Source organism: Dasypus novemcinctus, chromosome 25 (genome assembly GCF_030445035.2).
Source record: "Dasypus novemcinctus isolate mDasNov1 chromosome 25, mDasNov1.1.hap2, whole genome shotgun sequence".
Classification (NCBI taxonomy): domain Eukaryota; kingdom Metazoa; phylum Chordata; class Mammalia; order Cingulata; family Dasypodidae; genus Dasypus; species Dasypus novemcinctus.
The window spans coordinates 58885664-59029842 of NC_080697.1; the positions used below are offsets into that span (position 1 = coordinate 58885664).

At 40.7% G+C, this 144179-nt stretch overlaps 1 non-coding gene and 1 pseudogene across 1 annotated transcript; both read right to left on the bottom strand.

The window, feature by feature from the left end:
• Positions 1-14576: 14576 nt before the first annotated feature.
• LOC101420254 (thiamine pyrophosphokinase 1 pseudogene) lies at positions 14577-118739 on the bottom strand (annotated as a pseudogene).
• Positions 118740-124186: 5447 nt separating this feature from the next.
• On the bottom strand, positions 124187-124259 carry TRNAG-CCC (transfer RNA glycine (anticodon CCC)). The gene has a single exon. It is a non-coding gene; the product is annotated as a tRNA-Gly (tRNA).
• Positions 124260-144179: the final 19920 nt, after the last annotated feature.

Genomic DNA, 144179 nt, shown 5'->3' on the forward strand with positions numbered 1-144179 from the left:
AATATATATATATATGACCTAAAATTTCCTCTTTTAACCACATTTTAATATATAATTGAGTGCTGTTAATTACATGAGGTCCCATTTATTTATTTTTCTTTTGTTGCTCATGTTTTGGTGTAAAGGATAGGAACTCGTTACCTAGCACAAGATCCTGAAGATGCTTCCCTCCATTTTCTTCAATAAGTTTTATAATTCTGGCTTTTATATTTAAGTCTATGAGCCATTTTGAGGTGATTTTTGTTGATGATGTGAGGTAGGACACCACTTTCATTCTTCTGCAAATACTGCTCCAGTTTTCCAAGCACAGTTTGTTGAAGAGACTACTATTTCACAATTGAGTGGTCCTTGCATCCTTGCTAAAATTCAGTTAGCTATAAATGTGAGAGTTGATTTCTGAAATCTCAATTCAATTCCATTGGTCTATATGTCTTTCTTTATGCCAGTATCATGCTATTTTGATTACTGTTGTTTTCTAAAAAGTTTTAAGGTTAGGAAGTGTGAGTCTTCAAACTTCATTCTTTTTTCAAGAAGTCTTTGACCATTCAGGTACCTTACCTTCCCATATAAATTCGATGATTGGTCTTTCCATTTCTGCAAGGAAGGTTATTATTACCAGAGAAGAAATAAAAAAAAGGAAGCGTTCCTCTGAGGTTAAAAAAGTGCACAGAGCAATCTTTAAAAGTCTACCATATAACTAGGGTAAGAATCAGATGAAGAAGAGCTGAATAAATCTGATCAGTTAAACATGAGCAATCCTAAGGGTCTAGAATAAGTTGAACCAGGTGCCACAGTAAAGCCTTAACACAAGACCAATCAACAATAATACCCTAGGCAAGAGAGAGAGACTGATCATCACAGTAAACTAATCAAGATATTCAGTGCCTAGATCAGCACAAAATTACAAGCCATATTAAGAAACAGGAAGATAGGGCCCAATCAAAGGAACAAATTAAAAATTCAGAGGAGATACAAAATTTGGAACATTTAGCTAAAGATATTCAAACAAAAGTTCTAAATCAATTCAAGGAGATGAAGGAAAATATGACTAAAAAGATAAAGGATATTAAGAAGACACTCTGTGAACATAAAGAATCTGAAAGTATGAAAGAAAGAAAACAGAATTTATGGGTAAGTAAGGCGCAATAGAAGAGATTAAAAATACACTAGAGGGGAAGCAGATGTGGCTCAAGTGATATGGCTTCTGCCTACCATATGGGAGGACCTGGGTTTGATCACTGGGGCCTCCTGGTGAAAAAGAAGAAGAGAAAATGTGCCCGTGTGGTGAACCAGTGCCTGCGTGGTGAGCTGAGTGCCCACGTGGTGAGCCAGTGCCTGTGCAAGTGAGTCGTGCATCAAGTCATGCATCAAGGGGAGAGTCAAGGTAAAACACAACAGTAACCAGGACTGTGGTGGTGCAGCTGACAGGGAACCTCTCTCCACATCAGAGATCCCCAGGATTGAATCCCAGTGAATCCTAGAGGAGAAAAAATAAGAAGAGAAGAAAATAAGAGAAATAGATACAGATCACACAGCAAATGGACACAGACAGAAAAAACAGCAGAGTGGGGGAAGGGGGAGGGAGTAGATAAATAAATAAATAAATATTTTAAAAAATATACTAGAGGCATAGAGCATCATATTTGAATAGGCTGAAGAAGGAATCAGCAAACTAGAAGATAGGACACTCAATATTTTATAGACAGATTAAATAAAGGAAAATTTTGAGGTCTCAGGGAATTGAATGACAGCACAAAGCAAACAAACATACATGTAATGAGTGTCCCAGAAGGAGAGAAGGAAAAGAGGACAGAAAGAACACATGAAGAAATAATGGCCAAAAATCTCCAACTCTTTTGAAAGACATAAATATTCATGTACAAGAAGTATAAAATACTCCAAAAAGAATACATCCTAATAGAACAACTCCAAGATGCATACTAATTAGAATGTCAAATGTCAGCTATATAGAGAGAATACTGAAAGCAGCAAGAGAAAAGCAATTCATTACATACAAGATATCAGCATTTCTCATCAGAAACCATGGAAGTGAACAGGCCATGGCATGATATATTTAAGGTACTAAAAGATAAAAATTTATGTGGCAAAACTGATCTTCAAAAATTAGGGAAAGTTTAAAATAGTCACAAAGCTACTAGTGCCTATAAATAAGTTCAGCAAAGTGGCAGGATACAAGACCAGGATGCAATAATCATCAGTGTTTCCATACACTAGTAATGAGCAATATGAGGAAGATATCAAGAAAAAGAAACCCATGCACAATAGCAACTAAAAGAATCAAATATCTAGGAAAAAATTTAACCAAGGATGTAAAGGACTTGAACAAGGAAAACTACAAAACATTGCTAAAAGAAAACAAAGAAGACCTAAATAAATGGAAAGACTTTGCATGATCATAGATTGGAAAATTAATCATTAAGATATCAATACTACCCAAAATGATTTTCAGAATCAATGCAATCCCAATCAAAACTACAATAGCCTACTTCAAAGAAATGGAAGAAATGGAAAAGCCAAGTATCAAATTTATTTGGAAGGATAAGTGGCCCTGAATAGCCAAAAACATCACGTAAAAGAAGAATGAAGTTAGAGGACTCACACTTCCTGCCTTTAAAGCAGACCACAGGGAAGCAGACTTGGCCCAATGGACAGGACGTCCGTCTACCACATGGGACATCCACGGTTCAAACCCTGGACCTCCTTGACCTGTGTGGAGCTGGCCCATGTGCAGTGCTGATGTGCGCAAGGAGTGCTGGGTGGTGCAGGGGTGTCCCCTGTGTAGGGGAGCCCCACACGCAAGAAGTGCACCCCATAAGGAGAGCCAACCAGCGTGAAAGAAAGTGCAGCCTGCCCAAGAATGGCGCCGCACACACGGAGAGCTGACACAACAAGATGGTGCAACAAAAAGAAACACAGTTTCCCATGCTGCTAACAACAACAGAAGCGGACAAAGAAGAACACGCAACAAATAGACACAGAGGGAAGACAACTGGGGGAGACAAAATAAATAAAAATAAAATAAAAAAAGAATAGAATTTAAAAAAACAAAAACAAAACAAAAGCAGATCACAAACCTAAGAGCAAAAAAATAAATAAATGGGACCTCTGCAAAATTAAAAACTTTGTGCATGCAAGGACTTTGTCAAGAAAGTTAAAAAGCAACCTACTCAATGAGAGAAAATATCCAATAAGGGTTTAATCCAGAATATAAACCCTACAACTCAACAATAAAAAGACAAAGAATACAATTTTTAAATGGGCATTTTTCCAAAAAGGAAAGACAAATGACTCAAAAGTGTATGAAACAATGCTCAACATCACTAGCTATTAAGGAAAGCAAGTCAAAACCAGAAGAAGATATCATTTCACACCTGCTGGAATGGCCACTGCCTTAGTTTTCTAAAAGCTGCCAATGCAATATACCAAAAATGGGGTGACTTTTACAATGGGAATTTTTCAGGTTAAAAGCTTATTGTTCTGAAACTGTGAAAATGTTCAAATCAAAGCATCTTAGACAGGCTATCTCACCAAAGGTCAGCTGCTGGCAGTCTTGGGCTCCTGCTGGTAGCCAGTGCCTGCCTCCTCCTCCAGGCTGATTTCCTCTCCAAGCTCAACTGTGGGCAGTCAGGCACGTGGCTTGTCAATCCCCTGTCCTCTGAATCTTGTCTCTTTCAGCTTCCAGCTTCCAGTCAAAGTGACTTCCTCTCAGCTTCTGTGTTCCGCTGATTCCAGTTTCTGGAGTCTTCTCTGTCTCTGCTACTTCTTTCCATGTGTCTCTGCTTTTAGTCCTCCATTCATAAAGGACTCCAGCAGAAAGATTCAGACCCACCCTGGGTCCCGCAATCTAATCCAGGGTTCTTAACCAGGGGTCCATGAGCTTAAATTGAAATTCAAAAAAAAACATTTTTCTTGTGGGGACCTGTTGGTGTGGGTGTGATCTATTAGGTTAGTCTAAAAAGAATTGAGGGTTTCAGACCATGAATTTTAAATCATTATAACTAGCCTCAAACACATCTTTATTAATCAAAATAGGAACTATTACAATCAACACACTTTTGTCAATGAGAACTAAGTTTGTTTATTCCTATAGCATAAAACTCCTTGCTTCAGGATTCGACAAACTCTTGGAAAGCATTTTCTGCATCCTGCTGGTAGTGGAAGTGTTTCCTCTGCAAATTGTCAAGATGCTTGAAGAAGTGGTGGTCAGCTGGTGAGAGGTCAGGTGAATATAGAGAATGAGGCAAAATTTCGTAGCCCAATTCGTTCAACTTCTGAAGCATTGGTTGTGTGAGGTGTGGTGAGGTGTTGTCATGGAGAAGAATTGGGCCCTTTCTGCTGACCAATGCCGGCTGCAGGCGTTGCAGTTTTTGATGCATCTCATCAATTTGCTGAGGGTACTTCTAGATGTAATGGTTTCACCGGGATTCAGAAAGCTGTACTGAATCAGACCTGCGGCAGGCCACCTAACAGTGACCATGATCTTTTTTTGGTGCAAGTTTGGCTTTGGAAGTGCCTTGGAACTTCTTCTTGGTCCAGTCACTGAGCTGGTCATCACAGGTTGTTGTATAAAATCCACTTTTCATCATACATCATAATCCAACCGAGAAATGGTTCATTGTTGTTGCATAGAATAAGAGAAGATGACACTTCAAAATGACAATTTTTTTATTTTCATTCAGCTCATGAAGCCCCCACTTATCAAGCTTTTTCACCTTTCCAATTTGCTTCAAATGCCAAACGACCATAGAATGGTTGACATTGAGTTCCTCGGCAACTTCACCTGTAGTTTTAAAGGATCAGCTTCCATGACTGCTCTCAATTGGTCATTGTCAACTTCCAATGGCCGGCCACTGCACCTCATCTTCAAGGCTCTCGTCTCTTCTGCAAAACTTCTTGAACCACCACTGCACTGTATGTTCGTTAGCAGTTTCCTGGGCCAAATGCGTTGTTGATGTTACAAGTTGTTTCCATTGCTTTGCCACCCATTTTGAACTCAAATAAGAAAATCGCTCAAATTTGCTTTTTACCTAACATCATTTGCATAGTCTAAAATAAATATAAAATAGGCAGCAAGTAATAAGTCATTAGCAAAAAGAAACAAAGTCTAAAATGTACATTAAAATGATGTACAGCATAACCACATTTATTTAAAAATGTATGCCAATACCAAACAGCAAATTTCAACAATGTAAAAACTGCAATTACTTTTGCACCAATCTAATATTTATTAAATAATACACAGTATAGTGTGGACTTAGTAAGGGGTCCGTGGAACAAAAAAGGTTAAGAACCCCTGCTCTAGTGCATGGGGTTGCAAGTTTAGTGATACTATTTCACAAAGATGCTATGTCGTAACCATAGATTAAAGATTTAGTTTCACTCTCTCCTCTTCTGTGATGCCTTCCTGGGCTGCAACAGTCCATCTCCCTTCTTTGCCTCTGACCGTCCTTGTCATCTGTTTTCATGGACGCCCTCACCAGTTCTGAACTCACGCTATCTGCCTTGTTCACAAGCTCTGCATTACACGTTTTCCAGGTGATACATTTACTCAATGGTTTTACCTAATGTCAGATTAGGTCTCATCAGTGCAGACTCACCCTGTAGGTGCAGATGCCTGCAGCAGGACAAGTAACAAAAACACTTCTGGAGGCGGAGCTTACCATGTATTGCCTTGCAGTAGTTCTTGAATTACCTTATAGATTTCTTGCATTGTTTACCTATTCAAATAATATATTAAAAAACATCTCCTGTATTTGTACATATCCACAGAGGTTCAATTCTTTTATTTCTTTATTTCAAAATAATATTGGGTTTTTCTTCTAGAGCTGTTTGCTTAATGGGAAAAAGACACTAACTGGAAGAAACCTTGCAATACAGAGCCACACGTGTTTGCTTCCTGACATTTACGGTCCCTGGGCAGACTGAAGTGGGAAGCGGTCGCTGCCAGCCTAGGTCTTCCTTCCGGGTGGAGGCTGGAGGCAGGCCTGGCGTGGCGGCGCCCCCGGCCTGCTGCCGAGCCTGAATTAGACGCCCCTCCCCGGCAGCCCCCGCAGAGCAGAGCGCGGGCAGGCTCCCCGAGCCCCGAGCAGGGCCCACAGCTGCGGGGACGACGGAGGCCAGGAGTGGCACCCAGGACGGTGGGCAGTCAGGAGGGCGCCCAGAGTCACGGTCTGAGACGCCGGGACAGGCGCTGCTGCTCTGGGTGGAGCAGGTGCTAACCTGCCCTTGTTCGGCCCTTCCAGCTTCTCAAAGCCTCCTCCACATTCACTTCTCATTCCCTTTTTGGGTAGTTCTACTCTTAATTCAGCAGAGGGGTGAAATGGCCGGGCCAGGGTCACACGACAAGTTGGAGGTGGGTGATCGATAGGGGACCCCCAGTTCCATGCAGGGCTCTGTGCACCCCACTGGGCCCTTCCTGCGGCTCCCACGAAGGTCAGTGAGGAGCAGATCCCTCATCTGTGGGCGCACAGTGACTGCTCAGAACACTGAGCTCTCGCCGGGAGAGGGTTTCTACGTATTTCCCAGCAGTGCTCTGGCCTAATTTGTTGGAAAACAGGAAATCTAAACCTAAAGATTTCTGTCTATACCAATTCATCTCAAAAAATTTCTAAAACTTTTTATTATTACAAATCAAACTATTCTCTAACATCTACTATTAGAAATTTACTTTATTAATCACTTAATAGGAAATAGAACATAAAAAATAAAACAACAGAACTTTTCATCCTTATTGATCTCAAATACAATTCCCTTGACTAGTGGTTCCTTTTGAAATAGTAATTAAATTGAGCAAAATTATTGTTATACTTTGGTTTTCCTCCTTTTGTACATAGGTAATTACATAAATGCATATATATGTATAGGAAAGAATTCCCATTTGCTTTATTTAATCTTGATGGATGTTATTTTTTTTAATGTGCACAATCTCTAATTGCATCTCTCTATAATTTCCTACCCTACCAGACTGGTACTACTTTCAAAAAAAAAAAGAAGATAAAAAGCAAACCAAGGGGGAAAGTTTTAGGAGACTATTTCCAACAACAGATGACTCAACTAGCACCTGAGAATTTGTTGTACTTGTGTGTACTAAGGTTTTGAACTTCCTGTTTCAATAAAATACCAAACAAGTTGTGTTTCCTTTACAAATAAGCTATTACATCAAGCCCTGTTCCAATAATTTCAGGTTTTTATCTCCATTCCAACATTTTCTTTGGCAAATGTAGAAACATTCTAATTACAGTGGAGAGAAAAACAAGCATCATCCATCACGATAAGAGTAATGCACGAAAGAACATCCTCATTTTTTCATTCTTTTGCAAAATTCTGCTCTACTTCAAGCAGTCTGGGGACTGGCGTCATGCAGTCCTTGATAAATGCCTAGGTAATGACTTAAAAAAAAGCTTGAGTCACTTGAAAAAAGATTCTAAAGGTATCAATAATTTCTGTCACAAGTTTAACATTCTCTTAAAAATATCCTTCCAGTCCTAAAAGGAAGAGATTACTTTCAGGTAACCATGTAATGGCATCCAGTTTTCTTTTTTAAGATATTAAGATTAGGAAAAGGGCTTCCTATTTACAACCACATAAACCTAAGTTGAAAGGATCTAATCAAAGGCCCTTAACTGAAGTGATCTGACCAAAGATGATCTCATCAACAGGTCCCTTAACTTAATCTAATCAAAAGGTCCCCCATACAAAGGTTTACATGCACAGGGGTGGGTTAGCTTAGGAACATCATCTTTGGGGGTCTACAGAAGATTCAAACCAGCACAGCCACTTTTTAAAAGCAGAAGACTACAGATGTTGGAGACACTGTAGAAATACAGGAACATTCATTCCCTGCAGATCAGAATGTAAAATGGTGCAGCTGCTATGGAAAATAGTTTGCCAGTTCCTCAGAAAACTAAATGTAGAATGGCCACATGATCCAGCAACCCCGCTACTGGGTATACGCCCAGGAGAAATGAAAACGAGATGAACAGACATTTGCACACCAGTGTTCATAGCGGCGTCATTCACAATCGCCAAAAGATATAGTGGCAACCCAAGTGTCCATGAACCCCAATGAATGGATAAACAAAATGTAGATAGGATGGAATGTTTTTCAGAGGTAAGAAATTATGAAATCCTAATGTATGCAACAACATGGATAAACCTAAAATCTTTAGCTTCAGTGAATAAGCCAGAAACAAAAAGGACAAATATTGTATTCTGTCACTAATATGAACTAATTATCATCTGCAAACTCATAGAGTTTGAATCTAGAATATAGATTACCAATTTGCTCCATGTACACAGGCTTCCTTCTCTTCTTCAAACAAGCTACGCCCGGCCCTTGCTCCTGCTCTTTGCTAGATCTACAGCACTCTCACCTGGGTATTTGAATGATGATTCTCATCATTCAGTTCAAATGCTATATCCTCATAAAGTCTTTCTCTTTCCCACTTATGAACTCCCTCCTTCATACCAAATCTAACCCATTATTGTATTATCTTGTTCTAAGTGTTACCATCAGGACAGCTATTTCCAATAGACAGGACTGCCTGAAGCTGCACTACGAAGGACAAACAGATCTTCTAGTGAGAAGGAGGTTTAGTGTGAGGGCACAAGCAAGGAACTGTGGGAATCTTCCCACCACTAGTTCAAAGTGAAAATGGGAGCTAGGGTTTTTACAGGGGAAAGGAAAAAAAAAAAAAAAGAAATGGAGTAGTTGAGAAGAAAAAAAAGTTAAAAAAAAAAAAAAGCAGACAAGTGATGTGAGGAGGGTACTTGCAGTTTCTCATCCTGTGTTGTCTCCGGCACACTCAACTCCTCCTTGGTTTCAACAGCTGATAAACCACAGTTCAGAAGTAGCTGTGCTTTTTGTCTCTGGGAAAAGTTAAGATTTACACCATTCTGTCTAGTTTTGCTTCAAGACTTTATCGTATTCCTGTAAGTAAGGCTGAGAAGGTCAGTTAATATCCTTCAGGGAACTAAGTGCAAAGAGTAAACGTCTAAAATTAGACTAATAGAAAACTAGCTCAATTAGTTTTAGAATTTTCAAAGCATATTAAGTAAAGAAATTTCAGTAAGCACACTTTCCAACTATCGTAAGCACTTACCTCTGTATATGAAACTATCTTATCAATTTATTTTTCTGTGGATTTTCTTCACTTTAATCTTTATTGAAGATATTTATATAGGGGTAAAGTAATGAAGAAATCAATATATTTAGGACCTATGTTTTGTCCATTCCCTTGTTGTTTCTCTATGAAGTTTATTATTTTTTTGAAGTCTTAATGACAGCGCAAAGAATTTACAGGAAAGCGTTTGTTAACTCTTAAGCTGCGCGGTAAAGAGGAAGGGGCGTGAGCCTGAGGATCAGGCTCCGGATGCCGTGGGCCCCGGCCCTTGTCTCCCTTCTTCCCAGCCCCGACATGCTCATAGGAGAACCCCTGGGTGCCCACACTTGAGAGCGCCTGTGGCTTTGCACCCACTCATGGACCCTCTCTTTCCGCAGTGAGAAGCGGGATGGCCGCCGCTGAAGGCCACTGTCTGAATATCTCCGGCACTTGCAGAAGAGACCTCTGCAGAACCGTAGAAGAAGAGATCGGAGCCTGCCGAAGGAGGTGGAAATGCTGTCGGACGTGGTGGATTCTCATACCAATCCCAACCCCAGTGGTGAATTCAGATTATCAAGACCCCATCAAGCCCAGGTTGAAATGAAACAAGGAGAAACTTCACAAGGAAAGTTCTTTGCAACTACAAACTCTGGAATATGTGAGCAGAACACTGCCGGCTTTATAACCAACTTCTATTTTCCCTTGTCAATAAAACAATAAATATTGCTTTCAAATCGACCCAAATGCTATTTCTTTATGACCAATGTATAGACACCTTTAGAAGCGAGAAAGCCCATTTTTTTAAAATAATTTTTATTGTCACAGAAAGACTGAAAGATCAACAGAGTTTGCAAAGATAAATATATAATTATACAACATGTTATTAAATAGACAGGCAGAAAAGGACAGTGAAGTGGAAAGGCATAATGTAGAGCAAATCCAGAAAATATTGGGGGAGGGTTGTAGAAGGAGAAAACAGGGAAAATTGGAATAAGGGCAAGAGTAAATAATTTGGGACAATACGTAAAGATTATAACTGAATGGTAGATCATTGGAAAGAGATGAAAATAAGAAAAGGAAGAGAGGTTGAAGATAAAAGTAGCCTCTCTATTCAAGAAAAATTTAACTTAAGTGTTTTAAAAGTAAAATGTCAACTGAAGAGGAGATTTTTGATGTTTTATTCCTGTGAACAAAGCTTGTGATCCTTTAGAGTTCCTCAGTATTTGACTCCCTGTGGCAGTTTGAGATTATTTTATGAATCCCAAAAAGAGAATGATTATGTTTGTAAACTAATCTATTCTTCTGGGTATGACACCCTTTTGATGATATTGGGTTCAATTGAGGGGCCCTTGATTAAATTACCTGTTAAGATTAGGGCTTTGAGTCAACCACATCAGCAAGGTGATTCGGGTTGAGTCCCCGTCCCCTTGGTGGGCCATAGAAAAGGACCCTCACTAAAGTAGACACACAGGAAGAGAGAGAGCTCTGTCATATTGGATCCTGGGCCCCCAGGGAAAAAATGGCCATTTGCCTGGTAGCTCACAGCTGACCTTGGAAAGGCAATGGAGACTGATACAGGAAGCCCTGGGAGACAAGCCCCAGCCAAGAGAGAGAGAGGACTGGAAACCGGAGGGAAAGAGAGGCCAGGCAGAGAGCAGAGCCATCTCACTTCATCACAGGGCAACCAAATTTAGTGAGAGAACACCCTTGAGTTGGACTTTTTACAGCCTTGTAACTGTGAGCTTTTACCCCAAATAAATACCCTTTATAAAAGCCAACAGATTTCTGGTACTTTGCATCAGCACCCCTTTGGGTGACTAATGCACTCCCCTAGATAAATAATTCTCCTTCTTAGAACCTAAAGGCCTTACTATAAAACAATTCTGACCTCTTTCAAATACATGCCATCAACACCCCTTTTCAAGCAGGCTTTTGAATCATTTGATAACTTCTAAATGAGAAGATACCTTCTCCCTTGAGCGGAAAAAGACTTCTGCTCTGCTGCAGACCTCCAAATAGTTCTGAAAAGGAGTCTTACTTTTCATTCATGTATGAAGTAAAGCCTCTAATTTTGATGATTAAGGAAATGTGGTTTGGTGGTGAGAATGCCCTTTCCTCCTAAATTGAGATGTTTATGAATGCCTTATTTTTTAATTATCAGAGTACGGACATTTTCCACAACAATTTTGTATAACATTGACTACACAAGGACAAATTTGACCTGAAAATAGTGGAGTATACTACAGGTCAAGGACTAAGTATATAAATGGTGAGAGCTCTTGATGGCTTACTTTCATTTCTTCATCTTTACCTCTTCTCCACTTCCTGTGGTTAACATGGATAAACACCACACCAGACCTGCTATCAGTTTAGAATGACTATGACTTTTTAGGTACAGATAGATGATAAACTGAGCTCTCTACCTTTCTATCACTGTAGCCCAAACTTGCTCATCCATACCTGGATCCCACAAAAAATTGGGTATATAATGTTTACTCCTTGGCTAGATTAACTTCTTATGAGTGCTCCTGAGTCTAAGGGTTTAAAAGAAAGCCTCAATCTTGCTTAAGTCATTTAAAAGAGTATGGCTCCCATTATACATAATTTGAAATTGGCATGCCAGAGATGACCCAAAACCTGATGATGATGTTTAATATAACTAAGGGGAAAAAGGGAAAACTGCTATCCTGATTAAATGGAATCATGATGTTTGTAAGAAAAGGAAAATTAAAAGAGGACAAAATTCTTGCCAACTCACAAAAAGGTTTCCAAAATTTAATTGAGATGATCAAAGAAAAACATGTAAGAACAATTCTCATGTATTTGTAAAAATCCCACCAAAGACCAAGCCATTTAGAATGCTTACATTACCCAACACTCCTTGGAAAGTGTTAGAGAACCATAATGACTACACAAATTCTGGCCCTGGAAAAACAGGTGCCTGAAGAAGCTGAAGCAACTCCCATATATTTCTCAGAAATCAAAGGCCACTAAAGCAATCCTTTGGCTGGTCACCAAATTTCCCTTCTATGGAGACTACAGGAATTCTATTAGTCTGCCTCAACAAAGGTTAAGTTGTTGGGGCATTCTCACCTAAATTATTGGGACAAAAGAGAGAACAGGAAATCATGAATTTAGAATTCCAAGAGTTCTTACTGTGTGATCAAATGCCAATTTACTTTACTCTTTGCCTTACCACAAAGAAAATCTTCTTCAAGGAGAAATTCCACTTAACTGAAACTCAAAGTTCTCATTTTACTGAACGTATTTTATAACCCAAATATAAAACCTTAAACCCCACATTTCAATGACATACTCTGTACCATCCCCAAATTTTCTGACAATATGGGATACAAAACTATGTTGTTTTACATGATTAAGTAAACATTGCAACCAAACATTCCTTAAGTAGCTTAAAGTTTTCCCAATTATCTTGATGAAAGTGTGAGCTGCAATTTAAAGAACTCTGGAACTCAGCTCAAGTGAAATATTTCCCAGTTATTATTGTAGCATTTCCCTCTACCATTGAAGAACACGTTGCCCTCTTATGACCAGGGACTCATTTCTATATTAAGTCCATTTTCAGCATAAGTGTAGCACTGGCAGGTCAACAGTGGACTCCACACCAAAACCTCTGTCTCAGCTAAAGGTCTGGATACATGCTTTGAGAAAATCTAGAAAAAGAATTTCCTAACACTTAGATGAGCCAGACCCTATGAGGTTATGTTGTTGTTGTTTTTAATATTTATTTTATTTATTTATCTACTCCCTCGCATTGTTTGTGCTCACTGTCTGTTCTCGGTGTCTGTTCATCTTCTTTTTTAGGAGGCACAAGGAACCAAACCTGGGACCTCCCATGTGGAAGGGAGGCACCCAATCACTTGAGCCACCTCTCTTCCCTGCTTGTTGTGTCACTCATTGTGTTTCCTTATTGTGTCTCTTCATTGCATCATCTCATTGCATCATCATACCACCCCAGTCCATCGTGTCAGCTTGCTGTCTTGCTTGCCTTCTTTAGGAGGCACTAGGAACCAAACCCAGTACAGCCCATGTGGTAGGCAGGGACCCAGCTGCTTGAGCCACATCTGCTTCCTCCTATGGAGTTTTTTTAAGCACACCCCTGGGTTTAGAGCACACTATAATGCCCTTGTGGCAAGTCCTTTTTTATTGTATATGTGTGTGTGTGCTTTTTAAAAATATGTCCCATACTGTGAATCAGGGATGGAAGAATAACAAGCTTTGGACACATTATGCCTGCATCAAAACAAGGTGAACAGAATCCTTGGAAACAGGGAAAATTCCCTAGTATGTTTCCAGAAACTGCTGCCCACACTGTTACATTAACTGTATGTGTTTCATAGTGCCATAGTGTATGTGTTTCATAACCTCCTTACTTAAGTCTCTCTTCCTACAAATACTTTTTTTCATAACTAAAATACTTTCATTTAACATCCAGATTCAATCTCACATGTATTTGCCAAAAAAAAAAAAAAATTTTTTTTTCTATTGAGAAACTATTGAAAATTGCATGCTAGTCCTCCTGAGCCCCTTTTCATTTTCTATTTATAATCTAAGCCAGACACTTTCCCTTCATAAACCAAGTTGTCAGCACCAAGAAAAAAACCAGCTGCTGGTCCCTTTCCTTACAGCAGCATAAGGACTGTGTGTACATAAAACGCATTGGGCAGGTCCGTATTTAAACCATTGTTTGTATGGCAACATTTGGTTTAGTGAATATATAGTAATGGGTAGGGTCTAATGAAGAGGGCCTTATTATAAAAGAAACTCAAATATATCAATGGAGAAGATTGTTTAACCTGGCTATGTTGGCAATCATGTGCATTACCCACCTTACAACGGCAAAGTGCCAGTATTTACTGTTTGAGTGTGGTTAAGAGCCAGATACCCCTTCCATTTTACAGATGAGGAAAGGGGTGCAAGGAACCCCATCTAGTTTTAATGCCCCAAACTAGAAGGACTTTTTTTTTCAGTAAAATGTGATATAAGTTATATAGAGAAATACAATATTAAAAGACATTCAGAAGTAGCCGTTGTTGTTAAAGCATGGATAGGCAGCAGGGGTGAGTGATGAGCTAGACTCCAAAAGTATTCTAGAATATCCTAGAAATACAGTTTTCTAGAATAAAAGAAATGATTCACAGCCCAAGAATAATCAGTCTGAATTTTAAAGGAATGATTCATATTAGTTTCCAACTAAAAGCAACAGAATTTTTTTTACTTTCCTAACAAATAATGATTTTTGCCTCTCACTGTAAAATTCAGATCTGTCATTTATAATGTCACCTGGATTACCTAAACATTCACATCTTTAAAATGAGTGAGCTTTCCGGGCAAGTATAGATTCCGGTAAACCCAGGTAAACTGTTCTTATTGATTAATAAATCATTGGTGTTGAGTAAGGTAGAGGCACACCCGTGGATGCCAGCTGAAAGGTTAGTTTTTGATGGCCATCCTCCAGAGGAGCAGCTGATCAGTCTCCCCAGATCCATCATGGGTATTAGAAGTACTGACCAGTGTTCCAAAACCAAGAGTGTAATTTGTGAGGGTTCGTTTTAGGCCTGTTGTGCTGACACAACAGGATAAGTCCACACCATTCACCTTCCACCCCGGTGTCGACCTGCAGTTCGTGCTTTCCTGGTTGGAGCAGGTAGGTGAGAGCTTCCTCTTGAATTATTATAATTGGTAAAGGAGTGCTATCAGATGCATGAAACAGGGTGCTCACAGATGCCATCAACCAGTCAAAATGTTCACCAAGTCCTCCAGGAGTCACCAGGTCTTTTTCTCCTGTCTTGTGGAGCACTTGAAGGCACTTGGTAAAGCCAGTGTGGTCTTCCTCAGGAGTTGAAATCGGCTCACATCCCTTACTAGTGCCATACTCTCTCGACTTCAGGCCTAACGGAATCAAAATCGCCATTGATGAGTTCGGGTATAAAGTGTTCCCGCTCTCCTTTGGTGACATCATATAAGTGGCTGGCACCTCATCAACGCAGGCTTTTCAAATAGCTTTGCTCCACAAATGACGAAAACACTCGCCCAAAGGCTGATTCCGACTCTAAAGGCAGTACTTCAAAGTCCCACTGGGAAGCAGGGGTTCCAAAGACGTAAGCACGTGCTCCCAATGGACTATTGGTCTACCAGTGAGAGGAGCACGAGCTGCAAGAGCAAGGCGACCGACGACTCGGCGCTCGGCTGAGGAGACTCGGGACTACAAATATCTTTTAATTAGTCATATACGGTAACAAAGTTTTTGCCTTTTGATGTTTTTTTATACCTTTTAAATAAAAATGTCCACATGATATTTGATATACACCAGGCCTTAACATCCTCTCTAAATCTCTTTGATTGCTGGACATGCCCCTATTGGCCTAATAATTCAACATGTTGGCTAATTTCTATGAAAGACTGTGTGTGCATATGTGGGTGTGTTTTTCCAACTCTTTCGTTCAGACCCAAATTGCTAGAATAGAATTATCTAGAGAAGGAGCTTTATAAGTATCCCGAGGGTATGAGAACAGTGCCCTTACGCAATACATGATACCACCAGGGACCTACAGATTGAGGTGTGATCTCTTCTCTTTGCAGTACCACCCAAGCGAGAGGCTCATGAGCTCCCTACTCTGGAACAAAGTGGCTTTTTTTATGCCATTATTACTGAAACCAGTTATGTCAATCTGATGCTGACATAAAAGCATATACACAAAATTAAAAGCACTAGGTTCTCTCCTCCTAGTGACAGCTGGTTTGATGGGTGTCAAGCTTTGGGATTAGGGTAAAGGTTTTTATTAAGTATGGATTAGTAATCCTGGAAGGAATATAGATACCAAATTTTTAATATGTGAATAAGTTACTCAACTTTTGAGAACCCAATAAATGGCATATTGAAGGGTAGAGACAGAATATCAAAACTAAGGGAAGTTGATGTGGTACAGTGGTTGAGTGCTGGCTTCTAACCTACAAGGTACCAGGCTCAATCCCAGGGCCTGGTACCTCAAAAAAAAAAACAAAAAACCTAGATGTAACTATTTTTAACTCTATTGAAAGAGCATATTTTTTTAATTGATTTTATAAAAATATTACATTAAAAAATATATATATGAGGACCCCTTCAACTCCACCACCCCCACCCCACCACTCCCCCCCCCCCAGCAACACTCATTCCCATCATCATGACACATCCATTGCATTTGGTAAGTACGTCTCTGGGCACCTCTGCACCTCATGGTCAATGGTCCACATCATGGCCCATACTCTCCCCCATTCCATCCAGTGGGCCCTGTGAGGATTTACAATGTCCGGTGATTGCCCCTGAAGCACCATCCAGGGCAGCTCCAAGTCCCAAAGATGCCTCCACATCTCGTCTCTTCCTGCCATTCCCCATACCCATTAGCCACCATGTCCACTTTTCCCATTCCAATGCCACCTTTTCTCTGTGGACATTGGATTGGTTGTGTCCATTGCACCTCTATGTCAAGAGGAGGCTCAGATTCCACCTGGATGCTGGATGCAATCCTCCCATTTTCAGTTGTAATCACTCTAGGCTCCATGGTGTGGTGGTTGTCCTTCTTCAACTCCATCTTAGCTGAGTGTGGTAAGTCCAATAAATCAGAGTGTAGGTGCTGGAGTCTGTTGAGGCTCAGGGCCTGGCTATCACATTGTCAGTCCAGAGATTCAGATCCCCTAAATATATCTTAAACCCCAACACCAACTACAACTCCAGCACAGTAGCATGAAAGTCTTATGAAGAGAGATCCCATCTGAGTCCAGATTCATCACGCATAAACACCAGCTCCAAAGAAGGGCCATCTGACATGGCAGTTAACCCCATCTGCCATGACCACAGAACCCGTGGGCCTCTTTAGCCCTCAAAGGAACCAATACCTGGGGGTTGTATCTACTTTATCTGTCTCTTAGACTCTGCTCAGTTGTGCACAAGGGCAATCCTTCTGACAGCCTCCAGACTCTGAAAGAGCATATTTATAGCTTAATAAATATACTAAGGAGATTCACTTACAGAAGAAATTCACTAAATAAATTTATGAAAGATTAATTTCAGACTGTAGCAGTTTGATAGTATTGATGAACTCCAGAAAGAAATATTGGATTCTGTTTGTAAACTGATCTTTTCTTCCAGGCATATTAGATTATATTGAATTCATAGGTTTATTTTATTAAGTAATTATGTAAACCTCTTGTGCCAGTATGGCATTGAGTCCCCACCCTTTGGTGGGTTGAGGACTCAGATAAAAGGCATGGCAAAGGACAGAGTTGAGGGTTCTTAATGTTGGAGTTTTGATGGTAGAGTTTGATGCTAAAGCTGGAGCTCTGGGAAAACAGGAATCCTAAACCCAGAGAGAAGAACACCTGGAAGAGAGGAACCCAGGAAGCCTGAACCCTCGCAGATGTCGGCAACCATCTTGCTCCAAATAGACTTTGGTGAGGGAAGTAACTTATGCTTTATGGCCTGGTATCTGTAAGCGCCTACCCCAAATAAATACCCTTTATAAAAACCAACCAATTACTGGTATTTTGCATCAGCATGCTTTTGACTGACTAATACACAGACATAGAAAGATGCCCAAAGATATCTTTTCAGTTTTTAAAAATGCAACATAAACAAAAACCAAAACAGCAATAACATTAGGATAGAATGTAAAGGTCATAAAATTGTTTAAGGATCAGTCAACTATGCAGGAAAAGAGTAAAGTTATACATTAACTTTGGACTTTCACTATGTGATTGGACAGAATATAATATCTATGGTAAATACTTAAATAAAAAAGATAAAAATTCAAAACTAATTAATAAAGAGAAATGAAATGATTAAATATAATCAAACCAAAATAAGGCAAGGAGAAATGATAAATGAAAAAATGATTAGAGTGAAAATTAATTATATGAGTAAGTACATCAAATGTAAATGAATAAAACCTTTCATTTAAACACTAAAGATGTTCAGACTAGATATAAAAGAATAAAGCAAAACAAAAATCAGCTCTATATTATTTTAAAGATGCTAAGATAGAGATGAGGATACATGAAACTTGAAATAAGAAGCTTGGAGGAAATTATATTAAGCACATGTTAACTAAAAAAAAGAAGATTACAATAAAATTAAATCTTTGTTGGTGTACAGTTTAACAAATTGACAAATGCATATGAATGTGTAGACAACAAAGTCTTTCCAAAACTTTACTTTGTTCCACTTCTACTCAGTTCCTCCCCTGCCTCCATCAAGTGCTAGCAAACACTGACCTGATTTCTTTCCCCATGTTTCTGCCTTTTCCTGAAAGTCACAAAATTGGAATCCTGCATTATATAACACTTTGTGTCTTATCAATTAACTTAGGATAATGCTCGATAGGTTTACCCATGTTGACTTTTAAATTAGTAGTTCATTTCATTTATGGGTGATTAATATTGCATTCTATGTATCTACCACAATGTATTCATCAATTCACCAGTTGATGAATTAGGTTTGTTTAGGGGCTATTATGAACCCACCCATTATAAGCCTATATATGCAGTCCTTTGTGATGATATATATTTCATTTCTTTTGGATAAATACCTGAGAGTAGGATTCCTGAGTCACATGGTAGATGCATATTTAACTTCGTTTTCAAAGTATCTGTGTTATTTTGGATTCTCAAAAGCAATGTATGAGAGTTTCAGTTGCCCTACTATCTCACTAAAACTTGGGACTTTTAAATTTTTGCCATTCTAGCATACATGCATTTTATCTCATTGTGATATTGATTGCATTTAACTATTTATTTTGAACATATTTATATACTTCTCACTCATCTTTATTTTTGGTAAATCATTTTGTTCAAATACTTTTATGTGAACCATTTGCCAATTTTTAAAATATTTATAGCAGGTTTTTTTTTTTTTAGTTTGCTAAAAGCTGCTGGGAGCAATATACCAGAAATGTGTCAGCTTTTATAATGGAGATTTATCAGGTTTAAAGATTACAGTTCTGGGAGCAGATGTAGCTCAAGTGGTTGAGTGCCTGCTTCCCATGTATGAGGTCTGGGGTTTGATCCCTGGTACCTCCTAAAAATGAATGAACAAATGAAAAAACCAACTCTCATTGGGGAGCAGATGGAGCTCAGTGGTTGTACATCTGTTTCCCCTGTTTGAGGTCCTAGGTTCAATTCCAGTACCTCCTTAAAAAAAAATTCCAGCTTGGAGGTTATGAAAATGTCCAAATCAAAGCATTATCAGAGATGCTTTCTCACTGAGGGCTGCTGCTGGCAATCCTGGACTTCTGCTACATGGCAAAGCACAGCAGTGGCTATGGCAGTCTCTGCTTTCTCCAGGCTCACCTTCTTCTGTGGGCAATCAGGTATATTGCTCATCTCTTTCCTCTGTTTCAGACCTCATCTCTTTCAGTCTCTTGGGGGCCTCTTCCATGCCTCTGTGCTCTGCTGACTCCAGCCTCCAATCTCTGGGGCCTTCTCTCAGCCTCTCAGGGGTTTCTCTGTCTCTGCAGGTTTTCTGTGTCTGTTTATAAAGGACTGCAGTAAAAGGATTAAGACCCACCCTGAGTCATGCCCTACTGAAGTGATGTTACAAAAGGAAAGTCCCTTAACTGAATCAACCAAAAGATCCTGTCAACAATAGGTTTATATGCACAGGAATGGATTAGCCCTAAGAACATGATCTTCTGGGGTCCACCCAGCTTCAAACTGTCACACAGGAATCATAAAATCCGGACACCCAAATGTCTTTCCATTGGTGAATACACAATAAGTGGTATATCTGTTAAACAGCAGCACAAAGAATCCTGCACAACAATAAAAAGGAACAAACTATTGATATACTCATGAACATCAAAGAATCTCAAATACATTATGCTAAGTGAAAGGAGTAAGAATAAAAATCTACATACATATTCAGAAGTACTAAAAGCAGGGATGTGAACAGACTTTGCACACCAATGTTCATAGTGGCATTATTCAAAATTACCAAAGGATGGAAACAATGCAAATGTCCATCAACTAATGAATGGATAAACAAAATGTGGTATATACATTGGATGGAATACTACGTGTTGTAAGAAGAAATGAAATTGGGACACATATGACAACACAGATTAGCCTTGAGGACATTATGTTGAGTGAAGGAAGTCAGATACAAAAGAACAAACATTATAAGTTCTCACTAATAGGAACTAAATACAAAGAATAAACACACGGTGTTAAAACCTAAAGTATAGGTTACTAAGACATAGGATGAGTGCTGAGAAGGGGTACTGGTTGTTAATGTATGTAGAATTCTTAATTAGCTTGATTTTTAAAATGTGGAGATAGAGTTGATGATAACCAGTGAACCTAGAGGTGGATGAGGATTGTGGTTAACAGTAAAAATACAAGAATGTTCTTCTATGACCAAAAACAAATGTACCACACTATTACAAGATGGTAAGAATATAATGTTGCATGGGAAAAATACAATTAATATACCTGATGGACTAAAGTTAACAGAAATATTGTAATATTCTTACATCAATGTAAAAGAAGGTTTGATATCAATGCTAAGGGTCAAAAATAGGGGGTATGGGATTTTTTTATTGAACAAAGGAAAACATTCAAAAATTTATTGAGGCAATGACTGCAAATCTCTGTGATGAAACTGAGAGCCACTTAGTGTATACTTTGGATGGATTTCGCAAAGCATGGGACTGTATAACACACTGAACCCTATGGTGGGTTATTGGCTGTGGTTAAAAGTACAAATATGAGCGCATTCTCTCATGAACTATAACAAATGTACAATACTAATACATGATCTTTGTAGGTGGGTGTATGGAAAAAGCACACAAAATGTCAGCTATGGACCATAGTTAGTAGTAGTATTTTGAAGATGTTCTTTAATAATCTTTAACAAATATCACTCAATAATGCAAGGTGCTAGTATGGGATTTCTGCACATTATGAATGATTTTTTGAAAGCTCACAACTTTCACAACTTCTCTTCTAAACAGATATATATTAAAAATCTACATACTGCATGATATGACATTCTGGAAAAGTCAAAATTATAGAGACACTTGGCAGGAATTTGTGGTAAGAAGGTTTGACTAAAAAGGGCCATCACTAAGGAAGATTTTGGAAGGAAAGAGAAAACTGCTGTATACTTTCATTGTGAATTTCAAAAATGAAATTTTTTTTGTGTTTAATAAATAAAATTTTTAAATTGTATAAGAAACAAACAATGACTGTAGAAAAACTGCAAATTACAGAGAAGCAAAACAAGAAAAGAAACCACTCAATCTCAACTTTAGGGAGAACCTCTGTTAATGTCCTGGGATGGGTCATCTCTACAGACTAGTTTATCCACATTTATAAAAAGGAGGAAAAGCTGGGTGTGAGATTCATTGGGTACAAGGACTTTTAAAATCTTCCAAGTATACCAGGAAAGGCCACAAACATGCCCATAGGAGGACGCATGCTGCAAAGATGATAAGCTTACACTGTTGTCTAACCTTTAAGCTCAGTGAAACCAAAAAGTGAAGACTAAAGCAGAGTCGTAGTCAGGCTATGTGCTGAAGGAGTGCTCCCAACATTGAGGTAATGTTCAATTCCAGAAAAAGGGTTTGCAGTTAAGGAAATCCCTATCAAACCATGAGCTAACCACTAAGCTAAGCTAAAGGAATAGCAACCTCAGAGACCATATACCACCAAAAAATAGTCTTTAAAAAAAAGTTTAGAAAAGCCACTAAACAAACAAATACAACCCACAACAACAAAAACCAAGCCAGAATCTGATTTTCAGAGTTAACACATCATAATACTCAAAATGTCCAAATTCCAACAAGAAATTATGAGGCATGAAAAGAACATAAAATTATATCCAATTCAAAGGAAAAAAATAGAATAGATTTTAAAAGCCTGTTTCTTAGGTAGCACTGACATTGGACTTCAACAGACTTTAAGTCACCTCTCTTTTTTTTTTTTTTTTTTAAGATTTATTTTTATTTATTTAATTCCCCTCCCCTCCCCCGGTTGTCTGTTTTCTGTGTCTTTTTGCTGCGTCTTGTTTCTTTGTCCGCTTCTGTTGTCGTCAGCGGCACGGGAAGTGTGGGCGGCACCATTCCTCGGCAGGCTGCTCCCTCCTTCGCGCTGGGCGGCAATCCTTAAGGGTGCACTCCTTGCGTGTGGGGCTCCCCTACGCGGGGGACACTCCTGTGTGGCACGGCACTCCTTGCGCGCATCAGCACTGCGCATGGGCCAGCTCCACACGGGTCAAGGAGGCCCGGGGCTTGAACCGGGGACCTCCCATGTGGTAGACGGACGCCCTAACCACTGGGCCAAAGTCCGTTTCCCAGTCACCTCTCTTAAATATGCTCAAGTAGCTAAAGGAAACCATGAACCAAAGAACTAAAGAATACCAGGAGAAAAGTGTCTTACCAAATACAAAATATCAATAAAGAGATAAAAATTATTAAAAGGACCTAAATAGAAATTTTGGACTTTCAAAGTACAATTACTGAAATTAAAAATTCACTAGAAGATTTCAACAGCAGATTTTTGCAGGCAAATGAAAGAATAAGGAAACTTGAAGATCAGTGAATTGAAATTATTCAGTCTGAGGACCAGCAAAAAAGAATTAAGGAAGATTGAGCATAGTCTAAGAGAAGTGTAGTGTACCAACAAGCATACCAACATACAAATAGTGAAAGTCCCAGAAGAAGAGGAAAGAAAGGGGCAAGAATAATATTTGAAGAAATATTGGTCAAAAACATAACAAATTTGATGAAAAATATGAGTCAGCATATCTAAGAAGCTCAACAAACACCAACTAGTATAAACTCAAAGAGACTCATGACCAAACACATTGTAATCAAACTGTCAAAGGCAGATAGAATCCTGAAAGAAGCAAGTGAGAAGCAACTCATCACACACAAGAGGTTGTCAAATAGATTAACAATTCATTTGTTAGCAGAAACCATGAAGTCCAGAAGATGTCTGGATAACATATTTAAAGTGACACAAGAATCTGATATCCAACAAAGCTATCCTTCAAGAGTGACAGAAAATTAAGATATATCCAGATAAACAAAGCTGAGGGAGTTCATTGCTACTAGACCTGCCTTAAAGAAATGCTAACAGAGGTCTTTCAGGATGAAATTAGAAGATATGAGGCAGTCACTCAAAGTCATACAATGAAATAAAGGACACCAATAAAAATAACCAAAGTAAACACAAAGATAAATGTAAAAGTCAAAATTTATTTTGATTTGTAACCACTTCTTCTTTCTACATTAATTTAAAAACATAGGCATAAAACAATAATTATATATCTGTATTAATGGGCACGAAATACATGAAGATGGAAGTTTTAACAATAACAACATAAGGGGGATGTGCCTGTATAGGAACAGAGTTTTGTATGCTATTGAAACTAAATTAGTATCAAATCAAAATAGATATTTATAAATTTAGGATGTTAAGTGTAATCAACAACACAACCACTGACAATGCAAGTGGACACAGAAGAACACACAGTGAATGAACACAGAGAGCAGACAACAGGGTGGAAGGGGAGAGAAATAAATAAAATAAATCTTTAAAAATATATAGAGAAAAAAAATAGGAGTCAATAAAAATGGTACACTAGAAAAAATTCAATTAAACACAAAAGAAAGCAATAATGAAGAAGTTAGGAGCAAAAAAACATTTAAGATATAGAAACCGATAACAAAGTGGCAAAAGTAAAACCTTCCTTACTGTTAGTCATTTGAAATGTAAATTAATTAAATTCTCCAATCAAATAGCAGAGGTTGGCAGAAAAGATTTTTAAAAGCATGATCCATTTATATGGCATCCACAAGAGCTTACTTTAGATTCGAGGGCACAAAAATGGAAAAAGATATGCCATGAAAACAGTAACTAAAAGAAAGCTGCAGTGGCTGTACAAATATCAAAGTAAACTTAAGACTAAAATTACTGAAAGAGACAAAGAAGTTCATTTTATCGTAATAAAATGTCATCACTCAAACCATCAAGAATACATAACAATTGTAAATATAAATGCCCCTAGTAGAGTCCCCAAAATACATGAAGTAAAAACTGACCAACAAAACTGAAGGGACAAATAGCTCAGCAGTATTACCTGGAGATTCAACACTAATGGTTAGAAAAATTAGATAAAAGATAAAAAATGAAATAGAAGACTTGAACAATACTATAAACTAAACCTAACAATTATAAAACATTCCACTGAACAACAATAGAATACACAATTCTTCTGAAGTACACATGCAACATCTTCCAGGAAAACCACATGCTGTGACACAAAGAAATTCTCAGTAAATGTTAAAAGATTGAAATAAGGCAAAGTATCCTCTATAACCATGATGGAATTAATGTAGAAATCATTGACAAAGAAAATCTGGAAAATTCACAAATATGTGGAAATTAAACAACATATTCTTAACCGATGAATCAAAGAAGAAATCACAATGGAAAATAGAAAATATTTTGTGCTTAGTTAAAACAAAAATACAATGTATTAACTCTTAAGGGATGCAATTAAAGCACTGCTGAGAGTGAAATTTAGTGCTATAAATACTTTCATTAGAAAAAAAAAAGGATGATCTTAAATCAATAACATATCTTAAGAAATTAGAAAAAGCAGAGCAACCAAGCCCAAAGTTAACAGAAGAAAAAAAATAACAAAGATAAGAGTGGAAATAAATGAAAGAGAATATAGGAAAACAATAGAGAAAATCAACTTAAACTGAAAGTTGGTTCTTGGAAAAGTTTAACAAAATTGACAAGGATTATGTAGAGTAAGCAAGAAAAGAGAGAAGACTCAAATTACTAAAATTCGAAATGAAAGCAAGAACATTACTACCAAATATACAGTATAAAAGGGTTATAAGACAGTACTATGGAGAAATGTATGCCAACAAATTATCACAGCCTAGATGAATTGGATAAATTCCTAGTAACACACAAACTACTAAAACTAACACAAGAAGAATTTTTGTTTTAAATCTGAATAGACATATAACAAAGAAATTGAGTCCATAAATTTAAAAAGTACAAAATACTTCCAAAAAAGAAAAGGTCAGAAACAATTGCTTTCAATGGTCAATTCTACCAAAATGTTGTTTTGTTTTTTGTTTTGTTTTGTTTTTTGAGAAAGTAGTAAGAATTTTTATTGTCAAGACAAGTAAAAGAAACAAGCATAACAGAAGATACAAATAAATTAATTGTTCTGGTCATCCTAGACTTCAGGATCCCCCTATGGAAAGGTCAGTGCTCCTTATGTAGACAATATAATATCCAAAACATAAAACAACAGATATTTGAGACAGGGCTCAAGACAATGACTGAACATGCAACAGTGAGAAGAAATAAAAAGGCAGCTCCCTCTTTCCTTTCTTCAGTAAGGTATATATGTGTATAAAGGTAACATCTGGGAAACGGACTTTGGCCCAGTGGTTAGGGCGTCCGTCTACCACATGAGAGGTCCGCGGTTCAAACCATGGGCCTCCTTGACCCGTGTGGAGCTGGCCCATGCGCAGTGCTGATGCACGCAAGGAGTGCCATGCCACCCAGGGGTGTCCCCCGCGTAGGGGAGCCCCACACGCAAGGAGTGCACTCCGTAAGGAGAGCCGCCCAGCGCGAAAGAAAATGCAGCCTACCGAGGAATGGCGCCGCCCACACTTCCCCTGCCGCTGACGACAACAGAAGCGGACAAAGAAACAAGACGCAGCAAAAAGACACAGAAAAACAGACAACCGGGGGAGGGGAGGGGAATTAAATAAATAAAAATAAATCTTTAAAAAAAAAAGGTAACATCTACCAAATGTTTGACGAATCAGCACCAATCCTTCTCAAATATTTCCAAAAATAGAAAAGGAAGGGACATTTTCTAACTCATTCTATGAGGCCAGGATTAACTTGATTCAAAAGCCAAAGCCGTTATAAAAAAGACTACAAACCAATATTCCTTATGAATATAGATACAAAAATCCTCAATAAATTCTATGAAACTGAATCCAACCTCAAGTTGAAAGGATTATATACCATGACTGTAGCTGTTTGACATTGTTTATGAATTCCAAAAAAAATAGTTATTGGATTTGTTTGTAAACTGGTCTGTCAGAGGTATCACTTGATTGATTAAATTATGATTAGGACTTTCATTGGGCCACATCAGTAGAGTGTTGAGTCCTTGCCCGTTGGTAGGCAGGGACTCACAGAAAAAAGATATGACAAAGGACAAGTTGGGAGTCTTGAGCTGAAGCTCAGAAAGTAAGCACAGGAGAAGAACACAGAGGAATAGAGGTGGCCCCTTAGATATGGCAGAAGCCCCAGGGAGAGAGACAGAATCATTTGCCTGATAGTCTACAGGTGACCTTGTGGAGAGAGCACAGCAGCTGACCCAGGAGAGAAATGGAGCCCTGGGAAGAGAGGAACCCAAGAAGCCTGAACTCTTGGCAGACGTCAGCAGCCATCTTTCTCCAACACATGGCAATAGACCTTGGTGAGGGAAGTAACTTATGCTTTATAGCCTGGTAACTGTAAGCTTCTACCCCAAATAAATACCCTTTATAAAAGCCAACAGAATTTTGGTATTTTGCATCAGCTGACTAACACAATGACCAAGTGGAATTTAACACAGTAATGCAAGGTTGGTTCAATATAGAAAAATCAATCAATATAATACACCTTATTAGTAGAATAAAGGATAAAATATGAACATATCATAATAATCATAGCTTATTATTGAGGAAATTGTGGTCTCTTCACTCTGTCCTGGATTTTTTAACCCTTCTGATCTCACAACTTTGTTATGTGGGACAGTTATGCAGAGGTTCAATAACAAAAGATAAAATATTAGTTTGCGGGAAAAGGACTTGGCCCAGTGGTTAGGGCATCCGTCTACCACATGGGAGGTTCGCAGTTCAAACCCCGGGCCTCCTTGACCCGTGTGGAGTTGGCCCATGCACAGTGCTGATGCGCGCAAGGAGTGCCACGCCACGCAGGGGTGTCCCCCGCATAGGGGAGCCCAACGTGCAAGGAGTGCACCTGTAAGGACCCAGCGCGAAAGAAAGTGCAGCCTGCCCAGGAATGGTGCCGCCCACACTTCCCATGCCACTGACGACAACAAAAGCGGACAAAGAAACAAGACGCAGCAAATAGACACAGAGAACAGACAACCGGGGGAGGGGGGGGGAATTAAATAAATAAATAAATCTTTAAAAAAATATATATTAGTTTGCTATTTGAACTAGTGTATCAAACTATCAGATGCTATTAAGAACATTGCACATATGTGACACTGGTCTCTATTTTAAGAAATGGCAATAAAAACATAGCTTTTTGAAAAATTGGCTTTGGGCAGTTCTCCTATTTCTGTTGTGGAAAAGAGTGAATTGTGGAAGAGATTGCTTATGTCAAATGACCTCTGAAAAATGATCTTACTTCTTGGCTCCCTCAAAAAAGAGATTAGCTAAAAGTACTTATCTGTGGGGAATTGAGAACCCACAGAAAAAGAAAAGAATTGACCATCTGGTTTCCTATAATTTAGTTAATTTGTTACAAATTTAGAGACTCTAGGGTTTGGAAATATTCCAACGGAAGCTGTTTTATTTTATTTGTTAAGCTTCACTGACCAAGAGGAACCTCAAGCCCCTAGAAGTACATAAAAGGCTCTGTGTTCCACTATCTCTGATCATTCACCTCTCCACCAGGCACTCAACCATGAGACTCCATTCCCTACTTTCTATTCTCCTCCTCTTTGCAACTTTAATGCCAAAAGGTAAGATGGTGAATGGTTTTAGAAGCAAGTTTCTTAGGAGACCTAATAGGCTGACCAATTATATAGTGACCATGTCAATTTAGACTCCAATGCACAGCCTTGGCAATTTGGAAGTCCAACATAATCATCTCCCTTGGAATTGAGGAGGCCAGATTGAGAAGCAGGTCAAGGAGCTACTTGAGGCCAGAAAATGGGACCCAAAAAAAATCATGATTAAAAAACGGAACCCATTGGCAAGATATAGGTGGAGAAAATTTGACATATGACATAAGGCTTAGTATATAAAGCAAATTGCTAACATCAGAGACCTCACTCTCCAAAAAGAGTGAAGATGAAAACCATTAGATCAGAAAGAGAGTGAAAGGAGCTGACTTAGTCTATTGGTGCGGGATATCTGTGAAGTATAGATGATAGGCAACAAAAACAGAACTCAACAAAAAAGGATTGCATCAAGTTACAAAAGACCAATATAAATTTGGGAGCAGGAGAATTCAGGAAAGTATAAACGATGAAATGAAACTTCAAATGCAAAATTTTAAGAAAAAGAAGATAAGAGGTGAAGCATTTTATGAAGCTGAGTTACTTAGATTCAGAGTTTGAATACTAAAAAATGTAGAAGTAAGAAAAAGTGAACTGTAGTTATCTTCAGGCTATTTCATCCAGATCCTGGTAATTACTGGTAAACTGGTTTTCTCCACTGTTAAAGGAAGTATGTTCATCCCCCTCAAAATAATGTCTATGTTCATTGTACATAAATTAAGTTGAATAATCAACTCTCTTCCTTGGCTTATCTCAGATTCTACAATCAAAGCTACTTGCCTGTTTAATATTTGCCTATTCCATTGCTCTCTTGGAATCTACCTGATATGTACTATAATTTCCTCTTCCCGAAGGAATTTATGTAAATCTCCTTTGGTTTTGAACTTATTTCAGAAGAGGATCCAGCTGTGGTGAGACACACTTTAGTGAGTCCTGAAACAAAATTAAATAATTGTGATGACTTAAAATTTGAAAGGACTTTAATGTTCAAGACTTTCATTTTATGTATAATTTTTTTAAAATTTTTTTTATTATTTTTTTTATTGACTTTGTAATAATATTACATTAAAAATATATATGTGAGGTCCCATTCAGCCCCATGCTCACATAAAGAATATGATTTTACCAAGATAATGCAGATAGTGGCAACACTGGACCTAGAATCACATGTCTTTACAGCTGGGTCAATGTTCTTTCCATCAATCCACTGGTGTAGATATGAACATAAAAAAGGTAACCTTGATTCATGCCAGAATTTTTGCTGCAAAGTTTCTGAAACAGACATTGAAGAAACTAAGGGGATTTTCAAATTTCCTTTTTGGGGGAGGTACAATGTCTTTGGGCATGGTACTATTTCACTTACCTCCAAACTTTTCCTCTTCATCATTTGAGGGAAGGATGTTAAATCAGATTAATATTTTGTCATCATTTGTTGACTTATGCAAATATTTAGATCTGCATTCCTTACAATGAGATAAATGGATATGAATTCTCAGATAGCTGAAAGTACTTGACCCAAGAATTTTAGGTCTGCATTGTTGAGGTATGAATACTGACTTTGTTCTTGTTTGCCCTCCACCATTTAGGCTAACTTGAGTTCAAAATATATGTTTGTGCCTTTCAATGCCATAGCCCATCTTATAAGTCTAGTCTTGAAAAAGGGGTCAAAGAGGGCTGGACCTCCTGGAAGTGAAGGTCTGGTCAAAACCCACTGTAAGAGCGGGAAAAGAGGGCATGGCAATGCTTCAGTCCTAGTGTGGGATGGTAACTGAGAAAAGGGAAGACCTGTAGAAAATACCAGAAAAAACTTAAGGGACTACAGAAGCATAGGATATCTAGGCCTAAGGTTTAGAAAAGCTAATATAGTAATGACAAGACAACAACTACAGCTACAATAGTTCATCAAAGAATAGGTACCAGATAGTCAAATATAGGCTGAAATCACGAGATGTCTAGAAGGACTAAGAGAAACTAAGTGTACGATGGATAAGAAATATGTTAGAAGGAACTGGTTCCAGTTCGTTTTTATTCCCGGCCACTTCTTATATTGATTTTTTTTTAATGTCTATGACCAGGGAATGAACCTGGGACGTCATATGTGTGAAGCCATTGCTCACCACTGAGCCACATCAGCTCCCCTAAGTTGGTTTTTTTCATTTGTTTGCTTGTTGTGTGTGTTTTTCATTGCTGTTTTTCAGGAGGCACCAGGAACCCAACCCAAGACCTCCCATGTGGGAAGTAGGTGCTCAACCGCTTGAGCCACATCTGCTCCCTTATATTGGTTTTTATCCCACAACATTAAAGACCTCAAGAATACCTTCTGATAATTTCTCTAACATGCATACAACCATCCCCATATTCACACACATGTACCCACAGTCATCCCTACTTAAAGTTTCACAAAAGGAAGAGCTACGAGACTGAGAGTGGCCCCCTAAAGAAAAGTAGCATCCTATCCCATTTCTCTTAATAGTGTATTTCTTTCTATTTCCATGAAATCTTTACCAATGTACCTGAGAGGACGCTAAAATAATTTATTTCCATTAAAAATAAAAGCCCAAATTTCCAAAAAATCTAATGATAAAATATACCTGACCCATTAGCATCCTTAAGCTTTTTGCTCATTTTACTGTGTCCACACAATCTTACTAGTTGGACCACATAATTTTGGACCATCTGTTACCAATCTGTCCACCTTGTTTAGACTTACTGAAGCTCCAGGACACCACTGGCATTCCACCGCATATATGGCGCTCACTCTCCTACCTGCACTGGACTCTTCCTCTCCTGGTTTTTCCATCCATACTCCTCATACATCAGCAGAGATCTGCTGTCTTCCTTACAATCGACTATTTATGCCAAGACTCTGAGGTGGTGAATATCACAAGTTAATTTTTACTGCAAACTTCTGTTACCACCAGTCTATGCCTCTTTTATCTACATTACCTTTTTAGAGCCTATGAGCTACAAGATTTGGATCTTGGACTTTTCTGACACTGGAAAGCATGGACGGCCATAGAGAATTGGTGTGAGATGTAGAGAGAGGATAAATGAGTAGACTGAGCCCTTCTGGAAAAATACTGATAATAGTTATATAGAGAAGTGCACAGGGAGATTAGGAAGGTGCTCCTAAGGGATGCCATGTTTCACCTTTAAGGAAGAATGCCTTGTGTATGTGTGTGTGAAAGAGAGAGACAGAGACAGAGAGAGAAGAAGGGAGAGGAAAAATGTGTGTAAAGGCAAGGAATACTTAACAGTATTCAATAGTAACAAATATTATTGAGTGCCTGTAATTTCACAGAGCCTGTGCTCAATATTCAGCGCACAATGGGAAATAAAGGAATGAGCATATTCCCACAATTCAGAAGATAGACTTTAGTCAAATGATTGCACACATTAATAGATGATGATAAATTTAAACAAGTACAATGAAGAAGAGAAACAGAGTGTGGGTACTATAATATCGAGTCATGTTCTACTTGCAATGTCAGAGAAGACTTCCTTGAGGCATAACTTTTGATTCGAAAACTGAAAGATAACTAATAGTTAATGAATTCCTTGCAAGGAGCCTTCAACGCTCCTTACAAAGTCAGTTCAGTGGGTTCAAGGAACTGGAAGATGGCTACAATGTAAGTGTACAAGTTTATACTAGACACCATGCCAAGTTTTCTCATGGAATCATGCCGAAGTAAAAATTATATAATATCAATTCTAAGTCTATAGAGAAGACCACTTTAAAAGCGAGGAGACCAAAAATCAGAATTTTCTGTATATCATGGGAAACAGAAATACTAGTATATAGATTACCCAGAGATTTTCAGTGTAACTACACAAAGTAGGGTTATTTATGGATTCTAGGAAGCCTGCAAGCCCCTACAGGTTTCCTTGGCATATCTTCTCTCTTTGTCTTGCTACAGCCACTATTCTTTCTTGAGTTTCCTGCTCTCTGGTTCCACCATGGAAAGAGTTCAGGTTTACTGCAGCTTCCTCCTTCTCTGTCCCTCATATAATCATTTCCTTTTTTTTTTTAAGACTTATTTATTTTATTTATTTCTCTCCCCTTCTTCCCCTCCTCCCACCCCAGTTGTCTCTTCTCTGTGTTCATTTGCTGCATGTTCTTTTGACACTTCTGTTGTTGTCAGCAGCATGGGAATCTGTGTCTCTTTTGTTGCGTCATCTTGCTGTGTCAGCTCTCCGTGTGTGTGGCGCCATTCCTGGGCAGGCTGCACTTTATTTCACGCTGGGTGGCTCTAGTTACAAGGCCCACTCCTTGCGCGTGGGGTTCCCCTACACGGGGGACACCTCTGCGTGGCAGGGCACTCCTTGCATCCATCAGCACTGCGCGTGCACCAGCTCCGCACGGGTCAAGGAGGCCCGGGGCTTGAACCGCGGACCTCCCATGTGGTAGACGGATGCCCTAACCACTGGGCCAAGTCCACTTCCCAGTCATTTCTTGATTTAAACACATTCATTTAAGCCTGAGAGACCACCAACAATTACACGAAAATAGAAAAGAGGTATAATTAACAAATGTGGAGAATTAAGAAATTAAAAGGTAATAACTGTTCACTCTGTTAATTATTGTGGTCTAAATATAACTAAATTTAATCTAGCTCTTTGAGAATTCTCTAAATCATAATCTTGTTTTGACTTAAGAATGTGTACTGACCAAAATCTCTCTGTGCCCCCATCTGTAATTGGGCTCAGGCCTCTTCCTACTAAGCTCCTACTCTAGACACCAAAATCCCAAGTCTGTTAAGGCAGGATCCTGAAGTACGAGGCAAAAACCAACAAATGCAGTGAAGAAAGTATGTCATCAAGGCATGAAGAACTTAGAAGTCTCTGGCAGAAACCTTCAGAACCAGAGTTCTTGATATAAATAGATGTGGGTCTGGTAGACTAGCTGGACATGAAATTCTCCTACAGTAACCTCAATATGAAGGTCTAAGTTTTCAATGGTTATTGTTGGAGTACCCTTATTATTATCCTGAGTATGTAAGTAGGTTCTTGATAAAAAATAAAAAATTGGCATCAAGCAGTGAAATGAGAGAAGAATGTCCATTGTTTGCAAGGTTATCATTCTTATGGTACAGATTACATGAGCTTCTGATTTCATTGATTGAAGCTTATCTGCTCCCCCAGTCTAAGGATTCTTTGCGATGCCATTGTACCTTCTGCTTCTGAACCAAATTCCATCTGTTTCTGTCTCAGAATTTCAACATTAACAATCTCAACTTAAGGTGTTTCATAATTGATGTGGGATGCTAGGTCCAAATCCTAACTCTACATTTTACTAACTCTGTGCAAGCTGAATAATCTCCATATGCCTCAGTTATTTTTCTGTATAGTAAGCATAATAATAGGACTGACCTTGTAGTATCCACATGAAGATTCAAGGAGCTGGTCAACTTAAGCTCTTAAAAGAGTTTCTGGCAAAAAAAAAAAAAAAAAAAAGTGAAATAAGTGATTGCCTCTATCAATCTTAGTTCCCCAGGTAACCAAATATTTTGTCAAGCTAATTTTGTCAACATCAGTAATCCAGAGAGAAGGGATGACCTGAAACCATCACCATAAAGGTCAATTCATTTTGTAACTCAAGCATGGCAGGTGGTTGGAAGAGAATTAAAAGCAGTGAAGGAACAATGAATAATAGCCAAGAGCTGAAAAAGATACTGAGCAATTGTCAGCTTGTTCTATACTAAATAAGGCAAATAGGAAGATGAGGAAAGAAAACTCAAAATTACAAAACAACTGTCAGGAGATAGCCAGGCTCTTATGAGGAACGTCAACAGAGAAGCAAGGTTAAGAAGTGAGAACAAACAGAAAACAACAACAAAAAGAAAGTATGAAGAACAAGAGGTTATTTGGAGTTGGAAGCAGTGTTAGTCTCCCCACAGATATGACAAGAATCTTCTCAAGATCCATCTTTCAAGTACACATCTCTTTCCTCCAGCTGAGGTGAGATCACTTCATGCTTATTCCTCTCAAGCAGTTACGTCATGAAGATGGATTACACAAAGGTCCTGGACTTTGGACAGGAGGAAATCCCTTTCACACGATGAGATCACTTGTGAACAGAAGATACAGAAGCCAGATAAAAAGGTCGAATGCTTTACTTTCTCATGTTGAGATGTTCTTGGACACATTATTAAACGAGGCCCAGAACATTCTTTGGGTCAAAGAAAAGCAATTACTTTGTGAGTCAACAAAGTAGTACCTCTTAGTACTAGATGGTTATTTGCTGAGCTGTCTGTGCAATATAATAATAGCATATTTCTCAAAATTTTACTGTATCCTACTGTGTGGCCATTGAGGTCTGGAAGGTATGAACTCTCTGGCATCAATCATAGAAACTTTGTGAATACTAAGTGACTTTTACTTCACAAAGTTTCTTTTGAGGAGAATTGAGTTGGAAGGATCTTGTAGCACTTTGTTAAAGACTTCTTTAAAAAAAAACATCAGATGTGAAAAAAAAAAAATGCTGTTTTCATGAAGAGAATTTCTCCAAGGAAGTAACTTAATCCAAATAAGAAAATATTAGTTTATCAGCCTACAACTAATGATATGTGTCTACATATATCCTTGTATGTTTCCAAAAATAACCCATGGTATCCTAGAAAAGATTGGAAAACTCCATTGATACACAGATATATAGATGCAAATGAAGTGTAATCTACATCAATGTGCTGAGTATAAAGAGGTTAAAATGTATAACTCTTCAACTGATTCATTAGTTCCCCTTAAACTAAAAAAAAAGAAAGTAGCAATCTTCTCATACTGACTGTGATGGTTAAGTTCATGGGTCAGTGTGGCCAGTTTATGGTTCTAGATGCATTGCCATACAAGCACTGCCTGGATTGTTAATGTGAGGGACATCTCATGGATTTAAATCATCAGTAAGTTGATTGCATCTATGGCTGATGCTGATGACATCTACAGTCAACTGAGGAGATGGTCTTCAACAATGGGAGAAGTCTTATCCAATCCGTTGAAGGCTTGATAAGGAGAAGTGATGATTTCAGCATTCAGGAGGGAGAATTTCCATCTCTATTTCAGCCAACCAGATAGTCTTGGGGAATTCATCAAAAACCTTCATTAGAGTTCCCAGTTTGCAGAGTTTAGACTTGCCTACCTCCACAGTCATGGGAGACAATTCTTATTAAAATATTGTAAAATGGACAGATATCTCCGTTGACTCGGTTTCCCTAGAGAACCCTGACCAACACACTAATGTTGGGTATTTAAATGGACCTCATGTTATATACCATTGGATGGGAACAAGGAGAGCTTGAACTCTGTACTGCCTAGAGTAGAGAGGGCTGCCATTCTTTCTTGGTTTGATCAAGTTCCAGGAGGAACCTGTCTTTATCCATCCCTAATCCACCCTCAGCACATCAAGAAATAGAAAAGCTAATAATTTAATGAGTCCTAATGCTGAGAAAAGTCATATCATTTTAGAGGTCAAATGAGTGGCTTTTATTTTAGTGTGTTTCTAAAGTTTCCTCATTTCATCAAAATAAATTTATGCTGTGATACAAAATGAAGTGATCATCTAAATTGTTTATTTCTCTAATAACGATTATTAAATATGTATCCCTTCTCTCACTACCATGTGATATAACCACTGTAACATATTAATATCACATAAATTAAGAAGTCTATTAGGCAGGCATTCTGTTCCATTCCTCTGTCTATTCTTATGCCAATAAGTCTGATAATAATGTTACTATCTTGGAGGAAAGACCCTTCCTCGTGAAACAGGTAATTTACTATCAGCTGCTAGACTTGAACTAGTGGCCTAGGCATGAGGAAATGCCTCAGTCATTGTTGAAAGAGGGATTATAACTCTGGCTTCCTGTTAAAAGAACACATTAAGCGCCTCATGCTTTCCCAGAGCCCAGCACTGGCAGGAAGGATTGTTCTGCTTTCTTCTATCCAATTTCAGGAGGCATCTCCTGAGTAAAGTGAATGGAACCATCAGAGTCCAGGTACTGCAATGGGACGTGCAGCTCTGCATCACAGAGGGGCTGCTGGGGCTCGCCCCTTTCACTGCAGTCACGTGTTCCACCCGGGCCTGCATGGGGTGCCTCATAAGTGCATCCCTCCCAGAGACCTCTCTGACCACTGGTTCTGCCTCTCACTGTGTCTTGTCCAGTACTAAAACTCTTGATTTTAGCTTCATTGGAAAACCTGAGAATCTCACCAGAGGTTGCCCAAATGCAGCTCTCAGTGGAGAGGCAAAAGGTGGGCAAGGGGACTGCCACCCTGCTGGGCGCCAGGCGGGCGCTCTGTGCATACAAGGCCGCTGGGCAGGGGCCTTTCACACCGCCCTGAGAAGACCACCTTCTCTTCCAGAATGTGGGAGGTAGAACTGCAGGGTCTCACCCACCTCCCCGCTGTGCCGTCCTCCGTTGTGCCCCGAGGCCCTGAGTTGGTGAACCGAATCCTGATGCCAGACCCTGCCACCGGGGGCCGGTCAGCGGGCGCTTCTCCCCAGGGGAGCAGGCAGTCTGACCCTGAGACCCCAGCCCCAGGGGGCCGCACTGGCTTCCCTGGCTGTGGATACTCTTCTGCAGACCCGAGAAGCAATGAAAGATCCTGGTTTAAATACAAAAAGTAAAAGTAGAGATTCAGGTGCACAAAAGGGGTTCGTCCAACTGAAGGAGTAGCATTAGCCAGTCAGGGCCTGCGTGTTACGGTAAAGACAGTCAGGCGGGCAAATGGGGCCGTTCAGGACCTGACTGCTGTGAATGGGTATAAGCCGAAGGGTCTTGTTTATGTGACCGTCCACTGGGACCACACAAAGGTGGGAATGACACCTGGTTGCGCGAGAAGAGCTGGAGGAAAAAGGTCAGACTAATGAAGCTGCAGCACCTAGGCAGTTCTTAGCAGCCAAACAAATTAATAAAGGACATGGATACATTAATGAAAAAATACCAGTATCGTACCTTTCACCTCTGAGGGGAATTTTCTGCACCCATCCACATAGAAGGGGCACTGAACAATATAGAAAAGGGTTTTCTTTCATAGTCCTAATGCGGGGAAATTGGGTAAGGTGGCATCTAAAGGGCGGATAGGCTTTCTGAGACAAAACAGCAGTGAGAACCTGTGCCATAGGATAAGAAGGAGGTAGGGAGGTGGAAGGGTAGATCCTTTCTTTGAAACCATGTTCTCTCAGGGAAGGCAATTTTGGCATTTGTGGCAGGACAACTCATTAAGTGGGACTGTTTCATGGATGGCAGGAAATTTAGCGGCCCTGTGCTTTGCCCTATAAATACCCAGAACATCGTCCCAGTCGTGGTACCAGCAAACAGTCCCCGCCTCCCCACTGTCCCAGGGGAGCACCGTCTCTCAGTCAGCTTGCCCCCTCCATCATGGGTGTGGTCCCACGTCTTAGCAAAAAAAGCAAACAAGGCATGGCTTTGACCTAAGCCTCTGGTATTTTCACTTACCTCTCATCTCTTCTACCTAAAGTTATCCTTTTGAGGGTTTATTTAGGCATATTTCCAGGAATTTACTAGTGGATTAACGGTTTGTCAACTCTCTCCCGGTGCAGCAAGGACTGGCGTTATCCCTGGAAGAAGACAATGTGTTCTCTTGAAAGGGGTGTGCAAGGACGTATCATGCACTTCCACAGATGATACGATTGGTGTGTGTAATGAAGAAAAAAAATGCTGCAGGAAATGGTGGATCTTCACTCCTTACCCAACACCCATTCCCAAAGGAAAATCTCCCTAGATGGGAGCCAATTGTAAGCCTTCAAATTCCGGAAACTTGGATGAATTTTATGGACTACTGATAACCCAGCTATTTGTCCCCCTTGGCAGAAAATCAATGTCCTGATTGTGCATGTCCTGATCCCTCAGGCATTTCTCCTTGATTCACATGCAAGTATCTCAAGAACTATAAAACTAAATTGAATAACATTCAATTGAATAATGGAATGAACAGTATGCCCTAAGTGTTTTGTACAAAATTCGATTTTCCAAGAAAAAAATAAAATTGTTATATATGCAAAATAATAAGGTACAAAATATTAGTGGGCAGTGTTTGATTATCTTTTTTTCTTCTCTCCCCTTCCCCCCCACCCCGGCTGTCTGTTCTCCGTGTCTATTTGCTGCGTGTTCTTCTTTGTCCGCTTCTGTTGTTGTCAGCGGCACGGGAATCCATGTGTCTTTTTGTTGCATCATCTCGCTGTGTCAGCTCTCCATGTGGGCGGCGCCATTCCTGGGCAGGCTGCACTTTCTTTCGCGCTGGGCGACTCTCCTTACGGGGCACACTCCTTGTGCGTGGGGCTCCCCTAGGCGGGGGACACCCCTGCGTGGCACGGCACTCCTTGTGCGCATCAGCCAGCTCCACATGGGTCAAGGAAGCCGGGGGTTTGAACCACAGACCTCCCATGTGGTAGGCGACTTGGCCAGTGTGTGATTATCTGAAGTAGAATAGCAGGCTTCCTCCTCATCTGGTTCTGAAAAAAAATGAGAAAATAAAAAATGACAGTTGGACACAAAATACTCCTTTGATTACTCCAAGAGACACTGCTGAAGGATGTAGATTAAGGCCTGCGTGCTGAGTGGATTTGCTAAGACTGCACCTGAGCATTGGACACGTACCCCCAGCCACACAAACACTGGCCTGAGACCGGCGTCCCTTCCTGAGCCCTGCCCCTGGGGGCTGAATTGAACGCCTGCTCTCTCCAAGCAGGCTCACTCCCAGGAGGAAGGCCAGGGGAGCAACCGGAACCTGCCCCAATTCCTCATAAGATAATTCCACTTTCTGGAGCCATGAAAATTAAAGGGGCAGAGAAAGACCAGCAGTGTTGGGACGGAAAGAGCCCAGAAAGATGGAAAGAATTTTCTAAGGACACGGTGCCTCACCAACAAAGTTCACAAGCTCTTGTTTCTCTAAACCCTGAAAGAGATGGTCCATCAAAAGGGAGGGTGTGCTGGCACCCAAGCAAACAGAAGGCTTTGGTCTGTCTTAAGACTAGTAAACAAGGACTAGGTGCACTCAAAACATGCTGTAGGGTGTTCACCAGCCACAGACTAAAAGGGGCCAGATTTACCTTCCTAGATGACACAACGAAAACAGTGCCAAAATATTTGTTCCTTAGGCAGCAAATAGGAATTCTTGAGAAATAATGAACAAGTTGAGTCCTTTGATTACCCAAACTTACTGCCTGCAGAGAGGGCAAGCCAAGAAATAAATAGAAAAGATTAAAATAATTAAAATAAGAAGGGAAAGTGGTGCTCTGACTACTGACCTTGCAGAAATATATAGGATTATAAGAGAATATTATGAGCAATTGTATGCCAACAAACTAGATATTCTAAAAGAAGTGGGAAAAACAAATAAAATAATGAAAAATTCATAGAAATACATCAGTTATCCCCAAATGACTCAAGAAGAAATAGAAAACATCAACAAATCTATAATAAGTACAGAGATTGATTCGATAACCAAAAAAACCTTCCACCAAAGAAAAATCCAGTACCAGCTGGCTTCACGGTGAATTCTACCAAACATTTAAAGAAGAATGAATACCCAATCGTTCTCAAACCCTTTCAAAAAATTCAAGAGGCAGAAACACTTGCTAATTCATTCTATGAGGCTAGCACTACCCTGATACCAATGCCTGATAAAGACGAGAAACTAAAATTACAGATGAATTTCCTTATAAATATAGATACAAAAATTCTTAACATATGAGGACACATGACATGCTTGGCTCAGCACCCTTCTTCCCCAAAAAAGTCATTTCCCATACTCCTACAATTACCAAGTCACTGAGCCAGAAACAGACTACAAAAATGAGTAAAAAATAAAATATTCCCAACATGAGGGACACTTAGACAAATGAAATAGATTTACAAGTAAACAGTTTATCACTAAAGCTGTATAAGTTACAAGATATCTTAAAGGAAGGAACAATTTTTGCTGTTTTGGGGGGGCTGGTTAGAGAAGGGAGGAAATACTGGGGAATTGTTGCTCTGGAGATAACAAAACCCCAGGCCCCTCCTGGTGGGAACCTCAGCTTTCTTCCTGGTGGCTCAGCTGGCCTCAGGGCCACAGGAGAGTGCAGGAGAGAGCCAGGGTCCTCGTGGCTGTGGGCCACCTGGCCGTCAGCATCCTGGATGGGGAGCAGGAGCTGAGCAGATACCAGCTCTGCCTTTATACAGGTCAGAGCAGAGCAGGATCAGAGAGGAATAAACTCCTGAGAGGGGTCTGCCCTCAGGATGTTTGATGTGCACGTTGCTGAGCTAAGGAGGCAGTCGTAGGTTGCCAGAGGGCTGCCAATGCAAAGTACCAGAAATTTGTTGGCTTTTATGAAGGGGACTTGGGGTAAAAGCTTACAGTTCCGAGGTCAGAAATGTCCAAATCAAGAGACATTTTCTCACCAAAGTCAGCCATATAAAGCCTGGGGTCCTTCCACGTGGCGATCGGGCATACAGCTCGTCTCCTCAGCCTCGAGCTACCCCAGGGGCCCAGCCTTGTTCTGAGCCCTGTGTGGTGCTGGGCTCCGGTACCTCTCTCAGCTTCTTGGGCCTTCTCTGTGTCCTGTGGTCCTCACTCCCACGTGGCAGGGTCAATGTGGCAGCTTCCTTTCTGTGTCTTTTTATACAAGGCCCAGCAGGAGGGCGGAAACCCAACCTGTGTCAGTGCTTCCTGACAGAGTCCAACCTAAAGCAATCTAATCAAGTGATCTAAACTGAATCTAATGCAATCAAAGGGTCTCACGCCCACAGGAATGGATTGGCTCAAAAACAGAATCCTTTTCTTTTGGGGATTCATAAAAGAATTTCAAGCTGTCACAGAGGCCTGTGGGGTTGGATGGCTCAAACCTCCAGTGCTCCTCTGGTCTAGGAATAGCAGCTCCATGTACACACCTGCCGTTCATGTTTGCCAAAGGCCCATAAACTCTCCTTCCCCAGGAGCTTGACCATTAGCATCTCAAGGGGCACAGCTGAGCATCTTGTTTCCTGGACTGGCCTGGAATACAAACTTCTTCAAAGCACCACCTGTAGCTGTCTAATCTCTCCTTTCACACCATGTCCCTTTCTCCATCTCAGCGCCGCTACATTCATTTTCTTCCTGAATTCCTAAGTCAAAGGTCATGAGAATTCATGCCCTCTGTAAGTAGGTTTTCAGACTGGGGTGGCTGTGCTGCTACTGTCCTGGCCCTGGATTAGGAGAGGCAAGAGCAGGTCCAAGTGGAGGAGGAGAAGCGTGAGTCCTCTTCTTTTAAATGACCGTAGGCTTGACGTCGAGGACAGTAGGCCATGGAGGCCCTGCTGCAAAAAGAAAGGTATTTTATTCTTAATTCTTACTCATAAGAACATTAAAACACTTAACACTTTTCCAAAATGTCACTAGAGAGCCCTAGAAATACTTCTCCCAGGAAGAAGCCGAGGAAAGGGAGGTTCCAAGGCAGGGCTGTGTTTAAGGCTGAAAGGTGAGCTGAGAGCGACCTGATCCCAAACACACGGGTTCACAGGCACCTTCTGGTTTGTGGGGAATGCTAGATTCTACCTGTTAAAACTGGGCTTAGAAGTTAATTTTTAAGTCATCCATTTTTCTTTCCAGATTTTGTACTCACCCAGTAATTTGGTAACCAGGGAAATATAAAGAGAAGATGAGATAAAATTGCACCTATATGGTGCTGCAGGGACAGTTACCGGACATTGTATGTCCTCCCATGGCCCACTGGGTGGACTGTGGGAGAGTGTGGGCTATGGTGTGGACCACTGACCATGAGGTGCAGCGGTGCTCAGAGATGTATTCACCAAATGCAATGAATGTCTCATGATGATGGAGGAGGTTGTTGTTGTGGGGGAAGGAGTGGGGTGACAGGGGTGAAGGGTATATTAAAAAAAATAAAGAAAAAAAAGAAGAAAGAAAAAAAATTACACCTATGAGTGAAGACTCTGTCACATGGCAAGGCACATGCCAGTGTCCACTGGTCTCTTCTTTCTCTTCTGGGTTTCGTTGCTTTCAGGTTCTTTGATCCTGTGGCTTTTTTCCTCTTTGTCTGAATTTCATTCTCTTATAAAGGACTCCAATAAGAGGATTAAGACCAACACTGAATGAGGCAGGTCACTTCTTTTTTTTTTTTTAAGGATATCATTCATACACAAACATATATAAACAATAAGTATATAGTAAAAGTTGTGAACTTACAAAATAAACATGCATAAAGTTATACAGGGGACTTAAGATCTTACTCCCCAAAAGAGCCTACTTACAATGGGTCCCCTTCCATATGAATGTATTACCTTTAAGAACATACTTTCTGGGGTACATAGAGCTTCAAACCACCACAAAGATCAACATGCAAAAACCAGTGGTATTTCTATATACTAGGAATAAACCATCTGAAAATAAAATCAAGAAAATAATTGCATTTACAATAGGGCCTATATTAGTCTGCCAAAGGAGTGCCAATGCAAAGTACCAGAAATCCATTGACTTTTATAAAGGATATTTATTTGGGATAAAAGTATACAGTTTCCAGGCCTAAAGAGTCAAACTCAGGGTTGCTTTCTCACTAACATCAGCTGCCACATGTTGAAGCAAGATGGTGGCTGATCTCTGCAGGGTTCAGCCTCCCCCCACCCCGCCCCCTGGGCTTCCTCTCAGCTGCAGGCTGGCACTGAGCTTGTCTCTCCTGGCATGGGGCTCATTTCTTTCCAGGCCTTCTCTATGAGTCTTGGCTTTCTTCCCAAGGTCAGCTGCAAACTATCAAGCAAATGGGTCATCTCTCCTGGGGCTTTAGCTGCTGAGCCTTCTCCTTTCTGTCACACGGCAAGGTCAAAATGACAAAGTGCTCTCCTCTTCCTGTGTCTTCTTGAGTGAGCGTCCATTGATATCGGCTCCACCAAGGGAGCAGGACTCAATCTGAGTTACATCTTACTTATGCAGCCCAATCGGAAGCCCTAAACTGATTATGTCAAATAAACTTAATAGAGGCCCCTTGCTGAATTTCATACAATCAAAGGGCATCACTCCCAGAGGAACAGATTAGTTTACACACATGATCTTTCTCTTTTTGGATTCACAGAAATAATCTCAAGTGGTCACCATGCCTAAAAGAATACTAGATCAAGGAATAAATTTAACCAAGGCTGTAATGAACTCTTACATGGAAAACTACAAAACATTTCTGAAAGAAATGAAAGACCTAAGTAAGTGGACGAGCATTCCATATTCCTAGATTGGAATGCTGGTTTAGTTTCCTAGGCTGCTCAAAGCAAATACCATGAAATGGTTCTGCTTAAACAATGGGAACTTATTCATTTACAGTTCTGAGGCTGGGAAAATGCTCTCTTCCCAAAAAACCAGCTGCTAGGAATCCTTGGCTCCTCTGACACATGGCAAGGCACAGGACAGTGTCTGTGCCATTTCAGGTTTCATTGATTTCAGCTTCTTGCTTCTGTGGCTTTCTCTCCGTTCTTCCTTTTCCCTTCCCCTTCTCCTTTCTCCCTTCTCTCTCTCTCTCCATACCCCCCTTCTATTCATTCCATTTATAAAAGACTCCAGTAGTAGGATTAAGTCCCATCCTGAATGAGGTGGGGCACACCTGGACTGAAGTAGCCTCATCAAAAGGTCCTACTTATAATGGCTTCACACCCCCAGGAATGGATTGGATTTGAGAACATGTTTTTCTGGGGTGCGTGCAGTGTCAAACAACTAAAATGATTTACAGATTCAACTATAATACCGATTAAGGCTCCAACAGCCTTCTCTGCAGAAATGGAAAAGAAAAACCATTAAATCCGTGTGGAAAGTTAAGGAGCCCTTAGTAGTCAAAACCATCTTGAAAAAGAACAAAGTTGGATGACCCACATGCACTGATTTTAAAACTTACTGCAAAGCTACAGTAATCAAAAAAGTGAAGCACTAGCATAAGGACAGTGGAATACAATTCAGGCCTCAGAAATAAACCCTCACATCTATGCCTGGTTGATGTTGACAAGGCTGCCAGTTCTGCTCAATGGGGAAAGAACAGTCTATGGAGGAGATATCATGAGAAAATTGGATACCCTTATGCAAAAGAGTGAAGGTGGATCCCTATCTCACACTACAAACAAAAAATAAAACAGATTTTTTTAAAAACTAAATATAAGAATCAAAACTATAAAACTTCTAGGGGAGCATCTTTAAGAACTTTATTAGGCAATGGATTCTTAGGCTTTCCAACAAAAGCACAAACAACAAAAGAAAAAAAGATAAATGAAAGTCCTAGCCAGAATTATTAGCCAAGAAAAAGAAATAAAAAGCACCCAAACTGGAAAGGAAGAAGTAATATTTTGACTATTTGCAGATGACATGATCCTATACATATAAAGTCCTGAAAAATCTACAACAAAGCTATTAGAACTCATAAGCACACTCAGCAAGGTTGTAGGGTACAAGATCAACACGCAAAAATCGGTAGTGTTTCTATACACTAGCAATGAAAAAGCTGAGGAGGAAATAAAGAAAAAAAAAATCTATTTACAAGAGCAATTAAAAGAATCAAATATCTAGGAACAAATTTAACCAAGGAAGTAAAGGGCTTGTACATAGAGAACTGCAAAACATTGCTAAAAGAAATCAAAGAAGACCTTAAAAATAGGATATTCTGTGTTCATGAATTGGAAGACTAAATATCATTAAGGTGCCAATTCTACTCAAAATGATTTACACATTCAATGCAATTCCAATCAAAATTACAACAGCCTTCTTTTCAGGAATGGAAAAGCCAATTCTCAAATTTATTTGGAAGAGTAACGGGCCCCAAATAGCCAAAAACATCTTGTAAAAGAAGAACAAAGTTGGAGGACTCACATTTCCTGACTTTAATGCATATTACAAAGCTACAGTGGTCAAAAGACCATGGTACTGGCACAGGATAGCTATATCAACCAATGTAATCGAGTTGAGAGTTCAGAAATAGACCCTCACCTATGGTCAATTAAATTTTACAAGGTTGTCAAGTCCACCTAAGTGGGAAAGAATCACCTCTTCAACAAAGTGGTCTGGGAGTACTGGTTATCCATGCACAAAAAATGTAAAAGGATCCCTAGATCATACCATACACAAAAATTTACTCAAATGGATCATGGACCTAAATTTAAGAGCCAGGACTACTAAAAGAAAATGGAGGAAGGCATCCTTATGATATTGTGTTAGGCAATGGTTTCTTAGACTTTATACCCATAGTATAAGCAAGGAAGGAAAAAAATAGATAAATGGGACCCCCTTAAAATTAACATTTTTGTACCAAAGGACTTTGTCATGAAAGTGAAAAGACAACCTAATTAATGGGAGGAAATATTTAGAAACCACATATCCAATAAGGATTTAATATTCATAATATATAAAGAAATCCTACAACTTACAACAAAAAGACAAAAAAAAACAATAAAAATGGGCAAAAGACTTTGAATAGACATTTATCCAAAGAGGATAGACAAATGGCTAAGAAGTACATGAAAAGATGCTCAACATCACTAGCTATTAGGGAAATTCGAATCAATATCACAATAAGATATCATTTCACTCCATTAAAATGGTTACTATAAAATATTTACAAGTGTTGGAGAGGATGTACAGAAATAGAAATATCCATTCATTGCTAGTAGGAATGTAAAATGTTGCAGCTTCTGTAGAAGACAATCCGACATTTCCTCAGGAAGCTAAATATTGAATTACCATATGACCTGGCAATCCAGCTACTAGGTATATACTCAAAAGAATTGAAAGCAAGGACACAACAGGTATTTTCACACCAGTGTTCATAGTGGCATCATTCACAACTGCCAAATGAGGTAAGAAACCTAAGTGTCCATCAACCAATGAATGGATAAACTAAATTGGTATATACATATGATGGAATATGGTTCAGCTGTAAAAAGGAATGAAGTCGTGATGTATGCAAAAATATGGGTGAACCTTTGGGACATTACGTTGAATCAAATAAACCAGACACAAAAGGACAAATATTGTATGATTGCACTGATATGAACTAATTGTTATAAAGCAAATCCAAAGAGTTAGAATCTAGAATATAGGTTACCAGGACATAGATTGGTAGTAAAGAATGCAGAGCTTGCACTTAATTTTTGTACAGAATTTCTGGTTAGGTTAATTGTAAAGGTTTGGAAGTATATGGTGGTGATGTTAGAACTTTATTGAGAGTGTAATTAACACTGAATTACATATGTGAATGTGGCTGAACAGGGATGTTTTTGGTCATATTACTAGATTGAAAGTTCGAAGATAAAACATGGGACTGTATAACACAGTGAACCCTGTTGCGGTTAATGAACTGGGGCTAATAGTACAGGTATAAGAATGTTCTTCGGTGAATTATAACAAATTTAAGACACTAATACAAAGTGATAATAATAAAGTGGTATATGGGGAAAAAACACCAAATATAAAGTATGAAAAAAGAAATAATAAAAGAACAAAGAAATGAAAACTACATGATCATCTCAGTTGGTGCATAAAAGGTATTTGATATAAGTTTAATGATGAAAACACTCAGAAAACTAGAAACGGAAAGGAACTTCCTCACCATGATGAAGGATGTTTCTGGAAAACTCACAGGCAAAATCAGGATCAAATCATTCAGAAAGCTTCCCATCTAATATAAAGAACAAGACAAGGAATGCCTGGTTTCATCATTGCTATTAATACTCTACTATAAGTTCTAGCCAGAGCAATTAGGTAGGGAAAAATAAAAAGCATCCAAACTGGAATGGAAGTAAAGCTATCTCGTCACAGACAACCAGATCCTATATATAGAAAATTTCCCCAAAAACACACAGAAAGGGAAACGGACTTTGGCCCAGTGGTTAGGACGTCCGTCTACCATATGGGAGGTCCGCGGTTCAAACCCCGGGCCTCCTTGACCCGTGTGGAGCTGGCCATGCGCAGTGCTGATGCGTGCAAGGAGTGCCGTGCCACACAGGGGTGTCCCCCACGTGGGGGAGCCCCACGCGCAAGGAGTGCGCCCGTGAGGAGAGCCGCCCAGCGTGAAAAGAAAGAACAGCCTGCCCAGTAATGGTGCCGCCCACACTTCCCGTGCCGCTGACGACAACAGAAGCGGACAAAGAAACAAGACGCAGCAAATAGACACCAAGAACAGACAACCAGGGGAGGGGGGGAAATTAAATAAATAAATAAATCTTTAAAAAAAAAAAATACACAGAAAGCTTCTAGGAGCTAATAAAAGAATTCATTACAGTGATGAGGTACAAATCAAAAATCAAAAATTAGCTGTGTTTCTATAGACCAGTAAGGATCTATCCCGAAAAGAAAATCAAGGAAACAATTCCATACACAACAGCATCTAAAAAATAATAAAATATCTAGGAATAAGGTGAAAGTCTTGTACACTAAAACTTTCTAAACACAGTTTAAATAGATTAAAGAACTTCATAAATGACAGTTCATCCCTTTTCAGGAATTGGAAGACTTAATATTATTAAGACGTCTATACTACCCAAAGCATTCTACAGATTCAAGGCAGTCCAGATTGAAATTCCAGCAGCCTTGTTTGCAAAAGTGGAAAAGCTGATCCTCTTGTTAATATGGAAATGCAAGTGGTCACTAATAGCTTAAACAATCTTGAAAAAGGCTGAAAAAGGACTCACCCTTTCCAATTTCATAACTTAATACAAAGTTACAATAATACTGTGGTTTTGGCATAAGGATAGTCTTATAGACCAATGGAATAGAATTTAGAGTCCAAAATGAAGTCACACATCCAAGGCAAATTGATTTTTGCCAAAGGAACTAGGTCCATTCAATTTGGAATAGAGTAGTACCTACAACATTTGCCGGGGAAAATGGCTTTCCACATGCAAAGCAATAAAGAGGGCCCCCTACCTTAAACTACATGTAAAAATTAACTCAAAATGTACCAATGACATAAATTAAAGATCTAAAACCATAAAACTCTTAGAAGAAAACATAATGAAAATTGTCATGATCTTGCACTTGGCAATGGACTCTTAGATATGGCACCAAAAGCATGAGCAACAAAAGAAAAAATAGATAAATTAGACTTCATCAAATTTAAAGACTAGGACATTATCAAGAAAGTGAAAGCCAAGCTACTGAATAGGAGAAAGTTGCCAAATATATATCTGATAAAGGTGTAATATCCAGAATATATAAAGAACTCCTGTGATTCAACAACAAAACTACAAATAATCCAATTTTTTAAATGGCAAAGGAGTTGAATAGATATTTTCCTAAAAAGGATATGCAAATGACAAATAAGCACATGAAAAGATGCTCATCATCATCATGAAAACCATGATGAGATACCACTTTACATCAACAAGGATATTTATTTTCTATAAAAATGGAAAATAACAAATGTTGGTAAGGATTTGGAAAAATAGGGACCTTGATGCATTGCTGGTAAGAGAATAAAATGGTACAGTCTCTGTGAAAAAGTTTGGCAGTTAATGAGAAAGTTAAACATAGAATTACCATATAACCCAGCAATTCCACATCTAGATATATACCCCAAAGAATTGAAAACAGGGCCTCAGACAGATATTTGTACACCAGTATTCGTATTTACATTATTCACAATAGCCAAATGGTAGAAACAATCCAGTTTCCATCAACAGATGGATAGATCAACTAAATGCAGTATGCACATGCAGGAAAATATTATTCATCCATAAAAAGGAATGAAGTTCTGATACAAACTACAATACAAACCCTGAAAACATTATGCTGAATGAAATAATCCAGACACAAAAGGACAAATGTTGTGATTACACTGATATGAAATATGCAGAATAATCAAATTCATAGAGACAGAAAGATTAGAGGTTACCAGGGATTTTGTGGAGTTGGGAAATGGGGAGTTATTGATTAAAATGTACAGAATTTCTGTTTGGGGTGATGAAAAGGTTTTGGTAACTGAGAGTGGTGATGTTAGCACATTATGAATGTAATCAATGCCACTCAACTGCACACTTAAAATTATTAAAATAGGAAGTTTATAATATATAATTATTTATATTATCTCAATAAAAATTTTAAAAATTTATTGATGCATGGGCTGTAATGAATACTTTGCATGGTTTCTCAGGGCACTGAATGGAGCAAGACTGTAAGACTAGTGAGAGGATTCTAGATATGGATGGTTTTAAGCAAAGGGCACAAAGTATGAAAATATTGCATCTCAAGAGTAGGGAGAGTATCCATTGCAGAGCAGGCACTGAAAACCACGTGGACAGAACGCTTCTAATGGAGCATCAGCCTTTGTTCACAGCCATCTCATTCCTTGTGCAATGGATTCATACATGAATTAGCCATTGTGGTGGAGGTGAAAACTATGCCTGAGATTAACAGGACTTTCCCCAAAACTAATCGCATGACTGCAACTGCTAAACACCTGACTTGTCAATAGCAGAGATGAATTCTGAGCCCATAATAAAGCACCAGCCCTGAGAATCTTAGCGGCAGGTTGACTACATGGGACCCATCCTTCTTGGAAGGAACAATGATTCGTACTTATTGGATTGCTGGGCAGTGGCAGGTGGGTATGCATTTGCCTTTCCCACACAGTGCCATAGTCTATGAAGGGCTCTCTGAGTGATTTACAATTATGAGATCCAACAGGGCATCACCTTGAACCAAGGGACCCACCTGGTGGTAAAGGAAGTGCTCAGTGAGCCTTGTATCATGACGTACACTGGTCTTACAGGTATTTCCTCATGCAGAAGTTCAAAAGATGACAGAACAGTGGAATTGTCTTTAAAACGCAGGCAGTGAAGTGAGGATGGCACAGGACAGTGTCTCAGTGGCGTCTTTTAAGATGTAATGCATCCTTTGAACTAATGGTCAGTACATGGTTCTGTGCTCCCAACATCTAGGATAAGGGTCTGACAGACAAGGTGTGGACACAGAATTGGCCCCTTTGATCACTTCCAGGGATCCACTTGGGGAAATGGTTAATTGTATCCCTTCATCTTTGGTTTCAGTGTTGGGTTACTTCTGCCAAGCAATACAATAAGGGTTCCACTAGGGTGCCTCTTGGTGTGTCCATATACCCATGACTGGACAATTTGGTAACCTCAGCCTAACAGGGACTCAGTAACCAGGAGCTTGAACCTCTTGGAGATAGAGGCCTGGATTATGCACAAGGTTAACAAAGGACAACAGAAATGTGAGGGACGTTAGAATAGTAAAGGGACATGATGGATATCAACTACAGCCACAGGATGAACTGCAAGGTGCAAATACGATAACGTCTTTCTCTAGCCCTCAGGTTTCAAGTATTTTTTTTAACAAATCAATTTTATTCATACATATTAATAAAACATAAATCCATCCAAAGTGTACAATCAAGAGTATCTGGTATAATCACACAGTTGTTCATTCATCACTTCAATCATTATTAGAACATTTTCATTATTCCAATGACATAATAATAAACAAAAACAGACAAAAAAAACTCATCACCTCTCAATCTTTCTGTTTCCCCTGCCATACATAGCTACTATTCTGTTTCCATCTTTCTAGTATATTTATATTTATACTTTGTGAAAAAGTCTTATCGCAATATTGTCCATATTCATATTTCACATAAGGTTTCACTGTTAAAAAAACTGTTACATTTTTTAGCTATCCTTCTAGTAATATACATGTCCTTAGACTTTCCCTTTCAACCATTTTCATACCCATATCATAGCTCTGCTAGTTACAAACTCTATAATGTGCTTTCCCCATATCTATTCATTCCAAAGATTTTCAAACAACATTTTTACCAATTCTACACAGATTATCTCTCAGCTTTCCATCCTCTACCCTCATTCTATTTTCTGGTAGAAAATAGAAATAATTATTAACTCCATGAGTTTGCACAATACATTTAGTTCATAATAGAGCAAAATGCTTGCATCTGGCTTGCTTCACAAAACATAATGTCCTCCAGGTTCATCCATGTTGTCATATGCTTCACGACTTCATTTCTTCTTACAGCTGCATAATATTCCACCATGTGTATACACAAAAATTTGTTTATCTCTTCATCAGTTGAGGTACACCTAGGTTGTTTCCACCTTTTAGCAATTGTAAATAATGCTGCTATAAACATCAGTGTGCAGATGTCTGTCCATGTCACTGCTCTCACTTCTTCTGGGTATATACCTAGCAATGGTATTGCCAGGTCCCTTGGTAAATCTGTATTCAATTCCTTAGGAATTGCCAAACGATCCCCCACAGTGTCTGTACATTCTACGCCAACAGTGGATAAGCATTCCTATCTTTCCACATCCTCTCTAACACTTAGAGTTTTCTGACTTTCTGATCGTGGCCATTCTAATAGGTGTGAAATGATATCTCATTGTTGTTTTGATTTGTATTTGCCTCACTGCTAGTGATGTTGAACATTTTTTATGTGTTTTTCACCATTTGTATTTCTTCTTTGGACAATTGTCTATTCAAGTCTTTTTGGCAATTTTTGGTTGGGTCATTTGTCTTTTTATTATTGAGTTGTAGTATCTCTTTATATATCATGGATATTAAACTTTATCAGGTATGGGATGTCCAAATTTTTCTCCCATTGAGTTTGCTGCCTTTTCACCCTTTTGACAAAGCCCTTTGGGTGCAAAATTGTTTAATTTCAAGGAGGTCCCATTTACCCATTTTTTTTTCTTTTGTTGCTCTTGTTTTGGGTGTAAGGTTTAAGAAATTACAGCCTAAAAGATCCTGAAATGTTTTCCTATATTTTCTTCTAAGAACTTTATAGTTGTTGCTTTTTTTTCCAATACTTTTTCATTTTTTTAAAGACACTTAGGTGACATAAATGTTACATAAAAAAATATAGGAGATTCCCATATGCCCCACTCCCCACACCTCCCACATTTTTCCACATTAGCAACATCCTTCATTAATGTGGTATATTTGTTACAATTGATGAACACATTTTGGAGCACTGATGCTAAGCATGGTTTGTATTTTACATTTTAGTTTACACTCTCTCCCACACATTTTTGTAAGTTATTACAAGGTACATAATGGCTTGTATCTGTCATTGCAACATCATTCAGGACAATTCCCATGTCCCGAAAATGTCCCCAAATTACACCTATTTTTCCCCTCCCTCCCCTCAGAACCTCCAATGTCCACTGCCTCCACACAAATGATAACAATTCTTTCCATTGCTAGAATCACAATAAGTCTATATTGGAATAACAGTAAGTCTGCTCTAGTCCTTCGCTCATTCCCAATCCTGATTCTGGGATGGTGATACCCACTCCACCTCTAATTGAGATGGGGCTTAGATCCCATGGGGAAGATGGATGGGACTATTTTGCTTGCAGTTGCAGACTCTCTCTGTTCCTGAGATGGTCATTATCCATTATCATCTCTGTATTAGTCAGCCAAAGGGGTGCTGATGCAAAGTAGCAGAAAATGTTGGGTTCATAAAGGGTATTCATTTGGGGCTGAAGGTTACAGTCACAAGGCCATAAAGCGTAAGTTACTTCCTTCACCAAAGTCTGTTGCCACGTGTTAGAGCAATATGGCTGCCTGTCTGTATGAGGGTTCAACCTCCCTTTTCCTCCTAAGGCCTCGTGGTCCCAGTTTCTTCCAATAAAAGCTGTAGGCTGACATAACTCTCACCTCTCTCCCAGGGATCATTATTCTCCAGGCTCAGCTGCTCTGTTCTCTCCACAAGGTCAGCTGTAGGCTATGAGGCCCTCTCTCTCCCTGGGGCCTCTGTCATGTCTATGGAACCATCTCTATTCCTCTGTGTTCTCCTGTTCATTTACTTCCCAGGGCTCCAGCATGAAAAACTCCCACTAACTCCTCTGCCATGTCATTTTCTCTGTGATTCCCCACCCACCAAAGGGGTGGGCACTCAACATCCTAGTGCCCACCCAGTCAAATAAAAATGAAACCTCTGAATCCAATACACTCTAATATGCCCAGAAGAACAGGCCAGTTCACAAACATAATTCAATATCTATTTTCGGAAATCATAAATATCAAACTGCTATAATCTCTTTGTTAATTGTCCTGGATGAATCCAATGAACTAGAGAATAGGTGTTGCAAATCTGCTGAGATTCAGGGCCCAACTGGAACATGGACAGACCAAAGATTTAAGTCTCTTGGACATACACCTATCAGCTCTAGTACTAACTACAGGTTCAAATAGAAGAGGCAGAAGAATCATGTGTAGGGACACCATATCAGCAGTAAATAGTGAAAGTTTTACTTCTTCCTTTCTGCGGCGGCTTGCTCGGTCGGTAGAGGTGGGGTCTGGCTGCGGACGAGGGGTCGGTCCAGCTCTGGACGAGGGGTCGGTCCCGCTTGGGACGAGGGGTCGGTCCCACTTGGGACGAGGGGTCGGTCCGGCAGCAGATGAGGGATCGGTCTCACAAGGGGTTGCGCGGTTCGGCTGACGGGGTCGCCCGGCGAAGCCGGCGACGAAGGGGTCGCCCGGCGAAGCCGGCGACGAAGGGGTCGCCCGGAGAAGCAGGCGACGAAGGGGTCGCCCGGAGAAGCAGGCGACGAACTGGGGACAAGGGAGGCCAGGCCCTTGTCGGGGGCTCTCAGGACTGGAGAGCGCACGGCAGAAGAACTACCGCGGAGACAAGGTAAACACGCAAGTCCACTTTACTGAGGGAGAGGCAACAGTTTTATAGGGGCTGGGGAAGGCTGATTGGTCGAAGCCACGCCCTGTTCTGATTGGTTGCCGGCGAAAGGTCAGTGGGCGGTACTGGACGGGGGAGGGGTGGTGGTTAGGGATTGGCTGTTGCTGTTGCTGGGGGAAGGGGCAGGGTTTAGGGATTGGTGGCTGCTGTTGCTGGGGTGGAGGGCAGACTTGAGTTTCCCGCCCACGCCTGGCTGTTGCTGCTGTCGGGGGAGGGGAAAAGGGCGGGCTGGATTTTTCCGCCCACACCTGGCTGTTGCTGCTGTCGGGGGAGGGGAAAAGGGCAGACTGGAATTTTCTGCCCTGCGCCTGCGCAGGGAGAAGGAAGAAGAAGGGTGCCGCCCCACAAGGCATCGGGTGGCGCCATCTGGGAGGAGGGGTGGCCGCGGAAGCATGGCTGCTGAGAAGGGGAGACCCGAGGGCACTCTGCGCCCATGCCGAGCTTCCTTCAGGGATGGCGGTGGGCCCGACCAACCACCCTATTATGGGGGCAGCGGAATTAGGCCTACCGCGGCCGCTCCCCTGCCAGGCCAGCAAACCACACTTCAGCCCGAGGGGTGACCGCACCTTTCCTATTTGGATGCCTGGTTTTTGTTGTTGTTGTTTTTTCTAGCCTAGTTGCTCTACTTAGAACTTCTAGCACAACACTGAATAACAGTGGTGACAGTGGGGATCCTTGTCTTATTCCTGAATTCAGGAGGAAAGCTTTCAGTCTTTCACTGTTGAGTATAATGCTAGTTATAGGTTTTTCTTATATGCATTTTACCATAATGAAAACCTTCCTTATACTCCTATCTTTTAGAGTGTTTCATCAAGAAAAGATGCTGTATTTTGTCAAATGTCTTTCTGCATCAATTGAAAAGATCACGTGGTTTCTCTTCTTCAATTTTTCAATGTGGTTTATTATACTAATTGATTTTCATTTGTTGAAACTCTCTTTCATACCCAGGATAAAACCCACTTGAGCATGGCATACAATTCTTTTAATGAGCTTTTGGATTTTGTTTGCAAGTATTTTGTTGATGATTTTTGTACCTATATTCATGAGAAATATTGTATGTAATTTTCTTTTTTTCATAGCATCTTTATCTGGTTTTCGTATTAGGGTGATGTTAGCTTCTTTGAATGAGTTTGGTAGATTTCTTTCCTGGTCAGTTTTTTTGGAAGAGCTTAAGCAAGGTCACTTTTGCTTCAGCTTTTCCTAAGTCTTTAAAATTGCCCAGCTTAAGTTATCAAAATCAGGCCAGGGATTTTATAAGGCACAGATTTTTTCCCAGGAGGTGGGCTAAAGAGAGACCTAAAAGCAGTTTTCTCCTTGCAATTTCCTGACCAGCCTGCAGATGGTGCTCATTAGCAAACCTTTCCAGGAAGGCATTTTTTTCCCCACTTTCCCATGTTTCTGGTCTGGCCAGAGTCAAGATTCAAAGTGCACTCTGCTGGCCAAATTCACTGAAAAGAAGCCTTCAGACTGACCAACCCTCTGCCCTTGTATCAGGTGTATGAGGGTGGAAGGTGTCTGTCCCCTGTCAGTCAGCTGCAGTGAGCCAGGGGTTTAATCCAGGCTCAAGATCTTGAGGGTGAGGGATGGAAGCCCTACCCGGCCATCATGGGGGTTTGGTTACTCCCATTTTTTTGCTTCAGGTTGTTAACCTCTCTGTCCCTTGCCCACCTAGGAGTTGCATGGCACTATTGGGGTCTGCTGTCCCCTCAAACAGCTATTGGCCCTTTTTCCATTGTTTTATGAGAGAGTAGAGCCCTGCCTGCCTACTCCAATCCTATCTTCCTGGAACTGCCACCAAGTGTTTTTTTTTTTTTTTCATTTATAACTAGCCACAGTCATGAAATACCAGGGACAAGCCAGTGTATATTTAACAAAGGGCAGGAGAGGAAATAAGTGGTACCAGGGATGGACATTAGCACACACTGTTTCTGGCCAGATCTTATCCCTTTAGCATCCTCTCTACATAGTTAAGGCTGCTTACTGAGAAAACCTGTGGCTCTTCCTAAAAGCTTTTTAAGGGATTACAGAATCATTCTCAGTCTCCACACAGGGCAAGCCAGAAATAGTTAGTACCCCTGGAAGCAGTACTCAACCAAAGGTGTCTGGGGAGCGAGGTGAACAAGTGCCCCAGCTTCCTCATCCTTCGGCTGGCGTAGCTCAGAATGGCCTCCTACACTCTGTTAGAGTTCACCATGGGAATGATGTACAGTAGCCCCAAGGGCAAATGCCTTGCTAATTCGTTCTGTCTTGGCTTCTTCCCTTCACTGCCTCATTTCTCTGTTCTCCTACTGGTATTTATTGGGATCACCTGTCTAAAACCTACTGACACTAAAGCCCTTATCTCAGGGTTTGCCTCACAGACAAAAACTAAAGCAATACCATAAGTCAGGAACACTTTTACTCCTAATTTGTGAAGATAATTTATTTTTTTTAAATCATGAATGAGTTTTGGAATAATGGGATGGTTGTCAAACATTAATGGAAATACTGGCTTCTTGTTTAAATGCTGTTTCCTCATAGAGGAATCACATGACAACCTTCTCCAACAAGTTCCTGACCTTTTGGTTCTTTATCCAAACCCCATGTTTTATTTTTATCACATGGGTATCCTTTTCCAAAATTATTTTATTTGTGTGTGTGTCTATTAAGTGTTCCCATCATGACAATATAAATTCCATGAAGGCAGGGACTTTGTCTTATTCACCACTATATTTCCAGAGCACACGATAGTGCTTGAGAGATATTAAGCTAAAAAAAATGGAATGATTTAAAGTGTCAAATTAATTTAAGTTTAATGTTGGCCCATCCTTTCATTCCAGGGTAAATACTACTTGGTCATGATGTAGTATTCTTTTACTTTGAAGACGAATTCAATTTTATCATAGTTTGTGTAGCATCTGTATCTATATTCTTAAGTTGAATTAGCTATTTTTATATTTTGCTCTCTGTGGAAGGCAGCTTCTAAGAAAGCACCCAATTATCCCTGCTTCCTGGCTCACACCCTCGTACAATCCCATCCTCTTGAATATAGGCTAGATTATTGACTTAGATATAATGAATACAATACAGCACATGTAATGAATATCAGTTGTGAAAGTAAGTTATTAAAAGACCTTTATTTTCCCTTTGGCTGCTCTCTCTCACTCTCAGATTGCTCTGAGGAAGGACTTTAGAGAGGACCATGTGGCAAGGCACTGAGTCTGCCAACAATCCCAACAGTCAAATGAATCAGCTTAGATATCTTCCAGGAGCGGGTGTGGCTCAAGCAATTGAGCACCCACCTCCCTCACAGGAGGTCCCAGGCTTGGTTCAAGGGTGGTACAAGGTTGGAGAAAAAACAACAAGCAAAAACAACAAGCAAAACAATGAGCAGACAACAAGCAAAAACAAAATGAGCAGGGAGCAGAGGTGGCTTGAGTAGTTGAGCACCTGCCTCCCACATGAGAGGGCCCAGATTCTACTCCTGGTGGCTCCTAAAGAAAAAAAACCAAACAGACAATGAGCAGACAATGAACAACAACAATGAGCGGACAACAAGAGCAAGCAATTAGCAAAAACAACAAACAAACAGATGAAGGAGCCATCTCAGGGTGGGGGAGGATAAGTAAAAAATAAATAAAATAAAAAAGAGGGGCTTAAAAAACAAATTTATCTTCCCTACCACCGATCCCCCCAAAAGACTTCAGATAGAACTCAGGCCCAGTCAACAACTTGACTACGACTCATGAGAGACTTTGAGGCAAAGGAACCCAGCTCAGCTGCACCCAGACTTCTGACTCACAGAAGCTGAGGTACTCAGGCTTCATTGTGTATAAGCCACTACGCTTCAGGCTATGTTGTTATGCACAGCTTCTATCTCCTGGTTATTATGTCTCAGAGTGATGTTGACTGGTTTGCCAGTTTATTATATCATCATTTTTATAAAAATGAGTATTATCTATTCCTTGAATTTTGTGCAAGAAACAACTAGCTTGGTCTGGCACTTTTTGTAGGTGAAAGTAAAACTTTGACTACCTGAAATTTTATTTTATTGGTGTTCCTTAGTGACTTATATTTCCCTAAAAGTGTGTATTTCATTTAGATATTAGGTATAGTTTATAGTATTCTCTTATAAATTTAAAACTCTTCTGTATCTGTAATGTATATACCTTTTTTCCCTGTAGTGCTATTTTTTCCTTCTTTCTTTCTCCCTTCATCATGTTTTGCTAAAATTTGTCTATTTTATTAATTTTCCCAAAAAAGCAACTAGTGTTGTTATTAAAAAACTCTACAGTTTTTCTTGTTTTGTTTTATTTCTTGTTCATTTATGTCTGATGATATCTTTGTTTACCACTTCATTCTATTTTCTTTTAGTTTCTCTTTCTCTCTTTTCCTTGCCCTCTCCCCCTTTCACTCTCTCTTCTTTATCTTCTTCAGTTGAATGCTTAACTAATTTACTTTCATGCTTTCTTGACTCCTGGGAAATGCATAGAAGACAATAAATGTTCTCTAGAACACCACTTTCATTCCATCCTGCCATTTTGATATATGGTACCTTATATATTTTTTAAATTAACTTTTACATGTTCTGTGCCCAAGTGTTATATAGGAATATGTTGTGTTTTCATTTCTATATGAAGAGATTTGGGAATACATCACACTGTTGTTCATTTCTAAAATTAACAGCTTGCTGCAAGGACCATGCCCTTTGTGATTTCAGAATTTATTCAATTATGAGGAAAGGTGTCTCTAATAATGGGACAAAGGAATAGAGACTGAATAAAATGGAGAAAAAAACATGTTCCATAAAATATCTTGAGAAGCAACGATCCATAGCAAAGGCTGTGTGGTACAAATGGTTAAGGGAGAACAGGAGGGCTCACGGGGCTAGAAGAGCATGGAAAGGGGGGAGCATAGCAGGAAAAGACGGGGAAATAATCAGCAACCACATCAGGTAAGATACTGCCGGCCCTAGAAGGAGACTCAATTTTACTCTGTGTATGAGAGAAAACCACTCCTGGGTTTTCAATAGGCAAAGGGAGTGATTTTAATTTACATTTTAAGAGTATGTGAGGCTAGGGGAGAAACAGAGAGTTAAGGGGCTATTTCAAGAGAGGAGGGTGGTATGAGGGAGGTGGTGAACAAGGTTTGGGTTTAAGACATCTTTTAAAAACAGAGCTGAACTTTCTGAAGAACTGAAATTATGAAATGAGAGAAATCAAGGAAATCAGAGTTTTTTACCTTAGCAACTAGGCGCTGGCACTGCCCCTCATTTAGAGGTATGCATTTTAATAGGGCAGGTGGTATGAATCAAGTGTTCTTTTTTAGGCATATTTAGTGTGAGTTGTTTATTAGACATGTAAAAGGAGAGAGAGAATGGGGAGGGAGGGAGAGAGAGAGTGGACCAATATGCTTCCCATAGCCTTGTGCAAAATGGATCTATGGATTTGATCCCCAATGACAAAGAGCAAATTTCCTAACAACTTCATAATGATTTTTTAAACTCCATCTTACTTTATGCCTATTTGTTAATTTTACCTTATTTCCTCTCTTTCTCTTATTTTTTGCTATTTTAATCAGGTTACTATCCATTTTCTGTTTCCTCCTATTGAAAAATAGTCTCATACCAAAGTTCTCCTTTCAGTTAAGGACATATAGGGCCAAAGGTTTCACTCTTTCCTGTGCAGCTAGAACTCTAGCAGCCCCTTGAGTTAAGGGACTTGGCCAGCAGCTGTTTTGAGGATGATAGAGAATCTCCTTGAGAAAATCTCATAGTATTTTAAATAGTGAAAGAGTACACATAGAACAATTCCCAGGAAGAAAAGGATTAGTGAGCATATTATGGAATAATCCATACAACAAATATTATGTAGCTATTAAAATTATGATTTTAGAGTATTCTAAAATGACATGAAAATCTTCACAATAAAATAGCATCTATAAAAGAAAGAAAGTATAGATGATTCATGAGACTAAGAGAAAGATGAGATTTTCAACTGAAAATAAATAAACCAAATATTATATTATTTTAGTGGTAGAATAATGTATTATATTTATATAACAAAACATATTTAGTATACTATTTGTATAGTAGAAATATATTATAGTAAAGATATCATTGATATAATATAGATACATTTATTTTATCTTGATAATTCTTTGGATTTTCCTGTTTAAAACAGAAGTTATTTGGTAATCAGAATAAAAAGTAAGATATAAATATAGTATATAGTCATATGTGTGTACATATATACATTTATGTATGAATGGATGGATGGAGAAAGAGAAAGAGAAATAAAAAATTATTGGTGATTTAGCAAAAGCATATTCAATAGACAGATGAGGGCAGATGTCAGAAACTTGTGGGTAAATTGTCCTGCATGACATTGCAATGATGAATATAGGCCACTACATATCTTGTCATAACCTACAAAATTGTTCAGGACAGAGTGTAAACTACAATGTAAACTATTGTCTACGGTTAGTAGGAATACTTTAATATGTGTTCATCTATTGTAACAAATGTACCACACTAATGAAAGTTGCTGTTAATGTGGCAAAGTATGGGAGGGGGAGGGGGTGGGGCATGTGAGAATCCCCTCTATTTTTTTAATGTAACATTTATGTAATATAAAACTCCTTTAAAATTAAAATTTTTAGAAGAGAGTGAATGGAAGATAAAGAATTGGAAATAGGGAATGTAGACCATTATTTTCCTGAGGAAAGGGTAGAATTTAAGACCTTACCGGAAAAAGTGAAGACAAGGAAGGTATTTGGGCATTTTGTTTTTGAAGCAGGCAGACTGCGAGGAGGTTTACAGACCCGAGGTGAGGAAGCCATGAATTTAGAAAGGTTGTGGCGATAGGAGGGAAACCAAATAATTGATTACTCCACAGCCTTTAACAGGGCTGAGTACAAGGAAGGAAGGGGTCAGAATACTTGGTTATCAGTTATTGAATTTAAAACCTTTCTGGAGAGTTATACTAGAAAAAAACTTAAAAATTCCTAGGTCTACTTTATTCTCTGATGGTGAATTAACTTCCTTCTCCTGCTGCTGTAACAGTTTGTACTTTGATAGTGATCTGTTTGTCTTCTCTGTGCCCTTGTGAAGAAAAGCCTTGATCGAAGCTCCCGATCTTCAATCGGGACAATCTGGCGATCAGCAGCCTTTCCTTGCTCACCTGGTGCCACCAGCCCACCCCGAGAATGCAGTGAGCCTTCGCCTGACCTTTCCTTTGATGTCCCTGACCACCAGCCCATGGATTACGCCACGTTCTTGGGCTCCGGCAGCCTTCCAGGCCCACCTCCTGGTTCCAGATCCATCTGGCCGGGAAGGAGATGTTTGCAGGAAATATCAAAGAAACACTGAAAATTCTGCCCTTGTTGTTCATAAGGAATTAATGGTATGTGCTCCTAAATTTGACCATTTTGCAATTCAAACTGTACTTCCAAAGCTTTTCCTCATGAACAAGAAGCCAAGAGCTGTAGAGCCACAAGAAAAAAACAGTAAATTCTAGATTCATTATGCTCAAGATCTCAGGTCAGTCTGGTTTTGGTAAATGCAACAGTCATCAACAGCCAGTGCACACCCCCATGATGCCAAGATTCCCCTTTGAGTTTCTAGGGTCCCAGGAGAGGCTTGTGTCTACGTGCTCCCGTCCCAGAGACCTCCGAGGGCAAAGACCTGAATCCAGATTTAAAGAAGGTCATCCCCGGAACTTTCAGAGTCCCCACTGGCCTTCCTTGAGCTAAGGATTGTGAGATTTGCCTCTTCCAAGACCTCCATTAGCAGTATCACTAACCTCCACAAGCCCCCATGCTTGACTCAGCTCAAATGGTCATTGTCAAGCAATCTCAATAGCCAGGACCTACTTAAATAATGTAGCTACACGTTCCATTCACTGAAACTCTAAAATAGAAAGAGGACCCAGAGGAAGCCATGTCAGAAAGAGAGCTTCCTGCTTGATACTGAAAAATGTCACTTCACTTGGAGAAAGCCCCTATCTAGGAAGTTTGGAAGATCAAGTAAGATCATGATGAGAATGTACTTCACAGTTGTTTCATTGGTATTCTTACTTATGCCTTCTTTAAGCATTTTCTAGGACACACCGACTCCTCTGGTTTTTCCTTTATCTTCATTTATTCATTTCCTTAGTGATGACCAAAGAGGTGGAAGTAGTAAGAGATGATGGGTGCCACTTGGTCTTTTCATAACCTCATGTTGCACTGCCATCACTTTTTATATATGATTTGCCTTCCTAAGTGCATTAAAGGTGCTCTAAAGCTCACTCTTCACTTTCTTTGTACCCCCTCACATTATATAGAGCTGCGATGAGTAAATAATTTGTCATCACTAAAAGTTTAAGGAAAGCGTTGATATAAAAATTCATTCAGTCAATTGAACAGAGAGACAATCAAACAAAAGCTTTTCAAAGTCTCACTAGCCAGAGTATGGCTTCAAATCTAATTTTATTGCTTATGCCTGCTAAGGTACATTCCTAAAAATAAATAGGCAGGTTGTTCTATCCAGAGCTTCTCTTCCTACTGTCAGGGAAATGAAGTGAATGTTTCCACTCTATAAATGTGACCTTAACCTATCCTCCAGAAACCGTGAGAAGACGCTGGCTTTTCTACAGAACACCTCTCCTGTCCTGGTCACAGACGGTCCTTCTCTCTAAGTCCCGCTCTTCCCAGTGTCTTCACCCGCACCTTGCCAGCGCTCAACAAATGCAGCCTGAATGACTGACAGCCAACCCACTGCCTACTGACTCCTGACATGAAGGCTCATTGCACTCAGAAATGTTCTTGCTTCTGAAAGGTTCAATAATCATGCAGCAGTTCAGGTCCTGGGGACTAAATATATAAAGAACTTTTCTTTATCCCAGCTACCATTTCTCTCTAACCAACTTACTCAACCTTCTTCAACCATGAGGGTCTTTCTCTTGATCCTTGGAGGCCTTGCCTTCTTGTCCCTAGCTCCTCTGGGTAAGATGGAAACTTTTTATTCCAGAGTTATGAAAATATAAATGAGAGAGAATACAAGGTCTGCCAAGAGTTTGAAAATAAGTTAGAAAAAGACAAATATATTGTACCATGAAAAATGTGGGAAATAGATGTAGATTTGTGAGAGGTCTCCTTAGGTATGTAACTAGGAGTGGGAAATGCAGGTTCTTGAAAACTTGACCATGAGAGTTTACCCTTTTCTTTCTATATTTCCATTGTATTGATAGTCTCTTCTTATTTCTTTCTTTTATACAATTAGTATAAATTCTTTGTTGACTATATCTTTGTAAATATCATCTCACATTATGTAACCTGTCTTTTCACTTTCTTTAGTGTATCTTTTAAATGAATAGTAGGTTTTAAATTGGGTAAAATCAAATTAATTAATTTTCCTTTAGAGCTAATGCTTTTTGTGTCTTATCTAACAATATCTTTACCCTAATGTCCACAGAATATTTATTTATATTTTCTACTAAAAGTTTTAAAGTTCTGCAATTGATATATAGGTCCTTAATCTACCTGGCCTAATTTTGCACATGGTGTGAGGTAGGGATCCAATTTCGTACTAACAAATATGTATCATCTGCTACATGTACTATTTTATGTACTCTGATTATGGAGCCCTGTATTTAGGTTTCCGTGGTTCAATTCTTGACTTACTTTCATCTTTATTATCATTAATATCATTATCACCACTATCACCTTCACCACTGTTACTACTATATTATGCATTATTAAAGGGATTTATCATGTTTCTTTTTTTTTAAAGATCTATTTATTTAATTTATTCCTTCCCCCCGCCCCCCACCCCAGTTGTCTGTTCTCTGTGTCTATTTGCTGCGTGTTCTTCTTTGTCCACTTCTGTTGTTGTCAGCGGCACGGGAATCTGTGTTTCTTTTTGTTGCATCATCTTGTTGTGTCAGCTCTCCATGTGTGCGACACCATTCCTGGGCAGGCTGCACTTTGTTTTGCGCTGGGTGGCTCTCCTTACAGGGTGCACTCCTTGTGCATGGGGCTGGCTCCCCTATGCGGGGACACCCCTGCGTGGCACAGCACTCCTTGTGCGCATCAGCACTGCACAAGGGCCAGCTCCACACGGGTCAGGGGGGCCCAGGGTTTGAACCACGAACCTTCCATGTGGTAGACGGATGCCCTAACCACTGAGCCAAGTCCGCTTCCCAATCATGTTTCATTTTTAGTTCAATTCATTAAAGGTTTCACTGTGAGGTAATACTTTCTAGGTTCTTTATTCTGTTCTGCTGTACTAATTCTGAACTGTGTGACTATGTTATACTTCTTAATATCTAGCAGTCAGTCCCATATTCTTGTAATCTGGATTATTTGATGCAATATAATTATATCATTAATTTTTAAAGCATTTATAATGTTGTCATCATGTGAATGGAATATTTCCTATTTTTAATCCTAAATAGATATTAGAAGTATAAAACAAAAGTCCATCAGTTTTGTGTATTTGTCTAGTAACCAGACAATAGAATCAAATTTTATTAGTTTTTATAGATTTTTTACTTCAATATTTAAAATCTATTTAACTGTATCAGTTTCGAGTAATATTTTTATCTTCTTTTCCAATATTTACAATTTTGTTTTATTTTTTGTTCCATTACAGTAACTAAAGTGTCAAAAGACAGTAATGTCTAAAATAATCATAATCATCTTCATTTCAGTGGACTTTGTCAATTTCTGATTTCATTGGGATGTTTTACTATTATTACAGCATTTTATATAATTTTTCAGTTGCTCTTCAATGACTTGCCTTTGTGATGATAAGGAAATTTTCTTCTATTCCAATTTTCCTTAGAATTTTTCATCAGGAAAGATTCATTAATTTAATAGCAGTCTTTCTTTTCTCAATCCATTGACTTAATTATACAGTTTGCTGCCTTGACCTTTTTTTTTGGGGGGGGGAGGGTACTAGGAATTGAACCTGGGACCTCATACATGGGAAGCAGGCACTCAACCATAGAGCGTCACCCACTCCCCTGCCTTGACTTCTGTCTATAGTTTTCCTCTTTTGAATCATCCTTACATTCCTTAAGTAGACTGCGATGGTTTGCTCGGTCGGTAGAGGTGGGGTCTGGCTGCGGACGAGGGGTCGGTCCAGCTCTGGACGAGGGGTCGGTCCCTCTTGGGACGAGGGGTCGGTCCGGCAGCAGACGAGGGATCGGTCTCACAAGGGGTTGCGCGGTTCGGCTGACGGGGTCGCCGGGCAAAGCCGGCGACGAAGGAGTCGCCCGGAGAAGCAGGCGATGAAGGGGTCGCCCGGAGAAGCAGGCGACGAACTGGGGACAAGGGAGGCCAGGCCCTTGTCGGGGGCTCTCAGGACTGGAGGGCGCACGGCAGAAGAACTACCACGGAGACAAGGTAAACACGCAAGTCCAACTTTATTGAGGGAGAGGCAACAGTTTTATAGGGGCTGGGGAAGGCTGATTGGTCGAAGCCACGCCCTGTTCTGATTGGTTGCCGGTGAAAGGTCAGTGGGCGGTACTGGACGGGGGAGGAGTGGTGGTTAGGGATTGGCTGTTGCTGTTGCTGGGGGAAGGGGCAGGGTTTAGGGATTGGTGGCTGCTGTTGCTGGGGTGGAGGGCAGACTTGAGTTTCCCGCCCACGCCTGGCTGTTGCTGCTGTCGGGGGAGGGGAAAAGGGCAGACTGGAATTTTCCGCCCACGCCTGGCTGTTGCTGCTGTCAGGGGAGGGGAAAAGGGCAGACTGGAATTTTCCGCCCTGCGCCTGCGCAGGGAGAAGGAAGAAGAAGGGTACTGCCCCACAGGCATCGTGTGGCGCCACCTGGGAGGAGGGGCGGCCGCGGAAGCATGGCTGCCGAGAAGGGGAGACCCGAGGGCACTCTGCGCCCATGCCGAGCTCCCTTCAGGGGTGGCGGTGAGTCCGACCAGCCACCCTATTATGGGGGCAGCGGCTTGGCCTGCCGCGGCTGCTCCCCCGCCAGGCCAGCAAACCACACTTCAGCCCGAGGGGTGACCGCAGTAGACATTGCATCTTTTTTTTTTAATTTCTCTCTTCCCCCTGCCCCACCCCCACCAGTTACCTGCTCTGTGTCCATTCACTGTGTGTTCTTCTCTGTCCGCTCGCATTCTCGTCAGCAGCACCGGGAATCTGTGTCTCTTTTTGTTGCGTCATCTTGCTGCATCAGCTCTCCGTGTGTGCGGCGTCATTCCTGGGCAGGCTACACTTTTTTTGCACAGGGCGGCTCTCCTTACGGGGTGCACTCCTTGCACGTGGGGCTCCTCTACACGAGGGACACCCCTGCATGGCACAGCACTGCTTGTGTACATCAGCACTGCGCATGGGCCAGCTCATAACATGGGTCAGGAGGCACTGGGTTTGAATCTTGGACCTCCCATGTGGTAGGTGGATCCTCTATCCATTGAGCCAAATCCACTTTCCAGACATTGCTTCTTCATAGTGTTAAATTTATTTTGACTTCTTGAGCTACCTTTAGTTCTTTTTTCCTCTAAGGTTGTACTACCTTCAAAAATAAATTGGGAAGATTTCCATCATGTTCTGTGCTCCTTTGTAGTTCATATAACAAATATTATGTGTTCATTTTAAATTGAGTAAAAATTTATGGTTTTATTTAATCTATGTGGAAATTACTTTGTTTATGTTGGGAGCTAAGATTCCACCTTAATTTTTAACCAAGTTATTAACCATTATTACCAGTGTATTTACTGAATAATCAATTTAATCTTCTCAAATTAATTTTTAAATCTGCCAATACTATATAATAAATATATATTCATCCTTGGGTCTACAACTAGGATTTATGTTATCTCCTGACTTATTTATCTTTTCTGATGCAATACTACCTTAATTTTAAGACCCAGCAATTCAAGATTTCCTTGTTGCTGTTCATTTGAATTCTTTTTATTGAGATATAACTCTCATACCATATAGTTCATCCCTTTGAAATGTACTGTTCAGTGATTTTTAGTGTATTAATAATGTTGTGCAATCATCACTACTATCTAATTCCAAAACATTTTTATCACATATGCACTGGCAGGAATTTCCCCTGGCCTCCCAGCTTCTGGCAACTATTAATCTACTTTCTGTCTTTATGGGCTTGCCTTTTCTGGACATTTCATATACATGGAATCATACAACATGTGGCCTTTGTATCTGGCTTCTTTCACTTTCCATAATGTTTTCAAGGCTCGTCCATGTTGTATCATGAATCAGTACTCATTCCTTCTGATGTCTAAATAATCTTCCATTGTATGTATATACCATATGTTGTTTATCTATCTGTTGATAGATATTTGGATTGATTCTACCTACTAGCCACTGTGAAAAATGTTGCTATGAACATTGGTATACAGATATCTCAGTTCCTGTTTTCAATTCTTTTGGGTAGTACCTAGGAATGGAATTAGTGGATAAGACAGTAGTTCTATGTTTAACATTTGAAGAACTTCCAAATTGTTATCCAAACTGAATGTACCATCTTATATTCCCATCAGCAATGCATGAGTGTCCCAGTTTCTCCTCATCTTCACCAACACTTGTTATTGTCCTTCTTTTTTTATAATAAACCATCCTAGAATATGTGTGGTGGTTTTGATTTGAATTTCCCTAATGACTAATGATTTGGGTAATGGCCCTTTGTATGTCTTCTTTTCAGAAATGTCAATTCAAATCCTTTGCCCATTTCCTATGGGGTTGTCTTTTTATTGTTGAATTGTAAGAGTTCCTTATATATTCTGAACAGTAGACCCTTATCAGATATATAATTTGCAAATATTTTCTCCCATTCTGTCAGTTGTTGTCCTTCTTTATAAATATGTTCTTGGACATTCCTGCTATATTGTTGTCTTAGGTTTCCAGGGCTGCTATGATAACTGTCACAAACTGGCTGGCTTCAACAACAGGAATTCGTTGTCCCACCATTTTGGAGGCTAGAAGTTCAATGTCAAGGTATCCCCAGGCCATGCTATCTCCCAGAATCTATGGGACTTGGCAGTGGCTTTCTGGCAACCCTCCATCTTGTAGTGCTCTGTCTCCTTGTGTCTCCTCCTCTGGTACTGAAATTTCCTCTACTTATAAAGACATCAGCCATATTGGATGAAGGCCCACCCTGATTCAATTTGTCCTTATCCAAATAGGGTTTTCAGAAGTCCTATTTACAAATGAATTCATACCCACAGGGCCAAGGAAGGGTTGAGATTTGAACATGTCTTTGTGAGGACATGATTCAATCTACCACAACCATTGAGTATATTTTCAGGTTTAAGTTACAGACAACCTGGACTCTATTGCCTTAAACAATACAAAAAGCATTATTACACATAACGAGTCCAAAGATTCAACAGTTCCGAAACTGTTCAATTCAACAGATCACCAACATCAAGTATCATAAGAATGTCAGATTGGTCCTTGACTAGCTCTCCTCTTGGCCCCAAAATGGCTGTCATTATTCTAGAAATTATATCCAGACCTTCTAAATTCCACCAACATAAAAAAGATGGCATTTCTTCCTATGTCAGCAAGGAATATTTTCTTGGAATCTCCCCAGAAATGAGCTATATACTCATCCCCAAACTAATTACTGAAAAAGAAATGGAGAACATTATTATTGGCTTAGACTAATGCATATTTATGCCTAGGACATCTAGAAGAGGGGTAGACAAGCAAACAAAATCAGAACTCTGGTAGCAAGGAGGAATAGATTTATCCCCAAAGCATGTATATTTATATACCATTGTTTCATTTTGCTGCATTGTTTATTTTTGGTATCTGGCTTATTTCACTAAATAGTACATTTATGAAATTTATCTATGTAGTTGTGTGCAACTGTGGTTCATCCATCTTTATTCCTGTATAATATTACATAGTAGTAATATGCCAGAATTTATTCATTCTCCTGTGGAAGAACATTTATATTATTCTCATTTTTGGGCTGTTATGAATATTATTACCTCTGTAAATATTCTTGTAATGATTCTTGTTGTTATTTGTTTTTCCCATGTAGATAGCCAATTGGCCTAGTACCACTTTTGAAAAAACAACTTTTTCCCAATGTTTCTCAGTGTCACCTTTGTCATAATTCTAGTGTCTCTCTTCATCATTGTCTGTTCTGGGCTAGCTAATCTATTCCATTAGTCTGTTTGCCTCTCTCTTTGCACAAATAGTACATCATGGAAATCACTATTTATGATGTCTTCTATTCAGTAGAGCAATCTATTTGTTCTTTTTTCAGGAGTATCTTGAAAATTATTGTCCTTCTGAATTTCTATGTAAAACTTTAGAATCATTTTGTTAAGTACACACACACACACACACACACACGTGATGGGGGTTTTCATTAAAATTACAGTGAATCTCTACATTAATTACAGGAGAGCTGATTCCTTCACCCTGCTGAGTCTTCCAATCCACAAATATAATCTATTCCTCCATTTTTTTAGGCCTTTTTAAATTTTTCCAATAATGTTCTATAGTTTTAAGCATAAAGAATATCCCTTATATTTCTGGAATAAAGCCCAGTATGTCCTGATGTGTTAGCCTTTGTATACAGTGCTGGATTTGATTTTCTAATATTTCCTTTAGGACTCTGTGTCTACATTTATAAGCAATAGTAGCCTGTAACTTTTCTTTCTTGTAATGTCCTTGTCAACTTTTCATATCAAGTTTGTGTCATCATGGAAATCAAGTTGGTAAATATTATTCCTTTTTCAATTCTCTGAAAGTGGTAACACATTAATGACATAATTTTTTACTTTGAAATATTGTGGAATCTGCCATTAAAGCACTCTGAGCCAGGATTTTTCATCATAGGAAAAACCCTTAAGGTTGAGCTGACTTCCTTTAACAGTTATATACCAATCAGGTTTTCTACTTATCCTTGTAACAGTCATTGGTAAGTTTGGTTTTCTAAAGAATTATGACCTGTCACATAAATTTAAAACTTTATTGCCCTAAAGATATTAATAATACATATCCTGTGTACTCAGGATATTTGTCTTTAATATCTGTAATGATTTGACCACATTCAGGGAAACCCATTCTTGCCATTGGGTTTTTTGTCTTCCCTCTTTTTGCCTTCTGTTTTAGTTCGCTAAAGGCTGCTGGGAGCAATATACCAGAAATGGGTTGGCTTTTCTAATGGGAATTTATTAGGTTCAAAGCTTACGTTCTGAGGCTGTGGACATGCCCCAAATCCAGGCACCATCAGAGATGCTGTCTCACTGAAGGTTGGCTGCCAGTGATCCAGGACTCTTGCCACGTGGCAAGACACATTCTCTGGCTAGGTCTTGCCTTCTCCTCCGGGCTTGCTTTCCTTCCAGCTCAGCTGTGCACCATCAGGCACACCTTTCCCTTCTCCTCCAGGCCCCTCTCTCAGTCTCCCGTGGTTTCTCTCTCTGCCATTTTTTTTTCTGCATGCCTCTGCATGTTTCTCCCATTTATAATGGACTCAGTAAGAGGGCCAAGACCTACCCTGGAGCACGCCTCACTGGAGTAATCCAAGCAAAGGCCCCCAACCGAATCCAATCCAATCAAAGAGTCCCACCCCCAAGAAGGGATTAGCTCCAGGAAGATGAGGTTTTCTGCGATACACAAAAAGCCCCAAACTGTCACACTTTCATCAGTCTTATCATGGGTTTATCAATTTTATTAGCCTTTCAAAATCCACTTTTGCTTTAATAAATATCTTCATTATGGTATGTTATTTGTTTCATTAATTTCAGCAATTATCTGTCTTATTCTATTCCATGTCTTCTGTCTATTTTACTTGATATTCAATTTCTAATTTAGGGTGATGATATTTTATTCACTAATTTCAGCATTTTATTCCTTTGCTAATATATGCATTGAAAGTTATAAATTCCTCCAATCACAGATTTAGCTATATCCCACATGTTTTGATATGTAATATTTTCATTATCATTCAGTTGTAAATATTTTCTAAAGTCCATTTTCATTTCTTCTTTAATATATGAATTTTAGGAAAATGGTTTTCTATGTTTTCTTTCTCTTTTTTAATTAAAGGAGATGTGGGTTTACAGAATAATCATGCATAAAACACAGGATTTCCATATACTGCCCACCACCATTGGTGTGGAACGAATGTTACAACAAATGATAGCACCTTTTTTATATTGTACTTTTTTTAACAGTAGTTAACCTTTGTTACACTTGAGGAAAGATTATTTAAATAGTACTATCAAGTCTTGTCCATAGCTTACATTAGGTGTACTTTTTCCATATACCATCCTATTATTGATATCTTGTATTAGTGTTACACATTTATTATAATTCATGAAAGAATATTCTTATACTGTTAACTATAGTCCATCATCTATAAAAAGTTTCACTGTGTAATACAGTCCTATGTTGTATCTTTTAATTTTTATTCTAGTAATGTATACGACCTAAAGTTTCCTCTATTAACCATATACATCTATATAATTCAGTGCTGTTAATTACTCTCACAATAATGAGCTAACTTCACCACCATCCATTTCCAAACCGTTACAGTCAATCTAAATAGAAATTCTGTATGAACTAAGTATCAGCTCCCAATTTTCTACCCCCAGTCTATGCCCTGGTAACCTATATTCTAGATTCTAACTCTATGAGTTTGCTTATTATAATTAGTTTATATCAGTGAGATCACACAATATTTGTCCTTTTGTGTCTGGCTTATTTCACTCAACATGATGTCTTCAAGGTTAATCCATGTTGTCACATGCATCAGAACTTCCTTTTACAGCTGAATAATATTCCCTCATACATATAAATATATATCTATACCACATTTTCTTTATCCATTCATCAGTTGATGGACACTTGGGTTGCTTCTATCTTTAAGCAATTGTGAATAATGAAGCTAGGAACATCAGAGTGAAAATATCTGTTCAAGTCCCTGCTTTAAGCTTTTCTGGGTATTTACCTAGTAGCAGGATTGCCAGGTCATATGGTAATTCAATATTTAGCTTCCTAAGGAACTACCAAACTTTCTTCACAGTGACTGCACCATTTTACCTTCCCACCAGCAGTGAATGAGTGTTCCTATTTCTCCACATCCTCTCCAGTGCTTGTCATTTTCTGTTTTTGAATAGTGGTCATTCTAGTGGGTGTGAAATATTTTATTTCAGTAGTTGATTTGCATTTCCCTAGTACTACTAATGTTGAGCATCGTTTCATGTGCCTTCTAGCTATTTGTAGAGGAAATTCTATTTGAGTTTTTGTCTAGTTTTTAAATGGGTTGAATGCCTTTTTATTGTTGAGTTGAAGGAGTTTTTTAAATATTCTGGCTATTAAACCCTTATCAGATATGTGGTTTCCAAATATTTTCTTTCATAGAGTATGCTGTCTTTTCACTTTCATGACAAAGTCATTTGATGCACAAAAGTTTTCAATTTTGAGGAGCATCCATGTTATCTATTTTTTTCTTTTGTTGCCTGTGTTTTGGTTGTAAAGCCTAAGAAACCATTACCTAACACAAGATCCTGAAGATGCATCTCTACCTTTTCTTCTAGGAGTTTCGTAGTCCTGGTTCTTATATTTAGGTCTTTGATCCATTTTGAGATAACTTTAGCATAAAGTTTCTTTTGCATATGGATATCCAATTCTACCTCACTATTTGTCGAAGAGACATTTTTCCCCAAATGACTGGATTTGGCAGTCTTGCCAGAAATCCATTGGCCATAGATGTGAGGATCTATTTCTGAACTCTCAGTTTGAGTCCATTGGTCAATATTTCTATCCTTCTGTCAGTACCATGCTTTTTTGGACCATAGTACCTTTATATTATGTTTTAAAATCAGGAAGCATGAGTCAACCAACTTTGTTCTTTTTCAAAACGTTTGTGGCTATTCAGGAGCCCCTTACCCTTCCACATAAATCTGAAATTTGGCTTTTCCAATTTTGTAAAGTAGCCTGTTGGAATTTTGATTGGGATTGTGTTGAATCTGTAAATCATTTTGGTAGAACTGAAAATCTTAATAAAGCTTAGACTTCAAATTCATGAACACAGACTCTCCTTCCACTTATCCAGGTCTTATTGGATTTCTTTTGGCAATGTTTTGTAGTTTCTCTGTCCAAGTGCTTTACATTCTTGGTTAAATTTATTTGTAGATATTTGGTTCTTTTAGTTGCTATTATAAATGGAATTGTTTTCTTTATTTCCTCCACAGATTGCTCATTACTAGGGTTTAGAAACACAACTGATATTTGTGTGTTGAATTTGTACCATGCTGGTAGCTTTGTTGTAGATTTTTCAGGACTTTCTATATATAAGATCATGTTATCTGCAAATAGTGAAAGTATAACTTCTTCCTTTCCAATTCAGATGCCTTTTATTTCTTTTTCTTGCCTAACTGCTCTAGCTAGAATTTCAAGTATAACGTTGATTAACAGTGGTGACAGTGAGCATCCTTGCCTTGTTCCAGATTGTAGAGGGAAATCACTCAGTGTTTCATCATTAAGTATAAAGTTAGCTGTGTTTTTTCATATATGCCCTTTATCATGCTGAAGAAGTTTCCTTTTATTCCCATTTTTCTAAAAGTTTTTATCAAGAAACAATGCTGGATTTTGTCAAATGACTTTTCTGCATCAATGGAGATGATCATGTGGTTTTCCTCTTTGTTTTGTTAATGTGGTGTATTACATTAATTGATTTTCTTATATCTAACCACCCTTGCATATTTGGGATAAAACCCACTTGATCATAGCGTATAATTCTTTTACTGTGCAGATGGATTCTTTTTGCAAGTATTTTGTTGAATATTTTTGCGTCTATATTCATAAGAGAGCTTAGTCTGTACTTTTTTTTCCTTGGAGTATCTTTGTCTGGCTTTGCTATTAAGGTCATGTTGACCTCATATAATGAAATAAGTAGTGTTCCCTCCTCTTCAGTTTTTTGGAAGCATTTGAGCAGGATTTGTATTCATTCTTCCTTTTTTAAAGGTTTATTTATTAATCCCCCTCCCCATCATTGTCCACTCTGTGTCCATTCTCTGTGTGTTCTTCTGATTCTGCTTGTCTTCTCTTTAGGTGGCACTGGGAACAAATCCTGGGACCTTCCAGAGTGACAGAGAGGTGCTCAATCTCTTTCACCACCTCAGGTCCCTGGTCTGCTGCATCTCTTATTTTCTCTCCTCTGTGTCTCTTTTTCTTGCAACATCTTGCTGTGCCAGCTCTCTGCTTGGGCCAGCTTACTGCATGGCCCAGCTTGCCTTCACCAGGAGGCCCCAGGAATCAAACCCTGGACCTCCATATGGTAGAAGGGAGCCCAATCACTTAAGCCACATCTGCTTCCCTGTATTCATTCTTCTTGGAATGATTGGTAGAATTCATCTGTGAAGCCATCTAGTCCTAGGTGTTTTTGGTTGAAAAGCTTTTCATGACTGATTCAATCTCTTTATTTGTAAATGGGCAGCTGAGGTCTGCTTCTTCTACAGTCAGTGTAGGATGTTCTGTGTTTCTAGGAAATTGTGCATTTCAACAAGGTTTTCTAATTTGTTGGCAAACAATTGTTCATAATATTCTTTTATGATGCTTTTTATTTCTATCATGTCAATTGTAATGTCCCCCCTTTCATTGCTGATTTTGTTGTGTGTCCTCTCTTTTTTTCTTTGTTGGTCTAGGTACAGGTTTACCAATTTTATTGATCTTTTCAAATAACCATCTTTCAGTTTTGTTCATTCTCTCTGTTGCTTTTTAGTCTCAATTTCATTTATTTCTGCTTTACTCTTTGTCATTTCTTCCTGCTTGCTTTGGGATTAGTTTTCTGTTCTTTGTCTAGTCCTCTGTTCTGTTATTGAGTGCAGTGTTCTCTACATGTCCATTGAATCAAGTTTGTGAATTGTGTTGGTGAAATCTTCAGTATGTTTCTTGATTATTGATTTTTCCTGCTTGTTTTATCAGTCCTTTAGAGAACCGATAGTGGTAAAATATACCACTAAGATTGTATATTTGCCTATTTCTCCTTGTAGTTTCATCATTATTTTTCTTTTAAGTTTGAGAACTGTTATTAATTATCTCCAATATAGAATTCTGATCATTTCTTCTAAATTGACCTATTTAACTTAACAATGCTTTATCCCCTTAAAGCTCATTTTTGTTCTTTATTAACATGGAACATAGGTGCCTTTTGTTTTAACCTGTCTAAATCATTTGCTTTAAATAATTCTCTTCTATGCAAAATATGGTAGGAATTTTCAGCCAATCTGACAATCTTTGTATTTTACATTAATGTAATTGGTCCTTTTACATTTAATGTAACTACTGATATATTTGGGTTCAACTATAGCATCTTCCTGCATGACGTCTCTTTATCTTCCTATATATTGATTCCTTGTCTCCATTTCCTTGCCACATTGTGAATAATTTAAGCAGTTTTTGTTATTCTAATTTTCTTCCACTAACCTGAAGTTATGGAATCTTTTATGATTCCTTAGAGGTTAGCTGGAGATCCCAGCAGTCTCCTTCACTTATCCAAGTCTAATTTTCAGTCAGAAGAGAGAGATGCCTGTTACCATGTCCAGGGGAGAAGTTTCATTACATGAAGGATCATGAAGATTATAAAATATGCCACCAAGAACAGCAACCCTATCATCTCCACTTAGTGGTCTGCAGATGTCAGGGTCATGAACAAAAGCAAAGCTCACACAGGCTGGAACAATGTTTACTCACATAGAAAAGAAAGAGCAAGTTCAGCTTCACTTGTGGCTGTCAGTTCCCCATGACCAGGAGGTCTCAAACTGCAGCTGATTCAGGGAGCTTTTCTATGCACACCTCACTTGTGTTTAGAGGAAGAATGCCCCTCTGTCACTCTTTCTCCACCAGGAACAGATATAGCAGCAGGGGTGGGCAGGTGTCACAAAATTTACATATTTTAACCATGCTGTCTCCCATGAATGCCAACATTTGCCCAGGGCAAAAGGGGGAAATCTGTGCTACACCAGCAGGCTACTATCTTCCTGGAGCTGTGTTTGACCTCCAGACACTTCAAAGAAGGAGCCCACATTTATCATCCCATTCTAGGAACCAGGATAACACATCTGGTCCCAAGCACAGGGTTATTTGTGAGTCACAGGAAGGTGGCAGGCTGTGCTTGGACTACCCCCTACAGCACTAATTTTCCATGAAACATTTACTCTCCTTTCAGATAATGCTTGAAACTAAGAATTATTTAACTTCTTTATCTCCTTTGGAAATGTTACACAAGAAAATTTTTTTTAATTTAAAAGAATGGAAAAAGACAAAGAATAAAAAAGAGGAAATATTATACGCTGTTATATATTTTAATTATATATATTTATAACTTCAAAAATATTGTTGCATACAGTCAATATTCATTTATATTTACCTACATATTCACAATACAATTTTTTACATAAGCAATAAATGTAAAATAAAATTTTCAAATTCACAAAACAAACATGCATATCATTATACAAGGCTCCTATACACCTCCCTACCACAACCTCCTTGCATTGCTGTGAAACATTTGTTACAAACTAACTATAGCCCGTTTATTACATATGGTGTATTTTTCCCCCAATCCACCCAATTATTAAAACCCTCCCACCAAAACCTGCATTTTTGTGAAACATTTGTTACAAAGTATGAAAGAGCATTGTCAAAATATTACTACTAACTACATCCCATACCTTACATTTGGTGTATTTTCCCCCAACCCAACTGATTATTCACACCCTGTATTAGTACTATATATTTGTTATCATTTATGAGAGAACATCCTCATATTTGTCCTGTTAACCATAGTCCATCTTCCACCACTGGGTTTCCTGTTTTATACAGTTCCATGCTTTGTACAATCCATTCAAAGTGTACTCTCAGTGACTCTCATTTTCATCACAGAGTTGTGCTGTCATCACCTCAGTCAATTTTAGAATGTTTCCATTACTTCAAAAGGAAAAATCTCATACCCCCTCATGCCCCCCTATTGTTGTCCCTTAGTATTGAAAAAACATCTTCTTGCCATTGCTGCAAAATATTACAATATTTCTGGCATTTCTTAAATATGACACCCGGGATAGTTTGAAGCTGGGTGGATCCCAGAAAAACCTCTTCTTAAAGCTAATCCATTTCTATGCCATGTAAACCTACTGTTGATGGTACCTTTTGATTAGATTCCGTTAAGGGACCTCCCTTTTGATTAGATCACTTCAATAGGGATGATCAGGGTGGGTCTTAATCCTCTTCCTGGAGTCCTTTATAAATGGAGGAATAAAAAAGCCCACAGACACAGAAAAAAAGCTGCAGAGGCAGAGAGATGCCTCCAGAAGTTGAAATCAACAAATCTGGAAGTAAAAAAAAACAAACAAAAAACAGACAGAGAAGCCTGAAGCTGAAGCAACAAGGCATGGAGGAGAAGGGAGAGATGAGCAGACACCACCACACGCCTGGTCACCCACAGCTGAGCTCAGAGAGAAAGCTTCTTTAGATGATGCCGCATGTGCCTGATCACCCACAGCTGCAACTTGGCGAGACAGCCTCTCTTGATGATGCCTTGATTTGAACACTTTCACAGCCTCAGAACTGAAAGCTTTTAACTTAATAAATCCCTATTGTAAAACATTTCTGGTATATTGCATTGGCAGCCTTTAGCACACAAAAACACCACCGAAAGCATGAGCAGCAAAAGAAAACAAGAGATAAATTGAATTTTATAAAAATTTAAAACTTTTGTGCATCAAAGAACATTATCAGGATAGTGAAAACCTGTGTACAGAATGGGAGAAAAGAGTTTCAAAACAAATATCTGGTAAGGGTTAAATATCCAAAATATAGAAAGGACTTCAGCAACTCAACAAAAATAAGATAACCTAATTTAAAAATGGGCAAATTACTTAAATAGACATTTCTCTAAAGTAGATATACAAATGGCTCACATGTTCATGAAAATGTGCTTGACGTCATTAGCCATTAGGGAAATGCAAGTCAAAACTACAATGGGATATCACTTCACACAAATATATAGGATATCTATTATCAAAAAATGGAAAATAATAAGTGTGGTAGGTTATAGAGATACTGGAACCCTCATACATTGCTGGTGGTAATGTAATATGATACAGCTGCTATGGAAAACTGGTTGGCAGTTCCTTAAATGTTATAAACAGAGTTACCATATGACTGAGAAAATCTATTCCTAGGTTTATACCCAAAATATTGAAAACAGTGACTCATATATTCATATACCAGTGAGTATACACCAATTATTCATAATAGTGAAAAAGTGGAAACAGCTTAAATGTCCATCAACAGAGGAATGGATAAGCAAAATGTATATATAAATACAATGTAAATTTTAACCATTTCCAATTTTCAGCCGTAAAAAGGAGTGAATTTGTGATGTATACTACAACACAGATGAACTTTGAAAATATTATGCTAATTAAAATAAGTCAAACACAAAAGGACAAATAGAGTATGATTCCACTTATATAAGATATATATTAATAGAATAAGCAAATTCGTAAAGGGAAAAAAAGTAGATTTGAGGTTACCAGGGGCTGGTGGAGTATATGGGGAATTACTGCTGAGAGGGCACAAAGTTTCTGTTGGGGCGATGAAAAAGTTACAGTAATGGATGGTGGTGATGGTAGCACAACATTGTAAATATAATTAACGGCACTAATTTGTACACTTCAAAATAGTTAAAATGGCAAATTTTGCATAATATAAATGTATATTACTCAAATTAAAATTTAGATATATTCAAAGAATTCTTAAAACTCAGATATAAGGAGATGAACAACCCAATTTTAAAATAGCCAAAATATATTAACAAATATTTCAGCAAAGAATATGAACAGATGGCAAATAAGCTTATGATAAGGTGGTCCTCATCATTTATCGGTAAGGCATTTTAAATTAAATCCACAATGAGATACCACTACACGCCTATTGGAATGGCTAAAATACAAAAAGAAATTTGGAATACCTTAGCCAGTGGGAATGGGGAGCCACAGCGAAGCAGAATGGGTAGCTGAATACCAAAATGTTTCCATAAAAGAAAGCCTTGATAAATTGGACTTCAAAGTTAAAAGCTTCTGCTCTGCGAAAGACCTTTTTTAAATGATGGAAAAAAACTACTGGTCAGAAGGAAATGTTTGCAAGTCACATGTCCAACAAATATACAATATACAAAGAACACTCAAAAGAACGTTAAGGTCATATCGAAATTATTCAGTATGCTTCAGGAGCATAGGATGGGAAAATTTTATCTTAAAGCAGGGTAACAGCAATTGGATGAAACCTACTAAGTATGTTTGTATACATGAGTTCACAATGATGTATGGAAAAACTAACTGGTCTATTTCAGAGGATAATAGGAAAATGAGCCATCGTCTCCTAATAAATGGAAGAGTCAGCATCAATCTCACCTTTCCTATGTGGAAGTTTCCCAGCTGTTGGTGGCTTGGAGCTCTGTACCCCAGAAGAACATGTTCCTAAACTTAGTTCATTCCTGTGGATGTGGACCCTGGTAAACAGGACCTGCCGATGAGGTCACTTCACTTAAAGTGTGGCCCGCCTGAGTCAGGACGGGCTTTCATCTTTCCTGGAGACCTTACAGAGAAGGCCTCAAGCAGCAAACCAGAAGGCAGCCAGAAGCTGGAAGTCAAGGAACCCAGAGGAGAAAAGGAGAAGCCAGGAGAGGCTGCCATGTGCGTTGCCATGTGACAGAGGAGTCCAGGACCAAGGAGTGCAGCAACCAGCCCTAGATGCCTCAGTCTCCTGGGAGAAACCAGCAACTTGATGACACCTTGATTTTGCACTTCTAGCCACAAAACCATAAGCCAATAAATTCCTGTTGTTGTAGCAGCCAGGAAACTAAAACACCAACTAAACAATGCAAAAGTGATATAGTTAGAATATCCCCCATAAGCTACCCCCATTGTATTAATAAACCTAGGCATTGAGCATCCATAGCTGCTACCATCTCCAAAAGAGAGAAAGCCAGACATTCATACTCTCAGGATAGAAGAACACAGTGCCAACTATCGGCCAGCTAAAAGGATCCAACGTGCCTAATCAAGCCTCTGAATCTAGCTGCCAATTTTACAGAAATACAGACATCACAGGACCATGTTGAGCTCAGCAAGCATATGCAATCAGCAAAACATAAACTGTGGGAAATCTGTAGGTTATGTGTCTCAAACTTGTCAAAATATAAATTGTAAGGAAGGTACTTGGGAAGGACCTGTAGATTTAAAGGGAACATGAAAAACTTTAGTGGGAAAAACTGTAGTGTCTGCAGATGAAAAGGCAGGTGATAAAACTATAATGAATGTAAGCAAATGATTACTATAAAAGGTAGGATAGTGGTTTTTTGGGGGGAGAAGAATGAAAGGAAGGATGGAAGGAAATACCTATGTACTAAAAAAGGAGGGGGTGTCAGGACTGGAAACCAAAAGTGGAGCATGTGGCTTGTGGGTAACCAAGAGTGTGCAGTACCCAAGAGTGGAGGAGGCAGGGCCTCGAGTGTGAGCACACTGGAAGGCCGGGGAGCCAAGACTCGACACCCCTCTCCCCCTCCAACTCAGTGGGTGGTCCTCTTTTCTTGATTTCACCAAGACAATAGAAGCAATTGCAGGATGACTTCCCCAGTTTCCCACCACCATGTGTGTCCTCACCCACTTGTATTTTCACCTATATGCGCAGTCTTTCTCCACTGCCGGATCTAAGGCTCACCCCCCCCACTTGCACACCGGATTCTACCCCCGCACGCTTTCTTAAGGACGTCAGTCTTGAAGCTCAACCTTCTTTCTTTGACTTGAGTCCCCATGCCTCAAAGAGATCACTAACACCAGACACAAACATGTTGTAATAGTTCTCGATAAAACCTTTGTCCCTTTTCAGCTACTGCCTCACTTCCATGCTTCCTTGACAGAAGAGATCATCCAAATTTGTCCTTACTCAATATCTCAATATCCTCTCCTGCATTCTTTTGTCATGTTCTCAATGTTTTTCATTGTTGTTATTTTTAATTATTTCGAAGCATTTCAGACATACAAAATTGTAAGTAAGCAATATAATGTAATACAATTTGTTTTCTCCTTTCAAAGCCAGAAGCTTTCTTTTTAACAAATGTCACCCAGGATACCATAAATGCCGCATGAACTGTGACGATAAGGAATACGCAGTTGGATACTGTTCTGACGAGAGCCTCTGCTGCAGACTCAAAATGATAAGTTAAGAGAAAGGAAAGGCTGATGGAAAGTCATCACCTTCAGACCCAGGAAAAGAAGCTAAAAATTTTTTAAACTCCCTTATGTATCTAGGAATAATTAATGCAATGAATGAAAAGAATTTCATGATAATTACATGTTTGGATGAGGAGGTAAAATAAATAAAAATTTTGAAAAGGCTAATACTCTAATCTCATGTGTGTGTTTTCACAATATTTCCTCAGTTGATATCCACAACCACATTGTTGTTTCATCTAGAGTCCTATAATCCCAACCCTACCAACTGAATGACCTTGGGCCAGTTCTTTATTCTTTCTGTGCCTCCATTTCCTTATCTATAAAATGGGGTAATAACTGGCCCTACATCATTGTGTTGTGAGAATTATATAAGTTAAAATGTATACTCAATCGTAAGTACTATATGTGTCAACTATAATTTCATGGGGCCTTAGAATGTGGTCCCTATTAATCGCTTTTTGGAATTTGTGAAATCATTCCTTGAGGTCTAAAATTTCATGTGGTTTTAGAAATAAGGTATATTTTCTATTTATGAGGTACCTAAGCTTATATAAACACTATTAATGACATTATTCTACTTACATAATCTAGAGAAGGGAAATTATGGACTAGGACACTGGCAGTGAGGATTAAAAAGAAAGAAGAGATACAGGATGGATTTCAGAAGTAGGATTGACAGGATTTAGTGGCCATACAATATAATGACAATAAGGCATGAAAGATGATACTGAGATTCAATTCTGGACAGAGACGGTGGCAATATAGCTCACTAAATTATGGGACAGAAGAGAAAGTAAGTTGCAAGTGGGGAGAAGAGTCAATAAGGGATGGTTCGGGATGACACAGTTTTGAGTTATGTGCAGCATATAAATATCAGTGCATTGGGCACAGTTGCAAAAATATAGCTTTATTTTTCTATAAATTAACTTAATTCCTGCTATGAACCTTAGTAGAAAGGTTCTACTCATCTGACCACAGAAACTTAAACTCAGCCCATTCAGAGTTACTCCTCTTTTCTCTAAGATGCTTCTAAGTTTCAGCAGACTTACAGGCATGTGGGGAGCATGAATCACGTTCAGGAGAGGTTCTCAGTCCTACCTGCTCTTCAGTCTTCACACCAGGTGCTACTGCTTAGCTGCCTCTTATTCTCATGCTTAATAAAACTCTTAAAGCTCCTTTGGGTGTGGGACCTGGAATCATTCTGCATCATTCTCGGTCACCAGAACCGCAGGCAATGCCGACGGCTTCACCATGTCCACGCTGATCCCAGTGGTACAGAAATCCTACTTTGTGGCCCTCCCATGCTGGGAAATGTGTGAGACAGTAGGGAAACCAGTTCTCTGGAGCAACCTCAGACCTATCTTCTGAATAAAGTCATGCAGCCAAGGCTATGTTAAGTCCTTGCCACCTCTCTGAGCGCCGTCCACATAAGGAACCACTAGTGCCCTGTACCCGCAGACTCTGCTGACCTTTCCAGCCTCCTTTGCCTTCTCCCCATTCCCCTCAGCTCCCATTACCTGCATGCCAGGATTGGAGAAAGGAACAGTGACTTACCACCACCTAAGCCATCTTTCTTCCTTAATCCCGATTCTCCTCCGCCACCTCTACACCATTCAAGACTTGACTTGGGGAAGGAGTAATGCTATTAATTCATCTGCATTCTCCAAAATCTACATTATCATAAAATATGAATGGAGCGTTTCTTCCAGTGTCCAATGAGAATCGAGTCTTTGAAACACAACTGTTTTTCGTATCTCTCTTTGGTGTGTCGCCTTCCTTGAGGTAATGGTACAGTGGGCCAAGCTAACAAATAGAGAAAGAGCGCCTGTGAAAAAAATTTCATAATAATAATTCAAAATTTAAATTGTATATACATATATATCGAAAGGCACCCATTGTTAAGAATATGGTAATGGTGTATTAAATTTTTGGACTTTTGAAGAAAATAAACCTGGATGAAATTTTTTTAGCTATTCTTAAAAGCAACAAACATCTAACATCAAACTATTTAGTGAGGAATTTTCCAAACAAAACCCAGAAATATAGTAGGCAGCTTCTTAATGGCTTCCAATGACCCCTGCCTCCTGCACGCATGCCCCCCTTGAGTGGAGGATCGACCTAGTGGCAAAAGTGATGGGATGTCACTTTCAAGGTTAGGTTACAAGACTGACTTGCTTTCTTGCTAGCACTGATTGAAGCCAGCTAGCATATTGTAATCTGCCCTACAGAGAGATCCACATGGAAGGACATGGGGGAGTGCTCCAGCCAAGAGCTGCCAAGGAACAGTCAGAAACCAGCAGAACGAGGCCTTCTGTTGGTTGAAACAACATACCTAAATATATATATACATATTTTTAAGAGTAAAAGTAAAGTGAAGACATTTTCAATAAACTGAAAAAATTAGCTCTCTCAGACACACACAAAAAAATATTTTAGATATTCTCCTGGAAGAAGGAAAATTATCCCACGGGCAAGGAAATAGATATAGGAAGAAACAGAAAGTAAAGAAATCTGTAAATATGTAAGTATATTTAAATAAAAATGTATTATATAAAACAGTGACTTGTAGGATTTATAAAATATGATTCTACATTTTTTATATTTCTAAAAGAAAAAAGGATCAGTTAACATTAAATGTGATAAAACAATGAAATATGTCGCATGGAAATTAATAAAATATTTTTAAAAACATAAAATAAAAATAAAATAAAAATATGTAACTTCTGAACTAATAGAAACAGAAAATAAAATGATAAAATAACATAATCAATTCAAAGTATATGAGATAAAAATAAAATACAAAACAGATAAGGCAAATAGAGAGCACAGAATAATTTGATACCTTTTAAATCAATTATGTCAGTAATTAAACTAAATATAAATAGACTAAAGGATGAAATTAAAAGACAATGTTAGAAAGGATTAAAATAATGAAACTATATGCATATTACAAAGACATATAAAACAAAGGAATACATAAATATTCAAAATAAAAGGATGGAAAAGTATAATCAGATCAAATACTCAACAAAAGGAACCTTGTATGGCTATAAATAGCAAACAAAATAGGCTTTTTTAAGATAGAAAGCTTTACTAAAGCTAAAAGGAGGCCATTTCTTAATTATAAAAAGTTCAAATAATACCAGAAGTTCAAAGATTCTACATTTGCATTTAATATCAAGGTTTTAATTAATTGAATCAAGGAGAAATAGATAAATCCCCAACCACAGTAGAAGGTTTTGTCACACATCTCTTAATAATGGAGAGAACCAGGAGAAAAATGAGTCAATCAGGATATAGAAGGTTGTTAACAATATGATTAGCCACCATGACCTAATGGCTATCTATAGAATAGTGCACTCAACAACTCTAGAACGCATAGTCTTTTCAAGAACTCACAGAATGTTTACCAAAAATTACCAGAAGTTGGTCAAACCGTAGAGTATTCGGCTGAGTATTGATTAGAACATGCATGTGGGCCCATGCGCAGTGCTGATGCGCACAAGGAGTGCCGTGCCACACAGGGGTGTCCCCCGTGTAGGGGAGCCCCACGCGCGAGGAGTGCACCCGTAAGGAGAGCCGCCCAGCGCGAAAGAAAGTGCAGCCTGCCCAGGAATGGCGCCGCGCACACGGAGAGCTGACGCAACAAGATGATGCAACAAAAAGAAACACAGTTTCCCGTGCCGCTGACAACAACAGAAGCGGACAAAGACGCAGCAAATAGACACAGAGAACAGACAATGGGGGGGGTGGGGGGGGGGAGGATGGAAGGGGAGAGAAATAAATAAATAAATCTTTAAAAAAAAAAAAGAACATGCATGTGAGAAAATTACTTAAGGCTGGGGAAAGACCTACCTGTAACGATTAGAGGTAACAGTATCCAGAAATCATAAAAGGCTAGAAATAGTGCCTATTGCCACCAGGCAGATTAGAAATAATTCACAGGGCATTGGGTAGAGCACTTAGAAGGGCCTGGCCTCAGTATTGTAAAATAAATTGACTCCAGAATAAATAGTCTCCTGAGAAATCTTAAAAGCAAGATCCTAAGGATCAAACTATTTCCGAGCATCTGCACTGAATTCTAGAACAAAACTCAAGAATATTTATAGGAATACAAAACTATCCAGGATACTGCAAAGCTAAACGTATAATTGATAAAGCACTTGTATCCCAAATATTTATGTGTGTATAGATTTATATATTAAATCTCCTATAAATCAATAAGAAAAAGACAATACAATACAAAAGTTTTGCAAAAGAAGTAAATGGGTTCACAAGATAGGATATCGGAATCATCTATAAATTGTGCAAAAATTGCTGAACTTCATTAATGTAATTAAGGAAATGCAAATTAAAACCTCATCACACTCATCACAGAGGTTAAATTAAAACCTCTTATAATGTCAAGTGTTTGCAAGAGTACAGAGCAACAAAGCTTGCATATTCTGATGGGAAGTTTTAGTGGTACAACTACTCTGGCACAGAGATTGGCATTCAGTAGAATAGTATAAATATTGAACATACACTATGTTCCAGCATCTCCACTACTAGATATGACCATATGTGAGTGACTATGTTCACTAGAAAACATATACAAAAATGTATATAGCAGCATTTTTGATAATGGGCTAAACTCAGCAAAAAAAACAAGTTTTCACCATTAGAAGAGTGGATCAAAATCTTGCTATGTTCATCAAAGGGTTACTATACAATTAAAATGAAAGAACTATTCTGCATGTTAACAATAGGATTGAATCTTTTTAAAAAATTGATGCTGATATTGACAGTCCCAGGGTGGTAGTGAGGGTGCTTCAGGGTGCCATCCCTCCAGAGGATCTTTGAACAATGAGCAAAAGCTGGCAGAGCCATCTGACTCAAAACTCTAGGAAACCACGGAAGGGTAGCAGTACCTGAGTGCATGTCAAATCAAGAAAATGCAGCTTTGAAAAATGGTGGGAGCTGGCCCGTGCGCAGTGCTAATGCACGGAAGGAGTGCCCTGCCACACAGGGGTGTCCCCCATGTAGGGGAGCCCCATGCGCAAGGAGTGCGCCCCATAAGGAGAGCCGCCCAGCGCGAAAGAAAGTGCAGCCTGTCCAGGAATGGCACCGCACACACGGAGAGCTGATGCAGCAAGATGACACAACAAAAAGAAACATAGATTCCCGGTGCCTCTGATAAGGATAGAAGCGGTTACAGAAGAAAACACAGCAAATGGACACAGAGAGCAGACAACTTTAAAAAAAAAAAAAAAAGAATCGTGTAGCAAGGTTTAAAAAAAAATGGTGGGAGAAACTCAGGGTGTCCTGTCAAGTCATCCCACCACCACCTCCTGACACACTGTGAAGCTACCTGCACTCCCACTGAGGCCCCTGGCCCTATTCCAGATCACCCACAATGTACATACTGGGTGCCAGCATGCCAGTGCCAATCTCTTAGGTGGCAGTGTGAGAGGTTGTAGTAGTTTGATATGGCTATGAATTCCAAAAGTAGATATTGGATTATGTCTGTAATCTGGTCTATACCTGGGTGTGATTAAGTTATGATTAGGGCTTTGATTGGGCCACGTCATTAGGGCATGGGGTGGGGACTCACAGATAAAAGGCATGGCAAAGGACAGAGTTAAGGGTTTTTGATGTTGGAGTTTTGATGCTGGAGTTTGATGCTGAAGACTTAAGCTGGAAGTAAGTTCACAAAGGAAATAGAGGCAAGCGCTGGGAAGGGAGGAACCCTGAACCCAGAGAGAAGCAAGACCCTGGAAGAGAGGAACCCAGAAAGCCTGAACCCTCGCAGACATCGGCAGCCATGTTGCTCCAACCAAAAATAGACTTTGGTGGGGGAAGTAACTTATGCTGTATGGCATTAGGTATCTGTAAGCTGCTACCCCGAATAAATAACCTTTATAAAAGTCAACAGATTTCTGTTATTTTGCATCAGCACCCCTTTGGCTGACTAATATGGAGGCTGAACCAGAAAACCCTCCCAGAGCTCGCCCCCAGGCAGAAGCAGCCTGCCTGCAGAAAGCTAAGGCAGTGCTGTAAGAAACAATCAAGGACAGAGCCTCAGCTGCTTTAAGTCACACCATGGAGCACCTGGGAGGGGGAAAATGTATATTCAAAGTTAGCAAAGGGGCATTTGAAATCAGGACTCTTAAGGCCACATGCAAACACAAGCCCAGGACGAAACACAGACTCAGAGAAGACAGAGAAGACACACTTCCCATTCATCTCAGGCTGATCTTCTTGATAGGGACACTTGATTTGGCAGGAAAGCGACAAACGATGCAAAGCCAATTTGCAAACACAGTGAAAGGTGTTTTTGCACTGATTCATCTGTTTTTGTTACTTCCTGGCACTCCAGGAAATCCCTGTGCTATCTCTAGCTGAATACAAATATCAGGAACAGACATCTCAGGAGCTAAATCTCAGAGTTAACACATTTAATATTAAGTGTACAGCATGCACAAAAAGTTTATAAGTTGAACGAAGGAACAGGAAATGTTGGCCCACCCAAAGGAAGAGGACAAAGCCCCAGAAACGCCAACAAAGAAGACCAGGCTGTGGACACATCAAAGACCTTGAAAAAGTGGACTTCAGTATGCTGGAGGAGATGAAGGAAAATGCCTAGAAAGAACTAAAAGATATCCAGGAAACAATGAGTAAACAATATGAGAATCTCAATAAAGAGATAGAAATTTTTTGAAAGGAACCAAACAGACTACCCAGGAGGGTTTCAACGGTAAATTGGAGCTGGCAGAGGAAAGAACCAGTTCAAAGGCAAGACAGCTGAAATGATTTAGGCTGACAAGCAGAAAGAAAGAAGAATTATTAAAAGCAAAAATAGCATGGAGCGGGTGGAGCTCAGGGGTTGAGTGTGTGCTTCACATGTACAATGTCCTGGGTTCAATCCCCAGTACCTCCTGAAAAATTTTTTTAATTAAAAATTTTTTAAAAACACTAAAAAAGCAAAAATAGCCTCAGACACTATTAAGGGTACCAATATATATATTAAGGGAGTCCCAAAAAGGAGAATTAAGAAAGAAAAGGGCATAAGGAATATCCAAAGAAATAATAACAGAAAACTTTCCAAACTTAGCAAAAGATGTGAATATACACCATTCAAGAAGCCCAGAGAAAACCAAATAGGAATAAACTTGAAGAAAAAATACACTTTGCCACATAGCTATCAAACTGTGGAATTCAAAGGACAAGAAGAGAGTTCTGGTAACCAACAAGCTATGTACAAACTACTTAATCCAATCAGATTAAGTACTGATTTCTCATCAGAAACCACGGCAGCAAGAAGGCAGTGAAATACCCAACAGCTGGAAGAAAACAACCACCAACCACAACAAGAACTTTTATAACCAAGTCTTATATCCAGTGAGACTTTCTTTCAAAAATGAGGAAGAAATGAAGATATTCCCAAAAGCTGAGGGAGTTCTCCACTTGCAGACCTGCCCTCCAAGTCATGTTAAAGGGAGTTCTTCAGACTGAAAGGAAGGACACCGCATAGGGCCACCATTTGGGTAATTATAAATGCTACTGTGTTGTAGTTTTTTGGTATGTAATGCCACTACTTACTTCCTAAGGTGCTAAAATGCAAATGCATAAAAAGTCATGATCAATCTATGCTTTTGGACATACAGTGTACAAAGATGTAATTGGTAACATCTACAGAAAAAGTGGGGGAGGTGAAGGGGTATAAGAAAAATGTATGTGTATGCTACTGAAGTCAAGTTGGTGTCTAACCAAATATGACTTACATATTTAGGATGCTAAATTTTAACCCCATTGTAAACACAAGGAAAATATATGAAAATATATCCAGCTAGAAATAAGAAGGCTCTCACATGGCACAACACAAAAAATCAAATAAATATAAAAGTGGGCATCAATAGAAGAATTAAGGGACCAAAAAAAAAAAAAAGGTATAAGACTTACAAAGACAAAATAGCAAAATGGCCGAATAAGGTCCCACATTATCAGTAGAGATTTGAAATATAAATGGATTAACTCTCCAGTCAAAAAGCAGAGACTGGAAAAATGGATAAAAAGCATGACCCAATTACATGCTGTGTGCAAGAGACTCATATTAAATTCAAAGACACAAGTAGATTGAAAGTGAAAGGATGGAAAAAAATACACCATGCAAGTAGAACACAAAAGAGCTGAGGTAGCTATACTAACATCAGATAAAATAGATTTTAAGTCAAAAACAGTTATGAGAGTAGGGGTGAGGAAGGATAGAGGGATTGAAAGGTGACTGCTAAGGAGTGTGGAATTTTTCTTTTTGGAGTAATGAAATTGTTCTGAAAGTTTTGTAGTGAGGAATGCATAACATTGTGATTATACTAAAAGCCATCGATTATACACTTTGAGTAGATTGTATAGTATGTGAATATATCTCAATAAAACTGCTTTTAAAAGTTATGAGGGACAAAAAAAATGGTCATTATACCCTGATAAAGGGGTGAATTCAGCAAGAATATATAAGACTTATAAATATATATGCACCTAAAGCAGAGCCCCAAACTATATGAAGCAATACTGATGGATTTGAAGGAAAAATGGATGGTTCTTATTAATAGTGAAGACCGTAATACAGAACTTTTAATAATGGATAGAATATCTAAACAGAAGTTGAATAAGGAAATAGAAGACTTGAATGATACTCTAAACCAACTGACTTAAGAGACATATGTAGAACTCTTCACCCAACAGCAGCAAATTATACTTTATTCTCTAGGACAAATGGATCATTCTGCAGGACAGATCATATTTTAGGTCACAAAACAAGTCTCAATAACTTTTAAAAGATTGAAGCCATACATTGTATCTTCTCCAACAAAAATGGAATGAAGCCATAAATCAATAACAGAGAGAGAAATGAAAATTTCACAAAGAGGTGGGAATTAAACAATGTACTATTAAATGACCAATGGGTTAAACAGGAAATCACAAGCAAAATTAGAAAATACCTTGAGGAATGCAACTGAAAATACCATATACCAAAATTTATGGGATGCAGCAAAGGCAGCGCCAAGAGGGAAATTCATAGCTCTAAATGCTAAGAAGAGAAAGATTTCAAATCAGAGACCTACCTGATTGAACTAGAAAAAGATGAGCAAACCAAATCCAAAACAAGCAGAAAGAAAGAAGTAACAGGGTGGATGTGAGTGAAATAGAGGGGGAGAAAACAATAGAATCACCAAAACCATAACTTGGCTCTTGAAAATATCAATAAAAATGACAAACCTTTAACTAGACTGCTAAGGAAAAGAGAGGACACAAACAACAAAAATCAGAAATGAAAAGGGGGACATTACTACCGACCCCACTGAAATAAAATGGGCTAAAAGAGGATACTATGACAAATTATAGACTGATAAATTAGATAACTAACTGAAATGTACAAATTCTTAAAAACACACAAACTACCTACAGTGACTCAATAAGAAACAGAAAAACTCAGCAAACCAATAATTATTAAAGAGATTGAATCAGTAATCAAAAAGCTATCAACAAAGAAAAGTCCACAGGAGAATTTATAAAGAAATGTTACCAAACATTCCAAGAAGAATTAACACTTATCCTACTCATAGTCTTCAAAAAATTGAAGACAAGGTAATACTCCCTAACTCACTCTATGAGGCCAACATCACCCTAATACCAAAACCAGATAAAATAATACAAGAAAATAAAATTATAGACCAATGTCTCTTATGAATATAGATGCAAAAATACTAGCACACTGAATCCAACAGCACATTAAAAGAATGATACATCATGATCAAGTGGGACTTATCCATGGTATGCAAGGGTGATTCAAAATAAGAAAATCGGGAAACGGACTTTGGCCCAGTGGTTAGGGCATCCGTCTACCACATGGGAGGCCCGCGGTTCAAGCCCCGGGCCTCCTTCACCCATGTGGAGCTGGCCCATGCGCAGTGCTGATGCGCGCAAGGAGTGCCGTGCCACACAGGGGTGTCCCCCGCGTAGGGGAGCCCCACGCGCAAGGAGTGCACCCATGAGGAGAGCCGCCCAGCATGAAGGAGGGAGCAGCCTGCCGAGGAATGGCGCCGCCCACACTTCCCGTGCCGCTCAGCGGACAAAGAAACAAGAAACAAGACGCAGCAAAAAGACACAGAAAACAGACAACCAGGGGGGGGGGAGGGGAATTAAAATAAAATAAAAATAAATCTTTAAAAAAAAAAAATAAATAAGAAAATCAAACTATAATACACCAATTAACAGATTAAGGGGGAAAAAAACACATGATAATCTCAATGGATGCATAAAAGAAATTTGACAAAATCCAGCACCTCTTCCAGAAAAAAACACTTAGAACACTAAGAATAGAAGGAAACATGACATCCTCAACATCATAAAGGTCATATATGAAAAACTCACAGCTAATATCCTACTTAATGCTGAAATACTGGAAGCTTTCTCTCTAAGTTAAACATTGTGTTGATAGCTCTTATCACAGCAATTAGGCAAGAAAAGGACATTCAAATCAGAAAGGAAGAAGTAAAACTTTCCCCGTTTGTAGATGACATAATCCTATGCACAGAAAATCTTGAAAAATCCACAAGAAAGCTCCTGAAACTAATAAATGAATTCAGCAAAGTGGAAGGTAAAAGATCAACACCCCAAAATCTGCAGTGATTCTATACAAAAGTAATGAACAATTGGAAGAAGAAATCAAGGAAAAATTCCATTTACAATATCAACTAAAAGAATCAAATATTTAGGAATAAATCTAACCATGGATGTAAAGGACTTGTACTAAGAAAACTACAAAACATTGTTTTAAAAAATCAAAAAAGACTTAAATAAGCAGAAGTATATACTATATTCATGGATTGGAAGAATAAATATTGTTAAGATTTCAATTCTACCCAAGCGATTTATAGATTTTATGCAACCCCAATCAAAATTCCAACAACCTTCTTTGCAGAAATGTAAAAGCCAATCATAAAATTTATATGGAAGTGCAGGGACCCCAAATAACCAAAGTCATTTTGAAAAAGAAGAATGACATTGAAGGACTCACACTTCCCAATCTTAAAACATACTACAAACCCACAGTAATCAAAAAAAGCATGGTACTGGCACAAAAACAGACATATAGACCAATGGAATTGAATTGAGAGCTCAGAAATGAAAACTCATATCTATGACCAACTGATTTTTTAAGCAGTTTTATGCACACATCATACCCTCCATCCAAAGTGTACAATCAATGGGTCTTAGTATGATCACAGAGATGGGCTTTCATTGCCACAATCAATTTTAGAACATATTCATTACTCCAAAAAGAAAAATCCCATATCCTTTATATCCCTCCCCCCGAATATTGAGACTTAGCATTAGTGCGGTACCTTTGTTACAACTGAGAAAATAAAACATTACAGTCCACTATATTCCATAGTTTGCATTAGGTGTATTTTTCCCATATACCTTCCTATTATTTTCACCTTGTAATAGTGTCTAGTTCATGTAATATTCTTATATGTTTACTATTAACCACATTCATGTCCACAACAGGGTTCACGTGTTTCATCCTCTAGCTTTCATACTAGTGAAATACACAATCCTAGACTTCCCCTTTCAATCACAATCACACACAAACAATTCAGTGTTGTTAATCACACTCACAGTAATGTGCTACCATCTCCTCTATCCATTTTCAAACATTTATAATCAACTTAAATAGAAATTCTGCACAAATTGGGCATCCTTCTACCTCATTCTATCTTCTGGTAACCTATATTCTAGATATTAACTCCATGAGTCTGCTCATTACATTTAGTTCATATTAATGAGATCATGCAATATTTGTCCTTTTGTGTCTCAACTTATTTCACTCACTGTAGTGTCTTCAAGGTTCATCCATGGTATCATATGCATCAGGACTTGATTTCTTCTTTCAGCTGAATAATATCCCAGCTGAAACATAATATACCACATTTTGTTTATCCATTCATTAGTTGATGGACACTTGGGTTGTGTCCATCTTTTTGCAATTGTGAATAATGCCACTATGGACACTGGTGTGCAAATATCTGTTCATGTCCCTGCTTTCAGTTCTTCTGGGTATATACCCAGCAGTGGTATTGCCATCTCATATGGTAGTTCTATACTTAGCTTCCTGAGGAACCACCAAACTGTCTTCCACAAGGCTATACTATCCCACCAGCAGTGAATACATGTTCCTATTTCTCCACATCCTCTCTAACACCAGTAGTTTCCTGGTTTTTTTTTTTAAATAGTAGCCATTCTAGTAGGTATGGAAAGGCATCTCATTGTCATTTTGATTTGCAGTTCCCTAATAGCTAGTGATGTTGAGCATTCTTTTCATTTACTTTTGAGCCATTGGTATTTCCTCTTTAGAAAAATATCAATGCAAGTTTTTTGTTCATTTTTAAATTGTGCTGTTTGTCCTTTTATTGTTGACTTGTATGATTTCTTTCTATCTTCTGCATATTAAACCCTTATCTGGGGCATGCCTCCAAGTGTGGCATATGAATATGTTCTAGTGTCCATGGGGTGTTGTCACCTGGATGGAGACACACACAATAACAGAAAGAATATTGTATTTACATCCTGGGAAGTCCTGCTACATTCTTTAATAGAGTGGCAAGAATCCCCCAACTACATGGGCAGTGCCTACAGAAAGAGGTCAGAATAATATACCAGTCCCTTGATATTGATTGTTGTCCTTAAGAACCTTGTTCTTGTGAAATTGAAATTTAGCCTAGTATAAATATTGCCTTAGAGTTACCTCCTGAAAGCATCCTTGTTTCTCAAATGTGGCCTCTCTCTAAGCAAAACTCAGCATATAAACGCACTTCCATCTACCCCCACCCTACCCTGGCATGGGACATGACTCCAAGGTATGAGCATCCCTGGCACCAAGGGATTATTACCAAGGGCCAAATAGCAATGTGTTTGAAAAAAGACCTTGACAAAAGGGAGGAAATATTAAATACAAATGAGTTTTCATGTCTGAGAGATTTCAAAGTGAGTCAGAAGGTCATTCCAGAGGTTATGCTTATGCATGTCTCAGAAGGATCTCATTGATTGCCACAATAAACAATGCCTCAAGCAAGGGGTCTCCTGAGGGCTCTAGAGACATCTAGACACTATAGGCTGGGCAGACAATCTCAGGAATTTGGTATCCTGTCTGTGGGCCTTACCTTGAATACTTGATAACCTTCCCCACAATGTTTCAGAGTCAGACTCATTTATGATTTTCCTACATGTGGCTCTTATGTCCCTTTTGTTTGAACCTATAATTAGCAATATACCCATTAAATATGTGTCACAGAGACTTGAATCTTCCAGTTGTTCATAATGCAGTTGGGCCCTGAATCTCAGCTGAGTTGCAACACCTATTCTCCAGTTCATAGGACTCACCCAGGACAACTAACAAAAGGATGATGATAGGCAATGCCCATCCCCCAAAAAACCGAGAATATCTACAACTGCAAGCAAGACAGTTCCATTCATCTACCCCATGGGATCTGAGTCACTTCTCAATCAGAAATAGAGTGGCCATCACCATTCTAAAATCCTCAAGATTGAGGAATGAACAAACAAGGAGGGAATGCAACTATGGGCTACAGTAGACTTGTTATTATTCTAGCAATGGAAGAACATGTAACATTGATATAAAGGCAGTGGTCACCAAAGGTCCTGAAAGGAGGAAAAGGGAATAATTGGTATAACGTGGGGCATTTGGGGGACATTGGAATTGTTCCACATGACATTGCTAATGACAGATATAAGCCATTATACATTCTGTCAAAACCTATAAAATTGTGCAGTGCCAAGTGTAAACTATAATGTAAACTATAGATCATGGTTAATAGCAATGCTTCAGTATATGTTCATCAATAGTAATAAATGTACCACACTAATGATAGATGCTGTTAATGGGGAAAAGTGAGCAGGAGGAGAGATGGGGTATATGGGAATTACCCTATAATTTTGATGTGACATTTATGTAATATAAAGCTTCATTCAAAATGAAATTTAAAAAATAAAAAAGAAATTTTAATTAAAAACCCTTATCAGATATGTGGTTCCCAAATATTTTTTCCCATTGAGTAGGCTGCCTTTTCACCCTCTTCACAAAGTCCTTTGAAGCACAGAAGTATTCAGTTTTGAGGTGGTCTCATTTACCTATTTTTTCTTTCATTATTTATGAATGCATTTAAAATCTAAGAAATCATTGCCTACCACAAGATCTTAAAGGTGCTTCCCTACATTTTCTTCTAGAAGTACTATGGTCCTGGCTCTTATATTTAGGTCTTGTGTGTGTGTGTGTGTGAGAGAGAGAGAGAAAGAGAGTGAGAGATTGGGGGCAGCTTTCATTCTTTTACATATGGATATCCAATTCTCTTAGGACCAGTTTTTGAAGCAATTATTCTTTCCAAATTGAGTGGACTTGAAAGCCTTGCTAAAAATCAGTTGGCCATAGATGTATGGGACTATTTCTGAGTTCTCAATTTGATATCATTGGTCAACATATTTATCCTTCTGTCAATACCATGCTGTTTGACCACTTAGCTTTGTAATATGCTTTAAATTCAGGAAGTGTGAGTCATCTGACTTTGTTCTTTTTCAAAATGTTTGTGGCTATTTGCGGTCTCTTACCCTACCAAATAAATTTGGTAATTGGCTTTTCCACCTCTGCAAGGTAAACTGTTGGAATTTTGATTGGGATTTTGTTGAACCTTTAAAACATTTTGGGTAGAATTGACATCTTAATGATATTTAGTCTTCCAATCCATGAACACAGAATGTCCTTCTATTTATTCAGGTCTTCTTTGATTTTATTAATGATGTTTTGTAGTTTCCGTGTACAAGTCTTCTACATCCTTGGTTAAATCTATTCCTAGTTTTTTATTCTTTTAGTTTTTATTATAAATGGATTTTTTCTTGATTTCCCCGGATTGCTCATTACTAAAATACAGAAAAATGACTGATCTTTGTGTATTGGTCTTGTATCCTGCCACTTTGCTGAACTCATGTATTAGCTCTAGTAGCTTCCTTGTAGATTTCTCAGAATTTTATATATATATATATATATATATATATATAGGATCATGTCATCTGCAAATAATGGAAGTTTTACTTCTTCCTTTCCAATTTGGATGTCTTTTAGCTCTTATTCTTGCCTAATTACTCTACACAGAACTTCCAGTACAATGTTGAAACAGTGGTGACAGTGGGCATCCTTGTCTTTTTCCCAATCTTAGAGGGAAAGCTTTCAATCGTTCACCATTAAAAATGTTGTTAGTTATTGGTTTTTCCTATAGGCCCTGTATCATGTTGTGAAAGTTTCCTTCTATTCCTATCTTTCAAACTGTTTTTATCAACAAATGTTGGATTTGTCAATTGCCTTTTCTGTGTCAGTCGAAATGATCATGCGGCTTTCCCCTTTGATTTGTTATTGTGGTGTAATACTTAATTGATTTTCTTATATTGAACCACCCTTGCATACCTAGGATGAAGTGTTGTATAATTCTTTTAATCTTGGTGTTTAATTTTTTAAATGTGATATTGGATTCAATTTGCAAGTATTTTGTTGAGGGGTTTTGCATCTATATTCATTAGAGAGTTTGATCTGTAATTTTCCTTTATTAGAGTATCTTTATCTGGCTTTGGTATTAGGATGATGTTGACCTCATAGAATGAGTCTTCAGTTTTTTAGAAGAATTTGATCAGGATTTGTATTTATTCTTCTTAGAATATTGGTAGAATTTACCTGTTTAGCCTTCTGGTCTGGGGCTTTTCTCTGTTGGGAGGTTTTGGATGACTGATTCAATCTCTTTACTTGTGATTGGTTTGTTGAGATCCTCTATTTCTTATAGAATCAATGTAGGTTTTTTTGTGTCTCTAGGAAATTGTCCATTTCCTCTAAGTTATCTAATTTGTTGGCATACAGTTGCTCATAGTACCCTTTTATGATCTTTTTTATTTCTGTAATGTCAGAAGCAAAGTTCCCCCTCTCATTTCTAATTTTGTGTCTTTTCTTTTTTCCTTTTTTAGTCTAGCTAACAGTTTGTCAATCTTATTGATCTTTTCACAGAACCAGCTTTATTCATTCTCTCAATTGATTTTTTGTTCTCATTTATTCCTGCTATAATCTTTATTACTTTCCTTCAGCTCACTTTGGGATTAGTTTGTTTTTCTTTTTCTAGTTCCTCCAGGTACACAGTTAGGACTTTGGTTTTAGCTCTTTCTTCCTTTCTAATGTAGACACGTAAATTTCTCTCTCAGCTCTGCCTTCACTGAAGTCAATAAGTTTTGATATGTTGGGTTCTCATTTTCATTCCTCTTGAGATAATTACTAATTTTTCTTGAAATTTCTTCTTTGAGCTATTAATCATTTAAAAGTATTTTGTTTAACTTCCATATATTTGTGAATTTTCCAGTTCTCCACCTGTTATTGATTCCCCCACTTCTTTCCATTATGATCAGAGAAAGTGCTTTGTATAATTTCAATCTTTTCAAATTATTGAGGCCTGTTTTGTGACCCAACATATGGTCATCCTGGAGAATCATACATGAGCACTTGAGAAGAATGTATATCTTACTGGGTTTTTTTTGGTGTAATGTTCTATATATGTCTGTTAGGTCTAGTTCTTTTATCATATTATTCAAGTTCCCTTATAAATCCTCCATATAGATATTCTATCTATTGATGAAAGTAGTGTGTTGAAGCCTCCAACTATTGTTTCAGAGGTGTCTATTTCTCCCTTTCATTTTGGCAGTCTTTTGCCCCATGTATTTTAGGGTACTCTGGTTAGGCATATATATATACGATTATATAGATATAGATATAGATATAGAGATATAGAGATATATATGATTATAATTTCTTCTTAGTGTTTTGTCCCTTTTAATAATATATAATGTCCTTCTTTGTCTCTTTTAGTAGTTTTTCATTTGAAGTCTATCTTATCCAATATTAAAATTGCCACCTCAGCCCTTTTTTGGTTACTGCAAGTGTGGAATATCTTTTACCATCCTTTCACTTTCAATCTATTTGTATCCTTGAGTCTAAGGTGAGTCTCTTGTAGAAAGCATATAGATGGATCATATATTTTTATCCATTCTGCCAATCTGTGACTTTTGACTGGAGAGTTTAGTCCATTAACATTCAATGTTATAATTGTAAAGGCAATACTTTCTTCAACTAATTTTTCCTTTCACTTTTATATGTCATATCTTATTTTTATCTCTCATTGGAACCTTTTAATTTCTTTTACTGATAATCTTCATTTCTACATTTTCCTCCCAGCCTCTCTCTTCTGGCTTTTCCTTTCAGCTTGCAGAACTCCTTTTAGTATTTCCTATAGGGCAGGTGTCTTGTTAATGAACTCTCTCAGTTTCTGTTATCTGTGAATATTTTAAGTTCTCCCTCATTTTTGCAGGACAGTTTTGCCAGATAAAGAATTCTTGACTGGTTGCTCAGTTTTTTCTATTATTTTTTCTATCTCCTCTCTGTCTGTAAGATTTTGAATATCCTATCTTCTAGTTCACTGGTTCCTTCTTCTGCCTATTCAAATCTATTCTTGTATGCCTCTAATGATTTTTTTTTTATTTTTTTATTTTTAAAGATGCTTTAGATTACATAAATGACACATTAAAAATTTAGGGAATTCCCATATACCTACCCCTTCCCACTCCCACACTTTCTCACATTAACAACATCTTTCATTAATGTGGTACATTTGTTACAATTGATGAACACATATTGAAGCATTGGTACTAACTGTGGACTATAGTTAATATTATAGCTTATGGTCTGCAAAACTTTATAGGTTATGACAAAATGTATAATGGCCTGTATCCATCATTGCAATGTGAGGCAGGACAATTCCAATGTCCCCAAAATGCCCCCATGTTACACCTATTCTTCCCTCTCCCTTCCCTCAGAAACTCTGGTGGCCACTGCCTTTATGATATAAGTTCTCCCATTGTTAGAAGAATTTTTTTTAAAGCTATAATAGAATTATAAGAAATCTACTTTAGTCCATTGTTCATTCCCCAGTCTTGAGGATTTTAGGATGGTGATGCCCACTCTGCCTCTAATTGAGAGGGAGCTCAGATCCCATGGGGAAGATAGATGGAACCATCTTGCTTGCAGTTGCAGACACTCTCTGTTCCTTGGGATGGATGTTGTCCATCATCATCTCCTTGTTAGTTGTCCTGGGTGAGCCTGATGAACTGGAGAGTAGATGTCACAACTCTGCTGAGATTCAGGGCTCAACTGGCACATGAACAGACCAAAAATCTAGTGTATTTTTAATCTTTTCTATTGTGCCTTTCATTTCCATAAGTTCTGTCTGTTTCTTTTCATGCTTTCAAATTCTTCTTTATGCTCACCCAGTGTCTTCTTAATATCCTTTTATCTGTTTAGTCATACTTTCATCCATCTCCTTGAATTTATTTAGGAGATTTGCTTGAACATCTTTGATTAGTTCTTCCAAATTCTTTATCTCCGATGACTTTTTAATTTGTTCCTCTGACTAGACCATCTCTTCTTGTTTTTTAGCATTATTTGTAATTTTTTCTCATGTCTAGGCATCTGATTATCTTAATGAATTTCCTCAGAAAGCCAGTTTCTCTTTCTTGTCTAGGATTTTTTGTTGATTAGCGTTTTGTTAAAGCTCTACTTTGCCACTGGGTTCATCAGTACTTTCCAGCCAAAACTGGGCCAGGGACCTATGAAGGGGGTGCAGATCAGTTTCAAACAGTCCTGGAGAAAGGGTCCGAAAAGAACCAAAAAGCCTTTTCTTCAGCTTCCCAAGCTTTCCTAGCATGCCCAGTAGATAATGCTCTGAAGCTATTCTCTGCAGCCCTAAGAAAGCAAGGTATTTTTAGATCTCCCCCAGCTCTGGTGCAGGTAAATCAATGGCACAGAGGTGCCTGTCAAGGATGGGGTAAAATAGCTGGACCCAGCGGTCTAAATTTGCTGGCCAAAAGCTGGATCAATACTGGACTGAGTCCCCCACTGATCTTAGGGAGAAGAATTTCTGGGGCCCTCCCAGTTCACGGCAGCCCACCAGGCTGGGACTGGATGGAAGCTGCTTGCCTCAATGGTGGTGGGTGGGCACCTGGAACCCTGGCTGAGCCAGTTATTCACGACTCTCACTGCAGTTTTTCAGTCTCCTCATCCACTACTACCTGGATGCTTCATAGTACTCCTTTTATCTCCGGAGTCCCAGAACATTGTTTCAGACTCCTGTTCACTAGGTGTTTTTGGAAGAGAAATGAGCCCTGCAGTCAACTGATTAGCTCTCTCTGTCCAATTGATTTTTTACACAGGGGCAAAGACCACTCAACTGGGGAAGAATAGTCTCTTCAAAAAATTATTCTGGGAAAATTGGATCTCCATTTGCAAAAAAAAAGAAAAAAAGAAAGAGGATGACCTTTGCCTCACACTTTATACAAAAATCAACTCAAAATGGACCAAAGACCCAAATATAAGAGTCAGAACTATCAAACTCCTAGGAGAAAATGTAGGGAAGCATCTGTGTTAGGCAACGGTTTCTCACACTTTACCCCCAAAGCACAATCAACAAAAGAAAAAATAGATAAATGGGGCTTCATCAAAATTTTAAATTTTTTGTCTCAAGGGCTTTATCATGAAAGTTAAATAACAATATATGCATTGGTAGAAAATATTTGGAAATCATATATCTGATAAAGGTTTAATATCCAGGATATATTAAGAAATACTTCAACTTAAAAAACAAAAAGAAATACAACCCAATTTTAAAATGGTCAAAATATTTGAATAGACTTCTCTTCAAAGAAGACAAACAAATGTCCAAAAGGCATATGAAAAGATGTTCAGAATCACTAGCCATCAGGGAAATGTAAAACAAAATCATAAATGAGATTCTATGTCACACCCACCAGAATGGCTACTATTTAAAAAAAAAAACAGAAAATTGCAAATGTTGGAGAGGATGTGGAGAAATAAGAACACACATGCATTGCAGGGGACAATGTAAAGCGGTGCCACCATTATGGTAGACAGTTGGCAGTTCCTCAGAAAGCTAAGTATAGGGCTACCATAGGAACGAGCAGTCCCACTCCTAGGTATATACACAAAATTATTGAAAGCAGGGCCTCAAACAGATATTTGCACACTGATGCACATAGCAGCATTATTCACAATTGTCAAAAGATGAAAGCACCCCAAGTGACCATCAACTGATGAAAAGAATGAATAAACAAAATGTGGTGTATTTATACAGAGTGGAATATTATTCAGCTGTAAAAGGGAATGAAGTTCTGAGACACGGAACAATAAGGGTAAACCTTGAAGATATCGTGTGGATTACTGACTGTGTCTAATTGCTGTTCAACTCATCTACTGATTTCACCTCTTAGGGGAAGATTTCCATTTGATTCTTTTTCATGGTTTCTAGTTATCTGCCAAAATTCTTCACCTTGTAATTTCTTTAACATACTAATCATAGTTACTTTTAAGTCCATGGACATAAGCACATTACCCAGGCTCTTCTATGTCTCTATTTCTACTGACATTTGTCCTCGTGGCCAATCAAATCTTGTTTTCCTTTATGTTATTTTTGACTGAGTATAAGATACTGTAAAAAAATTTATAAAAATAATTTAAGGCTCTGGGTGATATTTTCATCTTTCAGGAAGGATTTAAATTTCTTTCTGGTTTTCAGCTAGACTAGTGACACTAGCAATCATAGTTTAACTTAATCCAATCAGAGATTAAAAGAATTCAAAATTGGCTTCAGTCTTAAGGGGATTATGATTCCTTACAGTCTAGTATTTCCTTCTGAAACCTTTCATGGTTGTTGTGAATTTCCCAAAGGTATTTACCAGTTCCAGAGAGACCTCAGCATACTGACCTCAAGTCAGACTGGGTGGCCTTGTCTTGGTCCCCCAGCCTAAACTCATTCCATGTAGATCTTGGTCCTTCTTGGCATGTTGTTCTTTTTGGTTTTTTTTTTAAGATTTTTTTTTTTCTCTTCCCTCCTTCCCCACCACAGTTGTCTGCTCTCCGTGTCCATTCTCTGTGTGTTCTTTTGTGACCACTTCCATCCTCATCAGCAGCACCAGGAACCTGTGTTTCTTTTTGTTGCGTCATCTTGTTGTGTCGGCTCTCTGTGTGTGTGGCACCATTCCTGGGCAAGCTGCACTTTCTTTCACACTGGGCAGCTCTCCTTACAGTGCGCACTCCTTGCACCTGGGGCTCCCTACGCCGGGGACACCCCTGCACGGCAGGGCACTCCTTGCGCGCATCAGCACTGCGCATGGGCCAGCTCCACACGGGTCAGGGAGGCCCAGGGTTTGAACCGTGGACCTCCCATGTGGTAGACGGTCGCCCTATCCATGGGCCAAGTCCCCTTCCCGGCATGTTGTTCTTTTGGGTACTAACATAAACTACTGGACTATTCAGCATCCTGGGATTTAAACTTTTGAATTTCCAAATAGAAGGGGGAGAAATTGAAAACTTTTGAGTAGAGCAAAACATCAAGTTTTTTTTTTTTTTGAGGGAGGGAGAAAGGAAACATTATATCTCATTGTAAAAATACATTTTAATCACATCTACAGTCTTTGATATTGTTTTTTCTATGTAATTTATTATTTATATATATATTTTTTTTAAGATTTATTTTATTTATTTAACCCCCCCCCCCCCGGTTGTCTGTTCTCTGTGTCCATTTGCTGCGTCTTGTTTCTTTGTCCGCTTCTGTTGTCCTCAGCGGCACGGGAAGTGTGGGCAGCACCATTCCTGGGCAGGCTGCACTTTCTTTCGCGCTGGGCGGCTCTCCTTACAGGTGCACTCCTTGCGTGTGGGGCTCCCCTATGCGGGGGACACCCCTGCGTGGCAGGGCACTCCTTGCGCGCATCAGCACTGCGCGTGGGCCAGCTCCACACGGGTCAAGGAGGCCCGGGGTTTGAACCGCGGACCTCCCATGTGGTAGACGGACGCCCTAACCACTGGGCCAAGTCCGTTTCCCTATTTATATATTTATTCAATTGTCTCCATATCCTCTTCCTGTTCATCTATTAAATGTATTTCAGAAAATAGATTTACAGAGTTTTCTATCTTGCATCATTTCTATCCTGTCTCTGCAAATGAATTGTGAACCCACCTAGAGGAGAAATAAGTATCACACTCCTTTGTTTCACAGCTGTCTTGCACAAATCTTGCCTTCAAAACATTCCTATAACTCTAAACATAGAGCTGCCATATGACCAAGCATTTCCACTCCTAAGTATATACCCAAGAGAAGGTAAAACTTATGACCACCTAAAAACTTGTACATAAATAGTTATTCTTAATGGCCAAAAAGTGAAAACAAATCAAACATCCATCAACTGATGAATGGATAAATAAAATGTGGTAGATTCATACAGTAGGGTTTCAGGTGGCCAAGCTGCTATAACGAATACCACACAATGAATTGGCTTAACAATGGAAATTTAATGGCTCACAGTTTCAGAGGCTAGACATCTAAAATCAGAGTTTCAGCAAGACTGTGCTTTCTCCCCAGAGTCTGTAGCAATCTAGTGCTGGCTTGCTGCAGCCTTGGGGTTCCTTGGGTTATATCTCTGCCTCCTCTTAGGTGGCAATCTCTCCCTCCATGGTAGCTTGAGAGTGAATGTACCCAGAGATCAAGACCTTAGAGCTAATCCAGGCCTGTGGCTGTGAACCTGTTGTAGGTGGAATCCTCTGATTAAACCACTTCAGTTAAGGGACTGTGGTTAGATTACTTCAGCAAGGCATGACCCAGGGTGGTCTTAATTCTCTTACTGGAGTCCTTTATAAATGGGATGAAGACAGAGAGAAAAAGAGACACTGGAACAGAGAAGAAAGCACAGAAGCTGAGAGGGAAAGCCACAGACAGGAAAGTTGGAGCAGAAAGCAACGGGGTCCAGGTGGCAGAGACGGGCAGACACTGCCCTGTGCCCACCACGTGCCTTCCCAGATGAGGGCGGAACCCAAGACCAGCAGCCTGTCCTCAGGGAGAAAGCACCGCCTGATGTAGCCTTGATCTGGCCATTTTCACAGCCTCAGAACCGTAAGCTTATAAAGTAATGCATCCCCAATGTAAAAGCCAACCCACTTCTGGTATATTGCTTCCTGCAGCTTTTAGTAAGCTAAAACACCGTCCTGTGTCTGCTCTTCCAGTTTGCACAGATTTTCGGCTTCTGGCTGCGTAGTCTTCTCTGCCTTCTGGCTTCTGGTTTCTTTTCTTTATATGGTCTCCTGTAATGGATTAAGACCTACTCTGATTCTGTGGGGCCACAACTTAAATAAAAATTACATCTTTAAAAAGTCTTTCTACAAATAAATTCACACCCACAGGAATGCAGATTAAGCCTAAGAAATTGTCTTTTGAGATGGTCTGTAATTCAAACTACTACAAATGGAATATAATTCAGCAATAAAAAGTGAAAGACATGCTTCAGTACGAAACCTTGAAACTTTGAGATCATCATGAGATGTGAAAGAAGCCAACCACACAGCATCACATACTGTATGATTGCATCATATGAAATACCCAGAAGAGGCAAATCCATAGAGACAAAGTAGACTGATGATGGCGCGGAGCTGGGAGGGGTGGGGGATGCGGTTGGGGGGAGAGTTAGGGGGTGGGGTTCTTTGGGGAGGTGATGAAAATGTTCCAAAATTGATTTTGCTGATGGTTACAGAACTCTGTGAATATACCAAAAGCCATTGGATTGTACACTTCAAATCGGTGCATGGTGTGGTATGTAAATTCTACCTCAATAAAGCTGTTTGAAAAAGAAAAAATACTGTCCTTTCTGCTATTGTCTTTCTACTTTCAGTGCCACTATCTCAAATACTGATTTTATCATTTCTTTTCTGAATTACTGCAACAATTTTTAACGTGTCTACCTGTTTTTAAATTGATCCCTAATCCAATGCAGTCTTTGTAAGGCAGATAGAGTAAATTTTTAAGGGAAAATGCATCCACGTATCTGCCTTGTTCCGGGTTTCCCCAAAGCCCACACTACTCCACCCTAACCAGGATAGCCGAAGTTAGTGAGGCCGGCACTGCCAATCATGGCAAGTATGTAAAACAATAAGAATTGTTACACATCCCCGAAGGGACCATAAAACTGATACAACCCCTTTGGAAAACTCTTCGGCTCTTTCTACAAAAGCTAAACATGCACATGCCCTATGACCCAGAAATTATACCCCTAGATATATGCCAAAGAGAAATGATTATATGTCCACCAAAAGATATGTAAAATTAAAGTTTATAGCAGCTTTAGTAATAATGGGCAGAAACAGGAAACAACACAAATGCCCATCAACAATTGAGTGGGTAAATAACAATTGAATGGGTAAATAAGTTAAAGACAAAACAACAACATCCTGTGTTCGTGTTACAAGGTGAATGCTACCAACAGCCTGGCCACCCTTCTGACGCTTGGAGAGGGAGGGGCACAGACCCCAGTGTCCAGGGAGAGCATGGCAGGGAAGGGACTGCCACACATCAGGCCTGGAGGAAAAAGAATCAAGCTGCAGATGACTCTCAGAACTCGAGATCTAATGGAGTATGCTCGGCTGGGTCTTGAACTTATTTTGGACCTGTGACTTCGGTTTTCCTTTGACTTTCTCCCATCTGGAATAGGAATGTCAATGCTATGCCTATCCTACCTTTGTACATTAGAAGCAGGGAACTTGTTTTCTATGTTTCATGGGTCCATTGGAGAGGAATTTCACCCCAGGACGGGCCACACCCATAACTGGTTTTGATGAGGCTTTGTACTTAGCATTGTTCTAAAATGGCTATGGCTTTGGGGATGTTGTGAAGGAATGTAAGTATTTTGCATGTGGGAAAAACGTGTCTCTTGGGGCCCCAGAAGGTAGACTATTGGGGATTGAATCATGCCCCCCACAGAAGGCATGGTCAGCTCCCACCCCCTGGTCTGGAGGTGGGACCCCGCTTGTAAATCGGGCCCTTGGAGAGGTTGTTAGTGAAGGTGTGCTCTGACTGTGTAAAGATGGGCCTTAGTCCAATAGGCATGAAGTGCGTATAAGCACAGGAAATTGGACACAGAAGAAAAAGCCATGGAAAGAAGCTACAAGTCAGAAGTCAATGGAACCCAGAAGAGAAAGGAGAAGACATTGCCATGTGACGTAACAGCCAAATAACCTCAAGGATTGCCTGCCTGTGAGAATACACCCGCCCCAGAGGGAAGCATGCCTTCTAGCCTCTGAAACCAGGAGCCAGTAAGTTCCTGCTGCTTAAGTCAACCCATTTGAGCCACTATGGTATTTGTTTTAGCAGTAGGAAACTAAAACACTATGACATAAAAACAGAACAAAATTAATTTCGTTTTAAAAATAGAAGGAACTTAGAGCTCTCCAGCTTCCATTAGGAGCTTTGGAAATCTCAGGTGGGGAAACAGTGCCTTTGACAAGGGTAAAAGCTGTCAAAAGAGAAAGAGCTCGGGTGCATATTGCTAAGCCAGCCGCATCCAGTTCAGTGCGGCTCATCTTCCTGGAGCGGGGCGTATCCCATACCGGAGAAGTTCACACGGGAGGGCGTGCTGGGAGGGCTGGTCCTCACCATTCTTTCTGTTCTGAGAGCCAGTGTCAGACGCTGCCACCAGCCTACTCAGCAGAAGCTCCCAGCGATGAAGACTCTCCTCACTGTGTTTGTCTTTCTCTACTTTTGGGACCCAGTGCTGGCAGGTAAATGGGAATCTTCCCGGGGGTACTCCACCTAGAAGACCAATTCCACTAAGCAACCTCCTGAAGGTACTCCCATCTTGAACCCTGTAGTTTTCAAGTGGAAAAAGGATCAACCAGCTTTGAAGCCAGCATGACTTGGGCTTGAATCTTGGCTCCTCAACCTGTCAGCTGCATAGCTTTGGGCAAAGTTCTGAGCCGCTCTGAGTCTTAGTCTCTCCATTTGCAAAATGGAAATAATAATGCTATCTTAGAATCATATGGATGAAAGGAGATGATGTATATAAATGGTAAAGAGCTGGCATATGAGAGCTATACTCACATTTTCATTATAATGCCCTATCCTATTTTGCGGCTGTTGTTTTTTCCTTTTTTTTGTTCGTTTGTTCTGTTTTTCAGGAGGCACCGGGAACTAAACCTGGGACCTCCCATGTGTAAAGCAGTCACTCAACCACTTAAGCTACATCCACTCCCTGTTGTTTTGTTTTTAATTCAAGGGCATATGTCTGGGGATAATACACAAATTGTCATAATATGACTTGTTAGGATTTCTGGTACACTGATATTGTTTATATCTAACCATTATCTGGTTCCTTAAAAAAAATATTTGGGGAATCAGATCTGGAACTGCTTGTTTCCAGAGACGTAATGATCTTTCTGCAAATCAAGGCCAAGTCTGATCAGGTGAGAGAGCAGCTGGGGCACCGTGAAGGAGACCACGTGCTGGCCTCAGACCCCAGCTCGACCATACCCACTTCTGACGTTAGAAATGTCATCTTGAGTATTCTGTCCACTTGGTATTGCTGAATCAGTCCAAGACCAAATGTTGCCAGCTCCCATTTAATTTCTCAACCTCCCCGAAGTACTGTCTAAGAAGATGAACCAAATTTTCAGGTCATGTAACTCAACAGGCTGGATTTAAGAACCCACAGAATCAAGGCGTCTTGAAGCTGTTGATGAGACCGATTCCGCTAGGATTTATGGCAATGAATTCTTGGCCTCCAGATAGGCAACGACACCATCTAGTCTCCAACATTGCTTTTCGTGCCATATGTATTTCCATAGATTATCATTTCCATGGGGATTTCTTGTCTCTTCATGAAAACGATTACAATTCACCTTCTCAAAAGTGTTACAGATTATCCTCTTGAGCTTCCCTCATGACAACTAAGTAAACCTGATCACTTTTTTTCATTTTGGAAAATTATTCACCGGAGCATGATGACTTAAATAGGGTATGTGTTGGCTGGAAATTCCTACAAATTGCCAAATATAGGCACTCTGTTCCTCTTTTTTTTTCACCCCCGCCCCTGCTGTTTCTGCTGCCTGTGTCCATTTGCTGTGTGATATTCTGTATCTATTTCTCTTTTTTGTCTTCTCTTCTCATCTTTCTCCTCCAGGATTCATGGGATTCGATCCTGGGGACCTCTGATGTGAAGAGAATTTCCCTGTCAATTGCACCACCTCAGTTCCTGGTCTCTGCTACGTTTCACCTTGACTCCCTCCTTTGTTTCTCTTTTGTTGGCATCATCATCTTGCTGCATGACTCACTTGCACGGGTACTAGCTCACCGCGTGGGCACTCGGCTTGCTGCATGTGCACTGGCTCACCATGTGGACACTCAAGTGGGCACTTGGCTTACCACACGGGCTCTGGCTCACTATGTGGGCACTGGCTCATCATATGGGCACTGGCTCATCATGTGGACACTCACGTGGGCACTTGGCTCACCACACGGGCTCTGGCTCATCATATGGGCACTGGCTCATCATGTGGACACTCACCAAGGCACTCAGCTCATCACACAGGCACTCGGCACTTGCAAAGGCACTAGGCTCACCGCATGAACACTAGCTCACCATGCAGGCACTGGCTCACCATGCAGGCACACACGTGGGCACTCAACTTGCCACACAGGCACTTGCGTGGGCAATCAACTCACCACACCAGTGCTATGATAGCTATGCAAGCACTTGGCTCACCACGTAGGCACTCATGTTGGCACTTGGCTTGCCATGCAGGCACTTGGCTCACCATGTGGGCACTCGGCTCACTGTGCAGGCACTCAGCCCACTGTGTGGGCATGCTTTCTCTTCTTTTATATATATATATATTTTTTTTAATTTATTGAAATACATCATACATAAAAATACATAACAATAAATGTATAATAATAGTTGTGAACTTATAGAACAAACATATATAACATCACAGGACTCTCATAACTCACCCTACCACCAATAACTTGCATTGTTGTTAAACCTTTTTAACTAATGATTAAAAAACATTGTCAAAATATTACTACTAAACAAAGTATTTTCCCCCAACTAATCCGATTATTATTATCTTTATATCATTTGTATATGAACATACATAAACAATTAGTAAAGTTGTGAACTTACAAAGCAAACATTCATAACATCATACAGGGTCCCATACATCAACCCTCCACCAACACCTTGCATTGTCATGAGATGTTTGTTACAAATTATTAAAGAATATTGTCAAAATCTTACTACTAATCATAGTCCTTATCTTACATTTGGTGTGTTTTTCCCCCAACCCACCCTGCTATTATTTTTTAAATATATTTTTTATGACTGAAGTTGTAAACTTATAAAATAATCATGCACATGTACAGAATTCCCAAACAGCACCCCTCCATCAACACACCAATGTTGTGTGTCATTTGCTACAAATAAAATAATATCATCTGATTGTTACCATGTCCGTATCGTACATTTTGCTCATATTTTCCATACTGCCTCAGAATCAGCACAGTACATCTTTTGCATAGATGCAAGAATATTATATTATTACTACTAACCACAGTCCATAGGTCACTCCAGCTATATTTTTCCCATGCTTCTCTACATTCCCAATACCCTTCAGTAGTTATATACATTTGCTCTAGCTAACAAAGGGCACTCCTGCATCTGTACCATCAACCACAGTTCTCATCCACTCTTGGTTTACTGTGCTATCCAGTTCCTAGATTATTCTCTAACATTCTGTCAATTGGCATTTACATAACTAATTACCATTTTCAGTCACATCCCCATTCATAAACTAGCTGTTTCTGTGTGTTACCATCCACTCTATACATTCCTACACTTTTAAGTAAAACTAATTAAAATTTCTACATACATTAAACATCAGTAGTCCACTCAGTCCTCTTCTTATCTCCTTTAAGAATCCACCACCTAACACGAGATCTTAAAGATATTTTCCAAAATTTCTTCTAGAAGTTTTATGGTTCTTGCTTTTATTTTTAGGTTTTTGATCATTTTGAGTTAATTTTTGATAAGGTGTGAGATAGGGGTCCTCTTTCCTTCTATCAACTATGGATGTCCCATTGTTTCAGCACCATTTGTTGAATGGATTGTTCTGCCTGAGCTGTGTGGGCTTGACTGGCTAGTCAAAAATCACGTGACCATACCTGTGAGGGTCTGTTTCTGAACCATAAATTTGGTTCCATTGGTCTATTGTGTCTGTCTTTAGGCCAGTACCATGCTGTTTTTACCACTATAGGTTAGGTATTATGACTTAAAGTCTAGAGATGAGGGTTCACTTTTCCTTTTTATGATATTTCTGGCTATTCAGGACTCCTTACCCTTCCAAATAAATTTAACAATCGTGTTTTCAATTTTTTCTTTAATGCTGGTGGAATTTTTATCAGGATTGCATTGAATCTGTATATCAATTGAGTAGAATTGACATCTTAATGATATTTAGTCTTCCAATCCATGAGCATGGAATGTTCTTCCAGTTATTTAGGGTTTTTTTTGTTTGTTTGTTTTAACATTAAGTTGCAGTTTTCTGAATACAAGTACTTTACATCTTTGGTTAAGTTTATTCCTATTTGAGTTTTATCTGTCATATTTTATTTTCACCACTCTTTTGACACTTTTGGTTACTTTTTTGATATAATCTTAATTTCTAGACTCTCTTCCAGGCCCCTTTCTCCTGTCTTTTCTTTTCAGACTCTAGCACACCCTTTAGTATTTCCTGAAAATCTGGTCTCTTGCTTAGAAATTCTCTCAGTTTCTGTTTATCTGTGAATATTCTAATTTTGCCCTCATTTTTGAAAGACAGTCTTGCTGGATATAAGATTCTTGGCTGGAAGGTTTTCTCTTGTAGTATCTTAAATATATCAGACCACTGTCTTCTTGCCTCCATGGTTTCTGGTGAGAAATCAGTACTTAATTTTATTGGATATCCCTTATATGTAATGCATCGCTTTTCTTTTGCTGTTCTCAGAATTCTATTTTTGTCTTTGGCATTTGACATTCTGATTAGTATGTGTCTTGGAGTTGGTCTATTCAGATTTTCTTGGATGGGAGTACGTTGTGCCTCCTGGACATGGATATTTATGTCCTTCAATAGGATTGGGAAATTTTCTACCATTATTTCTTCAAATATTCCTTCTGCCCTTTTTCCCATCTCTTCTCCTTCTGGGACACCCATGACACATATGTTTGCATGCCTTTTGCTGTCATTTAGTTCTCTGAGAACATTGTTCAATTTTTCCCATTCTTTTCTTCATCTGTTCTTTTGTATGTTCACTTTCAGAGGCCATTTCTTCAAGCTCACCAATCCTTTCTTCTGCCTCCTCAAATCACTATTATATGATTCCAATGTTTTTTAATTTCTTTTATTATACCTTCATTCCCATAAAATTAGCTATTTTTCTATTAATGCTTTCAAATTCTTCTTTGTGCTCATCCAATGTCATCTTAATATCCTTACTCTCTTTAGCCATCTCACTGAATTTACTAAGGAGATTTGTTTGAACATCTGTGATTAGTTGTCTCAACTACTTTCTGTCATCTGGAGGCTTATTTTGTTCCTTTAACTGGGCCATGGCTTCCTGTTTCTTGGTGTGGATTGTAATTTTTTGTTGGTGTCTTCACATCTGGTTTACTAGAGTATTTTTTCTGGGTGCAGTTTTTCTCTTTAGTTTAGGGCTTCCTATCCTTTCTCCCTTGCTGGTTGTGCAGTAGGAGCCAAGCATGTAGTTGGTGCTGTAAGTCATGGAGGCTCAAGCTGCCCTCATTGCACCAGGGACCAAAGAAGCTTCTTCCAACTTTCTCCTTTGCCAGGGGTAGGGACAGAGTCACAGCTGTTTGGAATAATCCAAGTGCAGGCCTAGACTGTAGTTACCCAGAAAGACAGATGAAACTTCATATCCCTTTCTCCCCTGCCTGGGGTGGGGATGGAGCTGCAGGTGTGGGCGGCAATTTATGCAGTGTGTGTCCAAGATGACCACAGTTGCCCTGGTAGACTTCTGATTTTCAGTCAGTGTCAGCCAAAGTTACCTGCAATTACCTATATAGGCTGGTGCAGGGCTCCTCAGCCTCCTCCCTGCCAGAGGCGGGGCTGAAGCCTAGGCTAGGGCTGCAGGCTGATCTGCATGAAAGAAACTGGTTCCTGCCAGTCAACCTGGCTTCCCCTCAGGCTGGGGGCAGAGTCAGAATGGCAGCTACTGGCCTCTTTCTGACTTGGGCTGGTTCACACCCCAGCTGTTCCCAGGGTTATATCTTAGCCATCCAAATCTACCAATGAGTACATAAAATCGGCAGCCAACCATCTCCTCCTCCCCTGTTTCTGGGAAATGGAGCTTCCAATGCCAGCCACAGAATAGCTCCTGGCGTGGCTCGTGCCGCCAGAGTAGGACAATCCCCGGCCTCCATGGCTTGGCCAGTAATTTCCCAGAGAGACTGGCGCAGGTCTCTGCAGCTTCCTCCCTGCTGGAGGTGGCACTGGGTGCTGCATTCAGCTCACAATAGGTTGGCTCAAAGGGAAGGCAATGCAGAAATAAAGATAGGGGCAGAAGAGGGGAGACAAACCTGGGACCAGGGGACTCACAGCTTCTGGAAATGAGAGCCTCAACCCTAGTTGTCCCATCGCATTTATTGGGAAACTACCAAGAAGCTGTTTGTTATCCAAACTGCAACATCATTTACAATAACAGGGAACAACTGCAACATCTAACAACTGCTACTTTTAACAGGTGTAACATTTACAGTAACAAACAGGTAAGGCAGTTTCCCACAACATTTCCCCCTTTTTGTTTTTGCAAAGTCTACACAAATGATGTTTTACTGATTAATAAAGCTTTAACAACAAACAATAAGACTTCCAACTAGCAGAATAGACTTTCATTTTTCATGGGCTTAAAATTTCCCACTGGCAAGTCTATATAAGCCAGTACTCGATATTAATGCTGGCCACGTCCAATTTATAGGCTAAATTAATACAAACTCATACCCAGCCAAACAGCATTTAATAATTTGATAGAGTAGCAGGGACCTTACAGCTTGTCCCAATTGTTTGCTTTTTTCAGGTCCTTAATATCCACAGGTTTCTTCTGATTTTTCTTAGGGTCAGTGCCACAGGTTTCTTCTATGCAGCCAGATTCATTGCCATCAGGCCAGGGCAAAAAACCTTGAGGAAGAACTGCAAAAGTCCATTGCTGAACTTTTCACACAGTTTTTGTACTTTTTGTAATCATTCAGGTTTGTTTTGCTTTTACAAAATATATTAACCCACTGAATGCTACCACAATACTTCTACAGCTGGTATATGCATACTAGTTCTGTCCCACATACCTCCATATTAACCATTTTATTTTAGGAAAAAATACACCTTATAACATTCCAGTTGGCATTCCCTCAAACTTTTTTTTTTTAAAGATTTATTTATTTTTTATTTCTCTCCCCTACCCCCGCCCCAGTTGTCTGTTCTCTGTGTCTATTTGCTGCGTCTTCTTTGTCTGCTTCTGCTGTCGTCAGCGGCATGGGAATCTGTGTTTCTTTTAGTTGCGTCACCTTGTTGTGTCAGCTCTCCATGTGTGCGGCACCATTCCTGGACAGGCTGCACTTTCTTTCGCGCTGGGCGGCTCTCCTTATGGGGCGCACTCCTTGCGCACATCGGCACTGTGCATGAGCCAGCTCCACACGGGTCAAGGAGGCCCGGGGTTTGAACCACGGACCTCCCATGTGGTAGGTGGACGCCCTAACCACTGGGCCAAGTCCACCACCCCCTCAAACTTTTTACCTTTTTCAATATTCACTTAACTTTTACATCTTGCTTTTGTCCTATGAAGCAATTTAAGCAAGAATTCTATTAATCAAGAAACTTAAATAAGTACTTATTTAATTTTTTGGCCAATTGAATAGAGTTCTTTTAAATCACATTATATCACTATCCAGCAAAATATCACAAAAACCATTACAACACACATTGAAAAATCACAATACACACTGACATTGAACAAACACCTTTCTGGGCTCCAGCCCTTTTGGGCACCTGCCCTTCTCTTTTTTCACACACACTAACATTGCACAACCATACAAACACAAAAGCAGTTTTAAATTTACTAATCTAAAATTTCTTCATTGCTTCAACACTTCTCTTCTAGTTCTCCTCCTCTCAGTTTCTTTCTTACTCTCTTTCTGTCCCCAAGTCATACTTGCTTTATGATGCCATGCTTGAACAAGTTCTATAGTTAGGATACTTTGATGTTTTCGGAATGAGACCCAGCCGGGCAGTTTCCAGCATCCGTCTCTCCATCTGCATGACCAAAAGTTCTGGGTCACAGGAACTTTTGTCGTCTCTTGGTGTTTATCCGATGAGCTGGTACCCACACCGGACGATCTTTCATTTTTCAAAACAGCTCTGGGAATCCTTTTCATAGTGTCCCTACGCAGGAACGCTCCCAAGCTGCGGCGTGCGCGCTGGGCGGCCCCCAGCCTCCCCGCAGCCGCTGGTCTGGAAAGATTGTCCCCACAGTCCCGCAGCCACTGCCACCGACCGGGAAGGTGTAGATTCCGCTCTCTGTCTCCTGGGAAAATACAAGAAACCCTCGAGGACTTCGAAGGCTTTCCAAACCACTCTGGGCTCTGCACTTTTACGTCAACTTTAGTTTCCCCCGAGGCAATCCTTCTTCTCTTTGTGTCCCTTCCGGCACCAGTGGCTGTGAGCCTTCTTTCCTTCCGGCCTTCTTTCCTTCGAGCTCCACGTTGGGCACTTGCTGCATTCAGCTCACACTAGGTTGGCTTGAAGGGAAGGCAACGCAGAAATAAAGGTAGGGACAGAAGAGGGGAGACAAACCTGGGACCAGGCGACTCACAGCTTCTGGAACTGAGAGCCTCAGCCCTAGTTTTCCATCGCATTTATTGGGAAACTACCAAGCAGCTGTTTGCTATCTGAACTGCAACATCATTTACAATAACATCTAACACTGCTACTTTTAACAGTTGTAACTTCTATAATAACAAACAGGTAAGCCAGTTTCCCACAACAACTGGGGCCTAGGCTGGAGCTGCAATCTGACCTGGGCAGAGAGAAGCCGGTCCCCACCAGCACTGGGATCCTCAGTCCGCCCCGCGTCCCCTCGTGCCAGGTGTGGAGTTAAGATGGAGGCTCCCAGCTCTTTCTACTTGGACAGGCTCAAACTGTAGCTGTTCTCAGGACTGCACTGCAGCCTGCTGAATTTACTCATCAGTAGCTGAAGTTGGTGCCCAACTGTCTCTTCCTCCCCTGTTTTTGGGGAGTGGAGCTTCCAATTCCAGCCGCAGAACAGCTCTCGAGGTGACTTATGCCTCCAGTGGAGGATGGCCCCGGCCTCTGGGGCGTGGAGCCTCTACTTATGAGTCTTTTCTGCAGATGGGCAGTCTCCTCCTTCCACTCCCCCAGGGACATTGCAGAATGCTCTTCTGGCCTCCTGGAGCCTCCAAACAGGTGCTTAGCTAGCTCCAGAGGGCTCTGGGTGTTTGCTAACTGCCCTGCAGCAGGAGCTGACTCTAGGAGCTCTTTACTCTGCCACCATCTTGCTGGTTCTTCTCTTCTTCTTTTTCACCAGGAGGCCCCAGGGAACAAACCCAGGTCCTCCTATATGGTAGCTGGAAGCCTTATGACTTGAGCTGCTTCCCGCTCTTTTCCTCTTACCACCATCTTATATTTGAAAATGGAGGAACATTCATATTTGATGGTTTGAAGAAGTAGTACGTCTACAAAATTGTAAGCCCATTTTCAAATGCCTTGAGCGCTAGTAAGACTTCCCAAATCTTCTTAGTCATAATTGATTTCCCGCTTCTCTGAACTCACAATATCATTTCATACTGCAAATATCTCACTGTATTTATCACATTTCTCCTCTTTCAAATATATTTTATGTTTTTTCTCTTTTTGTCTAGACTGAAAATTCTTTGAGGGTAAGGTCTATGCCTTGCTCACATTTGTACCCCCATTGGTAACAGTCTTTAAAAATGCTAGTTTTGTAATAAATAAGTAGTTACTGATAATGATATAGATAGATATATTAATAGGTATAGGTGGAGCTATAGAGATAGAGACAGATGATATAAAGATGTAAATGACACAAAGATATAGGTAAGTGAATGGCTGCATGCATAGCTAACTTAATTGGATTATAATAATTGACCAATTTAGGCAAATTTCCCATTTCTAGTTCATTATTTTTCCAATTTCAGAATCAATTATTCTGACCCTGTCTCCTTAGAATACAGTTTGATGAAAATGAAGGGAGGAATCATTCTATGGTCCAAAAATGGCCTGTGGTGAATAACTTTTCCATTCATTTTCCTTCCAGGCATGTATCCATTGTCGTCAGAAATAAACAAGAAATGCAAGGGAGGTGGTGTCTGCAGATTTGAGTGCTTTCAAACGGAAATGCTGGTCGCCCAGTGTCTGTTTCAGCTGGAGTGCTGTGTCAGGGGAAACCCGGGGCCCTGAACGGAAGTCCCCGAGGGCCCTTCAACACCTGTGACCAGCCCATCTTCCACCCGGCTGCAAAATTTAGATTAAAGTGTGATGGTGCAAGTGCTGTTGGGTCTATTTAGCATTCTTTTTAAAACACCTTATCTCGGATTCGAGGGGCTGAGCTGCAGCCTCCTCGGAGAGACTTTAGCATCGCTTCAAAGGTCTATCTCACTCCAAAGGACTATCACACTCTCCTCAGTGCCTCTTTCTCTCTCTAGTCATAAAAACAGATGTCTTAAGGAGAAAGGCTTCAAAGTATGGAAACATCCCACCCAACGCCAGCCCTGCTCCGGATCCCTCTACCTGCCCAGGCACCGACCTCACCACCTGCCCACCTGTGGAGGACAGCGCCTGCCCCCGCCCCGGGACGAGCCTTCTCTCGCCAGGATCCCACAGGCGCGTCTCCTGCATCCTGAGCTGCGTCCTGGCCCACCGGCCCCACGGGGCTTCCTGAACAAGGGGGCAGGCTGTACCCCTCCCCACGCTCTCCTCAGTGTGGGGCTCTCCCCACGCTGTCCCCCAGGTCCAGCTCCAGGCTGCGGTTTGGAGCTGGCTCCTCAGCAGCTGAGGGCCCTCCAGCCACGCTGCCCCCCACTGGTTCCTCTGGTTTGGGGTCACCCTCCGAGCAGGGAGCCAACGCCATGCCTAGCTTTCTGGGTTGTGTGAGCACGTGTCTTCTCGACCGGCTGACCGTAGGGTGGTGTGGCAGGCACACACAGCGGGTCCCAACCTGGCCCTCAGCACCCGCCGCCCACAGCAGGGGTGGGTGCAGGAGGGTCGGGGTCTTCCCGGGGTGCTGAGAAGGTGGGGATCCAGCTGCAGGAAGCCTGTGGCTGCCCCTGATGGCTAAGGAAGCGTGTGTCCCTGGCTGAGGTGACAGTGCAGGCTCCCCAGCTGGCCTCGCTGTGAGTGGAAAGAGGCTGGGGGCCACGAGGTGTGCTGTACCCCAAGTACAGCCCAGCCTTTGAGCATGTCCAATGCTGGCATTCCTGGGGAGGGAGACCCTGAGCGACTGGAGCCCCGTCCCAAAGGCCCACACTCTGCTGCGAAGAGTATCAGGGAGGGGAGTTAAAATGGAATGGGGAGAAGCAGATTTGGCTCAACTGATAGGGCGTCCGCCTACCTACATCGGAGGTCCAGGGTTCAAACCCCGGGCCCCCTTGACCCGTGTGGAGCTGGCCCAAGTGCAGTGCTGATGCGCGCAAGGAGTGCCGTGCCACGCAGGGGTGTCCCCCGTGTAGGGGAGCCCCACGTGCAAGGAATGCACCCCGTAAGGAGAGCCGCCCAGCACGAAAGAAAGTGCAGCCTGCCCAGGAATGGCACCGCACACACAGAGAGCTGACACAGCAAGATGACACAACAAAAAGAAACACAGATTCCCATGCCATGACAACAACAGAAGCAGACAAAGAAGAAGACGCAGCAAATAGACACAGAGAACAGACAACCGGGGTGGGGGGGGAGGGGAGGGGAGAAAAATAAATGAATAAATAAATCTTTAAAAAAAAAAAAAAGATGATGCAACAAAAAGAGACACAGATTCCCAGTGCCGCTGACAAGAATGTAAGCGGACACAGAAGAACACACGAAAAATGGACACAGAGAACAGACAACAGTGGGTAGGGGGAAGGGGAGAGAAATAAAAAGTAAATCTAAAAACAAAAACAAAAACGGAATGGGGTCGTGCTGCGGGGTAGCTCAGTGGTCGAGCGCCGGCTTCACGTGTGCGGGGTCCCAGGTTCAACCCTGGTACCTCCTAAAACAAATGGACGGGATCAGAGATGGCCTAGACCAGTAACCAAGCCTATTAAGAATGCAGAGGAAGGAATGCGACCCGACAAGCCGAGGAAAGTTACCGGACTCTGAAGGAGGGGTTGGGGTATGGCCTTAGCTGAAGGGCACCGACTCTTTTGGGGCTGTGGCCCTCACAACACCCCAGAAAGCCCTGGCCTTGCTTCTCCTTGTACTCTGGGTGCAAGTTCTCCACACCTGCAGATAGTCAGAAATCTGAAAACAATTGAGCCTGCTGATGATCTGCAGAGATTCTGCCCAAGCAGACGAGGGCACGGTATTAGGGACCACCAGCGAGCTGCGCCCCAAAACCAGAGCGGACCTGGGTTCCCTCTGCTGGACTCACCGGAAACTGTCCGACTCTACCCGCGCCCTGCATGGTCAGAGCTGCCGACCGGCACAACGAGCCAGGATACGGTGTGTGAGCGCCCTCTGCCGGCCCTACTTTTCTGCCAGCCCAAACCTCTGCGTTCATGTACCCTGACAGCAAACGAACTCGTTTATCAGGGCGTCTACCAAAGGTCACTGCAAGATGCTTTAATGTTGACACAAAGCCCCTTTGTTCCATGACCACCCTCCAGCTCTGCCAGGCTTCCTTTTACAGGACCTGAGTGAATTTGGTTAACTTGGCTCGGTCCTCAATCCATGACACATCCAAATTCAAATCCAAGATCCAAAAGCCTTTTTAAAAAATAATTTAAGTGTTTACTAAGCCTCTCAGTAAAGCAACACAATGGAAGATCCTGTCATAATGATGGAGCAAAGATTCCTTAAACTTCTGGGTCTCTCTCCCTGGCATCTCACTCATCCAGGCGGCTACAGCCTATCCAACATCCAGAGTATGTGTCAGTACAGCAGTGACACTGCGTTGTCTAAGAGTGATTCTGGAAACGTCTCGAATTTGTAATGATGATTCTGAGGTGCCTCAAGGGCAAGAAAAACTTCTGTCTATAAGGAAATTCATTTTTACTGAGAGTCACTTTAAATAAGAGGTGGCGTTGATGTCCTTCAATTAGCCCAGGGCCACAGCCCTCCTTTGAGCAGGAAACGACCTGAGGCGACCTTGGCCCGGCCACTAGCCACGTAAGCCTTTGGTGTCCAATACCTTTGCTAGTTAAAATGATTGTTTTAAAAATAATCCAAACCCTGAGAAAGGCTGGGGCTCTCTTGTAGGGTTGTGGTCTTTCACAGAGACTCAGCAGCCCCACTGACTCTGAATCGGGAAGGCCTGATGCACACTCCTTCCTCTCACTCATTTTTAGCTCCAATAACATATGGAGAGCAAGTCAGTGGGTAAATTGTCTTTTTCAGTTTTATGTAAATTCTCCATTCTGCTGTTGGGAAAATTCATGATTTGCGTCTCTCCAGATGTAGTAAAATATAGAGAAAAATCATGTTAACCAATGTTAGCATAATTACCAAATTATGGGAGCCCCAACCAGCAGTCCGATTTGGGCATTGGAAACTGAACTTACTTGTTAAAAAGAAACTTGGAAAGAAGCTAGGAAGGAAAGAAGGGAAATTGATAGCTATGGGCTGGGGAGAATGTATTTTCTAAATACAGCAATGTTTTTATTTGAGATTTTATTTCTTTCTTTCCCCCCACCCCCTTGTCATCTACACTTGTTGTGTCTGTTCATGTGTGCTCGTCTTTCTTTTAGGAGGCACCAGGACCACTGATGTGGGAAGGAGGTGCCTAATCGCTTGAGCTTCCTCCACTCCCTGCTTTGTTGTATCTCTCATTATGTTTTCCTCTTCTGTCACTTGTTGTATCATCTTGTTGCATCAGCTCACTGTCTTGTCATCCTCTGCAGGAGGCATATGGCAGATGACATGATCCTACATATAGTAAATCTTGAACAATCCACAACAGAGCTACTAGAGCTGATAAACAAATTCTGCAAACTATTGGGCTACAAGAGCCACATGCAAAAATCAGTAGTGTCTCTATGCTAGAAATGAGTGATCTACAGAGGAAATAAAAAAAAGATTCCATTTACAAAAGCAATTAAAAGAATCAAATATCTAGGGACAAATCTAACCAAGAATGTAAAGGACTTATATAAGGAAAAATGACAAAACATTGCTAAAAGAAATCAAAGAAGGACTAAATAAATGGGAGGACATTTCATGTTCATGGCCTGGAGGACTAAATTTCCCTTTTAAATCAGAAAAAAAGTAATATTTCTATTAGATTCAAAAGTGGAAAGGGTCTAGAATTGTTTCTTTATGCACAGCACAGAAACTGAGCTCTAAAGGGAAGATAAGTTTAAATGAACGGAACCGATACCCAGCCAGCCGCCCGTCTACACCCCCCTCCTACTCGTACCATGCAACTTAATAAGTGGAGAATTTATTTCCGCTTTCTAAAGAAGTTTTGGTTCGGGGGAGTGATCAGTTGGTAGAGGGGAGTCAGAGAGCCAGTGGGACAAGAAGGAGAACTCGTAACAAACCAGCCTTACTGGAAAGAGGTCCCAGGTGAGCAACCTGGAGAGCCTAAATTCGCCTACAAATCCTTCACTAGGTAATCTACATTATCACTCATCTATCACTGATCACGTAAGCACCATTTTAGGAAACTGATTTAATTCCTAATATGGGCCTAATACATACCAGGCGATGGGAACATAATTGTTAACAAGAGGCTTTCCTGGCCTCCGGGGGGGGGGGGCAGTTAGCAGCAGAAATGAGAGAGATACCAGCCAGCGAGGTGGAAGGTGGGAGGGTAATGAGAAGAGCGAGGGGAAGAACGTTCTGGAAAGGCACCTGCACCGGGCGAGAGGGCAGCCCAGGAGGAGGAGGCAGGGCAGCTTCGCAGGCCCTGGGCCCGGCGGGGCTTTAAGGGCCCTTGGCATCTCGCATTTCCCTCCTGGAGGCGCTCACAGGAGGCTTGACGCAGGTTTGCCCTTGGAGAAGGTCGCTTGGCCCATGTGGTAGGAACTGGGCCAGAGGAGGGCAAGGGCACAGGTGGAGAGACGGAGACAGGGCAACTGAGGCGCAAGCATGTGCTGAGGAACAGCCGGTTTCTCCAGGCACCTGCTGGCCGTGGGCAGGGGGGCACTGCGGCCAAGGGAGTGTGGGCTGGAAGAGGCAGTGTCAGTCCTGGAGGGTGTGGCACCTGTGAGCGGGATGATGCGCAGGACGCCCTTGCACAGAGCCTGTACAGAACCCCTGTTCAAACGGGGAGCCGCCTCTCTCTCCTGGAAGGGCCCCTGCGGGTAGATGGGGAGAATGTGTGCCCTGGCCGGAGCATGGCAGGCAGGTGGCGTGGGCCCCGGCCGACTGAATTTTTCTAAGATGCCAATTCTACCCAAAGGGATTTACAGATTCAATGCAAACCCAATCAAAATTCCGGTAGCTTTCTTTGCAGAAAGGGAAAAGTCCGTCATCAAATTTACATGGAAGGGTATGGGGGTTCAAATAGCCAAAAACATCTTGAAAAAGTAAAACCAAGTTGGAGGACACTCCTTTCCTGATTTTAAGTTTATTCCAAAGCTGCAGTAATCAAAACAGCATGGTACTGGCCCAAGGACAGACCTACGGACCAAAGGAATGGAATTGAGAATTCATAAATAAACCCTCACATCCATGGCCAATTGCGTTTTGAGAAAGTTTCCAAGTGATTCTACTGGGAAAGAATAGTCTCCTCAATAGCTGGTGCTGGGAAAACTAGAGATTTGTATGCAAAAGAATAACCTCACACAATATACAAAAATTAATTCAAAGTGGGTGACAGACCTAACTATCAGAGCCAAAACTCTAAAGCTCCTAGAAGAAATAAAGGGAATCATCTTCAGGATCTTGTGTTAGGCTATGGCTTCTTAAATTCTACACTAAAAGCATTAGCAACAAAAGAAAAAAAAAGGATAAATGGGCATCAAAATTTAAAACTTTTGTACATCAAAGGACTTAATCTTGAAAGTAAAAATTACAACCTGCAGTCTGGGAGAAAATATTTGTAAGCCACAAATCTGAAAAGGGTTTAATATCCAGAATATATAAAGAAATCCTGTAACTCAACAACAAAAAGACAAACAACCCACTTAAAAAGTAAGAAAAATACTTGAACAGACATTTCTCCAAAGAAGCTATATAAATGGCCAAAAAAACATGAAAACAAACTCAACCTTATTAACCATCAAGAAAATGCAAATTAAAAAAATGAGATACCATTTCACACCCATGAGAATAGTTATTATTTTAAAAAATGAAAAATTACAAGAGTTAGAAAGGATAAGGAGAAATACTAGCACCCACTCACTGTTGGTGAGACTGCAATGTGATACAGCCACGATACAAGCATTGGGCAGTTCCTAAGAAAGTTAAGTATAGAATTACCATATGACCTGGCAATCCCACTTTTGAGTACAGTCCCAAAATAATCGAAAGCAGGGACGCAAACAGATAGCTGCACACCAATGTTCATAGCGACTTTATTCACAAATTGCCAAAAGATGGAAACAACCAAGTGTCCATCGACTGATGAATAGATAAACAAAGTGTGGTGTACACATACAATGGAACATTATTCAGTCGTAAGAAGGAACAAAGTTGTGACACCTGCAGCAACATGGACAAGCCTTGAAGATGTCATGTTGAATTAAATAAGCCAGGCACTAAAGGACAATCTATGATTCCAATGACATGAAATAGTGAGGATAAATAAATTTACAGCGTCAGAAACTAGCACACAATTTACCAGGGGCCAGCATGGTAGTAAGAACAGTAGGTTTCTACTTGGGCTGGTGGGAAGGTTCTGGTGGTGACAGTAGCACACCACCCCTAAATTACATATTTGATTGTGGTTAAAAGAGGAAATTTTAGGTTGTATATATGGTACTAGAATAAAAATTCTTTTAAAAACAATAGGATTCAAGCATGCTTGCACTCCCACCTGGAGCGTGTACTTTCGCTTTACATTAAATTCTCCTGATACCAAAAAAAAACAAAAAACACATAGGATTATGCAACACAGTGAACCCGTATGTAAACAATGGGCTATAGTTAATAATTATAGTATAATTATAATATTGTTTAATTGTCACAAAGGGACCACACTAATGCAAAGTGTTGATAATAAGGAAAATCGGGTGAGTGAGAGGGATAAATGTGAACTGTGTATTTTCTGTATGACTTTTGTATACCTACAACTTCTGAAATATGTTACATATAAAGATAAATTGACAAATAGGTAGACAGAGGGCTCTGGGAGGACGGGGACCATCAACAGCCTTGACCGATGCTCAGGGGCGGAGAACAGCTGGAGCGAGGGCCTTGACCCATCTCCATGGGGACGCCGGCACCGCACTGGCTCAGTGTAGTTGGAAGATAACGTGGCATCCTTTTAGCGCCAAACGAGCTTCGAAAGCCATTAGTTTTTGTGTGATCTGTGTATCTTTTTTTAAAAAAGATAATAAAGGAAGTCTATTTCATCTAAAAAAAAAAAAATCCTAAAAATGAAGCCAATAAAATAGTCAAATACAAAAAAAAAAAAAATGTTAGTGGGAACAGTGTAGCCCAGAGGTGGCCACAGAGGGAAGACCACAGGTTCCAATCACATTTCCAGGAGCAGACATCAGCACAGGGGCCCAAACAAGAGAAGCGAAAGAACTAACGAGGTGGCACGGGACACATCCAAGGTCTCCCGGGAATAACCGCGTGGTTTGAGGCGGACACCATGGGGCAGCACAGGCCAGTCAGGTGTGATTCCAGTGCTCCTCAGAGGCCTGATCAAATTCACGTACCACAGAAGGCTATTGCGTTAGAAGAATTAAATATGGCCTGTTGAGCCACTCTATTTATGTCACATGCATAGACCAAATGAGTCCACAAGAGCATCCGCTCAAAAAGAGAGGACAAGGAAGAGCTTGCTGGGTGGCTGGAGTAAGGAAGGGATTTCCTGTGCTAGCCATTCGGGGTGGCTGGGGCTGTTGAGTTCATCACTTCTCCCAAAACATGACTGGGATGTCGACACCATCACTTTTGCCCTTGTCCTTTGTTTTGTTTTTCTTTTTCAGGAGGTACCAGGGATTGAACCTGGGACCTCATACATGGGAAGCAGGCGCTCATACCACTGAGCTACACCTGCTTCCCACCCCGGTCTTGGTAGAGCCAAAAGAGTAGTGTTTGGTCTCAGGAGATAATCTTCATCCATCACCACCTAAAGCTCCAAACCTGATAAAGTCCCCCAACCCCTCCCAGGCATTTGCCTCCGTTGCAAACTCTTCCTCCTCTCCTGGCTCTGCCTGTCCCGCTGGATACAGCGCTTCTCTCTCGGGCTTAATTCCTCCTATGACCTATTTAAAGGAGAGGGCTTAATCATCTTAATTATCCTTAATTGATCTCAGGGTAGCTTTCACCTTGTTCATGATGAGACACTTTAACAATCCTTAAGAAGAGAAACATTTTTATGGCCTGGTCATACTAACCGGTTCCAGTAGTCTCCAGCTGTGCCTCCTAAACGACAACACAATCAACACTTACACCTAAATGTTTTCAATATGACTTTTACTTTATTATTTCCAACGTCGCATAATGACAGTGTTCCTTGGTAGTTTCCCAAGGAAAAAAAAAAAAAAGTTAGGCAGTCCGATAGAAAAATTGGTGAGTCTTGAAGAGGCTTATCACAAATTAAAGATGTCTAAATGGCGAATACGCAGGTGAAGAGGTGCTCGGCTTCATCTGTCATTAGCAAATGCAAATTTTTTTAAATGTAATCACAATTGTCTTAGTTTCCTAGGTCTGCAGTAACAAATGACCACAAACAACAGAAATTTGTGTTTTTTTCCCACAATTCTGGAAGCTGGAAGCCCAAAATCCAGGTACTGGCAGCCACGCTCCCTGCAGAGTCTGGAGGGAGGATCCAGGCCACATAGGACCCCGGCTTCATGGACCGCTGGCAATCCACGGCGTTCTCCCCACTGCTGTGTCTCCTTGCCCTTCTTACAAGGACACCTAGTCCTGCTGGGTTAAGCACCCACCCTGCTTCACCATGGCCTCACCTTAACTTGCCTAATTCCATCTGCAATGGCTTTATTTCCAATTAAATTCTCATTCCAATGTACCAAGGATTAGGGCTTCAGTGTACATTTGGGGGAACACAATTCAACCCATCACAACAATATATCCCCTCCAGAGTGACAAAAATGAAAAGGACTGAAAATTCCAATTATGAACAAAGATGCAAACCAACCACAACTACTCTCAGAAACAGTGGGCAGAAGTATAAATTGGTACAATCAATTTGGAAGATAGTTTGGGAATATCTACTCAAATTGAATATATGCATTATCTATAACCTAATAATTCCACTCTTCAGTATATACCCATAGAAGTGCCTACGTGTATTCATTTTTTAAAATGTACAAGAATGTTCATTGCAGCACTATTTATAAGACCGCAAAACTGGAAACTAACAAATGACCATCTACAGTAAAATATCAAAGTAAGTTTTGGTGTATTCTACAAGGTAATACCACACACCATTGAGAATGAGTAAACAATAATTACATCAAACAATATGAGTTTCACAAAAATAATATTGAGTAAAAGAAGTCATGCACAGAAGAGTATCTAAATTATGAATTCATTTATATAAAGTTCAAAAAAAATTACTATGAACTTATGCTATTGGAAATCAGGCAAACAGTCATCCTTTGTGTAGTGACCGAAATGTTGTTCTTTTCTTGATCTGGGTGCAAGTTTTACATGTGTGGGTTCAATCTGGGAAATTCATCCCACTCTCATTTATGATTTGTATACTTTTCTGATTATATGTTATACTTCAAAAATGTTTTTAGGAAACTTTTAAGAAAGAACTAATAAATTAATGAGAAGAAAAAATACTGAAGACAAGGAGTTTTTATTATTTCCATGAGAGACAATGTGGGCATCTAAATAAAGAGAAACACAGCAAACACAGAAACACTAATAGAAAGACATAGTCTTAATGGGATAGTGCAAATCAGAAGGATCTGGGTTCCCAGAAGAAATATACAGGAGCCTTCAGGCACTTACAACTATTTCCCAACCTGAATTGGTAAATACTTCTTTTGGTTGCAGCACAGATGTGCAGTATCACAAAAAATATGAAATACTTCATTGCCTACACATCTTTTCCTGCAAACACCTTTTGTTCGCCAGCATGTAGAAAAGACTCTTCTTATGTACAGATTTGGTCCACTTCTAACTGCCAACAAAAACAAGCATTAATGTACCATACCCTGCAATGTTGCATTGCTATGGCTAAATTAGATTGAAAGATTTTTTCAATAGTAAATTAGACAGGATCAAAGATATCCTAGATACGATATGGCTGGATGCTCTTTTGCCGATGCTCTTACCTTTATTTCTCCCTATTATAGGCCATTATTCCCCTGGTCTCCTCCAGGGGTCACTAATCAACTGGGTGCAGGTAACAACCCAGCAAATTCAGCGTGGAATGATTTGCTTTGGAACAAACATTCACACGTTAGCGTGGTCCCCGAAGTCTGTAGAGCCCCATACCTGGAGTCCTGCAGGACCTGATACAGATACTCAAAGCACTTTGCAATTAACAAAGCATCAGCTTAAAGGATGAAAACCCCAGCTCAACTAGAATTTTAGAAGCCAGCGGTTCTGGCCCCACATTCCCAGTATCCTTCTGTATGACGTGCTGCCAGCGCCTTGCTACCTGCCGTGGCTTAATCACAGACACGTGAGCGCATCCCATGAGAGAACACATGTGAACTGCTTTGAAATACCTGGAACCCCGACCTGAACTTCGTGCCCGTGTTTTCCCTAACCTTAAGTCCTAGGTGCCTCTGGAAGCTGCTGGACGGGAAAAGAGCCGTCAGAAGGCAGCTTAAGAGGGCGGAGGGGGTCTTGAAGCACCCAACCAAGTTATTTGCGCTGCGTGCTACGCCTTATCCATCTCTTCCACCCAGCGACCCCATGGGGCCAGGCCCTGGACTTTAGTGGTCTGAAAATAAATGAGTGAGTGCGGCATAGCACCCAAGGCACGGGTCAGCCTTGTCTGCCTTGAGCCTATTAGCCCTGGGGTCTCTCTGGGGACACAGGGCTCGGTGGAGACACAGAGCAGTGTCTCGAGGTCCCGCCATCCCAGGCGCCGGCAGCAGCCTTGACTCGATCCTCTTTGCACCGTGAGGGCCGTGCCGCTCTTTTGAATACTTCATCCTTGACCCGTAAGGGACACCCTTTGAATAGGAAGGCTCAGAGCCGGAGATGGGGGCTCTCTGCAGACCCCAACCATAAGGAGAACGATTCTGAAGACCTCCACTTTAGCACCTTAAGTGGATTCCTCTCCGTATTGTCCAATTGCTGGCTTCTGTCCAGATGACGTAGAATCTAACCCCTCAGATTGAATCCATCAAGCTGTTTGTTCCTTTAATACATTCTACCAGCTAGCTCTGTTTGAGGAGCCTCCTTTGCCTGCAATTTGCCTTGGCTTCTACGTGTGTGCAACATAACATGGGCAGGTGATTAGAAGGGCAGATTCTAACAATCCTTAAAGGAATGGCCTCCTTCCCACCCCACATCCTACCTCTCCTCTAAAGGTTTCGTCTTCCCCCACCTTTTGCCCTGGCCCCATTGTGCCATCAGCCCAGCTCTCCCCTTCAAACTTCACAAACTCCCCAGGCCAACATCCAGAACTGGTTTCTGCTCTGAAGAGAGCATCGCCTTCATGTGTCCTTAGCACCCTCAGCCCCTGCCCCAGGCAGCCCGGTCATCTGTGTCTACTCACACCCCTCTCAGCTCGGCTTCATTTGTCCAAGGCTAGCTTTCCCTCAGTCTGCAGGCCCTTGCCCCCCCCCCCCCCTTTCCCTTCACTTTTCATGAGTCCTCAAGGCCAGGTTTCCATTTTACCTGGGGGAACATAGGAGAGCAAGACAAGGAGCACAAGCGCCAAGGGCACGTTCCTCATGGTTGGACCAATCAGCCACGGGCAGGTGAAAAGCCAGGGAGAGCCACCCTTTATGTAGTTCTCGAGAGATGGGGAGTGGCCTGCTAGTGAAGCTCTCAGGAACAAGAACATCTGCTTGCTCCACTGAGCAATCCAATGAATTAAAATGTCTGCCTTTGAACTTGATGTCTCACTGTTAAGGAACATGCCCTGGCGGCCACCAGGTGCTGACAACTGAATCCACACCGTGTGGACATCCCTACTGTAGGCCCTGGGGGGATGCTGTGTAAGTGTGTGTTTCGTCATTGTGGCTCCATTTAACAACTCCGATAGCATGCATGGAACTGTCATACTGCCCTACGTGCTTGACAAAGGGTTGTGAATCATTGTTTTCATCTCGAAGACAAATCCCAGGCAGATACTATTCTCCCCATTTTATTTTATTTTTTTCATTTATGTATTCCACCCCCCACCCCCCAATCCATTGTCTGCTCTCTGTGTCCATTCGCTGTGTGTTCTGTTGTGTCTGCTTGTATTCTCTTAGGTGGCTCTGGGAACCGATCCTGGGACCTTCTGGAGTGGGAGAGAGGTGATCATTCTTTTGCACCACCTCAGCTCCCTGATCCGCTACGTCTCTTATTCACTCTCCTCTGTGTCTCTTTCTGTTATGTCATCTTGCTGCACCAGCTCTTTGCACAGGCCAGCCCTGCTGAGCAGGGCAGCACTCCTGGTGTAGGCCAGCACTCTGTGTGGGCCAGCTCACCACACAGGCCAGGTTGCCTTCACCAGGAGGCCCTGGGCATCAAACCCTGGACCTCCTATATGGTAGACGGGAGCCCAATTGCTTGAGCCACATCCACTTCCCATCTCCCCATTGTAAAAGCTCAGGGTGGATAGATGGCATTCCCAAGTTCACACATGGCGGCCAAGGAACTTAACACAGTTTTTCCTGACTGCACACAGAAGAACTAAAGCACTCCCAGTTGTAATGCTGTTGGAATCCCAAAGAGCATGGATAAACCCCCATTGCACCATTATATATCTATACCTTTTCAGTTCCTTTTCATCTATGTGTTCCCCTTCCTCCTTTCTCACAATTTATCTTTTGACAAGCCTAGAACATCTGACATGCAGCATTTCCCACAATCTGGAGTTTGTTGATTGCATTCTCATGATACAATTTAACTTGTTCCTCTGTCCTCATATTTCCTGAAAATTGGCAGCTGGATCCAGAGGCTTGGTAAGGCTCAGGTTCAATCCTCTAACAGGACTATTGGTTTTCTCATCTTTTCGTGAGGACACTCCCAAGGTCTGTTTCTTTTTGTGATATCATCAGACACTGATGCTCAGTGCCTACATCCATTTATTTGTTGAGGGTTGCTAAATCATGATATTCTAACTCATTATTTCATTTGCATTTATCAGTTGAAATATTTTCTATTTTTATATAGATAACTTCCCCTCATTAGGATGTCAGGATAAATGCTTATTCTTTTCCTTTTACTTACTAGTTTTTCCAATAATGATTTGGTTTTCTATCTTTCTCCCAAAGTGACCTATTAGATGTTTAATATCATTGTGAACTTGGGCATTTAAATGTACTGATGGGGAAATGGATTTGGCTCAACTGATAGAGCATCCATCCACCTACTACATGGGAGGCCTAGGGTTCAAACCCATGGCCTCCTGACCCATGTGGTGAGCTGGCACACGCGCAGTGCTGATGCGCGCAGGGAGTGCCATGCCATGCAGGGGTGTCCCCCCACATAGGGGAGCCCCACACACAAGGAGTGTGCCCCGTGCAAAAGAAGCGCAGCCTGCCCAGGAGTGGCGCCACACACACGGAGCGCTGATGCAGCAAGATGACGCAACCGAAAGAGACACAGCTTCCTGGTGCTGCTGACAAGAATGCAAGTGGACACAGAACACACAGTGAATGGACACAGAGAGCAGACAACTGGGGGGGGCAGGGTGGGGAAGGGGAGGAAAATAAATAAATAAATAAATAAATAAATGAATAAATAAATAAATAAATAAATGTACTGGCAGATTTCTATCCCTTGCAATTATCCTCGTTGAGGCTCAATTTGTCCCATCTTTTGTCAGGAGGAAGCTCTTCAAACTGATACCTAGTATTTTTTGAGAGTTTCCTTGATCTCTGATATGACAGAATATTCCAGGTACATCTTATCTGTTTCCTCCTCCAAGTCTGGAATTAACTATTTCTCCAAAAAGCCCTGGTTACTTTTAGTGGGAAAAGGCATTTCAAGGTCACAGCCTGGCACTGAGATGCTCTGGGCTCCTGGGTGGCTCATTGTTTCTAGCATGTTGGTGGGCAGAATGAGGAACTGTGTATGTACGTACTTGAACTGGAAGTCATATTAGGAATTTCAATGATAACACTCCTCATGAGTTCATACTACGTCCAATTCAAATTCAGGACTCTAGGAGTTGTTTATTTTTTTAAGATTTATTTTCTTTATCCATATCCCCCACTCCCTCATTGTTTTGCATTTGCTGTGTGTGTTTAGTGTGTGCTGGTCTTCTTTTTGCAGGAGGTACCAGGAACCAAACCTGGGACCTCCCACGTGGGAAGGAGGCACCTAATCACTTGAACCACCTCCTCTTCCCAAAATGACAAGTGGTAGCTTCTTTTTTTTTTTTTTTTTAGGTACCAGGTCCAGAACCCCAGACCTCACGTGTGAGAAGCAGGCACTCAAGCCCTGAGCCACATCAGCTCCCCTCCATTGATTTTTTCATTTGTTTGCTGTTTGTTTTTAGGAGGCACTGGAAACCGAACCCAGGACCTCCCGTGTGGGAAGCAGGTGCTCAACTGCTTGAGCTACATCCGCTCCCCTAGGACTATTACATAACTATTTCTCTGTTACTTGCTTTTTCCCTTCTTCTACACCAAGAACACTGGATCACAAATACTCAGAGGATGGTGGATTTATAATATCCCATAATTAATAATTTGCTTTATTCTACTTTATACATAATAGCCTTAAGATAACACACTCCAGTATGATTACTGGAGGGTTGTGGGTTTCTTTTTTTTTTTTTTAAGATTTATTTGTTTTATTTATTTCTCTCCCCTTCCCCCCCTCCCCGCCCCATTGTCTGTTTTCTGTGTCTATTTGCTGCATCTTCTTTGTCTGCTTCTATTCTTGTCAGCGGCACAGGAATCTGTTTCTTTTTGTTGCGTCATCTTGTTGTGTCAGCTCTCCGTGTATGTGGCACCATTCCAGGCTGCACTTTCTTTTCGCGCCGGGCGGCTCTCCTTACTGGGCGCACTCCTTGCGCGTGGGGCTCCCCTACACGGGGGACACCCCTGCGTTGCAGGGCACTCCTTGCACGCATCAGCGCTGCGCATGGGCCAGCTCCACACGGGTCAAGGAGGCCTGGGGTTTGAACCACGGACCTCCCATGTGGTAGACGGACGCCCTAACCACTGGGCCAAGTCCGCCGCCGTGGGTTTCCTTTAATAAAAAGCTTTTAATATGCTATGCACTCGCCCCATTCTCCCTCCATTTTTTTTATACTTGTACCTTATCCACATAGGCAAGGCATGTAGTGGATACACTCTACAGTCTCTCCATTTTCACCCTCGTTGAGTCTAAGCCCTGCACCCACTGCTGAGGACAACATCTCCCTAAGTATTTTGATTGTCTGATATTGGAACTATAGGAGATTCCTCAAGAAGCACTTGCAGAGTTCTTGTATTTAGATAAATGTTGGTTTGGCCAAATATAAATCCTTGGCTCGCATTTTCTTTTATTGAGTATCTTAAATGTATTACTCCATTTATTCTGGCATAAAGCACTGTTGTTGAAAAATCTGATAATTTACTTCTCTTTCTAAGTCACATGGTCTTTTTTCTTTTTATGTCCAAAGGATCTTTTTTTTTCTTTAAAACCCACTACATCCTGCTGTTGGTCATTCTGAGTCCACTTTTACAGGTATGCAATGCACTCTTAGAGTATACAACTTCAAATCTTTTTATGCCTGGAAAGTTTACTTGGATTACAGATGTTTGTATTTTTTCTAGGCTTGCATTCATCTTCATTTCTTTTTTATACATTTTTTCTCCTCTTCACCTTACTATCTCTTAATGGTCTATTTATTTGCTCATATGTCCTATTTCAGAGTTCTTTCTAAAGTGATAGTTTTTTATTTCCTAATTCTTTCTTGAATTCTGTCACTTTATAGCTGGTTTTCAATTCCGTGTTATCTTGTTCCTCTATGTTATATCATTGTCTTAATGTCTTTTATCTTGTTTTGAAATAGTACATTTTAGTTTGATGTGTTTGATGAGCATTTATCTCTGGCATAATGGATATTATTTGCTTCTTATTCTCTTCCGTTTTTTCTTATAAAACTATGTGTGGGATAGGAACTCAATCCTTTTTATTGCTCAATTTTATATGAAATAAGTTTTCCTGAACATTTAGAAAGGACACGGGCTTCTGAATAGCTTTTCTAAGGTCATAGCATTCCCTCTTTTGTTACTTTCTTGTACGAAAGTATGGCCTTTTGATTACTGAAATTTCCTGAATGTGTTTCCTTCTTCCACTTTTATCTGGACCTTCGACCTTCTTTGTCCTTCATCTCTGTTGATGTACCTTCCTAAATTTCTCCCCCTCCCTTTGTGGCTTTTTTGCTTGCTGTCTGCTCTTTGTGTCCATTTGCTGCGTGTTCTTCTATGTCAGTATTTATTGTTATTTATTTCCCTCCTCTCCTTGTGGCTCGCTTGCTATCTACTCTCTGTGTCCATTCACTACACACTACACTCTTCTGTGTTTTTGCTTGCCTCCCTTTTTTGTTGCATCACCTTGCTGAGTCGGCACTCCGCAGCGTGCAGGTGAGCCCACCTTCACAAGGAGGCCCTGGGACGTGAACCCAGGGCCTCCCATACGATAGACAGGAGCCCAACTGATTGAGCCACAGCCACCTCCCTACCTTACGAAATTTTGATTCCACTTCCATTGTTTCTCCTCAATAAAGGGCCCTGTCAGGAATCAAGCCCTTGCTGGACACGTTACAACGTCATAGGTCCAAGGCTGCCCCTGCCCTTCAGAACTTGCCTCCCCGCCCTGGCACCAACCTGCTACTGAATTAGGCAAAACCCTCCCGTTTCAGCTGCCATTTGCAATGTGTCCCGCCATGCTCTCCAGTATATACCTGTTGACATTTGGGGTTTCCCCTGGTCTCACATCTTTCAGATACCCTCTCACTCCTCTCTGCTTCCTCCACACAGAGCCTGGGAACATGCAGGTTTGTGAATTGGAATTTGATTCCACCTGCTTGTATTTGGGGGTTTGTGAGCATAAATTGTCACCAGGTTTGTTGAAATGTTGCCCAGACCTTCATACTCTCTCTTTCCCCTTTGTCAAAATATTTGGTATCTAGATGTCTATCAGTTTTTATTTGGGTATTTGAGGACATTAAATGTGCTCACTGACATGACTTTCTCACCGAATTCTCCATTTCCCTCATATTTTATATTGTCAAACTCTATTTTTTTAACTCTACATCAGCATCTAAATATATTTTTCTAAATTCTCCCATCAGAAAATAAGAAAACCCTGATTTCTTCTTACAGAGCTGCTAGGTACCTCTCATTCTCTCACCATACCTTCATACAAGCTCCATGAAAATTTTCTATACTCATGGCCCCAAATTTCTACCATTCACTCACCAGCCCTCAGTTTGGTTTCTTACTGCATCACCTCACTAAAATTCCTCTTATTTGAGGTCACTAAGAAGTTCTAGTTGCCAAATATAGTGGTCCTTTTCTATCCCTATCTGAATTGACCTGTCCTAGCATTCTCTCCCATTATTTGCCTCTTAAAAGTATTGGGTTCCCATCTACCACATGGAGGACCAGAATTCGATTCCCAGGGCCTCCTGGTGAAACCATGCTGGCCTGCATGGAGAGCTGGCCCACTCAGAAAGCTGGCTGGAGCAGAGTGCTGGTCCATGCAGGAGTGCTGGTGCAGCAAGATTATGCAACAAAAAGAGACACAGAGGAGAAACAATAACAGATACAGCAGACCAGGGAGCTGAGGTGTTGCAAGAGATTGAGCACCTCTCTCCCACTCCAGAAAGTCCCAGGATCCTTTCCAGGTGCCTCCTAAAGAGAAGACAAGCAGACACAGAAGAATGCAGAGTGAAGGGACACAGAGAGCAGAAAACAAGGGGTGGGGGGAGAACAAATAATATAAATAAATCTTTAAAAAAAAAAGAATCAGACAGGCATATGTCCAAATTCAATCTCTATTGAATTTTCCAGCTGGAAAATATAAAGTAAGTTCACTTTCCTCCATCAATAAAAATGGTGAAATCAGAATTTACACATAAAGGTTTTTGGAAGGATTACAAGGAGAAAAATGCAAAATGCAAAATAACCCAAAAAAATGCCTGGCACACTGTAGGTTCTCAAAACTTGCCAGTGCTTATGCATTCCCTCTCTGCCCTACACCCAATCCCTGTCCGTGCTAGTCAAGGCTGTCATCTCCTAGTCCACTAGGATCTTGTATAAATGATACAAAACTCTAGCAACAGAGAGACCCATCAGCCACAGAACACTTTCAGAGTGAGCATTTTTGAATCAGGTTTGGGAAAGAGTGAAGTCCCTGGAAAGTGTGCTCGGAGAGAAAGCTGAGAAGCCTAATGGTGAAGAACAGGTGTGTCCTTTGTAGGTAGACGTAGAAATGTAGGTGTGTGTTCCTTCTATTGGAGCTAAGAGATGCCTGAGAGAGGACAAGATTTCAACTGCCTCCTTTACAGATGGAGACTGAGAAAGGGAGTCAAGAGACTGCCTCAGGACACACGGAAATCAGGCCCAGTGGTTGACCAGGAGTCCGGTCTCTGGACACCACCCCAGGGTTCATTTTCACACACGCCACAGTCCGAGCTTCGAAGCTCTCCATTAAAGCACTGAAGTGTTGGAAGTCTCTTCCTCCTGCACCACCCACCAAAAACTGAGCAATCGAAACACTAAGGAAGAAGAAAAAGAGAAGGACAAGACTGGCAACCATCAATAAGCCTCATCACCACTCCTCTCACACTTCTTCTCTAATCCTATTCCTCTGAAGGAGAAAGGGGACAGAAGGAAAACGAGCTCCTTCTTCCTGCAAAGAAAAAGAAGAGGCCTGTAGAAGGGCGGCCAGTGACAAGGATGTTCTGTCTTCACCCAGCAATGGTTAAACACTGCCTTCTGTCAGAAGGAACGGTTTTATTTCTGACTATCTCAGGCTACCAAATTAAATCACTCATCGGTGACTCAAATTGGATCAGGAAGAACCTCCTAAAGAACTGACTGCATGTGTTTAAACTCGCACTGGTCACTCTGAGTGCATGGTACTAGATCAAACGCCAGCTTGTTTTCCTCCTGTTCTCCCTTAGTCATGTTGGGGAAGGGGGGCTAGTTTATGGGATTGCCAGTGCTTGAACCTAGACTGTCTTTATTTCCCTTCCATACTCCCTATATTTATGGTACATAATTCCTGCTCACTTCTCCAGACCTAAGCAGTAGACTGATCAACCAAACTTACTCAAGAAAATCAGAGAATACAATTCAAAGGTTGTTGGAGTGCAAGAACAGTTTATGATCATCCTGCCAAATTCCTGTATTTCAGATGCCAGGACACTGAAACTAAGAGGGGTTAAGGGACCTGCAAGGTGACATAGTTGGACATGGGAGAGATGGCTCTAGAATTCAGGTCTCCAGACTCCCAGAGCTCTTATCTTTTATATTCAACCTGCTGTAGGCATCTTAAAGTTGTCTCCCATCACATCTAAGTCAAAATATGATGCTGTCTTCACACACACATGCACTGGAAATCTCTGAAGCATGAGGTTTTGCATGGCTGGTGTGTTCAGGTATTGACACAAGAGGCAGAAGAAATGGGTGTAGCAGAGGAGACATGGATGCTTTGGTTCTAAGGTAAGAGCCAACCAATTCCCAAAATGCAAGAATCCCTTGGGAGATCTGCACAGCATAAGAAAATTGAAAGTGTATAAAATAATTCCTAACTTTAATCATTATCATTTTATAGGCTTTTTTCCTAAATGTGAAATAGAGTTACTGTGTTCCTTCTTAGTCTTCTACAGGCTCCCCTTCTTCTCCCAATCTTGATACTGCAATGTTCCCAGGTTCTAGCCTCAGCTCTCTCCTTTATTCATTTTTCAGACTCATTATGCATGATTCAGCTTGAAATGTGATGGCAACTACCTGAATGTGATCGCCAGGACTCTGCGATTGGACTGCTCAACACTCCCAGAGAAAAATCACATATCGAAGTAGATTGGCACCACTGTCAGGTTCGGGAAATGCCCAAAGCCTCCTGAGAGTCCTCCTGCTTTCCCAGTCTACACTCTCACCCAAACGCATCATAAATATCTCAAAGTCCTACACTGTTCTCAGAACTTGGATCTTACCTTCTCCACCCTCCCTCTCAGCTGGTAACAGGGCCTTCTGGTGCCAATATATGGGAAATCTCTCCATACCGTAACCTCAACTCTGCACATAAACTTTAGTCTGCAACCTTTGCTTCTTCCTTCCTTCTGCTGACAATGGAAAAGGTTATTCCATCTGATTGGAGTTTAACCCTGGGGGTTAACAAAAACTTTCCAAGACATTCAAGAAATAAGCGACTTCATTTCTTCAATGCCCATATTTACTCCATCCTCTATTGTTCTGCCTAGAAACACTTCTGCAGTTAAGAAAAAAAACTCTATGTACCCTCATGTCTCTGATTCCCCCAACAAATCATGCTCTGCTCAGGTTGGGAGGAGAATATCTGCTTCCCACAGCAGCATTTGACCAGCAAAGAGTTGGATGTAGTAAAGAGCCCTCTGTCTTTAAGGATGTAAAATACAAGGTAAGGAAATGTATCCCATCTACCAAATAGATCTCAGAATTAATAGCATTTCAATTATGTGAAGGCATGTATTGGGATACAAATCAAGGACAATTGTTATTCTTGGGTCAAACTCTGATCGATATAATTGTAAGGACAGACTATCTCCAACTGTGTCAGTCACAAGTCCCCTTGTGGCAACTCAGCTGACACAAAACATTCCAACTCCCATGATGGCTGCTTTGCATCATAAATTAATATGTTGTGATTCTTGTTTTGGAGATCAACCTTATGAGTCTGTATGTGTGAATATGACCCTGGGAGACAGAAATGCTTCTGGGAAGCAGAAAACCAGAAGTTGTCCTTGGACTATGGTAAACACACAAGTGTAATAAGCCCCCCAGAATCAGACCAGTCTTCCCAGATGTTGGCGTCGTCCCCCACACTCTCTGCATAGGCTCTCCTTGCACAATACCACTTCCCTCATTGATAATTCTACATTGGATACTACCTGCTTGAGTCATGCTTCAGCCAGTGGGAAAAGCTGGCAGATGTTTCCTCAAGAGCTGGACTGACAGCTTAGGCAGAGCCTCACGAAAAGGCTCTTCAGTGCAATTCTCAAGGACCACAGCCTGACCCGCAGCATTTTTGCAGGCTCAGAAAATCAACAGAGGGAAGCGGACTTAGCCCAGTGGATCGGGCATCTCTCTACCACACGGGAGGTCCACGGTTCAAACCCCGAGCCTCCTTGACCCGTGTGGAGCTGGCCTATGCGCTGTGCTGATGCGCTCAAGGAGTGCCCTGCCATGCAGGGGTGTCTCCTGTGTAGGGGAGCCCTACGCGCAAGGAGTGTGCCCCGTAAGGAGAGCCGCCCAGCACGAAAGAAAGTGCAGCCTGCCCAGAAATGGCACCGCACACACAAAGAACTGACACAGCAAGATGACGCAACAAAAGAGACACAGATTCCCGTGCCACTGACAACAGCAGAAGCAGACAAAAAGAAGAACACACAGCAAATGGACACAGAGAACAGACAACTGGGGTGGGGGGGGAGGGGAGAGAAATAAATTAAATAAATCTTAAAAAAAAGAAAGAAAATCAACAGCATCATGATTCCAAAGGAGCACCGATTCACACTAATCAAACTCTCTTGGAGAGGAAATAATCCACCAAGGGCGAAATGCTTGCCCATATCTGATGAGGGTATACTTTCCAGTGCTAACTTACAAACTTACAACAAAAATAGCCAGATGATGCTGGACAAAACACTCATGTTAACTGGGTGGGAGGAATCCCTGTCTGTACGATAGGGTCCCTGCAGGGCTAGTTACCAATTATAAACGTGAATGAAACCAGAAACTGGTTTCCAGAACCTGGAGTAGACAGCTGGGAGGGAAGGAGCATGTAAGAGAGCTCTGAGGTTCAGCCAGTGCTGCCCGACCACCACGACCCTGCAGAGAGAAAGCAAAGAAAATAACTACCCCAACTTCACCGCCTCCTTCCCTCTAATCTGAACGTTCCTCCCCACTGGCCAAACCCAACGGGACGTCAGAGGACCAGGGAGTCTTCAGTGCCTTCCATCCCGGCAGATAGAGGCAAGAGAGTAGACCCTGAGGGAAGGAAGATGTGCAGCCCAGACACTTACACAGAGAGCCCAGTTTTGCCAGAAAGTTCTTTGGGGCACATGGAAATAAGAGCCAAGATATTAACTGTATGATCCCATGGGCTAAAGGCGGTGGGCTCTGTTAACTGGCACATCCATCTGCCTCGTAGAGGCACAGACCCAGCTGTGATGCTGGCTGGTCTGGACCCTCCCCTACCCTGCTCCCCCAACCTTGACAGCCATGTCTGAGCTGCCCGATGCCAATCAGCCCCTTCCTTGGTGGGGGAAGGGCATATTCCTTCTTAGATACGTTGCTCATAAGCAAAGTCAAAATCTCTTCCCCTTGCTTCATGCCCTGGCAGACCCCATGTCACTGACACTGGCCCTAAGGGCATCTGCTTTTACCCTGCATATACTACTAACTGAACATAAGTAAAACAGATATAAGAAATAGAAAAAAAATAGAGAAAAAAGTAATATTGGTCACTCAGAGGGGCTTTTCCCATTCTGAGGAAGGCATGGGCACGCAGGAAGGCAGGAAGGCAGAAGATACTAAAGTCGCCTTGAGCTCTCCCGGGCTTCAGTGCAGGTCATCTACCTCTCAGTGGGAACTTGGACAAGCCACCATGTCCTCGCTGTGCATATAAAATGAAAAGGATGAGTGAATCCCACAGTCCTTCCAGTTCTGACGTTTGAGTTCACTGACTGTCCTAACTGCTATGTGTGTTTATTGTCTCTTCAATAAGCCTCAACTTCCTGAGGGCAATAACCAAGGCTAAAGCTTCTTTTTATCCTAGAATAAAAACCCAATGGTGGTGACGGTTGCATAACTTCGTGACTGTAAGAAACACTACTGAACTGTACACTTTTAAAAGGATGATCATCATGGTACGTGATTTATACTGCACTTTTTAAAAAATGTTTAAAACAAAAAAAGCCAGTAGTTAAGCAGTAAAGAGTAAAGCAGAAAGCAGCCTGCCTAAAGGATGTGATTTCAGTTATATTTGGTATTAAACTGTTCTTAGTTCATAAAAAGTCACACACATACACTTGCTGTAATGAAGGAAAACTCTCTTAAGAAGCACAAAGTTTTAAGTTTTTACTCCCTCCTTAAAAGGTAAAGATATTCCTGGTTTCCGTGTGATAATTTACTAATTAAAGTCACTGATCAAAGTCTTCTCCTACAAGTAGAAATGAAGTTCAAATAAAAGAAGGCTCAAGGAACCTGGGAGTTTGAGAAAAGGGAATGCATCCACAGATATGTTTTTGGCCCCGAAAATTTAAAAATCTGCAATATCGAATGCTGATGAGGATGTTGAATATAAAGCAATTTAAATTGGTGAGGATTTTAATTGTGTAAAAATGGACACAACTTATTTGGTTGGAAAACTATTTGGCATTAACTAGTAAGTTTGAAAATGTACATATCTTGTTATAAACTTTATCCCCCTGGTCTCAAGAGACCTCACAGAATAGTCCCAAGAAGCACTATTAGATACAGCATATAACAGAAAACCACCTGAAAGTCTACCAATAGAAGAGGGGAAAAATCACAACATAGGCATGCAATGGAAAGCAAATAATAGTGAAAATAAAATTAGAGCTACACTAGAGTGACAGAGACTGCTAATGGCCTCTCAACTGCCATTCCCCCTCCCTCCCTAACAACAAAATTCCAGTTTGAGCAGGACACATTTTCATACAACTTAAGACTGTATTTCCTAGCTTCTCTGGCATGTAGGTATGATGGCCTGTAACTAAATTGTGGCCTAGTGAGAATAATCTGAAGTGTGACTTCTGGGAAGAATCCTTAGAAGGAAGAGGGCAAGTATGACTTTTGCCTCCTTCACGTCCCCGTGCTGCCAGGTTAGAATGTGAAGCTGCAAGCTGGAGCTCCAGCAGCCCTTTTGAACCATGAGGTAAACTTAATGATGGATGTCAATCCTGAATATTATAGAGCAGAAAGGAAGAAGGGGTCTGCACCTTTGATTAGCCCTTGACCGCCCACCCCTGGATTCTTTTTACCAAAGACAGAAGTGAAACCCTGTCTTTTCAAAGCCCTTTTTTATTTTGGATTTTTCTGTTGTTCACACAGGCTCCATGAATGAATCTCACAAACATAATATCCCATGAACTGTTGATAAAACCCCCTAACTAATCTCGGCTCAGTCTAGCCCCTTAAATCCATCCTTCACAGAATTGCTCAACTGAAGATCCGAGATGCAAATCCGGCCTTATCAGTCCCTGCATAACGCCCTTTGGAAGTGACTCTATGAATGTTCAGTCCACCTGTGTCAAATTGGCCCTGGTGGCCGCCGGGCCTCGGCTCTCCGTCCCTCTCAGCCTCATCTGCAACCACACTCCTGGGCTAGCGAGACCTCCACGTGTGCACACGCCTTCCGTTGTACGGCCGTGCCCTTGATCGTGCAGATGCGCTGAATATCCCTGGAACCCCCTTCACTGACTTCCTGGAAAACTCCTGCCTTTCGGTAAAGATTCTACCCCGGCCTCGCCTGGTCCGGAGACCCTGCGCGATTGCCCCAAGGCGCCTCGGCTGCTCCAAGCTGCGAAGCATCCTGCACGGAAGCGGCCGGCGCTCTCCCCTCCTGCTACACGCGCAGTCCCACGGCCCTCTCGCCCCCGTGACCGTGGCCAAGACCCTGCTCCCCGCCTCTGCGGCCCTGGAGCCGGCGCGGGCCCGGCCTGGAGCAGGGCTCGCACCGCAGCCCAGGAACCGCCCTGGGCGCCCTCCCGCCCCGCGCCGGGTTCCACGCTCCCCGCACACCCCAGGGACCCGGGCGCGGGCGAGCTTGCCCGTGGGCCTGCGCCTCCCGTCACGCACCTGCGAGTCGGGCTAAGGGAACGGGTGCGCAGGACAAGGCAAGGCTGACCGCTGGCCGCGGGTCGGATTCGCCACCGGCGGTTCAGAAGCCCCTTCTCCACGGTCCCCCGGTCATGCCAGTGACCCACGGAGCCAGGGACAGCCAGTCGGAGACGTCACACCGAACCCTGAGGAGGGAGAAGAGCCCCGCAGGCCCGAGGGAAGGGCGCATCCTCTGTGGGCCAGGGGGCAGGGGCGAGGGGCAGTGCAGCCCTGGGGGCCTCTGGGCGCTGTCCCTGAGGCCAGGTGGTGTCCAGGCTCGAGCAAGCAGTCCCTGGGCCAGGCCAGTCCCAAGCCAAGCGCGTCTCAGCTGTCCTCGTGCCCCAGTGTGGCGGCATCTCACTGAGGGCCCTGACGGGTGGGCACAGCCCCTTCCCGGCACACGTCTCCTGGTCACTTGGGACAGCCAGCCCTCCAGTGTCTCCACGGACTTGTCCAGGTGTGAGAGGCCGTTCCTGCCTCTGGGGTCTGAACTTGACCGTCCTCTCTCGGGGCCTGTGGGCGCTCAGCGAGGCTAAAGCCCTAACTCCTGGCCCTTGCCCGGGAAAAGACGAAGGCACCGGCCCGAGGGCCAGGCTCTAGGCCCAGGGCGGCCAGGAGGGAGGCGGCCGTGCCCGGCGGGGCCGCGCCCCTGCGCCGCGGGCTCCCCATCTTCAGAGGAGCAGGTGGCCCTCCACCAAGCCTTTATCCTCAAACACCAGCCTCCCCGAGCTCGCCACCGGCTGGAGGGCAGAACTTTCTAGAGTTCAGCCTCCTCAGCCTGGCGGGAGGGCGCCCCAGCTCCGCCCGGGCGATTCGGACCCGGGACCCCCTCATCAGACGCGGAGGCTGCCGGCCAGGCTGCTCCTGGCCCTCTTTTTGACACATGTGCCCCCGGTGAAGGGGTGGGCACAGGGGCGCGCGGCCCTGGGTCTCTCTGGAGCTCTCAGAAGTTAGAAACAGATTCCTGGCACAGCTCTCATGCCTGTGAAGCAAAAGTTTATGGCTTCTTTATCCTTTTTATTGCCTTTTTTGCCTTTTACCCGTGGCTATCTTGAAAACAGTCTCCGGTTCTTCAGTAGGTGGCAGACCCAATAAAATTTATTTCTTTTTTTTTTTTTTTTTTTTATTTACTTTGTAATAATATTACATTAAAAATATATATATATATGAGGTCCCATTGAACCCTACCTCCCCCACCCCACCTCTCCCCCCCCAGCAACACTCATTCCCATCATCATGACACAGCCATTGCATTTGGCAAGTACATCTCTGGGCACCCCCGCACCCCATGGTCAACGGTTCACACCATGGCCCACACTCTCCCCCATTCCATCCAGTGGGCCCTGTGAGGATTTACAATGTCCGGTGATTGCCCCTGAAGCACCATCCAGGGCAGCTCCATGTCCCAAAGACGCCTCCACCTCTCATCTCTTCCTGCCTTTCCCCATACCCATCAGCCATCATAACACAGGAGAGGGTCAGGTGTTGGTGGAGAGTAAAATGCCGAGAAAATCATATCAAAACATAAAATTTATTTCTAATAGAAGACCAGCCTCGGCAGCAGATGATAATAGCAAGTAGTGGATAGGAGCACAAGCTCTGGATTCAGGCCGCTCCATTCAAATCACAGCTCTTCCACTTTCAGCTCGTCTCCCCAAGCTTCAACTCCTTCAGCTCTAAACCGTGCATTAATATATCCCATCCTACCAACGTGGAAAGGAGGAATGAAGGCTTTCCTAGAATGAAGGCTGCAGTGCTATGCTGCAATGGGAGGTTTCAGTGAGAAACATGGATTAAAATGCAGTGAGTGTGGATGTGCATATATGTATGTGCATATTTAAGTACACACATGTATACGTACATTCCAAACCCTGTCCACTGAGAGGCTCTGGAAGAAGCAATACTCCAGTTGCAGTGAACCCACCTCGCCTCCATGTCTTGATTTCTAAATGTTCGTCTCCTCTAAAAGGAACCAAAGATCCTGAGATAGACAGCTGATTATAAGACAGGGACAGCGAGAGAAGGAAAAAAGCCTGTCTTGTGCCAGAAAGCAAGAAAGTGCTCGAAGAATGATGGTGATATGTCAAAAGGACACAGGAGGGGTAGCCACTTGAAGAGACTTCAACTGGCCAAATCTAAGATGATGTAATCATCTAAATAAATAATTATAACAGTTATGAATTAAACCCATCGACTAAAATAGGAAACTATGAGTGCACATGCATATACATAGACAGACAGATAATGAGAAAGTCTTCCTTGTAATAGAATGCTGACTAATACACGTAGAAAGAATGATGGAATTCCAAAATTCACCACTTAATAGCCATTAGACAATAATTCATAAAAATTAAAAAATTAAAAAATGGATACCAAATCCAGTGAGGAAAAGTGCAATGAGAACCAGAATTTAACATTGTCTGAAAGCACATTCTACATTTCCCCGGTACAGAGTTTAGTGGAAGTCTGGCTTGAACCCTATCTGAAGTTACAAACGGCTTCAGGAAACAGAACGTGTGCAAGGCTGCAGAGAGTGGCCGGATGAAAGGCAATATTTAAGCAGCAGGTTACTTGTAACAATATAAGCTCAATAGGCAGCGAGAACAGGAAGAAATCGGCTTGTGGATGTGACCATGCGCCAGGCATAAAACTGATCATTTTATATATTATTCCTTATTTCTTAAAGATCAGAGAGCATTCTTTCTGGTTTTGGTTTTGGTTTTGGTTGGTTGTTGGTTTGGTTTGGGAGATTTTTATTTTTACATGGAGACGTTTTT